Here is a 144,179-nt window from a genome sequence, read left to right on the forward strand (position 1 = left end):
TTCCATTACTCAATAAAATTATTTGGTTCCGAGCTTTTTTTTTTTTTTTTTTTTTAAATAATGATTGCAACAAATCTAAATATGCTAAAATGGAAAGTAGTTTTTGGAAACCAAAGTGTACACACATATCTATCTCTCTATTTATCTATATATCTTTCCATCTCTCTCTCTCTCTCTCTCTCTGTATATATATATATATATATATATATATATATATATATATATATATACAGACACTATAAAGCAAGTGGGCTGATAGTATACGATAGTGTCGGAGATGATGACACCTTTACATCGAACTTTGCTTGTCGTGTAAACATTATTTAACATTAGTGTCTTCATCTTCGACGTACCTATGAGCAATTTACTGTATATTCGTGTATTGAAACTGGTGAAACAAATTTCAATGTTTTAGAATGTAATAAAAAGAAGCCAGGTTCGAGAAGCCTCAGACAAATAACAGCAGAGATATATTATCTTGTAAACTATTTATCCTTGCCTTGTGAGCTTATTTGAATTTATTTTTAAGACCTTTAGGTAACTTTGGCCGAATGGATGATAATGGGAAAATTAGTGGAATGAAGAAAGTGCTAGGATACTAGACAACTTCGAGAAAACACACACATTCGAAAAATGAAATGAAATCTTTGAGTTTTACGTCCCACGGTTATGCCGGTTAGGCTAAAGGAGACAGTGATGATGAGTAATGAATTAAATGGTGGAATGAAGAAAGTGGGAGGAAACGGGAGAACCCCGAGAAAACCCACGCACATGGTGTTTGTCCACCACAAAGTTCACTTGGCGGGGCTGGGATCGAACCCAAGACCCGAAGCACCAGAGATGAACGCTCTACCACTGAGCCACCGAGGTCCCCACACACATTCAATGTTTGTCCACCACAAAGCTCACATGGCACTAAGCGAGATCGAATTGACTACCACATACACCAGAGATGAAGGCTTCACGGTGTAGCTACCGTGACATTTCTTGTCTTGTGTGTTCTGGGTAATACTTGTAACTTACAAGGGAAGAGAGGGAGATTATATATCGAAGTGGAAGATGGTTTATATACCAATCGAAAGCACTAATGACGCCTATTACAAAACTGTAATAAAAATTTTCCGAATGCATATACTATGCGAGTAATATGGATATATATAGTGTCCAGATAAGCCGTTACCACCCCTTGAAATCGCAAACGATAAGACAGATGCCAAAACTGGAAAACATGGGTTTGATCATTTTAAAAGTACAACGTATCAAAGCAAAAATTCTTGTCACAAGGCCACCCGCAGTGTACTGGGCGGGGTCCAACTCAAAAATTACAAAAGGTAAGGGGGTCCAGTAGTATATCGTTCGAAACTTCTTGGGAAATGAAAGAAGACGGAACAAGTCTCAATACTCTAAAATTACCTTGTGCAAAATGGCGGCCGGTCAAACTGTCAGCAAAAACGTAATTGTAAAGTCGATGGCCACCCCCAAAAAAATCCTGAAACGGTGAGGCAGATGTCAAAAGAGGAAAACATGTGTGTCATCATTTCAAAAGTACAATGATTGGAAGTAAAAATATTTGTCTCAGGGTCCTCCACAATGTCCCAGGGGGGTCATGTTCAAATTGTTCAAATGGCAAGGGAGGTCAAGTAGCACATCGTTTAAAGCTGTTATTAAATGAAAGCAGATAGAACAAGTATGGACGCTCTACGATAAGACTGTGCAAACATCTTGCATTTTAGTTGTTCTTTCTGTAACCGATTTTTAGTTTATTTTCACTTTAATTCTTGTACTCAACGGAAAGAAAGGAAATGCCCCTACTGTGAGATTCTGCTCTTTGAGCCCAATAATATCTAAATAAAGAAAAAAATAATAAAATAAAAGCAAATTAAGACATAAAGAAAAGAAACGACAACATTTGACATCTTTAAGTATAGAACTGACTAGTTAATATATAATGTACTTCCACAAACATAAATAAGTAGAGGTTGGAGCCATCAGAAGTAAAGACTCTTACCTCTACTTATTTATGTTTATGACTGCACAACAGTGGTACTTATGCTCGTTATCTGGTTTATCAATCATAAAATGATTCAAACGAAAGAATTCCTTGCACCAGGAAGAGTAAATACGTACAAATGTCTAAGAATTAATACAAGTGCCGATTGCAAAATGGAAAGTGAACGTGCTCAGAAAATCGAAATGAAGATGTACATTTTGACCGGCCGCCATTTTACACAGGGTAATTTTAGAGGATCGAGACTTGTTCCGTGTTCTTTTATTTCTCAACAGCTTTATTTGACCATATTTGCCATTTGAAAATTTTGAGTAGGACCCCGTCTGGAACCTTGTGGAGGACCCTGGGACAAACATTTTTACTTTCAATCATTGTACTTTTGAAAAGATGACACACATCTTTTTCTTTTCTGACATCTGTCTTACCGTTTCAGTTTTTTTTTTCTTTCTTTGGAGGGTGGCCATAGACTCTACAATGACGTTTTTGCTGACAGTTTGACCGGCCGCCATTTTGCACAGGGTAAATTTAGAGAGTTGGGACTTGTTCGTCTTCTTTCATTTCCCAAGAAGTTTCGAACGATATACTACTTGACCCCCTTACCTTTTGTAATTTTTGAGTTGGATCCCGCCTGGGACTCTGCGGGTGGCCCTGGAACAACAATGTTTGCTTTGATACATTGTACTTTTATAATGATCAAGAACGTGTTTTCCAGTTTTGGCATCTGTCTCATCGTTTGCGATTTCAAGGGGTGGAAATGGATTTTCTGGACACCCTGTATATTCATATAACTCGCACAGTATATGCATTCGGAAAATTTTTATTACAGTTTTGTAATAGGCGTCATTAGTGCTTTCGATTGGTATATAAACCATCTTCCATTTCGATATATAATCTCCCTCTCTTCCCTTGTTAGTTGTTTCTTGATTAGCATGGTGCAGCCTGCTACATTTTACTTTTGTTCCCATGGTATGCTGGTATATTTTTACGAGACAAGACGAGACAAAACGAGACAAACGAGACGAGACGAGACGAGACGGGACAGAACCTCTCGAGACGAGACACGAGACGGGACGAGCACATTTTTTCGAGACGAGACACGAGACGAGACATGCTTTGCACGAGACGAGACGAGACAGCCTGAAGTCTCGTCTCGTCTCGTCTCGTGGCAACACTATATTCTGCATAGTCTTTGCAAAGAGGGGATACTTAGATTTCAGAAAATTTAATAGTAATTATTTTCCCGACCATTCCACTTGCTTTAAGGAACTTATTTCAATTCTATAAGCAAAATTACAATTAATTACAATAGCTAACAAGACATATTTTTTTAAAAAATATCTTATATTCTTTGTTGAGTTAGAAATTTCGAATTCCTGTTCTGCATAATCTTTGCAAAAAGGGGATACTTAGATTTCAGAAAATTTAATAGTAATCATTTTCCCGACCATTTCAGTTGCTTTAAGAAACTTATTTCAATTCTATAACAAAATTACAATTAATTACAAGCACCAAAGCTTTGTGTGCAGCCCACAAACATTTGATAAAATTGTAGACGGCCATTAGACCGCGTAAATACTCGTAGTAAAATTTAACCTGGTTCGTGATTGCTAATTTAATTTTAAGGATGCTGAAATGATATAAGAAAATCAAGGAACTCAGAAACAACTGAAATTGTCGGGAAAGCAAGTACTTTTAAATTTCTGTGAAATCTAAAAATCCCTTTTTGCAAAACGGGAATTTTTGTTCTGCCTAAACATAAAATAAGATCAAAATTTTGCTACAAAATGCTGGGGGTAGGGTTATTCAGGTCTGTATCCACGGGTGTCTAGGAGGTCGGACCCCTCTAAATTTTTACTAACCCCCTAAAGTTTTCACGGTAGACTTGCAAATGAAATATAATATGGTTGGATTGGGCTCCCCTTAACTTCTACCGGTTCCCCCTGTATATATTTGGAGTGGCTACGAACCTGGGGCCATTAGGCAGGAAACGAAAACACCAAAATTAAGGCGCAGAACCCAAAATTCCTAGTTCAAACTACAAAAGACTCTTGCTCTTTTTTGTTGTTGTTGTTGTTGTTGTTGTTGTTGTTGTTGTTGTTGTTGTAATTCATATTCCACCACTTACGGTTCTCTGTATATATAATCGAAAAGTTACAGAGCATATTTAATTGTGATATCTTAATGGTTCGTGATTATATAATAATATACTTTTGTTAGACAATTCTTTAAGTCTATGAATAATGTACCTAACTCAAATAAGGAAACATTTGACCTTGTTCTAACAAACATCTCCTCCTCTTTTTGAAATTGAAGAATGTACTTTTCCACTTCTACTTTTAGATAAGAATCATCCATCATTAACATTTGAGTTATTCCTTTGTTTATAAAATTACTCTCGATATGAATATTCCTCATCACTGATTTCCAAAACTGCTATAACTTTTCCAAAACGGATTTTTATAATTTTTAAAGAAAGCTCAAGGTCATAAACTTAGATATTTTAAAAACTTCTACTGATCCCAATAACATTGTCCCTTAATTTCACAAATAATTTCATTGTGAAATATGTACCATTAAAACATGTCTCCAAATACATTTATCACTCTTGGTTTACTTACTTCTGAGGTATTTCTTGAAGCGTACCTGTCATCATTTCTTAAGAATAATTTCATTCAGTTGTATAGAAAATCTAACACGAGAAGGTCCTACAAATTGTCGCTCAAATCTGATTGCCACATAGCACATCTGATAGAGCTTCATGAGAAATGAAAATAAGCAAAATTTAAGGTGCTATGGACCAGAAGGTTAGGAGCTACGGGGCTTCAAAATTTGAATATCACAAAAATTATATCATGGAATTATGTACGTTTAAAATAAATATCTTGAAAACCCTTAAAGCAATCAAACCAAAGTTGCACAATATAATGAGAACAAAATATCCTATCGAAATCTGCAAACAGTGTTCCCATAGATGAAGCAGTGTTGCCAACTCAGCATAAAAATATTTTGTTTAAAATAGTACCATATACAAGTGTGCACAGATTTAAAATGCACTATCATCAGTAAACATAACAGTGAAATGTAGTGGTACATTGTTGCACTTTGTTCTAGCTACATGTGATGAAAATGTATAATGGAGAAGTCTGATATGTGCAACAGATGGTAATAAAGGAATCTAGGTCTCATACTAAGAATTTACTTCAAATGCATAACACCCATAGTATAACATAGCAAAATGTCAGCAGTGTCACAAAATACTGATGTATTTGAAAAACGAAACTAAGTGATACCATTTTTACGTCCTGTGAGAGCTCCGAAGCTATATAGGACGGGACGTATAGTGTATAGTCAGATTCGAACCACTATGAAAGAGAAAGGTAACAATGAAATGTAAGGTGAAAAGTACAACAGAAACATGTCCGAGGGAGGATTGGAACCCATGATTCCTAACATGTCGGTTACATTGCCTTCTAGACCATACGCCTATCCGGGCCAACTAAAAATGAAATGAGATAGGGTCTAGTAATAAAACAAGAATTTTAGGAATGATCCCAAAAATGGATCAAAAGATTGCGATCTTGACCTATAATTAGGTGTTGGGTCAGGAGCCACAAAATTTTTGAACGGCCTCTAGATAAATCGAGTTTCCGTATATTTTCCGTTTCCGAATAAGCACATCATACTGAGTTAAGTGGTAGTTTTGGTTTGGCTGCACTATATGTAGTTCTCAAAATATAGGGCGTACAAGAAAATACTTGATTGAATGAAATGTATTGGATTCTTTGGGTCAGGGGTCACAAAATTTTTGAATGGACCCTAAATCGATATTTCATATTTTTTACGGAATAAGCACATCATACTAAGTGGTAGTTTTGGTTTGGATACACTATATCTAGTTCTTCAGATATAAGACGTACAAGAAAACGTTTGATTGAATGAAGTATATTGTTTTTTTTTTTTTTTTTTGGATCAGGGGCCACAAAAATTTTGAATGGCCCCAAAATCGAGATTTCATATTTTTATACGGAATAAGGACATCATAGTGAGTTAAGTGGTAGTTTTGGTTTGGCTACAGTATATGTAGTTCTCCAGATATAAGGCGTAAAAGAAAATATTTGATTGAATGAAATATATTGGATTTTTTTTTTTTTTTTTTTTTGGGATCAGGGATCACAAAAATTTTGACAACAAAAGCTTAACAAAAGCTTGGCTACACACAAGCAGAAACCATTCAATCGGATCGGTTTCATTCAATTTTGAATGAGAATTTGGGAATGAGGAGAGTGTCCGCGAAATTTGATTTGGGCTTTCATCGCCAAATACAACATTCCTGCGCGTCATCAGGCTCGCCTACTCACCCGACATGGCTCCGTCTGACTTTTGTTATTTCCTAAGCTGAAATTGCCATTAAAAGGCACCAGATTTGAGTCAAGAGAAGATATCATGTGGAATGCGACGGCACAGTTGCTCATCATTCCAAAAATTGCGTTGCAGAAGTGTTTCCAACAATGGCGGCGGCGCGGGAAAAGAGTATGCATTACCAATTAGACTACTTAGAAGGTGATTAGTATTTCGGATTTCCAAATCAATAAATGTATTTTTGCCAACCAAAGGTTCAATACTTTCTGAATACACCTTATATATATATATATATATATATATATATATATATATATATATATAGTAAGAGTATGCATTCACGGTAGTTTCATGAAAAAAATGTCGTTAGGATCTGATGATAGTCTTCGGAGTTAAATCATGAAATTTTCAATGATTGACAGGGTTACTATTGTAATTAACCCATTTCATTAACGTGTATGTGTACATGTATACATATAACTTCAACATAGATGTATCGGTTTTGATTGTTCTTTTTTAGTGTCAAAGAGTATACTTTCTCGCAGTTTTTGTATAAATTTTATCAGAATCTGATGACAGAGTTGACAGTTAAACCATGAAACTCCTCTGCAGTTGATAGTGTTAATACCATGTGTATATTCACGTATAATTCCGTAACGTGTGAACCAATTTTAAAATGTGTATATTTGGACACGCATGTTTCGTATGGAGACCCCTTTTTATAAGAAGGTAGTGTCCTATCGTTAGTTTAGGCATCTAACTATACTAATGGAGTATTTAAAAAGGTGGAAAAAAATATTTTAAAGAGAAGAACCGACTTCAAGAACGCACCAAAAAGCAGAAAATTGGCACTTAAAAAAAAAAATAAAGCAATATTAACCGACTGCAACCAAACCGCTTAAAACCAGAAAATAATTCATTACTATTATATTTTTAAAATTTTTGAAGTCTGTGTGCCAAACCCAACAAATTAGTGCTTCATAAAATTTCCATCCTAATATTATATTAAACACTAATTTGTTTGACTTGGCAACAGATCTCAAAAATCGTTATAAATAATAATAATGCCTTATTTCTGGTTTTAAGCACATTATTATTATTATTATTATTATTATTATTATTATTATTATTATTATTATTATTATTATTATTATTATTTTCTACTTTTTATTTCTTTTGTTGAAGTATGTTATTTTTTTGGTTATTAAGTTAGAAATAAACCAGATACACAGAAAATCTGCTATCACATATTTAGACAAAACTAAATATAACTGTAAGAAGTAAGGTAAATATACATATAGAATAAATAATTTGCACAAGATACTGTTTTATATAATTTCTTTTTTTTTTTTTAATAATTTTCCAATTTTTTGTTTTCATGTTTTGCTTCTCATATCTTTGGTTTTAATTTTTAAATGTATTATGTTTAATTTTATTTTATTTCTATGTGGATAGACATGTGTACGAGCAAATTGACTTTTATATCATTATATTATAAACTTGTAAAATTATATTAAGGTTTCAAGAATATTCATACAAGTTGGGTTGCAAATGATAAAGTAACCTAATCATTTTTAAACATATTTTCGAAGCATTTCAACTGTCCAAATACCTTTAATTTCTTCCCTTTTATGATCGCATAGGCTATATATACAATTGTGATTTCAGTTTCCCTCTGGGGACTTTCAATACAACATAGGTGGGAAGTAGCGTAAACAGAAACGCTCACAGGTTTTTCCAAGAGAAAAGGGTAGCAAAAGACCGACATACAATCAAAATTGCGACTATACACACGTTCATGCATAAAATTCTTTATGTAAAACAATTATCATTGACTCACATGGTATACCGTTAAGTTAATAACATGTATTAATATGTATTAATACTGTAGTAAATGTATTAATACTGTAGTGAGTGAATTAGCAAATTTGGCATGGTTTGGCATGTATTTCGAAGAAGCTTATCCCTTTCCACAATCAAAATGCAAGGCAATTTCCTTCTCTTGTCTGCTGTTTTGGGCTCCCATGACTGCAAACACTCTAGTACAGGGATGTGTGCACCAAAGAAAAACAGCGTTCTGTCATCCATTTTTTGTGATCTGAAGGTGTATCCGGAGCGGAAATTCATCCAAGACTTTCAGCAGAATACAGGAATAATGTGTTACAGTAGTGAAGTGTTTACCAGTGGAATGAACAGTTCAAAAGTGATCGAACGAGTGTGAAGGATAAAGAAAGGCCGCGACGTCAAGCTACAACAACAACTGATGATATTATTTTGACCGAGTTCGTGTCTTGATTCTGAATAACAGATGAGTGACTGTTGATGAAGTGGCAAACCATATGCAGATTAGTCACGGTTCTGCATATGACATGCATGAAACTATGTGAGAATCTGTCAGTACCTACTGGACCGTTATGCTAATGAAGGTGAAGCGTTTCTCGGGTGAATCATCATTGGAGGTGAAACTTGTATTCATCAATTTGAACTAGAGAGCAAATGCTAGAGCATGGAATGGAAGAACCTAGAATATTCCGTCAAGAAGAAATTCAAGAGTCAATCTTCTGAAAGGAAAGTGATGCTCACAATGTTTTGGAACTCAGAAGTTACCTAGAAAAAGGGTCAACAATAAACAGGAAAAGGCACAGTGATTTGTTGGCAAGCAAGTTAAAGCTTGCAATTCGTAATAAACTCAGGAGCCTATTGTCAGAAGGTTTTCTTGTGTTGAATGACAATGTGCGTCCACATATCGCCATCCACACCGCTCAATCTCTTCAGACGCTGTGTCGAGGTCTTGTAGCATTCTGCATACAGTCCTGATGTCGCTCCGTCGGATTACTATCTGTTTGGTCCATTTAAAGATTCTCGTAGAAGCCATCAATTTAGCTCCGATCAACAGGTGAAGAAAGTGGTACATTCGTGGTTTGCTGAGCAACCAAAATCTTTTAATATAAACATTGTACTCTTGTGGTTATAAATAATAAAAATTGCAGATATTTATTGTTTTATCCTTATATATACAACAAGCAGTTTCCCAGTTATTAATGATTATTTTGCTGAAAAAAATACAATGTCGAATTCAAGTCAGTCACACATTGACGATTCAATTTTCTCAATTCAGCGTCTATGAAATATGTCATACATCCACTATGTCTGTGAAATTAATATCATTATTGCTCTGTAAGACTTCTGAATAAATTTACAGCAAATTATTGGCAGTCCTGCTGTTATACCACCATTATTAAATTAAAATAGAAATCTTTAAGTTTAACGTCCCACGATTATGCCGGTTAGGCTAAAAGAAACGGTGATAATGTGAGATGAGTGAAAATGGTGGAATGAAGAAAGTGGGAGGAAAAGGGAGAGCCTCGAGAAAACCACTAGCACGGTGTTTGTGCACCACAAAGTCCACATGACGAGAGCTGGGATCGAACCAGGTACCCCAAGCACCGGAGTTGAACGCTCTACCACTGAGCCACCGAGCATCCTAGTTATTAAATCAAGTGATAATTGACACTGTGAATGTAGTTATGTTAAAATAAACAATGCTCGATTTGTGTTATTATTATTCGTTATTTTAATGTAAACTAGTATTATTTTAATATATAAGAGGGTCATTCAGGGGAAAGAACGTTGTCTAGTGAAACACAAATGACAAAAGATATGTGCAAAAGATTTATGATACAGAAACTCCTCATATCACTTTTCGTTTCACACATTAATAGCGTGATACAAATTTTTCTACGCTGTTATTGTACTATGTTATCATCAATGTATTCAAACAATGAGTTCACCAGCAGGATGAATCTTCCGAACAGAGTTAATTTCCGAAACAAGTGGAAATCAAGAACTCTCTGTCTAACTCACAGAATTCTAAATTTTTTCATACATGTTCTGGGCTCACGTTCCTATTTATGTCTGTATCGTCTCGCAGCTTGGCTCAAATTGAGTGGTCGCTGGTGAAGTACATTATAGTCACATTTCTTCTTTTCAGAAAACATCACTCTGCTGGTGAATTCCTAAACGATTGGAATACGTTGACTACAACAAAGCAATGGCGTAAGCAGTACTTTATCAAGAAGTATTCAAGCACATTCTCATATTCTTTCAGAACACACCTAAGTTTTGTATGTATATATATCACAATAAAGAAAATGTGTATTTCCTCATATGAGATGAGGTTAAAACTTCGTAACCTAGGTCCTATTCTGCAGCAGCGTCCAATATATTTAAAATTGGTATCACGCTATAAGTGTTTGAGAATGTATGACAAATTTGTTGCGAAATACAGCAGATCCTGTATGAACCACAAATTGTTTACACGCACATCATTTATGATTTGAATTTCATAGCAAAACGTTCCTTTTTCCTCGACGCCCCTTGACTTTAACAATAAGAATATTAGTTGTATTGTACAGTGATGTGATTTAACAATGTCACAACGACAACACGGTTCACAGGAGTTTGTTGTAATTTATACAAATTTCTTCATGTATGGCTTCAGACATTAGAATGGTCTTTATTGGCTATATACTTAATTTGAATGTACTTCATTGAAATTAACGAAAACAAAAAGAAGGTATCACTGCTTTATTGAACACATTTTTTAATGGGGTAGGTCAATCTAATATCAATTAGTGATATGGGAAAGCAAGTAAAACCAATAAGACATAAATTCCATGGAATGTATATTTATTGACTTAAGTATACAATATATACACAAACAAAACTTTATATCATATACATATTACTTAGGAACATTATACACAGGTAATTAAATATGGAAGGTACTTATTATACATAAATATAAAAACTACATTATTGTATACTTATCAATTCTGTGTATAAAGGCACACATTCAAATATGTAATTATTTTTCAAAAGACAAAGCATGATCCTGAAATATAATTTTATTAAAATATAGCATTTGTAGAAACAAGTATTATATCGCATTAAAATATATTTTAGAAAAATAAACATTTCAAATTTCACACAATTACAGGATAAATAGTTGCAACATCATGATATAAAAATATACCTTTTCGATGTTTTATTCCGTTGAGAATAGATTCTTAAGAAAATAGTTTTTTATCTAGGATATTTTATTAAAATACTTGCAATATTATTGACATTATATTAAAATTTTAATTTAAAAAAACTTTTAATAGGAATGTAAAATTATCTGTGGTTGAATAGTTGTCTATTTTACCAGAAATAACAAATTATGTATCACATTTGCTGTCATTATGGAATATCATGTACACTTATATCCAAAATTATTGTCGCATGTCTATAAATATAATGTTGTAGGAATATAATGTTCTAGGAATATAATTTGATAACGAATTCCCCCCGTATTTTTTATAATGTTAGCATGTGTATAATCAGCAAAGACATGTATGTGGCAAATTTAATGTCAAAAGAGCAGTAAATAAGAACAATTAAAATAAAAGAAAACTTTCTTGTCCATTTAGCAACATTTTGTTTTACTCATTCTAATTTTCGTATTTATAATTCTTTTCCTATGAAATTTACCACAAATATATATTTCCCGATTATACACATAGTATTAGTATTAAAAGTACCCTGCAAAATCATTATATCAAATTATATTCTTACAAAAAGACAGTTATAGATATGCGACAATCATTTTGGACATGAGGGTACATTTAACAATTTACTGTTGTATGGAATTTCTTCTTCGTCATTGAACATAAAATGAATTTGAATATCAGTTAATTACTGTATTAGTTCTATCTTTAATCACATTCCTAGAACACAAAATAAAATATTTGATTCTATCTTTTTATTTGGTACAATATTGTCTCTCTACAAAGACCATTAATATTACGTCTCACATAGAGGCACATATCTAGTGTATTATGGACCCGAAAAACTTGGTGATTAATTAGAGCATTATCCCGAAATATTTTGCAACTTTTCCCGGGATCATAACACCGTAATTATCCGTCTCTTAGCAAAGTAAAAGGAAGAAGATGTAAGCAAAATTTGTTAAGTTTTCTGATGTTGAGTTTTTGACATATCACTTTTGCGTGGCTATGGCTTCGTAACTATCCATGTATTTTGAAAACACAGTAAATTATTTCGTTTTATTTTGATGTAAAGAATTTATGAGTAGGTAGTAAGTTTGTTGACTTCATTCTCAAACACCCAGGGTATATGTATAGGCCATACATATCATGTAAGGCTACATCTATATAGTCACATTGAGAGTGAACGTTTCCTTCACATAAAGGATAAGGTTATAATTAAACTTAATCATAGAACGGTTTTACTTTGAAACGAACTTAAACGTATTATTTTCTGGTTTGTGTGAATAACCTTGAGTGCTCCATAAACCAGGAACTTTGGTTATGTTAAATTACAAGTTTATAATAATTTTATAGCAAATCTACTGTAATAATCGAACAAAAGTACCACTGAAATTTTTTACCCTTTTCCAAGTCACCTACCCTGTTACTTTTAATCTTGAAATTTTAATGAACGCAAGGTGTTTAAAAGATATATATATATAAAATTTCACAAATAATACACAGTATTTATTAAAATTTCAAGGCTTATAATAATAATTACATGGATGACATCAGGGTAAGTTTTGTTGCCCAACTCGATAAGTAAGTAAAGAATAATTTTGAAGAATTCTTCATATAAAGTTGGTATTATTTTACATCATCTGTAAATTTGAAATTGTTGCCCTCTTAGAAGCTTGTGGAACTATAAGAAATTTTATTTTATTTTTAAAAAATATTGTAATAAAATTGTTTTTACAAAATATATGTAGCTTTACTTTTTCTTTGTTTTTATTATGTGTATATTGCCCTTTAATTATACTGGTTTAATTGTAAAGTATTAGAAGAAAAGAATAGAAAAACTACTTCAACACTTGCGTATTTCAATTTTGAGCTTCCTCGTAGGGCAGATGTCTTCAGAAGCTGTCTAGAAATTTAGCTTCACTGTTATAATCAAATCTTGATTTGAATTAGTTTTGTTAACATTATTCGAATATCGCTATTCGTATAACTATTTGAAAAGTCATTATACGAGTAATTATGATTATAATTTTGTACTGTTATTGGAAAATTCAAGTTTTCGAATATTCGTTTTCAATTTGTTATTTAAATAATTATACGTTATCTGAATAATTGTTCGACAATGATTGGTTATTTGAATAACTTTCGGCGGTTATTTGAATAATTGTTTGAATAATTATTAGTTATTTCAATAATTGTTCGAATAATTATTAGTTATTTGAATAATTGTTCGAATAAGTATTGTTTATTTGAATAATTATTCGAATAATTGTTGTTTATTTGAATAATTATTCGAATAATTATTAGTTATTTGAATAATTGTTCGAATAGTTATTAGTTATTTGCATAATTGTTCGAATAATTATAAGTTATTTGAATAATTTTTCGAATAATTATTGGTTATTTGAATAATTGTTCGCAAATTCGTTATCGGAATAAATTTTCTAATAATTAACCATTATTTAAATAATTAATCGTTATTTGAATAAATATTTGTTATCCGTATAATTATTCGAATAATTATTTAAATAATTATTCAATTAATGAATATTCAAATAGCCCATTATTCGGATTTTAAGAGGACCAATTTGAATTAATTTCATTTGTTATTTGTATTTAACTCGGGATTGGAACTTGAGCAATAAATGTGCACATGAGGTCTGTTCGTTACACTGACATTAGTAGTGTTTAAGATGTTTTTTAAAACACACAAAAAATATCTAGTTATTCACTGATGTCAATCAATTTCAACACTAATTAAAAATATATTTATTACTAATTTATTCACAAGGCACTTATTCATAAGTATTAACTTATCACATTAATTATTGTATTATTTTATTTCCATTTTCATGAGTTGAAAACAAAAATGCTTCTCGAATAGTCTTGTATAGGACGCATTTAGAATTGCGCACCAGGCGAGACAGAGATCTCCCTGTTGAAACAGATTCACCTATATGTATTTAATACAAAATATTTTGTAAGATGAATATAAAATATTTCTGGGATTACTTTTGCTTCTAATGTGGCAATTACAGTCAATGAACACATGACATGTGTAACACACATGTAATGAAAATTTGTTTATTCAAATAATTTATTCGTCCGAACTATTTACCTTTTTATTGTCTGAACACGTTATATATATATACCATTATTTAACTATTTTTTTTTAAAAAAAAATAAGTTTTCGAATACTTGTCCTTTTCTTGAATATAACAACTCCAATTGTATTTCGAATAATAAACATTTTACAAATACAAAATTGTTTGAACAAATATTTGAACAAAAATTTAAAATATGTAATTATTTGAATTTTAGTATAGCTATATAACAACCACCATATTAAAAAAATAGATGTTAGGTCTGTTGAGTCAATGCGTACAAAGATTAAGATTTGAATCTCAAAAGAGCAGTCTTTACTCCCAATACCGTTCTTTAAAAATAGTGGTAATAATTATTTTTAAGCGACATATTTGTTTTTTTTTTCATTGATAATTAATTTATGGACAGATTACAAGTATCTTATTGTAGATGATCTTGTTTCATTTTAAATGTTCCTAGTGCTAAAATATAGTATTTACATGTATTCTGAGATCTTAAAATAGGTTATTTCGAGCAACACATTTTTTAAAAATAATAAAATCTGTCCATTAAATTACTTCGTTAGTAATAATTTTAAAAACTTGTAAGTAATGGGCGGAAGTTGATGAAATCTCATATTTTTTTTCTGATATAGTGGACACAATGCCCACCAAATAGACATATTATCACACTTTGTTCTGAAACAAACAAAAAAATCATAATTTTAAAATACATATTTTTACATATTTTGTCAATTTTCAATTTTTGGGTCATTTTTTTCGATTTTAGGCCATACTTTTGTCGTTTTTCCTAAGCTTCAGTGATTTTTCGTTATTTTTGGTATGTTTTAGTATATTTTACTATTTTTGTTATTCTTTTAATTTTGGCAATATGTTCGATACTTTTAATTTTCTTACAAAATGGCAATTCACCAGCAAGAGAAATAGAATTTGAACTACACATGTTAGTCTTTGTTTCTATGTAGTCAAAACAATGTTGGTGTACCGCAACCATATGTAAGGTAAGTGGAAAAACTTGAAGTTTTCATTTTCGTTAAATATTTCCAAAGTTATTTTAAAAATAATTTCTGACATTTAAGTTTGTTACCTTTTCAACGGTCTCTATCTTGGCAGAAAGAGACAGCGTGTCTAGGAAGCCCCCTCCCCCGAATATGTTCCTGATTTTCACTTTTCTATTTTTCACATAGGCTATAATTTGCTAATTTTAAACAATAATTACACGATTTACAAGGAGGCATTATTTCTTTATCTTGACAGTAACGTGTATAATATGGAAACACACAGGGCAGGATTTAGAGGGGTATGCACCGGTGCACGTTCGTTGTAAATATGTACTATGTAAAATGAGAATTTAGCAGTGAAAATAGCAACACTTTTCGAAACTTTCTGCCGTCATGTTTCCGTTTGGGGCTTAAAAAAGAAAGCAGTTTTGCAAAAGCGATTCTTTAAGTCGATTTTCTGAAGATTCAAGGGAAAGGATTCATCAAGTAAAACAATATTCCTCATTTACACCACACATATGCCTAACGGCATTTAAAAAAATCGAATTTATTTCAAATGTAGTTGTAGGTATTGATGCACCCCCTTTTAGAAAATCCTGGATCCGGCCCTGGAAAACACTCCATGCTACATAGTAGGCCAAGATGCAGAAAATGAGAGAATTTTACGCTGAATAATTTGTTGTATTTGTTTTGATCATTAAGCTGTTTAAATTTATATTTTATTTGGTTATTTTCATTTAAAATTAAACTTAAATACTTTAACTGAGCAAGCTGCCTTATTTATTCTGATATCTTGGACACGATGCCTATCATTTACTATGTTTGCTGTATTCTTCTAAAGATACAGCTACAAATTTTCATCGTTATTTTCATAATTCCTAGGCCATTTTTCACAATTTTTAGGTCATTTTCCCATATTTTTTTAAAGGTAAAATATCTATACATTTTAGATCATGAACTTCCACCCCCTACCTATGAGTCATTTGTGAAGTTTAATATGTGTAATAATGTTATTTTCATTTGTAGCACAACAAAGCTAGTACAACATGTTTATTTTTGCTTTCTGTGGCACCATATTCTAAGGACCTTCTTTATAATCACTGACGATGTCATTAGAACGAATATCGCGAATAAAAGTGAAATTTCAGCAAGAATACGAGGAGTACTGAGCCTTATGTAATGCTCAAGTCTCCTTACAGAAAGCTGAAAATTTTCACCGTTCTTATTCTAGTGAACTCATATAAGTAAATGCTTTTCGAAAATAAAGTTTGGACGCAAAAGTGAGATCCAAGTGTTTCACTCCATGCTTTCTCTTGAAGTCTCAACACTGAACTAGATTACCAAAACTATTCGTTGAAATGGAAGAAAACATTTATCGCTTTGCTATTAATCAACTTTAAGGCCCTTCTTCCATATTCATAAATTTCTTGAATGTGAGCCTATTTTGTCCTGACAAGGTCGTGCTAATATAATATCCTATACTTTTGCTATATCAAAGAACACTCGCTAATTTCTATTTATAGTAGTTGTTCAAGATCATACAAAAAAGAACTTTCTTTGTGAATATAATCTTCTTTACATACATCGCGATTCTCATTTGCTGTTCTGACTGGGTCAGTGAACCCTGCTACACATCATCCCTGCTTCTACGCTGGTGAGTTGTCCAAAATAAGGATATCCAGATTTGGCCTCTGCTGGGGAATGCGGAGTCAAGTTGCTAGTTCCGTAATGACTGGATCCACTAGCAAATAAGCTGTAAGAGATATAAAGATTAAATAGATTGATTTATTATTGAAAATATTTTTGTTGATAGATGTCAGAGTAATACAAGAAAATAATTTGAATAAAAGTTCTCGTCTTTTTTTTAAAAAAAAATGATTATACATGTAGTAGAAAGAATATTATTTTAAAAAACGATTTTAATAAATTTCCGTAGACTCATTAAACACTGTCTGAAACCATAATTACACACTGAATTAAATTCCACTTTTCACAGGTGTTAACCTATAATGCAATACTGTAATTATATTTTGAAATTTTATCGACATTGAAATTTAATGCATGTGTAGATTCAATTATATTACTTAAATTGGATGTTTGAAGCAATGTGGAGGTATAATGTTTCCTTTTACGCTTTGCGTAGGCAGTCATGATAAAATATATATTTGATACTTTTTTTTTTCATTTCTTCAATATCAAAAATTTCACTGTTAAAGAGACGTCGCTGGTTCGTTGATTTGGAGTACATCTTTTCTTTGAACACCGAGGCTACATAAGACGTGTACCTAAACCAGGGGTTGGCAAGTAATTTTAGGTGAGGTCCGGATACTTTTGAAAATTTTTATCGAGGTCCAAATAAAAACTCATATTCCTTACTAAATTTTATTTTAATTTTCACTCACAAAATAATATGAATTCAATAGATAGGCATGATTGTATCCAAAAAATCAATGGGAGAAATTACATTTGCGGTCTTGAGCCAGACTTTTAAAGTTAGGTTTAGCTTGAAAAGCTGATGAGAAGAATGTCTTTAAGGTGGGAGGCCGTTATCTTGAACGATATTGGTTCTTCAAAAGATTAAGTTTCATAAACGTATATAGAGCCAAACATAATGGCCAGGTAAATGGCTTTCTTTTTTATTTTTTCAATTTCCATATTTTTCTGGGATGCAGTTTTATACGTTTGCAAGAAAATGTCTTCCTGCAAGTCTATTATCTCCATTTGGGGTAAATTTGAAGTTCGTCCGTCCTACCAGAAGATGCAATTCATTTTAAAAATAAACAAATAAATTCAAAGTCCTTCGTAGAGCCAGAAGGCTACTTCATATTGGAAACATAGAGAATACAAGATAAATTTTAAAATCGTAATCAAGAAGAAAATTGGGGGGTCATCTTTTCTTTCCAGAAGTCTTAAATTTATTCTGCAATAGATAAAATGTTTTTTTAGATAACCTTTGAACTTTGTTTTTTCATTGGCAGATATGGTGATATTTTCTTCAAAACATCTATGCTAGTTGCATATGTTTATCATTTTTAATTTCGGCGGGTAGGAGAGTGTAAAATTCGAGTAATTCGCATAAGGAAATCCAAGCATGTAACGAAATAATTACACGAATTCAATTCAGAAACGATGTACACTTTCATTTTTAAAAAAATACTCTTCAAACGGTACGAGATATCCTAAGCTAACATAAGTTCAATTGTCCATTCAGTTCCTTCTCAAATTACCCCATTTTTGAAGCAAAAACTGTTTGGAATTAAGATACGTCGTATGCAAATGTATATCAGGAAATTAGTCCAACCAAATACTGTAATAATATGTTAAAATAAATGAACATAACCTCTAATTTTACTACCATGATAAATTAATGGTGTCACGAACACACACGAAGTATTAATAAAGAATTGTGTATGCTATCTAAAACAATGTAAAATCTACAGTAAACATGAGAGGAAACAAACTAATTACAGACAATGTAATACACACATACGTACATCCGTTCAAACAAGTGGAAATAACATATCCTACATATGTAGATATAAATAAAAACAACAACTATAAGCCAAATAAAAAGAACGAGATATTTTGCTTGGCTAGCAACACTGATTAAATTTTTCCTTTGCGTGTGGTCAAAATATCTTAATTTAAAATACTGGCAAAAATTGCCGTAATTGTTTTCCTTTTCTTCGTTATACTCCACTCAAAAATTACACACCGTTTGCAAACGTAGTTGGTAGTTACAAGCAATAATTGTAGAGCTTCTGGTGGCAAAATCGTGCCGCAGGGAAACAGAGTTTTCGTTCTAATTGCGTGCTCAGCTTCTACATAATATATTACTTGGTGCAATGGAAAATAATAATATGATATATTCTGTACGCGTTAAAATGTAACGAGAAACAATAAATAGTATTAACATATTCAAAAATTCCTTCTCATAATATTAAGATATTAGAAATGAAGTAGACACTCTCAATATTTTATATGAAGAGAACAGTATTAGGGTTAGAATCTGTTTTAAGATGGTCAGTCTTTTACAGCAAAATGAAAAATATTTTTTTTATTAAAAATGTTTATTTTCATTATCATACATACATACTAAAGAAAAAAGCCCTTCTCCCTTAGCTTAAGTAAAAATAGAATATGAACTATAATAATAAACTGAGGTGAACCGAACTGAAAAACTCCCGGCGTGCAAAAACTGTGGAACACAGCCTGTTGAGCCGAGCCTGGCCATCAAATTTACCCATCTTTAGTTCCTAGCCAATGGTCTACTTGTTTACTGAACTTCGTTCGGATCCGGCCAATAGTTACCGAGAAATAAAGTACCATATACAATACGAGCCGAGCCTGTCCCTGGCCAAGTTCGGAAACCAAATATAATAATTTTTATTCCCTGAACAATAGGCTATTTGCCTATAAAATTTGGTTCAGAGCCACCAGCAGTTACCAGGAAATAAAGTACCACATACAAGATGAGCCGAGTCAAGCCTGTTCTAGCCGAGCTCGGCTACCAAATATAACGATCTTGTTTTCCTAGTCGATGAGCTACTTCCCCACTGAAATTTGTTCAGATCCGGATAGTAGTTACCAAGAACTAAAGTACCACATACAGAGCGAGTCGAGCCGAATCGGACCCTATCCCTAGCCAAGCCTACCCACTAAATATAGCAATTTTTATTCTCTTGGGCATGGGATATTTACCCATCAAATTTCCGACTTGTAGTTACCGAGAATTAAAGTACCACATACAAGGTCAACCGATCCGAGCCTGGCCACCAAATATGGAATATTTTATTCATTTGGCCATGGGCTATCTTCCCTCCAAATTTGGTTCAGATCCAGCCAATATTTACTGAGAAATAAAGTACCACACTCACACGCACATACTCCCATACACCTGGAATAAAACTATAAGCTCCCGTATTAAGCTTATACCGGGAGCTAACAATGGAGAGGTTGGTGTCTCAGTGATAGGGGTCTCAAATCTGGTGCGAGGAGACCCTAGTTTGATCCCAGGTCATGTAAGTTTGTGGTGAACAAATCGTGTCCTTATGGGTTTCCTTGAAGGTCCCTTAATTTTCTCCCATATTCTTATTCCTCGCAATTCTCCCCTAACCATTCATTTGTAATTATCTTTCACTTTCATTAATCATCCGTCCGCTTTAGCGTGTAGAGAATAATCGTGAAACCCAAAATTCTTATTTACGGTTTCAACATAACTTCTAGCTCTAGACAAATATTTCATATCGGTTTGTATGGAATATCATGAAGTTTGCGTCATGAAATATGAAGTAGGAAATGTACTTATATTCCATTTACAACAGGACAGTCGTCAAAAAATATCCCGAACTCATTGATGCGTGTAGAGATACTAAAACTGTCAATGACAATTAGCATGCTTTATCTTATTACGGTTAAAAAAAAAAAAAAAAAAATCGTACGCAGATTGTATTGGCGGTGAAGCTATGACGAATTTTGCTCTCTCTCTCTCTCAACGACTCCGCTGAATAGCGTTAACACAATTATAGAGTAAGCTTTCTTAATAGGATTAGTGAAACAGCTAGTTAACGGACTACTAAAGTCATACACCACGTACGGTGAGCTGTAATGGTAATGACACACATGTAGTCTACTACTAGCTCCGATAATCAAGTCGGGATATGTGGTAAGGCTACAACGGCAATGAAATGTTTGTGGTGTGAAGTGCTTTGAAAATAATTCTTCTTAATATGAAAAGTATAAGATTACAACTTATTAAAGATATTATTATTATCATAATAAATCTCTTGGCAGATCCTGGGACTAATGAGTTTTCTTTTCTTCCCCCTTTTTTTCTTTCCCTCTTTCTTTCCTTAGGTTCGAACTTGGAAATTTTTCTTCTATGTTTCTCGATCTTCAGCTTCCTCTTTTAACTCCCAATATTTTATTCTATTTTCAAATCATCGATCATTTGTGTTCTTCTTCTTCCTATTCCTCGTTTTCCTTCCACCTTTCCCTCTATGGCGGTATGTAGAAGACATTTCTTCGCAAAATGTATCCAATTCAATTGGCCTTCCTACGATGGATGCTGATTAAAAGTGCTCTCTTCTTTCCTATCATTTTAAGATAGCTTTGTTTGTTACTCTCTCCGTCCATTTTATCTTCCCGATCTTCCTCGGTTAAACGGTACTCTAGTATAATTAATATAATACTATATGTTAAGAATAGAAAGAATATAACCAGAATAGGATAAAGATATTTAAAGAAGATATTGCCTGAAATAGTGTTCATTATTACTGTAGATAGGATATGTTTATTACTTGTGAAGTACGATATAGTTTACTGCGGCTCTTGTACAGTGTAGTAATAAATAATACAAAGTAATGTGTAAGTAAACTTCGGATTAAGTTTGCTACATTCACGAGAATCACGCTAATATATACTAAGCGGAAAATGGCATTAAAATGCACATCCTTCAATCCTTTCATTTATGACATAGCAAGTAGACAGTTTTCAGGATTGCCAATGAGATACAGCATAGAATTATCATTAAGTCCCTAAATTTTAATTTCAGTTTAAAAGATGCTTTACAATTATTTTACAACGTAACACCTAGAATTATGAGCAAATTTTCTTTGATATAAAATGTGTTCTAAAAAAAATGTTGGTGATAACTGAAAATTAGTTATTCTCTTCAGCAAGTGACCGGAAATTTTGTTTTTTTCATCTTACAATCGTTTCCTTTTCTCTTTTATCTTTTTTGAGAAATATAAAATTGCATGTTTTGTATATTTTGGAAAGTCGCTACCTCAGGAGGTTTCTTCTATATGTAACAATATCTTCTTACCTTACACTGACACCCGCTGTAGAAAAAAAAGAGAGAAAAAAAGATACTTAGTGTACAAAAACAGCTTAGCAGCTGGACAATGATTCGTTCTACTTATTGTGGTATAGATTTACTGATTCGTTACAGTATGATTTCTACAGCCCGCAGGTATACGGGTGCCTGATCTTTTGTTTTGCCAGGAGGCCTATCTGTGAGTTAGCCAGCAACTGGCAGACTCGCAACGTATCCAAAGGCCTTACAGCTTTTAACCAAAAGTAATGTATACGGAACGTTGAATATAGACTTAAATAGAACATTACCTAAATGCTTATATAGTAAGGTCATATGTTCGATCTCGGCTAGATCACTTTAAAAACGCAAACTCCAGTACAGGAAGCCATAATGCGGTGTTAGCTGATATGCTGTCCATCTATCTGATCAATGATGTCAATTTTGAATGAACGGTTCTTGAGGGATGTCACATTGATTAGAATTAGAATTAGAATTTTATGACTACAAACTAGGAGAGCTACCTAATGTTATAACTCTTGTACACAAGAATTAGTACAATAGGTCGGTTATCTTCATTTAGTTGGCACCAATTTTTTTTTTTTTTTTTTTTTTTTTTTTTTTTTTTTATATATATATACCGATATGACCACTCAAGAGTCGCCACTAGAGTGAACTTCATTTCATAAAATTATTCAATCGAAATGAAACTGGAGCTCACTAGAATTCTCGCTTAACAGTCTCAGTGGAACACGTGCTTGAAGGAATTCTCTCGCTAATTTCAACGGCACTTGAATAGATTTAAGAACTCGTATCTTTGGACATCTTCCACCAATTCCACGGAGATGTATTACCATCTACTGCACCCAACTGCTAGAGCCATTGCCGAAGACAGTCTTGAATTCATATTCGATTAGAAACTGTGACAGTTGCAGTATTTGCTCTTCACCAAATGCTTGACACTGCGTATGCTCTACATTTCACATTGGAGGCAAGGGCTCCCAAATGAACCCGGAATTCTTACACAAGAACTCCTTAAGATATGCCTCGTCTCATGTCCTTCACGGATTGTTATCCACAAAACGATGAATCATGCTTTATCGCGAGTCTCAAAATTTATGGCGGTTCGTTTCGTAAAATTTAGAGGGTCTATACATTTTCTCCTGATCTTTTTCCCTTAGTATCATCTGAAAGTAATCAGAAGCATTGCGTGCCACGAGAGGAGACCCACAAAGAGTGTGATATATAACAAGGAGATAATAGCGTATACCATATTTATTACTAGCAGAATGCCCCTTCTTAACACGGGGAGAATACGTTTCATTTTGAACATAAAGGGTACCAAAACTGTCATCAATCAACTTCGGGACTTCAGAAACTATGAATTCGACACTAATATATCGGTCATTTTTATAATTTTTACATGTCCCCACACCCCCTTAAAAGTATTAATGGGGTCTGAATTTGAATTTAAACGGAATCGGAAGTGTCACTGTTCATCTCAGCGACCCCGAAAACTATGGATTCCACACTAATATCAGTCATTTTGATCATTTTTAAATATCTCCCCCTCCCCAAAGTTGCAACGTTAAAGTGAAGTGTTAAAAAACATTCCAGGCCCGAACTTGATCTATGTTGAAAATTTGATCGAGATCGATATAAATATATATATATAAGAGAGAGAGTTATTAGCACATTCTGTAATGACTTGCGTATCTTTAAATGTTGATAAATGATCTTCCTTGTGATTTCAATCAATTTATCAAGGATTTGGAATTAGGATTTACATTTCTTGGCTGTCGGCACCTAAGATCATTTAGCCCGTCACGTATATGAGGGATGACGTCCTTCGGTGAGCACACTATCCAATGAAAGGGAAGAAAGAAAGGATTGGGGAAGAGAGGAAGTGGCCTGGGGCTATTATGGTAGGTACCATCCCAGCATTTGCCTTGTGTGAATGAGGGAAACCCTTATTCTAGATGGCTGGTCCGAAAAAGCTGTTACAATTTTTCGACCTAATGTCCCCACCGGGAATCGAACCCGGGACCGCTCGCACCAAAAGCGAGAGCATTAGTGACTACGCCACGTGGAGCCACACATTTTATTAATTATAATTTCTATACTATGAGTCATGTAACTTTAAAACAGTGTTTGAAATCTAAGACTCGAAGGAACTAGAATTACCCACGATACTCGAGAAATTCCTCTTCTCATCTCGAAAACAAGAGGTGAATTGTCCATCTCTCTCATCTTGTCTCGAATTTTTAAAAAATGTACTTCACGAGAAATCGAGACGAGACGAGACATTTATGAGAAAATGAACTTAATTTATTCTTAGTGTTGCCTCGAGACGAGACATTTCTCGTGTCTCGTCTCGTCTCGTCTCGTAAACGAGACGAGACACGAGACGGGACAGAACCCTCTTAGACGAGACACGGGACGAGACGGGACGTCTCGTGAAATGTCTCGTCTCGTCTCGTGTCTCGAAAATGAAAACGCTGGCGGGAATGGCCAAGATTGAAATTGTCAGTGGTCATATAGATTGCAAAAGGAAAATCCCCTTTGTGAGAAACATGTAGAAAAGCCTTCATAGAAAAGTGTCCTCTGTCTATTGAATGAAACAATCGTGATACATGAGCTTCCAGAAATATCATCCTTAATGTCTTGTCCCCAATTCCCCTTGCTGTAAACTGAGAAATTCTCATTTTTTTTATTTCTGGCTGGAATGATGACAAACAAAATCAAAGACAGGGAAGATTTTTACAAGGTCAAGAAACCGAACTACCACCACCATCTATTCAATTTGAAAGCTGGGTAAGGTCTACACTTGTCTTTATTCTCTGGTGCCGGTATTCTTTTCGCTATATGAACCGAAAACGGCAATCGAAGTATGTCATCTTGCAACCAAAATTTTGTCTTCTCTCTCTCTCTCTCACACACACACACACATACACACACACATAAAAACACACTTTTACCATTTTACCAATCGCTCGCTTACTATACAGCAGTCATGTTGTAAAATTCACCTCTTCGTTTGGAAGGCGCGCGGAGGACAAAAAAAGCAAAGATATTATCGACGAACCCTTCAAATTGTTTGCTTTCAGCAAATTTATGATACTAATAATAACACTTTAGGTAAAGAAATTTTACAGGGGGACCTTCGTTTTGTTACGCGGAAATGTTTGATCTGACCAGAGTGCAAAATTGCCCTCTGCTTCCATGTTGAGAGGGAAGGAGTACTTCCCTTTCCTAGTGAATAATATTCATTAGGACCTGAATTATCTTCAGAAATTGTTTCTTACAGGGATATAAAACCTCTCGAACTTAATAAGTTTAAAGAACATTTGGTATAATATTCATGGAACTCCGTTGAAAACAGAAAATATCATGAGAATGATCAAAATTCGAACATTGAAGAACATAATTAACAGAAAAGAAATAGGATACCCAAACCATATTTTTAAACCTGCTATAAAATGTATATCCTATATTTTTACTAATTCCTTACTCCCATTAAAGTATCCTGGGGAGGATATTCTCTCCATTTTTTCAGACTGAAATCCTTTTATCCCGTACGATTTTCCCCCTGACACAATACGAAAAAACAAATGTTGTTAAAATCCATACACATGACTCTTCCGGGACTCAACCCGGGGCCTTCAAGCCGATGGTCTATCGCCGCAGACCGCTCGGTTGGTATGAAGATGTACGTTGTATGATTGCGAATAGATCCGGACAATATAAGAAACTTTAATTCCAAAATGGCCACCCAAAAATCAACTTTTTTCTTTTTTTTTTTTTTTTTAGCCATTAGCTAATCTGGGTGTACTGTCATGAGTTTGTTACACAAACGGGGCAACCACCACATAGTAGCACACACCCCGCGGTTATGGGAACAGATTTGAACCATGGAGGAGAAGACTGGCCCCAAGCATTCTTTCGTCCGATGTGTCGTTCAGCTCCCATTACATGGCAATTTAAGTAGAGCTTAGTGTGCAGTAACATATAAAATTTCAATCAAACACTTTCCATTACTCAATAAAATTATTTGGTTCCGAGCTTTTTTAAAGAAAAATAATTGCAACAAATCTAAATATGCTAAAATGGAAAGCAGTTTTTGGATTGTTATGGGTTAACACTGTGAAACCTAAAGGCTGGAATATATGAAATCAAAGTGTACACACATATCTATCTCTCTATTTATCTATATATCTCTCCATCTCTCTCTCTCTCTCTATATATATATATATATATATATATATATATATACAGACACTACAAAGCAAGTGGGCTGATAGTATACGATAGTGTCGGGGATGATGACACCTTTACATCGAACTTTGCTTGTCGTGTAAACATTATTTAACATTAGTGTCTTCATCTTCGACGTACCTATGAGCAATTTACTGTATATTCGTGTATTGAAACTGGTAAAACAAATTTCAATGTTTTAGAATGTAAAAAAAAGAAGCCAGGGTCGAGAAGCCTCAGACAACAGCAGAGATATATTATCTTGTAAACTATTTGTCTTTGCCTTGTGAGCTTATTTGAATTTATTTTTAAGACCTTTAGGCAACTTTGGCCGAATGGATGATGATGAGAAAATTAGTGGAATGAAGAAAGTGGGAGGATACTAGAGAACTTCGAGAAAACACACACATTCGAAAAATGAAATGAGATGAAATCTTTGAGTTTTACGTCCCACGGTTATGCCGATTAGACTAAAGGAGGAAACGGGAGAACCCCGAGAAAACCCACGCACAAGGTGTTTGTCCACCAGAAAGTTCACTTGGCGAGGCTGGAATCGAGCCCGAGACCCCAAGCACCAGAGGTGAACGCTCTACCACTGAGCCACCGCGGTCCCCACACACATTCAATGTTTGTCCACCACAAAGCTCACATGGCACTAACCAAGATCGAACCGACTACCACATACACCAGAGGTGAAGGCTTCACAGTATAGCTACCGTGACATTTCTTGTCTTTTGTGTTCTGGGTAATACTTGTAACTTACAAGGGAAGAGAGGGAGATTATATATCGAAGTGGAAGATGGTTTATATACCAATCGAAAGCACTAATGACGCCTATTACAAAACTGTAATAAAAATTTTCCGAATGCATATACTGTGCGAGTTATATGAATATACAGGGTGTCCAGAAAATCCATTTCCACCCCTTGAAATCGCAACGCATGGCGATAAAACAGATGCCAAAACTGGAAAACACGTGTTTGATCATTTTTAAAGTACAACGTATCAAAGCAAAAATTCTTGTCACAAGGCCACCCGCAGTGTACTGGGCGGGGTCCAACTCAAAAATTACAAAAGGTAAGGGGGTCAAGTAGCATATCGTTCGAAACTTCTTGGGAAATGAAAGAAGACGAAACAAGTCTCAATACTCTAAAATTACCTTGTGCAAAATGGCGGCCGGTCAAACTGTCAGCAAAAACGTCATTGTAAAGTCGATGGCCACCCCCCAAAAAATCCTGAAACGGTGAGGCAAATGTCGAAACAGGAAAACATGTGTGTCATTATTTCAAAAGTATAATGATTGGAAGTAAAAATATTTGTTTCAGGGTCCTCCACAATGTCCCAGGCGAGGTCATGCTCAAATTGTTCAAATGGCAAGGGAGGTCAAGTAGCACATCGTTTAAAGCTGTTATTAAATGAAAACAGATAGAACAAGTATGGACGCTCTACGATAATACTGTGCAAATATCTTGAATTTTAGTTGTTCTTTCTGTAACCGGGTTTTAGTTTATTTTCACTCTAATTCTTGTACTCAACGGAAAGAAAGGAATGCCCCTACTGTGAGATTCTGCTCTTTGAACCCAGTAATGTCTAAATAAATAAAAAAAATAAAATAAAATAAAAGTAAATTATGACATAAAGAAAAGAAACGACAACATTTGACATCTTTGAGTATAGAATTGACTAGTTAACATATAATGTACTTCCACGAACATAAATAAGTAGAGGTTGGATCCATCAGAAGTAAAGACTCTTACCTCTACTTATTTATGTTTATGACTGCACAACAGTGGCACTTATGCTCGTTATCTGGTTTATCAATTATAAAATGATTCAAACGAAAGAATTCCTTGCGCCAGGAAGAGTAAATACGCACAAATGTCTCAGAATGAAAACAAGTGCCGATTGCAAAATGGAAAGTGAACGTGCTCAGAAAATCGAAATGAAGATGTACATTTTGACTGGCCGCCACTTTACACAGGGTAATTTTAGAGGATCGAGACTTGTTCCGTGTTCTTTTATTTCTCAACAGCTTTATTTGACCATATTTGCCATTTGAAAATTTTGAGTAGGACCCCGTCCGGAACCTTGTGGAGGACCCTGGGACAAACATTTTTACTTTCAATCATTGTACTTTTGAAAAGATGACACACGTGTTTTTCTTTTTTGACATCTGTCTTACCGTTTCAGTTTTTTTTCTTTGGAGGGTGGCCATAGACTCTACAATGACGTTTTTGCTGACAGTTTGACCGGCCGCCATTTTGCACAGGGTAATTTTAGAGAGTTAGGACTTGTTCGTCTTCTTTCATTTCCCAAGAAGTTTCGAACGATATACTACTTGACCCCCTTACCTTTTGTAATTTTTGAGTTGGATCCCGTCTGGGACTCTGCGGGTGGCCCTGGGACAACAATGTTTGCTTTGATACATTGTACTTTTATAATGATCAAAAATGTGTTTTCCAGTTTTGGCATCTGTCTCATCGTTTGCGATTTCAAGGGGTGGAAATGGATTTTCTGGACACCCTGTATATTCATATAACTCGCGCAGTATATGCATTCGGAAAATTTTTATTACAGTTTTGTAATAGGCGTCATTAGTGCTTTCGATTGGTATATAAACCATCTTCCACTTCGATATATAATCTCCCTCTCTTCCCTTGTTAGTTGTATCTTGATTAGCATGGTGCAGCCTGCTACATTTTACTTTCGTTCCCATGGTATGCTGCTATATTTTCACGAGACAAGACGAGACAAAACGAGACGAGACGGGACGAGACGGGACAGAACCTCTCGAGACGAGACACGAGACGGGACGAGTACATTTTTTCGAGACGAGACACGAGACGAGACATGCTTTACACGAGACGAGACAGCTTGAAGTCTCGTCTCGTCTCGTCTCGTGGCAACACTATTTATTCTTGAGATATTCTCTCCACACCAACTGAATATTATAACAATACAGGTAAAACCAGTAACGTTTACCACCTGTACACCTAGGCATGCTCAAGCCGGTCACTTCTTTTGTGACACCAAAATAAGACAGAACTGTGTGTGTGTTGCAGTTTCTATGTAATTTAACCATTTGTTTCAGCATTCGAGCGAACGCACCTACGTAAAACTTTATGACAAAAGTATGAATTCTTTAGAATTTCTCAAGAATTAAGGCTCTTTACTACGTAGCTACCCCACTTTTCTGAATTTTAGTAGATAACTTAATGACAATGAACAGTATATAAAAGATTGAGAGTTAAACACGTAGTTTCTACAAAACTAATTAAATTAATTAATAACTGATTAAAACTAATTAAATAAATTAATAAATTAATTTACAATCTTTGTAAACCAGAAATTTGGGTGCCCAGTTTTTGACGTTATAAATATTGGGCATCCACATTTACACACTATACGAAAGGATTTGAAAACAACCATTAGTTCATAATATGATAGTTTTTTTTAGATAGTACTAGATTTACTATCTACGTATTTTATATTCCTCATTGTCTAATTTATTTATTTATTTATTTATTTATTTATTTATTTATTTATTTATTTATTTATTTTAAACAAAACCAAGATGAGCTTAGGCCGTAACACATCGGACTTAAGCGATTTCTCTTGCTCTATTACGTTTCATTTCAGTTACGCTTTCTTCCATAACATTATATTCTTCATCATCTTGTAAAATTTATCCTGCCTGACCGTTCTTGAAATTTTATGCAGTTTTCTTGGTAAAGTAACGGTGGCCAAATTAAAATCAGTTTACTATGTATTGAATTAAATATATGTATATATAGCCATGGTGAATGTAACGAAGCAATTGGTGTCAAATATAAAAGTAGGAGGGGAAAATATAGAATAGGTGATTATTTTTCGATACCTGGGTAGTATTATTAGTCATGATATGACGTACCAACCTGACGCATTAGTCATGAAAAAAAAACACGGATAGCAATGGCGAAAGAGGCCTTCAGGAGGAGGAAAAATCTATTTTGTGGAACCTTAAATAAAGAGTTGGGAAGACTCATAATATGCTTCGTGCGGAGTATTGTACTGCATGGGTCAGAAACATGGGTATTACGTAAAAATGATTTAAACCGACTGGAAGCTTTCGAAATGTGAGTGTGGAGAAGAATGGAGAGAATTTGCTGGGTCGAGTGGAAAACGAATGAAAGGGTGTTAGAAATGGAGGAAGAGAAAAGAAAAGTTTTAGATAATTCAGAAGAGAAAGAGAAACTAGTTGAGACATTGGTAAGAAAGAACGTCATCATGAGGGACGTGCTAGAGGGTATGGTGGTAGGAAAGAGAGGAAGAGGGTGAAGAAGGCTACTATTGATGGACGATATCAAAACAGAGAAATCGTACGTGAAGACGGAGAGGTTAGCGGAAGTCCGTGAAGTATGGAAGTATGGCAGCAAAAAAAAAAAAAAAAAAAAAAAAAAGAAAAAAGAAAAAAGAAAAGAAAAGAAATATATCAATTTAAACAAGACTATTGGGAAAATTGAACGACATTTTTGAACGGTATTTTTCTTTCTTTTAGCTTCTAAGCGACAATGAGAGAGACAAAAACGTACGGCGATTGTCAAAAGTGTATAGAATTCGAAATTTCAATCAACTTACGCTTTATCTCTCCTACGTACTGGAAAAGTTGTTTATGGATATCTGTCCCTCCGTTCGTCCGTTCTTCCCAATGTATGTACACGAGCTTAGTGGCCACGCCGTTCAACGGATATGAGCCATTATTTTAAACTTAGGGTTTTTATAAGATTCTCCAGGACTCTCCGTGGGTTTTCTCTTGGTACTTCCATTTCCTCCTCCTTTCTTATTCCACTAACTCTTCCATCATCATTCACTTGCTGTAATCATCGTCTCCCTTAGCCTAAAGGGTATAATTGTGGGATTGTAAATTGAAAGATTTCATTTAATTTTTTTCATGGGTATCTTGCGACTGATTTTCTTCCCCTTCAAAATAAGATTAGTTTACTAGAAGCTTACTATATATATAATGAAGTTTTCTTCTAAACAGCTCTAGCGATTGTGTTTATTTTTCAAAAATCAATATTTTAATAACAGCTCTATAATAGAATATAAGTAATTTCCTCGGAAAATTCCACAAGGGATATAGTAGCTTGCTCTACAGCAGTGGTTCTCAACCGATGTGTCGCGAAATTTTAGAATTTAAGAATTATGAAGAATTTAATAATAATTAGTTAAAATCGAGACAAACTATACCAACCAACACTTCCAGCGGTAGCAATAACGCTCAGTGGTATATCGAGCCATTATAAAAACTAATTATTGGTTTCACTATTATATATATACTAAGTGTGTCAGGATTACCTGGCCGTCCGGTAAATTCTACCCGGACAATTTTCTCAAAAATTACGTGATGGGCTAAGTGGCCATAGGTGCCGACAGCCCAGAAATCTAAGTCCTAATTCCTAATTTTCTGAAAAAGAACTCAGATGATTTTGTTCATATTTCAGAAAATACATATTTTATTATTTTATTTTTTATATAAAAAAACTACAATTTAGTTTTAAGTCATTTCTCATAAAACAATCTACATGGGGTAGTTTAGTGTAGGATGTTAATTTTCTTCAGAGAATGTTTCCATAAAATACCTATATTAATTTTGTTTTCGTCAATAAATGTTTCCGCAACAACTACAGGATTAAACATATTTGGTTCAATTTTAAAAATAGGAAAGAGGAAGTGGTCTGTATTTTTCCCTCTACCGCCACGTACCAAATGTAGTCCTAATTTCCATTTCTTGAAATTTAACGAAACTTATCTCATGTCCAATACTCAAATGAGATGAAAAAGAAATTATAAAAACATAGATTCACGACATAAAACTCTCTTTATTTAAGTTAATATTCAGAATCAAAATACCTTATTCTTAGTTTTTGAGTATTCGATGCTCATTGTAAATAATATAGATCTAACTTCTCTCATCTATGTATTGGTATTTTTCATCCACCTATATTTGAATCCCAACTTATTCGGTTCTTCAAATTGTATACAAATTGCTCAGGAAATAACTGTTCATATTACACGTAGTGTATAGCTGTAAGAATGTCACTTCAATAAAATATTTAAATTAATGTTACTTGTACTTGGACAATTGTTATTATTATTGTCAGTGTTGTTAATCCAATTCCGGGGCTGGTATTTCTTAAGGTTTTTCTCCTCAACAGACGAATGCTGAAACATCAGTCATCTTCTTTAAGTATCAACCGTAAATATCCGATGTAAGAAAAGCTTTCACGTAATTTCAGTCCAGTGTTTTATAGCAGCTTTTTTTTTTTTTTTTATTTATTTAATGTTCCTTTACAGCATCAAGATTACATAAGATAAAGTTTAACACAAGATAACAGAGGACTCTTTGGGTCCCTACCGAGGATCAAAGCCTAGGGTTGCGCGTTCAAGACAAAAGTGTCAATGATAACTATGAAAAATTCAGGTGAACTTCACGGTGCTATCGCCGGAATTCTTCCTTCGTTATCCTTAGAATTCTTTATCTGTTATTGCTGGAATTCTTCCCTCGTTATTGCCGGAATTCTTTCTCCGTTTATCGCTGGAATTCTTTTTTCCGTTATCAATGGAATTCTTCCTTCGTTATTGTTGTAATTCTTTCCTCGTTAGTGCCGGAATTCTTTCTGCGTTATCTCTGGACCTGAAAACACTTGAAGTTGTTAGAAGGAATTTGTTACTTGGCAATTAAAAACATTAGAATTGTAATATAGGTCTAATCAGTGGTGCTATTCGGCCGGTTCGCACAGGTTCGCTAGAACCAGTTCTTAAAATATTCAAGACAAAAGAGTCAATGATAACTATGAAAAGTTCAGGTGAATTTAACGGTGCTATCTCCGGAATTCTTCCTTCGTTATCCCTAGAATTCTTTATCTGTTATTGCTGGAATTCTTCCCTCGTTATTGCCGGAATTCTTTCTCCGTTTATCGCTATGGAATTCTTCCTTCGTTATTGTTGTAATTCTTTCCCCGTTAGTGTCGGAATTCTTTCTGCGTTATCTCTGGACCTGAAAACACTTGAAGTTGTTAGAAGGAATTTGTTACTTGGCAATTAAAAACATTAGAATTGTAATATAGGTCTAATCAGTGGTGCTATTCGGCCGGTTCGCACAGGTTTGCTAGAACCAGTTCTTAAAATATTCAAGACAAAAGAGTCAATGATAACTATGAAAAGTTCAGGTGAATTTAACGGTGCTATCTCCGGAATTCTTCCTTCGTTATCCCTAGAATTCTTTATCTGTTATTGCTGGAATTCTTCCCTCGTTATTGCCGGAATTCTTTCTCCGTTTATCGCTGGAATTCTTTTTTCCATTATCAATGGAATTCTTCCTTCGTTATTGTTGTAATTCTTTCCCCGTTAGTGTCGGAATTCTTTCTGCGTTATCTCTGGACCTGAAAACACTTCAAGTTGTTAGAAGGAATTTGTTACTTGGCAATTAAAAACATTAGAATTGTAATATAGGTCTAATCAGTGGTGCTATTCGGCCGGTTCGCACAGGTTCGCTAGAACCAGTTCTTAAAATATTTTGGGTTCGTAGAGCTATTTGTTATACCCAAACATAACTGTAAATTTTACCCAGTTATATCCAGGAACAGTAAACCTTAGTTTAAATATCTTTGTTTTTAGAAATGCTTACAGTTACAGGCTAAACATACGACCTCTCAAAATAAGGTATAAGCGTTCATTTCTTAATCTCAAATCTTAATTATCAAGAATGAAAACTGGGATCACATGAGTTTAGTGGTGAGGGCTATTTATATTTGAAACGGGTACATACCATTATCAATAATTGTTGATCCATTGCTGAATTAAGGTCTTTCCAATACTTTTTGACAACTATCTATCTTGGATAATTCGTTTCCAAGATATTCGCAGTGCTGCCTAATTTCGTCATACCACCTTGTAATATTAGGATGCTGTGTAGGCTGCTACTTGTCACTTGCGGTATCCAGTAAAATCTTTCCTTTTGTCTATTTTGTATGGTTTGCTTCCAAAGAGAGTTATATCCATCTAAGCTAAGAGAATAGAAGCATAAACTTCATGTGTAGGTTAGTCTATATCCTGAGTGTTTCAGATAAGAATGTCCGGTGCCTATGAATCATAAATGACTGGAGATAAAAGAATGAAACAGAATATGAAGTAATATCAGAGGGCGCATCGAATAGAGTGTTTTGCTTGCTCCACAGGTTCCTCTAACATGGGGCTCTGGAGGGTCATTCCAAAATGTTATATGGTGAGAACATGGTGCCCCTTACAAATAACTTTCTCTGCTTGTTTTTCATCTCCAACCGTTTATGATCATAGTAAGTATTGGGCATTTTTTCTGAAACACCCAGCATACACGACAGATTTTCACCGCAAAATTCCTCTCTTTCTCTCTCCCTCTGCGTCTGCAGTTGTCATATGTTTCATCTTAAATGTTTATACGTATATATTTTAATGTTGTATGAAGAGCGAGCGAAGAAATGAAATCTAATGTAATTAGCATATGAAAGAAAAATATATTTGGTAACTCATTCTCAAAGAGACAAATGTAGTTTATTCGTATCACTAATATCTTTATCTGATCTTTCATTCCTATTATACCTTCAATTATGTAGTCCTTTTCTCCCTTTCGTGTCGGAACATCTTCTGTGACACCTGGTGTGAAAGAAAAGAAAACATGAAATAATAATAAAAGAAATTCAACGTATCTTACCTGTAATTATCTGCGGCTAATGACATGGATCCAGGCGTCCAGCCACCCACCGCGGCACTGGTCGATTCAATTCCTTTGGGTGGCTGACGAGGCCACGCGCCCGCTTGGGTCTCATGCGCTTGATGATGGTGATGGTGATGGCTGCTAGACATGGAAGAGATTCCGGACATCACCTGTTGGTAGCTCTGGTGGAACTGGTTCATCGTCACAGCTCCTGTTGTAGCCGACGGGGATCCCCCTAAACTTAATGGGGATGCTCCTGTAGCACTACTGACAGGGTCTGCGGCTGCGAGTGCCGAGGGAGTTGTGTACGAGTTGTAGTTCAAAGCAGCTCCGTAGCTGTTTTGTTGAGTCCAACTGTTAGCGTGACCTGGAAATAAAAAGAGAAATTCGTTTTTCAAATCGTGTTAACAACGGCAAATAAATGCTTTTTGGACCTTTTAACTTAAGGGGACGGAAAACTTACAAGTTTATTTAAGTTTTCTTTGTATTAAAGAAAATGTGTAAATTATTTGGTCTCTAGTGCAAAATTGAGATGTAAAAGATGATTGCTTTCTTCACGAAAGAAAGGAAAAATATCCACTTTTTTATTATTTTTATTTTTATTTATTTATTTATTTAGTTATTTATTTTGTAAGTTACCACGCAATAATTGTTAAAACAAATCTTTACTAAAAGCACTTTCCGGAACACAGAATTTCGTATCCTGACACAGCATCGTGACTCAATAAAGAAGCTATTTTGATTCAAAAGTAGCAAACTTCGGTGTAGAAAACCAGAAAAAGACTTAGAAGGCAATGCGCTAACCACATATCACTACTATTAAACGTGCGCACTTGGTCGGCTATAGACCTTTTTTAACAGGCAAGGAGAACCGGAGAACTCTTCTCAAGTTGCGTTAACTTGACTGCACATTTGTGGTATGTACAGTACAATATAGATACAGATATGTGTTGTTATACTGCAGGTAGGTTACTTGCAGATTTATTTTGGAAGAAAGAGTGGCTAACTTTTACTTTCGCTATATTTCAAAAACTGATCTTACGAACTGCATTTTACAAACTTTACTGTATTGTCCTACGTATGGGCTTGATTACGGAATTAAAGGGGGAAAAAATCAGTATATCCATTAGTCATCATGAGACCAGAATTGGCTTTAGACCGTATACTGGACATCACTATGATGCACTCTGAATTCCCTTTTTTTCTGTTTAACGACCCACGATTACGCCCCTTAGGCTAAGGCAAGTGTATGATGATGGAATAAATGGTGGAATGAGAATGTGGGAGGAAACGGGAGTATCCCGAGAAAACCCATGGACACGATGCTGTCAACCACAAACTTACTTGGGTGGGGATCGAACCAGGGACCCCAAGCATCGGAGGTAGACGCTCTACCACTTTACCCACCGTCTTCCCTCCTGCTCTCTGAATTGAATAAGAAAATAACGATAATTTGATTTTTCACAAATCATTGATTGCAGTACATAATGTGGTTCAAGGTATCACGTACTATCTGTATTTACATAGAGATGTAAAATGGTTATTTTATTTTTACAACTTATTTTTCCTCATAGTGTTAAACTCATATATATTGTGACAACAACGTTTACAACCTAAAAGAATTGATATCCTAAAATAAAGTCAATTTTTAAATATATTTCAAATTTATCTCAATAGTATGTTATCTTCAAAACTCATTTTTGAATGCAGATAATTAAAAAAAAAAAAAGAATATATACAAATTACGGGGTGACTACAAATTCTGGAATCTAGAAAAACTGTTAAACACACTGAGCAGTATATTATCTAAATCAGAGGCGGATAATATTAGTATTGCAACGTTGCGCAACTACCATTTTTTCTAGTAAAATTATTATTACCAATGGTAGTAACTAAGTGAAGAACGCTGCTTTGTATCACTCTCATATATACCTTAAGAAACAAGGCCTTGACTTAACTTTTATAACTGTTTTAACTTTTATAACTGTAAAATCCATTAAACTGTTCAAAAACGAGAAAAAAGTCCATTACAAAATCACTAAGTTTTACAACGAGACCAGATTCTGTAGCACAGACTGTTAGAGCGAATGCTAGATCTGCTTCTTCCTATCCCAGAAGTTAAAGGCTTTGGCTCGAGAAACGCGGCCAGAGTTTCCAGGAACAAGAACCTTTCGCACTGAATTCACTTAATTAATGTATCCGTATTTTAAAAGAGAAAAGTAGTAGTCATGTGGCTATGTTGAAGCCTGACCAATGTACTGACACTTTTTCTAAGTGATCCCAGAGTTCCTAAATAAGAAGAAACATGCGTAGCAGACTTAAAAAAAAAGTAAACACGTATTTATGAGTTAATTATTCTCTTATGTAGGTAGTGTCGGCTTCTTCTACAGTCATATTAATAAGACAGCAACGTAGGTATGTTAATGATTTAGCTTTTCTACATAAAATAATAAATAATAAAATTGATTGCATAGAACTAAGTCCTAATTTATTTCTGCATGTTCCGACGTCTAGAACGAGGTTGAGCAATAGTAGTACCATGTAGTGTAAGAAAGCACGTACTGACATCCTGTATAAATCCCCTTTATGGAGAACGAGCTCTCACTACAATAATATTGAAGAAAAGTGTGAATTGATAGACATATTCAATATGTCTGAAAAAATGTTTAGTAATAGAATTTATAGTATGATGAGCTGAATTAATTAATGAAACAATAAAAATTTCTGTATGTTTTTCTTTTGTAAAAATACTGACATTTCACCATATATGTAAACAAACACCGTAAATGGGCAGAACGCCTGTTGTGTTGTTACAATAAAATAAATAAATAAGAGCCACAATATGCTTCTCTAATTACGAATCTTTCTTCAACAAAGTAATGCCACTTGTGGAAGTTTGTTTGAGCAGTTTAATGATTGAGAAATTGATTGAAGGTACATAAAGGAGAGATTGAGATTAAGGAACTTTGAAAGGAACATAAATAAATATGATAAGAAGTCAAGTTGATGATGATAGGACAAGGAAAGTAGAATCTACATGGAAAAAATCAAAACAGAGGAAAAAATACAGAACAGAATGCAATACAGAAGCTAGAGAAGTATATAATGTTGTAATTTTCGAAGTTAAGGCCCGGTTTAAGTCTACAGAACAAATCATGGCAGTAATGTTGTTTGCACCAAATATATTTCCCCAGTATTCCTGAAATTTCCCTAGAGAATAGAAGTGTGCAATTTACAGTTTTCTCTCTTTCTTTTACACAAAATTTTATTTATTTTCATACGTCACCTAGTGTTTGCGTCACAGTTATTTTGGCTAGTTGTTGGGTCCAATTTCTATCTTGTGTCTCCGACTTTTCCTCCTGCAACGCCTAGCATCACAATTCACCAGCCGCCACTGATCTAAATGCGAAACATGCTTCATAAAATCCCCACCATTTTCGATATACTTTCTCAAACGTTGTACCCTATTTCTTTAAATTATCTTTAACATGTGAAGGGGCGTTCCTTCATATTATCCGGGCCTTTATCTTCATTGTACTGTACTTCATGGTACTGTTTAAAGCAACATATGTAAGAAACCAAGTTTCTACTACAATTACTACATAAGTAGCATTCGAATTGCGACTTTATGGAGAGAGAGGAAAAGAGAGAAAAAAGAAAGAAAGAAAATTCCGGCTGACTCGCTGACTTGTGTTGCTTAGAAACCATTTCACTACATGGTCATGATGGACAGACGCAGTATATACAGAACAAACTCTCCTCAATGTCTTCCCTGTCGTCCCTGCTAATTCTTGGGATGGTTTTAACAGGGAGACCAGGATGTTCTTTTACACTCGGATGAGTTTAACGTCACGTCAAGATCCCAATTGCTTGTAATGTATTTTTAGATTCGGACGTGGGAATGCACGGATAATGTGAAGGTACTATTAGGTATTCATTTCATGCATTTTGTAACAAAATAGTACTTACCTTGTGCTTGGAAGCTTCCAGTCGGATCCGGAACACCATACTGGGGTGGGAAAGCAGGTTGTAACGTCATAGAATTAAACGCGTTGAGTTGTTGGCTATTTAACTGCTTTCGTAGCCTCGCTCTTCTATTGCTAAACCACACTTGGACCCTAGCTTCAGTCAACTTCGTCCTGAAAATAATACATTAATACATCTATGAATACCATCCACTAAACGACCCACAGTGTGATATATTTGTGTCATACAGGGTGTCCAAAAATGTGGAATCAGCCAAATGCAGAAAATATGAAAATACTAGAAAATGGTTTCATACCATATAATTCCAATTTAGAAATTTTGATCCAAATCCTATACGACGAGGACTTTTAAATGATTGCCGAGGTTTGTATATGTCCTTCCATGTTTGCTCTCTCTACCATAGCAAACCAACAGGCTTTGGCTTCGTATTTTGTACACCGATCCAGTTTTACTTGACTGTTGCCATACTTTTTGGATCATCCTGTATCTTATCAAATTTATTCAATATATAGTTCAGGGCCTGTTAATCCCTTCTTATACATTCTCTGTAACATATCCAACATTTTATATGACTACCAATTATTAATTGAAGCTTGTTCCTAATTAAAAAATTACTCCATATTCGGTAATCGAACTCGATGCCACATAGCAAAGACAATGCAACCTTCTTACTTCAGCAATCGAGAAAAAATGTAGTCCAATAATTAGAATGTTGTAATTGAATTCAAATTTATATATTTCCATATTTTTAACAATTCATAAGTTTCAGCTTGGTATTCAAGGAGTGCGGTAATATTCAACACATGTTCAGGGATTTATTTATGTGGAGGACAATACAGGGAATTTCCCACCTTCTATACTGCTCTCTCTCTCGCACAACCAGTTCTCTTGTTCTCCTGGTATAGAAATGTATTTTGACGAGAAGTTTGAACTCTCGTTTAACACAAGTTATTTCTCAACTTTTACTAGCTCCTTCCTCAAAGGTACATACTTTGTGCATTAAACACGTACGAATTTCACTATGATAATGTCATGCAAAATCTACAAAAACCACAAATTTGGTCAGAGTTGGTAACTTGGTAGAATTACTCCCATGTAGCAAAATAGAAAGTAAAAAACTGGCAGTAGCACATCATAAAATTTTTGTTGAGAGGGGTCCAAAGTTTGATGGGGTTCTAATACTAAAAAACGCTACATCTATGTAGTATTAAATCGTATTATTCTACAGCCCATAAGATGATCAATAATATTGCTTATAGTCTCAAATACATATAAGCAATATACAGAAGCAATATACCAAATCTTCACGCTACCTCAATCACTCCTCTGCTGAACAAATGCAGATTTATTAAGGAAGTGTACACTGTACAGTCAACGACATAAGTTCTTTCCATTTCATGACATTAGTTTCGTAATTAACTTCAGAATAGAAGGACAATTTGTGATATCAGTACAGATTTACAGATATCAGTAAATTTAAAAAGAGTGTGATTTTTCTGTGCGTTCCAGCCACACCACAGTTGTAGGCTACGTTACAGCCATACCACCGCTATTCCCGGAATAAATGTTACCAAAGACAAAGAACTTTTGTCGCTGACAGTACAAATGTATGTTGTGTTTACGAAGTTGGGGAGGTACGTATTCGGTGGACTCACAATGTGGATGCGCCCCTTACTGATACATACACACAGAAAGAAAATATAATATTCAAGATTATGTTAAAAGTTGATTGCAAATTTATTTACTTTCAAAATCTTCTTCGTAATTACATTAAAATCTCTTTGCACGTTATAAACAATTTTACCCTAAAATACACACATGTATTAATCAAATATATCAAATGATAACTTCTATTATTATTATTATCAGGGGTAAAAGTGGATCTGAAACTGCATGGGGACGGGTGACGTCACACCGTCTCCCCTGCCTATCTTTGCCCATCGTATTTTTTTAGAAAGTGGAGGGATACCCTAGATAATTTTTGGAAGTGGGGTAACTGTGTAGTTCCGCGTTTCCCCACAGTTTTACCCCTTATTATTATTATTATTATTATTATTATTATTATTATTATTATTATTATTATTATTATTATTATTATTATTATTATTATTATTTGATGGTTTGTGTCTCGATTCTGATCTGGGCCTACGATACTGTTCTCAGTAAGACATTTATCTACCAAGCGGGTGGCCTGAGTTCGATTCCCGATTGGGACAAAAATAATTTTCCGTTCTATATTCATTCGAATGCGTCTCAGAGAGCGTTCCAATGTGTAACGTGGTACTGATTACGTCACCTTCTGCACATGCTGAAGACAAGTAACTGAGGAGCCTCACTTCTAGCGACCCCATGAGCCTCATTTTAAAATTCGAATGGAGAGGATACTAATTTAATTCTGGATGGAAGCAAAATGTTCTGCAATCATACAGCAAATAATGAAACTCTGAAAGCTGCCAGATAAGATAATTTTTATGTTAAATAAATATTTTCCACCTTTCATAAATCCATTTTGAAACAAAAAATAATAATCGTACAGGTTTTCTGTCCCGTATCGTAATATTAACGTTCTAGTTCTTACAATTTGTGGCAATCTTGACTAGGAGTTTTCCAGGATGTTTTTAGTCCAACCAGTTAAATGCTGGAGAATAGTACCTTAAATATAAGACCAGACTGACTTCCTTAAAAAAAAAAAATTCAATTGTTAATGTCTGTGTAGCATGTGTCTTAGTAATTCGCTAACATTTGAAATAAAAAGAAACTAGAAGGAATTCAGTGATTATATAAGCAAATATTAACTTACTTTTGTGCTAGTTCTTCTCTTGTATAGACGTCTGGATATTGCGTTCTTTCAAAAGCCTTTTCGAGCTCCTCCAACTGTTCTGCTGTGAAAGTGGTTCTGCTTCTTCGTTGCTTTCGTTTCAGAGGAATCCCAGGCTCCGATTCCGTATCCGAGTCTTCTGCACTGCTTGTTCCTTCAAAGATAAAAAATATATTCATTAGTTTAATAAGCACAGGAGAGATTATATTAAGATGGTCCTCATTTTTCGACTTTTTTTTTAAAGTCTCGCCTCTCCTAAAATGGTTTCATATCAGACCAAAGTAACTCATGAGAAAAATTAGCTCCATTGAATAATATTAAATTGTGCCTCAAGTGACCTCAAGTTTTGAATGCATTTATGAAGGAAATCGGGTGCCTTGTAATTTTGGAAAGGCAATTGTATGTTGATAGACAGTTATTACAAAGGTAATAACTACATATTAAGTGTTTATAGATAAGTTGGAAATAACATCAGGTGTATGTTTGTGGTGAATAGCTACCTCCAAACACATGAGTTTCTTCCCATTAAAAATTCTGAATCCGAATCTTTCAATTCTTCAGTTTAACGTCCCACGATTTTGCCTGTAAGGCTAAAGGAGATGAATAATTGAAGTAAGTAAATGATGACGGAAGAATTAGTGGAACGAAATTGTGGGAGGAAACGGAAATATTCCAGAAAACCCACGGTCACGATGTTGTCCAACTACTACTGAGCTATCGATCGTATCCCCATCTGAATCCAAGATGGTGGTCTTCAAGATGGCCGCCATCATGGTACTATACAATAATAGATGTGGTTCTACCTCCATGTCCTGTATCCAAGATATTATCTCTTTCAAAGTACTTATGTATATTGTTAATGCATTTAAAACTTGAGGTTTCTTCGGGCATCATTTAATATTATTCAATTAAGCTATTTTTTCATGGGTTACTTTGGTCTTATATAGATCCATTTTAGCGAGAGAGAGACTAAAAAAACCTCGTAAGTAATATACAACATCGTAACATATATAACTGAAATCCAATATCTAACCATACTTGAAGTTTATTTTTGTGCTTAGTCGTTATTTATTAGAACCAAAGACTTTATTTTGATCAAAATAAAATGCAAAAATTAATGTGAAATTTCAGATAATTCGCCCATTTATTTAAGATAAAAAAAATGTAGACTCAGCGTCTGATATGCGAAATGTGCGTTACACAATAAAACTTTCTTTAGGATCCACCAGTAGATCGCGAACCATAGGTTGAAAATCGTTGATGTAGAGTCATGTTCCGAGCACTGTAACAGAGGTTAAAAAAAAAAAAAAAACTCTGTAAAAGCAACAGCGCTTCCTCTGCACGCAAATACTGTATATTGCTTTTAATAACATCAGTAAATGACAGAGGAGTGTGTTACTATGGCTGAGGAATAATAAGTGACCCACTTTTGAAGATGGAGCATGACGCAGAATCTAAGGATAGAAACCGCATTTCACCATCTTGAAGCAGCAATTCTCCCATCTACAAGGGAAAAAAAAACGTGATTTTCGCTTTTTTCCCCTTTTTAGAACGTTCCTTCCCCTCCAAAAAAAGAGAAAAACAAGACATGTTGTCGTCCTCATCGCCTTCCTTGCGGCATACAATCCGTAAGTTGTCTTTAAGAGAAGAGGGAGAAAAAATAAGAAAAAAGCCAGATATCTTGATTAGGACGGAATTTCTTTTTTTTCTCCCAATACCGTGAAAAAGTATCGCCACTAGGAATTGTCCTCCACCTTACAATCTGTTGATCACGATTGCCAGGACTGAATCTGAATCTGCGAGAGAGATGATGCCCCAACCAACCAACAACACTCTTCTTTTAAAGAAAAAATCTTGATTGCACTGATTATATAGGTGAATCCCGATAACTGTATCGCATGATATAATTACGGACGATATGAGAAAAGACAGCAGTGAAGTGAAGGGGCTGAAAAAAAGGAACACTTTTTTTTTTTTAATACGTGAAGGAAAGCGCACGTTGTGCTAACGCTTTCTTAATGGCACGGGTCAATCCTCTAATAAACATCTGTAAGATACCATACGTAAGAGGTCACTTTAAAACTGCTCTGGCGCACGTTCCTTATTTTACAAAAATGAAAAAGAAAAAATAGCCTTTTTGTCATACTCATGACACCATGAAAAATATTTTCTTCGAAATAATAATAGAGTTAATGGCGATACATGGTGCACGTTTGACTGTAATCAGAGCATCAATTCTCGGTGCCATTATTTCTGGCTTTTAAGTCCTGAATCCGCAATCTCTTAATTGAGATAGCTCTACAATTATCTTATGAGTATGATATTCAGTCAACAATAACAACTACTTCGTCCCTGCTGAGAATCGAACCCGAGGCACATGTGCTAACTAACCAGTTCTTTGTGAAAATACAGGGTCTATCTAAAAGAAATTTTTACAACTTTGAAAAGTCATATTATTTTATTCATTTATCTTAGAGACACGGTTTTGGTGTCATTTTGTAGCAAAATACATCAAGTTTTGACTCACGTAGTACACTAGTTCAGAAACAAGCCACCGTAAGCACTAGCGGCAGTTGCAGCAGTGTTAGTAGTTTGAGGGAAATTTCCCTAATCTAGGAAAATTTCATAGGTAAATTTAACAAAATTGGAAAAGGGAAATTTTGATAATTTTTTTTAAAATCCAGGGAAATTCTCGTGTTGACTGTTTGACCACTATAAATACTTCAATTTTTTTGTTCTTTAGAAAAAAACAAAAAAAATAGCAATAGTTTGAAAAATGAAATAAAATCGTTGTTTTACGTCCCATGATTATGCCGGTTAGGCTGAAGGAGACGGTGATGATGAGTAATGAATGAAATGGTGGAATGAAGGAAGTGGGAGAAAACAGGAGAACCCCGAGGAAACCCACGAACACGGTGTTTGTCCACCACAAAGTTCACTTGGCGGGGTCTGGGATCCGCGACCCCAAGCACCAGAGGTGAACGCTCTACCACTGAGACACCGCGGCCCCAGCAATAGTTTGTGTATGTTTCATGTGGGTATATATGGGTGTGGTCTTTTCAAAGCATGATTTAAACCGATTGTTGGCTGGGTGTATTTGTGTGTATTTTTTGTTTAAAAAAGTGAAGGAAAAGGTAAAAAAATGAAATGAAATGAAATCTTTAAGTTTAACGTCCCACGGTTATGCCGGTTAGGCTAAAGGAGACGGTGATAGTGAGAAATGAGTGAAATGGTGGAATGAAGAAAGTGGGAGGACACGGGAGAACCCCGAGAAAACCCACGCACACGGTGTTTGTCCACCACAAAGTTCACTTGGCGGAGGCTGGGATCGAACCCGGGACCTCAAGCACCAGAGGTGAACGCTCTACCACTGAGCCATCGCGGCCCCGAAAAGGTAAAAAAAAAAAAAAAAAAAAAAAAAAGTAGAAGCAGAACGCAAATAAATAAAACAAATGTGGTTGACACTTCCTTTAATATAGCTAAATTAATCTGATCACATAAGTTCTGTCATAGGAATTGGAACTCTTAACAAACTAGGGAAAATTTGACAAGAAAAGGGAAAAATTTTGTGTCAGTTGAGGGAAATTTTCTTATGAAAACCTACAAACACTGAGTTGTAGCAAAGATAGCAGCCTTTACTGGTCCCGAGCGTGCTAGCTGTAAGTTTTTGGTTTGAAGAATCCAAGTCTGCGACAACGTAATTTTCGTACAAAGTATGGTCAAGATCCTCCCAGTAGGCCTACTATTTTGCTACTATCAGTAACATAATTGATTTATTGAAACTGGATGTTGGGTAACATATAATAAATCTTCAGGTCGTCCCCGTACGTCTGGAGACGTTGTAGAGCAAGCGAGACTTCAAATTGCCCATCAGCAATGGAAGTCACATTGAATCTCTTCGGATATAAGGTGTAAAAAAAAAAGCTTGATATATTTTACTACAAAATGACACTAAAAACATGTCTGTAAGCTACATAAATAAATCAATATGAGTTTTCAAAGTTGTAAAGTAATTTTTGATACACCCTGTACTATTTATATGTAAATAATCTTTTCTCACCTACTGTTTAATTATTAAATACCGTCTTCTCAGCATGAATAAAGTTTAATATTACAATACTGTCCAACTTCCTCTCTGCATAGAGTACAGGTATCTTAAGAATGGGGCACCGTGGTTCAATGTCAGAGGGAGCCCTGATTCGATCCTTGGCCATGTGAGATTGTGGCGGACATCATCGTGTCCATAACATTTCTCAGTGCTCACTCGTCTCTTCTTCCACATTCTCATTCCATCAGTTCTCTCATAATTATTTAATTTCATTAATTATCCGTCTTCTTCAGCTTAGAAGACCGATAATCATTGGATGTAAAACGACATCTTTGAATATCATTTCACTTTCATTCTCTACCTATGACAAATAAACATTTAGATCAGGTTCCTAAGCATTTATTTTTTAAAATTCGCAACTTCCAGCTTTTTCGTAGAATCAAATGAGTTGAAATCATGATTTAGTGTCAAACTAATTGAGGTACAAAGAGTTAAATAATAAATTATTTAATGATGAAATAATTTATACAAAGGTGAGAAAATCTCAGTAAGCGCTTACTAATCTCAATGAGACTCATAAACCTCAATGGGAGTCGTCCTCACTAATTAAATAACTATCCTCACTATCCTCAGTGGGGCTTGCGCTCACTAATCTCAATAAAGCTCCTTACACTCGATGGGGCTTGTGCTCAATAACCTCAGTGAGATTCACTATCCTCAATGGGGCTCGCATTCTCTAATCTCAATAAGGCTCACTATCCTCAATGGGCCTCGCATTCTCTAATCTCAATAAGGCTCACTATCCTCAATGGGCCTCGCATTCTCTAATCTCAATAAGGCTCACTATCCTCAATGGAGCTCGCATTCTCTAATCTCCATAAGGCTCACTATCCTCAATGGAGCTCGCATTCTCTAATCTCCATAAGGCTCACTATCCTCAATGGAGCTCGCATTCTCTAATCTTAATAAGGCTCACTATCCTCAATGGAGCTCGCATTCTCTAATCTCCATAAGGCTCACTATCCTCAATGGGGCTCGCATTCTCTAATCTCAATAAGGCTCACTATCCTCAATGGGGCTCGCATTCTCTAATTTCCATAAGGCTCACTATCCTCAATGGGGCTCGCATTCTCTAATCTCAATAAGGCTCACTATCCTCAATGGGGCTCGCATTCTCTAATCTCAATAAGATACTATAATCTCAATGGGGCTCTCGCTCTTCAACATCAATAAAGCACACTATCCTCAATTTCTCCAAGACTCGGACTAGCGAGTTTCAACATTTCTCTGCGCTATGCATCTATGAATCATATCTAGTATTTATTATTGCATACTGACTTGCGTATGTAGCTTACGCAAAGGAAAAGAACCGGCTTGTAACCAAAATACAAGCAAGTTTATTCAATTACCACCTCTTTTGTCTCGTCCCCCACAGTGCAAGCATGAAAAATGGTCAAAATATTTAATAGAGAGAAAAATACAAAGCCTTAATTACCTTTCAACTTCTTTCGAGATATCGAAAGCGGCACCAAAAGATTTGTAATCATGAAACCTAAACCACCCACCCACTTGTTGAACGTTATATACAGAAAGAATTTAAATGAACGAAAAAGAAAAAATGTAAATATATATATATTCATATAAAAAGTCCTCCTGGGTATAATCTCCTCCTATTTTGAATACCAAATAAATTATTTTGGATGATTATTCGCGGAAACCCGCAGACACAGGTGTGATTCTTTGCTGCCCTCGCGATAAATCTGGCCACAGGGAGCCGCCGACAACACAGGGAGTGAGTTCTGTAGGGGGTGGATATAAAAAGGGGGGATTTATAATGAGAGATACGCATCATCTCGTCTTGTAATCTTACGCGAAGAGTAAGTCTTGGAGGGGAGGAAGTGAACACAGGGTTACAAGGTGTATGGATATTGTGTGGGTTTTGTACGACAATGAGGAAAATATTTGTATCACTCTGTGAAACAGGAAAACGAATAACGTTCAAATTTGATTGTACTCAAAACTTCAGTGTATATTACAGCTCGTAATAAAGTTGTTTGAAGGGCCATAATCTTTTTGACGGCACAGTAGGTAAGAAGAAAGTGCATATAAATGAAATGGATATAAATTCAATCCAGTCAAATTTATTTTGAAGAATCTACCCATTTACACTTGCAGGTCCTCAAAACTCAGACTTAGGGACGCAGAACCTTTGGTCAGTTAACAGAATCGGAAGTCCCTATTTGGTAATCAAGGGAAAAAATCTTTACTTTTTTTTATTTATTTAACGTACTTTGATTTTTAGAAAATATACCAACCGACATAGGAATGAAATAACCCAGTACCAACTACATTTCCTTTTTACGTTATAATTTTTACGTTTATAATTACAAGATTGATTATCATGTGATGACCTTTTTTATCTGCAAAACAACGGATGGCCATAGACCAAAAAGTCTATTGTTTTCTGTGTGTATCAAAGGGTTCCGTCCTCAAGTGTGAAACTTTGCCCCTTAGCCAGGGTCACCCTCTAAGGTTGGGGCCCTAGGCAGAAGTTTACCACTGTCCCCAACATGGAATCTTGCAGCATATAAATGAGATTTCCTGTTGTTTCTCGGAAGCAAGCATTAGAATAATAAGCTAGTTAGTCTTGTTTTGCAGACAATTTTGTTTTCTATTCCACTTTTAACAATGTTTTCTATAGTACATGCATTTTAAAAGCAGCCTCGGACATAGCAATTAAAATGTTGTTGGTGCATTTTTTGTGCCTTTGTTATTTCATTATTGCATTTGGAATGGAGTAGAATGAAGGGAGGTCTGGAATAAAGATGACATTTCCAACACTTGCTGTAAGGTACTATCGACATAGAACACCATATTGTAACAATTCTGATATTTTGCTCGGCGCTAGTTTTAAAATGCAAGCACTTATATACCAGGTTTTGAAAAAAAAATGAAGCTTTCTAGTGGATAAGTGGTTAACGTACACACTTTTGGCGTGGAAGACCCGGGTTCGACTCCCGACAGATCCCACTTTAAGCTGAAGGTTGAAGTCTCACATAGCTTCGCTGCTGACGGGACGCAAAACTCAAAAGTCAAATTGGATCTCTCCTATCATAAACGTCACAATATGAGCAGACACAAGGCCTTCTATCCATATGTGAGGTCAGTAATATAGATGAGAATTTCATATCCAACATGAATAAATTATTTTGAGCCAACCTAGGATTTTCCATATCAGTGATAGTGATATTCCACTATTGGTGCACTTCGCGACGTTGGTACTATAAATTGTAAAAATGCCTTGGGAGATAATGGTTCATTATGTCTGTACAGTATTTTAAATCACAAGAATGAATTAGAAATTAAAATATGCTATGTGCTCAAAAGTATGGGGTCGTCTTGCTTTCGTGACATATGTAGAATGTTTCGTTCCTGAGCAGAATCACGAGCTTTCTCGAACTTTACCCTGTTCCTCGCCTACCACTCTAGCCTTCAACGTTTTTTCATTTAGTGGACTTTTCTAGTGAGAAAGACCAAGGGAAGTCTGCATCTGATTTGATTTTCTAGTGCATTTTTATAGTAAGTTCTGAAAATGTACCCAGTATGTACTGCAGTTATAATTTTTGTAATCCTTCGTTTGATTAAAAAAAAAAAAAAAACGTGAAATCGTCTTGGATTCGAAAATATACGGTACTTACTACATTTCATGAAGAGCTTGCGCACGAGACAAGATTTGAGGCTATCTCGTCTCGAAAAATGTGCTGTAAAAGGGATGTCTCGACTCGAAAAATGTATATTTCGTTATTGGAAGAGCCCTCGACTCGAATTTTGTCAGAAAAATTTTGTTTCGTCTCATCTCATGCGAATCCCTATCTCTCCTCCTGTGGAGCGAAGCATGGGTGTCGGCCACACTTGAACTCCAAACCCTTTTTTTATTATTATTAATTCCGTAGATAAATTAATCTATGTAAAATTGTTAAAATGTAAACTGAAATTTTTAAAACATGAAAATTGAATACACGCTACAATACCAACTAAACTAAACAATATACTTTGAGACGAAGTCCCAAATGGATAAGCTGAGTTCAATAGGCAATTTTGAAATTTCAAAATTGGGAGAGATGTGATCAGTATAACTTGTCGTTGTAGCTGATTTTGTTGACCGATATCAGCTAAATCTTGCGGTCGCGATAAATTTTGCCTAGTTCAGAATGACACATCGGGAACGTAATCTAATTCTTCCCATCGGTCACCAATTCAAGTCCTGACCAGATCGGATTTTCCCTTATATATCTTCAAGAAAATGATTCTTACTTAATATTGCGTGATTATAAAATAATAATAATAATAATAATAATAATAATAATAATAATAATAATTATTATTATTATTATTATTATTATTATTATTATTATTATTATTATTATTATTATTATTATTATTATTATTATTATTATTATTATTATTATTATTATTATTATTTCGATCGTTTGCAGGCAAGGGCGCCCATTCGGCGGCAAGGGAGGCGCTCTCCCCCTAGAGGAAATTGTACTTCGGAAGATCGAAAACCCAATAAAATTTTTAGAATAGTTACCGCATAATTTGAAACTATTTTTGAAATGTTGCTTATACTTAAACCCCCTGGAAACGACAACATGGGGGCCCTTGTATGCAGGTAAATATTTTCGATCCTATGGCGTTTTAGTCGTATCCCGTTTCGGTCGTATGCAGTTTCGGTCAGATCTGCATGTAATCTACCAGACCTCGTACCGATAACCTAGTGCAGCTAGTGCGATAGAACTAAAAAAAAAACATTAAATTATTATATTAATACAGGTTAATTTTTAGTGCATTGATTATAGTGCTTTAATACGTCATTTAATACACACAACTAACTGTATTATTATATTAGGAGAAATATTGAATAATGTCAATTCATTTTTAATATTTCATAGTAAGAGAAAATTGTAACTTGATTACGGATTACAATACAGTAGAGATAATTGCTACCTATATATCAATAGAATTTATGAAGATAGAAGTTATAAATTAACACAACCAAATACTTTCATGCAGGTGTGTAACTAAGGGGATTACCAGGGACTCTGTCTGCTGCGACCACCTTCATTCCCTTCTGAAATTTTATTGTTCAGATAAATACATGGATTATAAAATAAGCATTCAGGAATGTATGGTGAACGCAACGCAAGTAACCCTCTCCCAAAAATATTATGTCCCCTTCCTGTCTTAGATTTTTAACTAGCATCAAATGAAGATAATACATACTTGTGTTAGAGGAGAGAGAGTATTAGAGAGTCGATGAAGATTATAGTATTTTAAAAAGAAAGAGAGAGAAACGAAAAAGTTGATTTCTTAAATCCTGGAAGGATTTTGGGAATTACAATGTTGCCATAGGTGATGTTTGAGCAATTAAGAAGTATCATAATTATTATGGTAGGCGTATTTTTGGTACAGTATTTTACGATTATAGAATTTGTCTATAAAAGTAATAGCAATACCTAAGGCTAGTTTGGGAAATGTTTGATGGGGTACACATTATGCCAAGTTAATATTTTTAGTTTTACACAAATTCTCTTATTAGAAATACATCAATACTTGTGCTCCGTTGCTGTAGTTTATAACATTGTAAGACCATTTGAACATAAGGACTTACAAGTACGAAAAGTAGTTTCTAGTAAGATAAATACATGGGTATATTAACAAAGTGCCTAAAATATTTCTTGTGAGTTACGCATAATCCATCAATCAAAGTGTTGTGTCCAATACAGGAATAATTAAAGTCAATATTCCTTTAAAAGCAGTTAATTATGTCTATTTGCTCGTTTATACAGTGACCAATTTGTAAGAAAAAAAATTACGATCGACGATATCATACCCTGACTGTCTTTAGAGACATCTGAAGGTGTATTTTCTTGAGTTAAAACTATTTAACATGAATGAGAAGTATGAAAATGTCCAAATTCCTATGATTTTTCAGCGTTAAAAATGGTGGAAATATACTAAATTCGATAAAGTAATTATCCAACGTAATCGCGTCAATATCTCCATTTAGTTTGATACTTGATTACTTTACACTAATGTGTCCCTACGGTAAAATCTTTTTTATTATTATTTTAAATGAAGGGTATATATTAAAACTTTTTGTTCCCTTTTTTTAAAAATTAGATCATGTCATGCTGCAGATCAGTGGCGTATTTAGGAGGTAGCTATCGGGTTCAAGCCCTCCCGAAATAATTTCATTATTATTTTTTCGCATTATACGTACAACACAAATGCCTCTTTTGGTTCTTAAGTCCCCCCCCCCCCGAAACAATATTCTAAATACTCCACTGCTGCATATATTACGAAAATATTTACCTATGAAATATGAACAAAATAAAAATAGACGTTTTTAGAAAATTTTGTACGAAGAAAACTCCTTCCAAGAGTAAATTATTTTCAAGATAAACGACTAATCAAGAAACTCAAAGAGATTTATGTATATACATTGGTAAAATGCTGACTTGTTTTGTAGTTATGTCTGGCAATCCTGTTCGAACTGTCCAGACCCGAGAGCAAAGCAGGACAATAATATTTGAAAGAATAAGAAAGAAAAGAAAAGTTGATGAATACATAATATCGCAAATTTGAATTTATCACTTATTCTTATTCTTTTTCTTTTTTTATACGTTTCTTTACATGACCAGACACTTCGCATCAAGGACTTACAATTTATTTTTTCTTAATTTCTAAATAGCGCATTATAATATTTATGCAAGACGTTCTCTCTACTTTTATAAAAGAAAGTTACACACAAAAAAAGTTACGGTCTTCTATTTTAGTGTTCTGTTTTCTTTCTACCTTGTTGGTCCCTCCTGAAGGTTGTGTGTTTGTGTGTGTTTGCATCAAAGTGAAGGAGAGTTAATTTTTTTGACTAGAAGAATAACAGTTCTCATACATAATGTTATTACTTCTGAATTCAATAACAGATGGCCAGTTATAATCGAATTATCAATCACTGTCTACACGTTAACGATAATTTATTGCAACAGAAGGGACAAATTGTTTTCTATTTTCAATCACAGACCACATTAGCTGCGACCATTCGTTCTTCGTTAAGTGTCTAACTTCATATTTTCATTCTTCATAGTATTCTTCTGTATTTTTTTAATGGTGATTTCAACGTCCGAAGAAGTGAGGAACTTGTTAGCTACTCAAAATTGTTTTATTGCCTTTTTTCTTCTTCATGACTTGATATTAATAAATTCTTGAAATTTCCTCAAACCTTCTTAAATACTTTGATTCTATTTAATGTATAGGTATAACCATAGGCGCCGACTTGAAGAAAATATTGGGGGGGCCAAAACAATGAATAAATTTATAATCATATTCAGCCGTTTTCTACCAACTGCTGGATAAAGGCCCCCTTCCCTCCAGACCTCGGTCTGCTGCATCCGCTCCGCTTCTAAATTCGTGACCTAAGTCAAATTTGTGTGAAGGCATTAAAACAAATTCAAGTTCAAATTCTGGGAACTTCACTGCACCACATTGATCTTCACTACTCATATCAGTGTTGCCATAGTGTTGGTTGAAGCTTCAGTGCTCTATTAACTCATTTAGGATTTTTGGTAACTTTTGTTACCATGGCGTACTATGGTCTTTGACCTCTTATTTAGGTTCTATAACAGGTACTTAAGTCGTTTTTTATTAGTCAAGTCAAGGATGGACCAAAGAACACCCCAGATGCGTTTTCGAACCAGATGGTCAACTTGGCTGTGCCAAGTGGGTGCGAAAGGGCGTGACTTTTTACTTTTCTTAAGGCAAATTTCAAAAATTTTTCACGCCTGTAGTTTTCACGATATCAGATTGGAGTTGTATGTACCTTTGAATATTTCTCAAATTTTTCTGAGATCTCTACGTGAAGCCCAGTCCGGGCACGAGGGCCGCAAATGTTCCGAGGGGCTGATATTTTTAGAAAAAAAAAATCAGTTTTCCCGATTTTTCCGGTTCAGGAATACGATACGTACATGTGTGTGGCGCCGTTGGAAAGGGCTTGTTATACTAAAGAAAATAACGTTTAAGCCATGACTCTAGCCTAAATAGTAATGACGCAGTAAATTTTTATAATAAGTATATACGTATGTGTGTGTATAAAGAGAGAGCCTACAGTCAGACTTTCAACAATTTTTTTCCCTTTGTTTTTAAGATACAAGATTGGAATTTTGCACACGTATTATGTACATAACAATGTATTTTTAGAAAAAAAATCAGATCCCTACGTCAACCCAAGCCTAGGCCAGAGGGGCAAAATGTTTTGGTTGGATTTGCAAAAATACTTCCGAGATTTTCCCTAATTATCTGGTTTAGGTGTATGATGCGGACATGTGAGTGATACCATTGGAAAGGGCTTATTATACTGAACAAAATGGCGTTTGATCCATGACTCTAGGCTAAATAGGAATGACACAGTACATTTTTAAAAAAATATTTTATACCTAGGTATATATAGAGGAAGTTCGGGTATTAAGGAATACAATTTTTGTTTCGCTGTTAACAGTTAATAATTGCACATTGAAACAAAAAGGAAAACAAGTATACGCCTTACATATTTGGCTTTATTTATGTATATCTTGATAAAGAAGTTTCGTTACAGGGGTGGGTAAAATGTATAATTTGTAAAGAAACCACTTTGGAGGGTAATATGAAATAGTCGGGTAATATAGAATACAAATGCTATATAGAAAAGAAAAAAGTTTTCTGTTGAACATACAATGAATTTAGTGACAATATATGAAAATTCTGAATGCCAAGCCATAACTGATTGTGATTACTTGCAAAAGTCATAAATATAATACGCTGCCTCAGGATCGGCACAGTCATTGTGTGCTCACATTAAACATGATGAACGCTGAATCCAAGCTCACCCCTTATATCATCAGACAATTTGCTGTAATAAAAAATACACTTAGCATTGTTGTCATCATAAATGTATGTTTAATTACCCAATACCGATAGATATTTTTGTAATCGGAATACCATACGGAATACCATGCTTTTCTTGCGGGTATTCCATATTGCCCTTCACGCTAGCTTGGAAACGAAAGAGCTGTTAAACGCATTCGAAGGCGTATAGGACAATGGCGCTTATCAAACTACCACTCTGTATATCCAACGTCATTGTAAATAAAGAATTGTTGTTTTATTATATTTCAATAGGAAAATACAGGTTGTAAACCACTTACCTGTAAAAGTATTCCTGAATAAAATATCAGATTTTCACGTCTACCAACACAACGAATGTCACAATCACATGGAGACTGATTGTAGAGCATCATGGGGACGTGAGGCAGTAGTTTCTTTCGTCTCCGCTTGGAAGCAACACATCACAGGCGAGCTAATGAGGTATTCCATATTATCCGACTATTCCATAATACCCGAACTTCCTCTATTTATATACATATATGAAAAGATGGGTCACCTTCAGATTTTCAAAAATTTCTCCCGACCTCACTTTTCAAGATACAAGAACGAAATTTTCCACACGTATTATGTATATAAAAAGATTTTTTTAAAAGATTCAGATCCCTACGTGAACCCAGGCCCGGGATAGAGGGGCACAAAAATTTCGATTTTTTTTCGACAAATCTCTCTTTTTTTTTCAATATTCTTATTTCTGGTGTATAATACAGACCAGAGAGTGGTACCGTTGGAAAGTACCGTTCTCCGTCTATCCTGAGAGAAACGAGTTATGAACCACGATCCTACGATAAATAGTAAGCAAGCAGTAGCTGTTTGAGTGAAAGTCTAAAATTTACCTCAAAAAGTGGAAATCCTAAAAAGCTTAAACGCCGATTTGAAAACGGTGCTTTTTATTGAATAAGAAGGCTGTTCTTAATATCGAATTAAAGGCACGACGTAATTTACGATAGAAATTCTTGCTCCTCTTTGGTAATTCTTCCTCAACTGGATTATATTGGGGGGGCGAGGACCCCACCTTTAAATATTGGGGGGGCCAAAAGTGCCCTGCCCCCCCAAAGTCGGCGCCTATGGGTATAACCAATTTTAGATTATTATTATTATTACAAGATGAAATTGAATTTCTATGTAACATCCGGTGCCTTTTAGGTTGAAAGAAGTCGGATAAGAAATAATGAAAGTAAACAATGCTGAAATAATTGGTAGAATAAAAATGAGGGAGGAAATGGGAGAATTCTAAGAAAACCCCACGACAGGGTAATGTCCACTATACACACGGTCTGGGATCGAACTAGGAACCCGTAGCACTAGAGGTGAGCACTATACTACTGAGTTACCGCGCCCTCTTCATTACTACAAGTAGTATGCACGTTACTATTGGGAGGGAGTGCTTTAATGTTAGAAGCAGAGTGCCTAGAGGCGGATTTTAGGGCTAGATTACACCCATGAGATTTTTTTTTTTAAAGGAAGGGACGATTTTTCATTGTAAATAGTACAACTGAACTTTAACTATACCAGAAATGAAATGAAATGAAATATTTGAATTTAACACCCCTTCATTACGCCTGTTAGGCTAAGGGAGAAGATGATTAAAGCAAGTGAATGATGATGGAAGGATTGGTGGAATGATAGAGTGGGAGGAAACGAAAGTACCACACAATATTGTCCACCACAAGCCTACTTGACCGGGGATCAAATCACGGATCCCATGTACTAGAGGTAAGTGTTCTATTAATTATATCAGAATAATGCTTTTCAGAACGAAAACGAAAAAAAAAGTTCCTAAATTGAATCAAATTTATTTTACTAAAGCAACTTATCTCGAGTTTTTTATTATAATCAACTCCCTCGTGGTGACTAAATGAGTTATGTACGCGTCCTCGGTGCGGGCATCGGCTTGGTTCGATTCCTGGGGAGAACTTATGTAGTTAGTTCGTATACTACGTTAAGCTGCAAGTCCATGTCTCACATAGCCTCGCTGCTGAAAGGGACGCTAAACTCTAATCCAACCGATTCAGTCTCCTCTATTTCTTTTCTATAAGGGGGAGAGAATGCTAAATTATGGGGTTGCGCTGGTTGTGGGGTGGGGGAAGAGATGTGCACTGTTGGTTAGAAGTAAATGCGTATCGTTAGGAGACAAAAACAATGCATACAATTTGCTACATAATATTGTATTTTTTTAGATATACAGTACGTCAATGTGTTACTATTTTTCATGCATAACTTAGTCACCAATTTTACGTTTACCCTCAAAGTCCTATCTACTGATGCAGTGGTTAACTCACGTGGCTTGAACGCGGCTTCTTCTATACAAAAGAATATGGTTAGTTCACTGGAGGATGAAATTCAAAAACTGAATATCTCAAAAACGGGTCAAACGAATTTGTTCATATTTGATAAATCAATAATTCATTAATAACACCTGTAATAGGGTATAAATCACTTTGCTGCGAAATATCAGAAGGGATAAGTTCTTTATGAACAATCTTCTCAAAAACGACTTAGGTGACTGTTCACATTTCGTAAATAAAAGTTTCCTTAGTAACTCTACAATATAGCATAAGTCATTTCTCATTTAAAAAATATCCACAAAGGGTAGTTTGGTCTTGAGAATGAGTTTTTTCCAGGCGATTTTATCAAAAAGAGCTGTTCGGGCTACTTTATTCACATTTCAAACATAAATATTAATAAGTAGCATATATGCATAAAGAGTATGTGTCTTAGCGTTAGGAGAGTTTGAACCTGTTGAGTATATCACAAAACGTTCTTTGTTCTTACAAGGAGAAACTCTGTTTATTTGGTATAAGAAATAGGATTCTTTCAAGTGAACGATTATGGTATGTGCGATCTCATGATAGATTTATGGTGGGACAATCGTGGAACGACCTAAATGAGATACGGTACTGAAAACATTTCTACCTGAAAAGTTAAAAATAATTGCTTAATTGAAGTTTCCTTTTCAGTACTGATTTTTTAAAAAAGAAATTACTAATTATGTTTCTGGATATTCAACTCTTATGACCTCTTAAGCCCGTCATATATGCCACAAGACATTGTTCGACGAATACACTACTAGGGGAAGAGGGGAAGGGAGAAAGGAATGAAGTGACCTGGGACCTTTTATCAGAAAAACCTAGGAAAACCCTCACACAGGATGCTTGGCCTGAAAAGTATTTTACACCTTTCTGACAGAGTGTCTCCATCGGGAATCGGACCCGGGACCATTCACACCAAAAGCGAGAGCGTTAGCTACTACGCTACGCGGGGATATCTCGAGGGAATATGTATCCTAGAAAAAAGCACTCATACTATCAATCGAACTAGGAACGACACACGTACAAAGTACTCCCGTTAACTGGGCAAAAACGGACACTAGGAAATAATTGTGTTTGGAAGCCTTTCTCTATTTTACCGGAAAAATTCTTTCGTGGCTTGAAGCACCTATAAATCCAGTGTTCTGACCATGATAAGTGCTAGATTGATGTGTATATGTGAAGACAATAATTAAAATCGATAGTATATGTGTGAAAATTTAGTTAGCAACACTGTTTCTGAAGAAAACTATATGGTTCCCCCCACACCTGTTGGAACTCAGTTTGTGAAGGACTGTACAGTACACCCAGTGGAGCTGATGAGAAGCGGCGTTCTTTGAGGTGTAGGCTCTGAGTTGGACATTGATGGACGAACGTTGGGTGAAGAGGCTAATGTCCGGAGACTACCTTTATTGGGGAGGTAGAGAGTATATCGTCCTTATACGGAACCTCCCACTCTGAAACCAGAAAAAAATTTACAGGAACGAAAAAAAAAGGATTTGGATGGGAAAAATTCTTATAAGTAGCGTCCCCATAAGCGACAAAAAATAATAACAGTGATGGTTGGGTTGGAGAGGGGACGGGAGGGATAGAAGTCTTTAATCTAATTAAATGTCTCGCGCTTGTCCCTCCCTCTTTACCCATTAACGTGTACCTTTTTGCTTAGGCCATAGGAACCGGTGAAATCTCATTCTATTTTATAAAGAAGACTAGCAACCTATCTGATGAAGTGGTGTTAAACTAGCGATTTTACAGATTAGCGTCCTCGTAATAAGCCGAGACTGAAGAGAAGCTACTTCGCTGGCATCTCAAGCTGCTCAAGAGACCGATCTGTCTTTCTATCCGTCTTCATCTTAACCTCTCCTGACACCTCTCTCTCTAACGTGTTGCCACCCACTTTGATTCTCTCCATCTTTTCATCTGTAACCCCCCCCTTCCCCGCGCCCTCTCTTTATTGTTAAGTTATGATTGTGTTCCCACAAATCATTACTGTGCTGTTTTCTTTACATACGTGTTTTCAGGAACCATATTGGGAAACTAGAATTATTTCAAGGTTTCTGTGGTGGGAGTATAGTGACACAAACAACAAGGAAAAAATATCCGTTACTAATGAACGGCGTTAGCTTATGAAATGCAGGTACGATTTTCTCCGTCACTCCTTAAGTAGTGCAAAGACAAATATTCAATTACACGCACGTCAAGTAATTTTGTATGGATTTTTTCCTTCCTGAGTTTTGTTCAAACTAGGAATTTAAAACAAGTTAAGAAAATAATTTTGTTGTCTTCGGTTACCGCTGGTATCACGTTATTCATTTTTAAAATTTCTTTTTTAAAGTGAGATCCTGTTGAATTAATTAATATTACTACCAAAATACCCGTTCTTCGCACGGGGAGAATACGTTTCATTTTGAACATAAAAGACACTAAAACTGTCATCGATCAACTTAGGGGCCCCAAAAACTATGAATTCGACACTAATATCGGCCACTTTCAGTTATTTTTAAACGTCACCATCCCCCCTTAGAAGTAGGCTACTAATAAGGGTTGAATTTGTACTTAATCTGCATTGGAAGTGTCACTGTTCATCTAAGCGATCCTGAAAGCTATGAATTCAATAGTAATATCGGCAATTTTCGATCATATATCCCCCAAGTTGCGGATCTGAATTTGGATTTAAACAGAATCGGAAGTGTTACTGTTCATCTCAGCAACCCAAAAAACTATGGATTCGACAGTAATTTACGGTCATATTTAATATCTCCCCCTTCCTCTCTCCTAAGTTGAACTATCAAAGTAAAATAATAAAAGCCATCCCAGGCTCGAACCTCATCTATGTTGAAAATTTGATCGAGATCGGTCGGGTGGTTCAAGAGTTATTAAGTCACAAACATATTCACTTTAATTTTTATATTATTATTATTATAGCTTGTAAGCTACTGGAAACTGGTCCCACAGCGAAAATCAAGTTATAAGGGTGCCAAATTCTTCTGGCTCTTATGGATCATTCATTCTGAGAATTCTCAGAGAAAACATGTCTATCTTTAAACTTTCCCGATCGTGAGAACCCCATAAGCCCCTTCTCTGTTATTTTTATTTTAAAAAATGATTCTAATAAATAATTATTATAAAGGTGTGAGGTTTATTTAATTCCAAGCATTCAAAGAACTCTAAATAAGAAAACTAAAAAGAATATAATGTACAGCCCTTACTTGAAAGCTATGCCCCTTCTGTATTTTGAGTAACAATAAATATATTGAAAAATTATTAGCATTTGGTTTTTGAAATGTGAACAAACTTGTCAGCCAAGTTTTTGAGAAAAGAAAACATGCTATTTTTGATTTTCAATCATTAAGAAACTCATTATTTGAAGAGAAGTTCAAATCATTTTTGCTGCATTGAAATGTATGGCAGAAAAATTTCTGACGAACAGGCGCACAAGGAAACAATAAACCTGTAGAGAATACATACATCGAGGCGATATATACATCGAGGTAATATATACATCGAGGCGATGGGACGAATAAACAGCAGACATGCAAACATTACTTTAGGGATGGTACCGAGACCGAGACTAGTCTCGGTCTCGTCTCGGTCTCGTCTCGAATTATCGAGACGAGACCGAGACCGAGACGGACTTTTATATACCGAGACGAGACCGAGACCGAGACGGACTTTTAAATACCGAGACGAGACCGAGACCGAGACAGACCTCTATAAATCGAGACGAGACCGAGACGAGACTTAGGTCAGTCTCGAAAGTCTCGGTCTCGTCTCGAATATTGATATTGATAGATATGAAAATTGCCCTCACTCAAAATTTGTTTCGTTGCTGTGTTAGATAATATGAGAACGGTTGACTGATGTACAGTGGTGTATTTAGGGGTGATTATCAGGCTCAAACCCCTCCCGAAATAAATTTGTGATAATTTTCTGCATTGCACGTAAAACGCAAATGTTTCTTACTCGTTTCTCAAGACTCTCCCGAAACAAAATCCACTGCTGATGCAAATAGAATTCTCTCTCTCTCTCTCTCTCTCTCTCTCTATATATATATATATATATATATATATATATATATATATATATATATATATATATATATATATATATAATATGGTCGCGGTGCCACCCAGGTCCGCCCTGCATGGGTTCCCGGTGCCCAAGTTTAATTTTAAATGGAAGCAAGGGGTGAGTGGTACCTCGTTCGATAGATCTTGAAAAACTAAAAGTCGTTGTGGCAAAAGATCTTTCATATCGGGCACTGTATTCAAAATGGCCGCCAAAACATGTTGCCTCTATCAGATACAGTAAAACGTGCAGTACCACTAATATGAAAACGGCTGAACATAAATGAACCGAACAAAAACTCAAATAAAAAATGTCATGTGGCACATCGATTGATATTGTCGCGGAGACTCCCAGGGCCACCCTTCATGGGGGCCCAGGGCGCAACTTCAAAATTGTAAATGGAAACATGGGGTGAGTGATACCTCGTTCGACATATCTTTAAAAACTACAGAATGCTGTTGCAAAAGATTGTTCATATGGGTCACCGCTTTCAAAATGACCACCAAGACATGGTATCTGCATCAGGTAAAACGCCCAGTATCACTAATGTGAAAACACTAGAAAAAATATTCGAATAGAAAATCACAGAGGGTATTTATCATTCTATAGCTCGGGAATGTTGCAACAGTCAACTCTAACTCCTAGAAAATTATTGCTCCATCCTCATTCTGTAAGTGAGTGAAGTGGGAAGGATCGGTGAAATAACAAATGAGAGTCTTAGTTTTTGCAAATTGTATCTACGAAACAAAGTTATTTGAAATGTGTTTTTATAAGAGATAACTGTCTCTGTAATGAGATAAAGTATGTAAAATTCTTGTTAAATGGTACCTTCCATTTTGATTGCAGGCAATGCTTTGATGTAAAAATGAATCAACTGAAATGCGAAACCAATTTGTCGAACAATGCAATTTTAGAACAATGTTTACAAACAGTTGTCTGCATGATATTGGTTCGCTTCTTTTCCTTCTATGTCTTCTTGCATGTGATAGAATATGAGTTTCACTGAGATGTCCACAGTTACATTCTTTATAACTTTCAACGGTAATTTCAGTTGTGATCCTTAGTAACGAAACGGTACACACTGATGCAGATATATTCCAAAAATCTTGCACGCAATGCGTTAAATTATCAGGGGCGAAGAGGCGGGTAAAATGTTGTTAAACTTGAATTTCACCTTATTTTTATTCGCCTTATTTCACTTTATTTTTATTCATTATAGTACCAGTCATGTTTGCACACAAGTGTTTCAGACGAACCATATATATTGCAAATAAAAGTGAGGTTCTCATTTGAGATTTTACCATTCATTCCCGCTTCACCTACTTACGGACAGAGATCGAAAAGATAATTTTCTATAATTTCCTCTTTTGCATCATGTCAATTATACTTTAATAATCTTTTTCTCCATTAAATTATACTCGAGCCGTGGAATGATAAATACCCTCTGTGCTTTCCTATACGAGTTTTATTCTGTTCATTTATCTCCAACTGTTTTCATATTAGTTGTACTGGACGTTTTATCAGATACAGGCACCATGTCTTGGCGGCCATCTTGAATACGGTGACCGATATGGCAAATCTTTTGCCACAACGCTTTTTACTTTTTAAAGATCTATAGAACGAGGTATTACCCGCCCCATGTTTCCATTTAAAATTTTAAAGTTTGGCCCTGGTACTCCATGAAAGGCGGCCCCAGGAGGTGCCGCGACAACGCCATTGGGTGTGCCCCATGGCATTTCCTATTTGATTTTTTGTTCGGTTCATTCATGTTCAACCGTTTTCGAGATATCTCCGTGGAAAGATTAAAATGGGCCATATATATATATATATATATATATATATATATATATATATATATATATATATATATATATATATATATATATATATATATATCCAGTTGGGATATTCTTCTTGATACTCTGCAATATCACTAGATAAACAAGCAATGTTGCTAAAGCAAAATAAAGTTGTATTTTCTCAAATTGCGCTACGTAAAGTATTACATATTTCTAATTTAGTTATTTAACAAAACCAAAATAGCCCATATACATTATTTAGTGTAGCTTGGAAATCTCTAATAACTCAAATGGCATGCACGGTGCAATGCGCATCGACTATACCTTAGCGTCAAAATACTGTGATCATGGTATAACATATTTCGAATGAATAAAGGAACAAAGTTACAAGAAACGGAAAATTTAAATGTTTCTAAAGGCTTTACTTCGAAAATGCGCTGACATATCACGTCTCATCATGCAGATGCTTCCAAAAGACTTAAATACTTATAACGCCACTTACAACAATTATTTCAAATCGTTTCAGAGATACCAAACACATTGGTAGTGATTGCTATACTGCTTAAAATGACGTATTTGTATTAAATTTTTATAATGATTATTGCTTTCCTTTGCTTCTATAACATTACAACAATAGTTTTTGGTGGTTTTAATTACAACAAGTCGCAGTTACATTATTTTAAGCAGTGTTACCCACTTAAATAAATTGCTAAATATTATTCTAAATATGTGCAAGTAACGTAGATAAACTGCAAAATATTTTAAAATTACTCGTAATTTGTTTCATGGTGCAAGAATGCTTTCAAGAGACTACGCTTTTCATAGTCTTTGGGCTACTTATAATGTTAATGTTTAAGTCTTCGTTCCAGCAATACATATAAATGCAAATTGTAACTGAAATTAAATGTAACTAATACATTTTCAGTAACACTAGTTGTTCCCCCTAAGCCTTAGGCCTGGTGTACAATTTAGATTAAGACCGTGCTTAACTAAAAGTTCTAATTACACCCTAATTACATTTCACTTGCTTTAGTTTGACCACCGACCACCTTAAACTCGATCCATACCATATAGCTATATGCAATTATTCAATGATTTACAGTTAGTAATTCACAGTGTTCACTTTTGTTTTGTTTTGTTTTAGTTTAACGTCCCACAGTTATGCTAGGGCGGCTAAAGGAGGCGTGGAGCTAATGATTATAGTGGAATCCGAACCACTTCGGTCGTTCAACTTTACCCCTACCGGAAATCGAACTCGGGACCACGCGAACCGAAATCAAGAGTGCTAGCCGCTAGATCAAATGGGGGTGTTCACATTGTATTGATTTAAATCAGTCAGTCAGTGTTGCCAGATCCGAAGATTAAAAAGTAGCGTGTATGTACTCCGAAAGTAGCGAATTCGAACTATTTGTAGCCCAAATATATAGAAATGAATACTGATGGTGCTAATGAAATAATTTAATATGAGCTGGAAAGTGTGGTGGACGTATTGCAAAAAGAAATTATGATCGACGGACGAAAACAATTCTAGACTGGATACCACGAGACATAAACACCCTGGAAAACCTCCGCATACAAGAAGGTGTGACGAAATCAAGAGCCACTGAGGAGTAACCTGGAAAAGAATTGCCCAAGTTAGATAGTTGTGGAGAAGACTTGGAAAGACCTTCATCCAGCAATGGAATGATAATGGTTGATTATGATGATGGTGATGATTTTATTATATCTGGACCTCGGAGGTAAACTAAACCAAGTCATTATTTCGTAATTTTACAGAAGCGAAAAACCGGTTCCTCAACTAAGACTAAATATATAACTTTTACTAGGTAAGGTAGGGTAAAAATGGATCCAAAATTTAATGAAAATCGTAGAGCGAAAAAAATATTTTTGACTATTCAATCCACCATGTTAAAGCAAAACTACAAAAATTAATACAAAAGAAAACTAGAAAGCTAAGAATCACTTGTTTTGGCGAGTGAGAAAAAATAGATACAGATAACTCGAATTACCTATATATTTATATAATATGTATGTCCATGTTTCGCAAGTAATTTTTAATCAATATAAAATGTCAACGTAATGAACGCAAGATTAGTTTTCTCGAATAAAGATTGCATGCACCGTTGAGAGCTCAGGAATAAGATTAATCCATGTTACGGTACTGGATATGTGATTACGTAATGCATTACGACCTTATGAACATGTATAAGAAACAGAATGCACTTAAAATGATACGCGAACTATGCGAAACATCGGACTTTAACTTCTTTTGTGATCCAACTCGAGACCTCATATAGCAAAGATGAGTGTAGTAGCTCCCACCACAAGGTTCAGGACGTTCGTGTCATAAAGTGTCAACTAAACACGGAGATGTGAAACGGTAATAAAGCATTTCATCAATTTCAAACAAAATACGTATATTGTAGTAATAATTTACCCTATTTGTTAAAATAATGAAGGTTATATTCTGTTTTTAAAATGACAGTCAAAGCAGAATGTATTGAATAATAAATGAGAAATTGTAAAGTTTCAATTTCGGTACGATTAGATACATTCGTGCTGCTATGTGTTGCGTTATCCGTTAGGAGGTATTGAACAATTCTGATTCAAAAGAAGGAAATAAACTACTGTATAGTACTAGAGTTAATTTAATAGAGTTTAATTGTATAGGCAGTTCTGAGGCTATATGAGACAAAGTCTATTGCTGAAAGTGAAATGTGGGTTCTATTAGGGTTTAGGGTGATATACCCACTGATCATTGAACCTGGAATACGCGAATGGAAAGCATTAGCACTAGCAAATTAGCTACTAAGAGGTACACCATACCATAATTCTAAGTCAAAATGAAAGGAAAAAATAAGCGGAAACAACAAACTGTACGAGAATAATACTTTCACTATTTTAATTTCACACTCTTTATTTCGAGACTTTCGAGACTTTCGAGACGAGACCGAGATTTGGTACTCGAGACCGAGACCGAGATCGAGACAAGCATCTGTTGACCGAGACGAGACCGAGACCGAGACGGTGATTTTTTACTCGAGACGAGACCGAGACCGAGACCTTATTTATCAACCGAGACGAGACCGAGACTGTACAAAGTCTCGTCTCGTCTCGTCTCGATACCATCCCTACATTACTTTCTCAGCATGAAGGGGCCATGAAACGTGTAAATCTGTTGATATTTCGATTATTTTTTATACGATCACCGTACTTCCTTCTCTCTCACTGTCGGCTCTAAGCTTTAGTTTTATTAAATACTATTCTACCAACATTTGTTAGGGGATGGCTCTACTGATCACTCCTGAAGATGGCAAACAGCAGGACATTTTTATCCTGTTTTCTGTTTTCTTTCTTTCTTTCTCCCAAACCACCTTTTAACTTCCATCCGTGCGGGCCCTCCACCAACGCCTAGTGTATGATAAATGAGAGATTATTTATGCAATAAGATTTTTTGGTGCTAACGTGTCACATGGTTCACAGACCCCCCACCAGAGGCCCCTACCTGTGACAACAAGATTTTGCCCTTGGAGACCATTCTTTTCCTATTCTTTAGTTGCTTTCTTTCAAAAAAATACCTTCTTCGAAACCTCATTACGGAAGAAAACACACCTGAGTCGAAACGTGAGAACATTTTTTTTTTTCCCTTTGAGGATGGGGGTGAGATATACGAGGCCGAAAGACGTAACATATTGGTAGCCCTGAATACTATTTCCAAGAAGAACTTTTTTTTTTTTTTCGTTTCTAGATGAGCATGTCATTGTGTGAACCAATTTTTAGTGTGTTGAAACTATAAGAAACAAGTAACACTATTGCGAAAAAAAAAAAAAAAAAAAGATTCATCTTTCATTGATTTCTTAAGTAAATCATAAAGTACGTTACACATTGCATTAATCAAAATTAAATGAAATTATTATTATTATTATTATTAGTAGTAGTAGTAGTAGTAGTAGTAGAAGAAGAAGAAGAAGAAGAAGAAGAATTTTGTTTAACGTCCTATGGTTATGCTTTTTAGACTAAAGGAGAAGGATAATTAATAAAATTGAAATAAAATTTCTTTCGTGTTCTAAGATCGGGAATCGAACCCAATACCACATGCACCAAAGGCAGATGTGCTAGTCTTATAACCAGCAAGAAGGGCCATAGACAATCAACTGTCTCATGATTTACTTTTGTATGACTCAAATTTACGTTTATTAACAGTTTATTCTATGTATTCTCTTTTAAATAAATTTGTCTAAAAATAATATAAAATTTACCATTCTTTTGCTTGTTTTTCATAAGTGAAAGGACATAATGAAATGCAACTTGCCACAATCATAGATAATCTTACTTTACATGTTTTTTTCCCCTTAATTTGAGTAAAACAAAACCCATAAATTTGAAGGCGCATAAACCATGGCCAAATTTAATGTTTTGCCACCTGTAGGCCGAAAGGTGCTTTCCGTTCCTCACCCTTGCGTACAAACAGTTTCACACAATAAACAAAACATAATAAAAAATAAATAAATAAAAGTTGTATTATGTATGCCATTGTTTAAACATGTTTGTAAAAGTTTTAATGAAATCTTTAAGTTTTACGTCCCACGTTTTATGCCGGTGAGGAAAGGAGAGGGTGATAACGAGAAACGAGTGAAATGTGGAATGAAGAAAGTGGAAGGAAACGGGAGAACCCCGTTCGGTATAGTGACAGGGTGTTATGATGCTCCGTTTATCGAGCAAAACAGCGTTATGGTTCCGCCCCTACGCAACTATCTACACGCAGTGATCGCCAAACTGTCAATCGCGAGCTACTAGTAGCTCGCGGGGACATTTTCGGTAGATCGCGTTAACGCTCCGGCAAGAAATGTCAGTTTATAGACAATAAACAAATGTAAGATTTTTTTTAAATGGTAGTTCTTTTGGTTGGTAGCTCAAAGTAGGAATTAAAAGCGCTACAATAGCTCAAGAGCTCCATGAGTTTGGAGACCACTGGTCTACGGAAAATCAACGTTAAAATCTCACTCAGACACAACCACAAATAGATTCGTTAAAGAAATTGTTACTTATATCCAACATTTGCATTTTTGGATTTGTTGATATTTATTATTGCTGCATTACTCAACTTCCGCTATTTTTCTCGTCTTACTTATTAATGTTTTGGTCAAAGTGCACCCGTAGGCCCTGGCTACAACGCGGAACCACAAGCTTGGACAGTATAATATTTCACTCATTTAATCCGACTGACGAATTGTAAGAATCGTCATTACGTTTGGGTATATTAACGTAACGAAGTGGATCCAAACTTAAATATTAATTTTTGTCATATCCCTACCCGAAAGACGAACAAAGCCAACCCAGTATTGTTTTACAAGTACCTATATAAATAAGAGATAATATTTGGATTATTTTGCTCTCAAAAGCGATATTATTATTTTTATTATTGTATTGCAAATTGTTTTAGATGGAAACAATTTGCCCTAATCAAAAACATGAAAAGCAGAGACATCTATTACAATTGCTTTTATCCTCTCTTAAGAGCCTGACACTAAAAATAATATAAAATTTACCATTCTTTTGCTTGTTTTTCATAAGTGAAAGGACATAATGAAATGCAACTTGCCACAATCATAGATAATCTTATTCGACAACAGAAAATATGAAGCTAAAGAATTTTCAGTGTTGGCATAAATAGAAATTACAGTTCCCAGAATAACAACTCCCCAAAATCTAAGTTAAGGCAGCGAATAGAGGTAGGGATGCGCACGAGACGAGTCGGGACAAGATTTTCCTGACAATATTCGAGTCGAGATACGGCTCTTCCAATACAGAAATATACATTTTTCGAGTCGAGACATCACTTTTACAGCACATTTTCGAGACGAGACAGCCACAAATCTTCTCTCGTTCGCAGCCCTAAATAGAGGAACGAACTCAACTGCATTTGATTACGTATCATGTTGCCTTGGTATCCTGTGAACTGTTTTTTTTTTTTCAATAATAGTTGTATTTAGTTTGTAATACAGAAAACAATTTTAACATACAGTTAGTAAAATTAAATAATAATGTTATTTAAAAATCAGTTCACAGGATACCAAAACAACATGATACGTAATCGAATACAGTTGGATTCGTTCCTATAGTCGCTGCCTTAACTTAGATCTTGGAGAAGTGTTATTCTGGCAACACTGTAAATTTATATGGATGGCAACACTGAAAATTCTTCGGTTTTTTTTTCTGTTGTAGAATATCATTATCTATGACTGTGGTAAGTTGCATTTCATTATCTCCTTTCACTTACGAAAAACAAGCAAAAGAAAAATGGTTAATATTGTGTTGTTTTTAGTAAGTCAGGCTCTGAACGGTATTGAGCCTACGCCATCTTCATTTCTTAGCACTGATATATGAGAAAACATTTTGTCTGTTTCCTTTGAAAAGAGCTGTAATTTTAATGGTTAGATTTTACAATTTCTTGTTCAACTGTAGATAAATGTCTCTTGCTTTTCAAAATGAATTTTGATTATGTATAAATCTAATAATTCTTAAAATAAATTTGATTATTATTAAATATTAAAATTATCATATAAGAAAATTTAATATTCACACAGTAAGGGATATTAAAACAGATGTGAAGAAGAAATCAGTAATACGAAACCACTAAAATTCCAGTTCATTAAAAAAATAAATAAATAAATAAAAACTATGGCGTATGGAACCCGAAGGTTCAACGCCGTGTTCACAAAAGCTCTCCATTGACTTCTGCCCTTACCCAGCTGGATACAGTTTCTACTTTGTATTTCTATTTTTGTGAGATCCATTCCATCTTAATATTGTCTTAACAATTGCGTCTAGCAGGGGCGTACGCATGGGTTGGGTCCTGGGGGTCCGGATCCCCCCCCCGAATTTCGATTTCGAATTTCTATAAATTTAGAAAAATTTTATGAGCAATTTTTAGGAATTTTAATATAAAATACCCTCATATTGAGTTTGGAACCCCCGAAATAAATTCTTGCGTATGCTACTGGCGTCTAAGTCTTCCTAGTGGTCATTTTCCGATTGAACTTCTAGTTAAAACTTTTAAAGTGTTCCTACCTTTTTCATTCTAGCTACATGACTTGCCTACCTGATCCTGCTAGACTTGATGATCCTAACAATATTTTGTAAACGGTATAAATTATGCAATTTCTCGTTATGAACTTTCAGCCATTTACATTCCGTTCCTCTTAGGTCCGAATATTCGTCTCAGGATCTTGTTCTCAAATACCTTCAGTCTACGTTCTCCCCTCAGAGTAAGTGACAATGTTTCACCAGTGTGCGAATTGAAAAATTTTCCCAGGGGGGGATGAATTTCACCCATATGCGCACCGTCCTCACACACACACACACACAATATATATATATATATATATATATATATATATATATATATATATATATACTAACAAGTACAAAACAGTTGAGATGTGAGATGTGTCATAAATTTTCACTCAAGCAATATTAGTTTAGCTACGCAAAGTAAGAATTGTTCCCTTTTTCTATCTTCATGTCTATTTAAAAATACTCCAGAGGGGGAAAATTATCCCTGCCAGGGATAAAAATTTTCTTCTCCAGAGGGGGAAAGATTTTTGTCAGGGGGGAAATCCCTGGCATCCCCCCCGCCAATTCGCACCCTGTTTCACAACCATAGAGAACAACAGGCTCGTTTTATATATTTTAAGCTTCAAATTCCTCGACAGAACTTGCGACGACAAGAGATTTTGAACTGAATAATAACACGATTCCCTTGCTTTTTGTCGACATTTAATTTCTTCGTGAATACGATTTTGTCTGTTAATATTGATCCTAGATATTTGAAAGTGTCCACTTTGCCGAAAGTTTTTGACGCATCCATAATTTGCATATTACGATCCCGGAGAGCTTCCATGCATTTAATTTTCTCTACATTTACTTCTAAACCCATGTCCCTGTAAACGTTTAATAAGGTCTCTGCAGTTCTTACCATTGTTCTCCTAAAACATATACATTTCAAGAACCTATATATCGTAAATTAATCCCCATATGAGTCAAGAGGCTTTAAAAAGTTACGTAGACATCAGTAAAAAGTTTTTTTTTTTTTTAATCAGTCAAGTTCACTGACATTGTTCATAGAACTCCAGTATAGGAGTCAGACAATCACAATAGTCGCATTGATATGAATTCATGTTATCTTATTTCTTTTTTACGTCTCATATTATTCTCTGTACGCTAAAAGAGACAGATGATTAATGAAAGTGGATGATAATGAAATAAATGGTGGGATAAGAATATGGGAGGTAACGAGCAAATCTACAAGCACGAAGTTGTCTATAACTTTACATGGCCTGCAGTCAAGGGCGCCGATTTGTCTGTAAATTTGGGGGAGGGCATTCAGATGCAGAAGGTATATATATATATATATATATATGAGGATTTTAAGACAAATTGCATTCAAATTATGCCAAATATTGTATATTCATAAGTACAATAGGGGGTCCACATGAGCTTTGGCGGGCCCGGCCTCCCAGGATCGGCGCCCTAGCCTGTAGTAGCGTCAGTTTAGGTTTTGCTTCGGGAGAAGGGAAGCTACAACTCGACTCGTCTCAAAACTCGAGTAGAATTCAAGTCGAGTTTCGAGTCGAGTCAAAGATAATTTTTTCGAGTTGAACTCCGAGCCGAGTCAATGTTTTGAGGTCGAGTTTCGAGTCGAGTCGAGTTTGATAAATGGCTCGCTCGTTCAGCTCATTTAACTCGTTTTGAAATCATGACCTGATTAGATTGGAAAGCGAAAACCATGAGAAATGTCTGCAGTAATGAATGTGAAATACTTTGTGTTGGTCACGACAGGGAACACTACTCGCATCTCGTCTTGTCTCGATAACGAGACAATAGACTCTTATAAGAGACAGACTCAAATGTCGTGAGCACCAACTGTGTAGTTCTTATTATCAAAGTATATACTAGAGTTCTTACCATCAAGGCTGAGTCGAATTTTTGAGCCCAAGCAGAAACCGAACCCGGATAGTGATATCAACCGGCTCGGCGCGTTTCAACTGAGCGAACAGCTCGAGCCAACTCGGTTAGGATGAGCTATTGGCTCGGCTCAATTGAGCCGATGGCTCGAGCCAGTTCGATTGGGTAAACTGTTGGCTCACTCAGCTTACTTCTCGGTTCGGCTCGATAGTGAATGAACTGTGAGCCGAGCCGTTGACAACCCTAAAGCCGGGCCTAGCGGTTTTGAACATGTTTAGCCGGCGCCGCATAACTTTTTAAGAGTTGTTAGCTTGAGCCCGAATACTTGCTCCTCCGGAAATCAAACTCAGAACCTTATGTTGTCTTTGATTCCTGAAGACTTCTCGACTACCTTAGTCAACTAGTTTTTAATATTTAGATACAAATCGCCTATCGCCTTTATACACGGTGTTATAATAATAATAATAATAATAATAATAATAATAATAATAATAATAATAATAATAATAATAATAATAATAATAATAATAATAATAATAATATGTTGTAGTAGTAATGTCATTGATGATTATATTGTCTATGTAGAATACTTGAAGAGAGTACTTGAAACTACACCCAGGATTTAGTTCGATTTGGCACTTTTGGCTCGACTCGACTCGAAACTCGACCCGAATTCGAGTTGACTTGGATGAAATTTTTCGAGCCGAGTTCTCGAGTCGAGCTCAAAAGTGCTTGTGTCGAATCGAGTCGAGTTTCAAAGAAAACTCGCTCGAAGTTGCTCGTGTCCATCCCTAAATAGGAGTAGAGTTTTACGTTTTAGTAAGTACATGACGCGTTCAGTGTACATGGGAATCAAGTCCGATTTTTTTTTTAAATTTTGATCATATTTCATCTTTAAGATATCTATTTGAAGCTATTTTCAGAATTTAAAGGTTGAAATCCATATTTTATAAATAATTTTTATAATAGGAAGAAAAACAGTAGATCTCATGTACCTAAACGTACCTTACAAACAATATGTCTCTTTCCTCACAATTTTTGAAATTGGGCCTGATTTTTTGTGCTCTAAATATCCCATCATACTACTATATAAATAACTTAGGGGCAATTGACCCCGGCCTCCCTAAATAACGCCACTGATCTCACAGGACCTAACCAGGAACGTCTTGAACCAGAGGTGAGCGTTCTACAACTGGGCCACCGTCCCCCCTGATATAAGTACACATCCCATATTTTAATGAACTAAAAAAGGGCAACAACGGCCCAATGTCTCCAATTGTCCGTTAAGTTCCGACAGTAAGTCTGCATTGGATGCTGTCCATAATTAGAATACATTACAATTCAAAAGAGAAATAATGCATTATGATACAAAGGGGAACAATATATTATTGTACTGTTAGGAATACTATTCAATCTGACTGTAAAATACGAGGTACTCTGTAAATAGATATACGCCATAACATAGTAAAGTCAACATTTACAGTATTGTTCCACACAAGACGAGACGAGACGAGAAATTTTTTTATCTTGTCTCGTAATTTTTGTTGAATTCTCATCTCGATTCTCAAATGATTCTTTTTCTTCTCACCTCGATTCTCAAATAATTCTTTTTCTTCTCGTCTCGATTCTCAAATAATAATTTTTCTTCCCGTCTCGATTCTCAAATAATTCTTACTCTTCTCGTCTCGATACTCCAATATTTTTTTCTCTTCTCGCGTTGATCCTCAAATAATACTTTTTCTTCTCGTCAGGATACTCAAATAATTCTTACTCTTCTCTTATCGATACTGAAATAATTCTTTCTCTTCTCGCGTTGATTCTCAAATAATTCTTTTTCTTCTCGTCTCGATACTCAAATAATTATTTTTCTTCTCGTCTCGATTTTCAAATAATTCTTTTTCTTCTCGTCTCAATTCTCAAATATTTTTTTCTCTTATCTCGATTCTCAAATAGTTCTTTCTCTTCTCGCGTTGATTCTCAAATAATTCTTTTTCTTCTCGTCTCGATTCTTAAATAATTCTTTTTCCTCTCGTCTCGATTCTCAAATATTTTTCTCTTGTCTCGATTCTCAAATAAATCTTTCTCTTCTTATCTCGATTCTCAAATAATTCTTTTTCTTCTCTTATTGATACTCAAATAATTCTTTCTCTTCTCGCGTTGATTCTCAAATAATTCTTTTTCTTCTCGTCTCGATATTCAAATAATTATATTTCTTCTCGTCTCGATTCTCAAATAATTCTTTTACTTTTCGTCTCGATTCTCAAATATCTTTTCTCTTGTCTCGATTCTCAAATAATTCTTTCTCTTCTCGCGTTGATTCTCAAATAATTCTTTTTCTTCTCGTCTCGATATTCAAATAATTCTTTCTCTTCTCGTCTCGATTTTTAAATAATTCTTTGGATTTGTTTCGGTGGAGCCATCCATAACAAGTGGATGTAGGGGTGCAATTGCCCACCTGAGTTTGAAAATTAAATATACAGTGAAACCTCTCTAAGGCGGACAGCCATGGGGAATCAAAAATTGTCCGCTATAGAGAGGTGTCTGCCTTAGAGAGGTTTCAATATTTTATGACGTAAATTAGTAAACAAGGTAATATGCAATTAGAAAAAATATTTTTGCATGAATCATGTATTTACGAATACTACAAAAATGACTGCATTGTCTTCCGCCACCCAATACTCTTATGCTCAAGGCACAACATGAAAATAAGATGGTATTCTCTTCACTTTACACTTATTACTATTTACTACATTTTTGGTATGTTGTTTTAATTTGTGAGTTAATTGTAGTCCAGTAGTGCCTTTTTTGAGACAATGTGTGTACCCGCAGGTCAAAAATACCAAACTTGTCTTCTGCTTGGTTACAGATTCCAGCGGGACAGTACCATAACGTGTCATTCCAAACGGTGGGTAACTGTCAATCACTTTTGTGTCTAAAACAGCTTGGGTGGGAGTGGGATGCAAGCAAAGGACATGAGAGTGTTGGTAAACAGACTTCATCTGGGTTGCTGAGCAGCCAGTTGAGGAGGCAAAATGTTGTCACAATGCTTCCTTGATGACACATATATGAATTACTAAAAATTTATTTTTACTGCACTTTTCAACTTGTTTCTAGAGAAAGTGTCCGTAATACGGAGGTAAATAATACCTATAAAAGACAGGAAAGACTGTCCGTGTCCGTACTAGAGAGTGTCCGCTTTAGAGAGGTTTGTCAATATGTTTTTTCCTATTACAGTGTTTGGGGATTACAAAATATGTCCGTTACGGGAGGTGTCCGCTTTATAGAGGTGTCCGTTAGTAGAGGTTTCACTGTATTTTAATCAATTGTCTACTAATATACTAGGAAAAAAACGTGAAACTCGTATGTCAGTGTAGGATCACACCCTTCCCCAGTCAAATCTGAAATGACGCTCCTGCAAACATACATTGAATATTTGTAATCTCATTTCAACTTAACTGATTTCATTTTAGAAAAAAAAAAAATGAAATATCCAGTTTTATCTGTGTACGTTTTTACCTGAAAGTAAATGCTGAGACAAGATGAAGCTGAAATATAGGGTCTACTGACTGCAGTTTTAATACCAAAAATTGCAGACTGATGAATATTATGTGATATGATACACACAGAAATTTAGCAGTGAATGTAGCCTTTTATTCTATTCATAGAAGAAAAACGAAGCATCTTCTTTGCCTATATAATTTCCCGGGCTACTTATTCCCCGCTCTTGATTTTCTTTAATTCAAACATTTACCTCTCTTTATAACTAAACGATGCAAGCCTAAATATTTTTTGGTATAATAACTAAAGCCCGGTTATGTTGATATCCGTGCAAATTGGTGTGGAACACCAGTTTCGCTTATCTGCTCCTCCTTTTGATGTTAGTGACGACAGTCTGCTTGAATTACAACTAACAACGATCGAAAGTATGATAGGTGAAACGAAAGAAACAACTAAGAAAAAGAAATAGAAAAGTAGAATGGACGAAAGAAAGAAAGGAAAAAAGGATGCAGTTCTGACATGGAATGAAATTTGACAAATGCAGACAGTATTATTTCTGAACAAAAAGCATAAGAAAATAGAAAGTGAATGAAATTCTTAGAAATGGTAAGAAGGATTATTGTTGTACGTGAAATGCGTAAAACTAACAAAATTAATTTCATTAGGGGCTTGAGCCCGATAGCCCCCCCCCCCTAAATACGCCACTACATGCATTTATTTTGAATTATGTAACACTAAAACAGTGTTTGAGATCTAAAACTTGGGTGAATTAGATTCATGAATATTTATTCCCATCTTGTGAGCAATACATATTTTTACTGTAGTATAAATTCAGGACTTTCAAGCTATGTAAATCGGCGTCTCCAGATTTTGTCCGTTGCTTTTGAAATCTGTTCGAAAAATTTCATCCAAGTCGACTCGAATTCGGGTCGAATTTCGAGTCGAGTCGAACCAAAAGAGCCAAATCAAGCTAAATCCTGGGTGTAGTTTCAAGTACTCTCTTCAAGTATCCTACATAGACAATATAATCGTCAATTATACTACTACTAGAACATATTATTATTATTATTATTATTATTATTATTATTATTATTATTATTATTATTATTATTATTATTATTATTATTATTATTATTATTATAACACCGTTGCAAATGCCGTACAATCGAAAGATGATTAGAATTAGGATTTAGATTTCTAGGCTTTCGGGATATATGGCCATGTTAGCCCATCACATATGATGAATGACGTTCCTCGGCAATTACACTGTGTAAAGAAAGGGAAGGAAGGAAGATGCCAGGGAACCGGCATTTGCCTGATGTGAATGAGAAAAAACCCATGAAAACCTCACTCAGCATGATAGGCCTAAAAAAGCTTTTACAATATTTCGACTGAGTGTAATCGCCGGGAATCGAACCCGGGACAGCTTACATCAAAGACGAGAGCGTTAGCGACTACGCTACGCGAAGCCACAAACCGACGGATGAGGGTATCGTGAAATAATTACCTAATTACTTGAATCGTTAACTCACCTCTAAGAAGAAAGAAAATCATAGACCCTAATATTGGAAATCAGTTTATGACTTGTGCGTATTCATCGAACAATGAGTTACTGCATCCTAATTATCGAATACCCAAATATAATTCCAACCAGGCCCGCAACCAGCCACAGAGGTTAGGGGGGAAGTCATCAAAAATTCTCTTACAAATATCTAAATTGTGCTTTTTGAATTAATAATAGAATTTTGTATTGAGGTCTGGAGGGGCCAAGAAAAGTTTGGGGGGCCAGACCCCCTAGCACCCCTCTACTTGCGGGCCTGATTCCAACCTTTGATAATATTACAAAAAAGAAAAAAAAAGGCAAGTGTTCGCGTATGGAAAAATAACTTTCAATTCAGACATATCGTTTGCCTGACTTTCAATTCGTGTAACCGTGTCAAATGTATGCTCTTGTAAATACTTTTACAAGTAAAGAAAAAGAAGACCACCTGTGGTGTGAATAAGTTGGCTCCAAACCGCAGAGGCAAATATACCTTGCATATCCATATTTTGTCCCTACCATTTGACTGCTTCTGAAAACGCCCCTTGTATATGAACTAGGAATTTAGTTTGAAGAATTAACCGGGGAGACGTGACTCTGCAAGGGAAGCCGCGTTGACTGGCTACGAACAGGACAACAAGAGGTCACTTTTAAAGTCTTGTCAGTTACGGTGATGGCGTCTTGCCGAGTTTTCACAGGTGAGACGACTGCAAGGGAAATTCCTCTTGACATTTGATTTGTGAAGGGCGTCGTCAACTCTTTGTGCACTGTACTTCAAAGCCCGCGCGATTAGACTTCTATAAGATCTTAACACTTAAAAGAACAATTGAACTTTTGGTTAGTATGCCCATAGGTAATAGACATGGATATCAATTATTGTTTAAAGTTAATTGCTTCTTGTGAAGTTTCAATTTCTGATTCTTCTAATTTTCTTTAATGGAGATAGATCAAAGATATAATATTTCCAAGTATTCAAATTCGTTATCCAAATAATTATTCTTACAATTTTAATAACGGATAACGGATTAATTTTCGATTTACGAATATTAATCCGTTATCTATAGCGAAGCAACTATAGTCCAGAAGGTATAACTTCGTTGGCTTCCCGCGCTTGGACCTGTTCGTCACTGGGGGTGTGGTAAGAGGGTAGCCAATCACCACCAACCGTCTACTACGCTCAGCGATCCACGAGTAACCAAGCTGGCCGCTCCCCATAAACGTCACTACAACTTTTCGCGGGAAGCCAACGACGTTATACCTTCCGTACTATAGAGAGCTCATTTGTTTTCTGAAGTTGTGGACGCACTTCGATCGCTGATGGAGATTTATTTCGTTCGTTTGTTTGTTTGTTTGTTTTTTAAGTAGCGGTTTTAACAATATATTTTATCTCATAGTCTCGGATGTCAGGGCGACGCAGCGCGTTGACCGCGTGTTAGTCGCGACGTAGTTCAACTGATCGCTAAAAGATGGCGTTGGAGCGACTCAGGCCCACAAAGAGCAGTCACGCCAAGTGGTTTGGTTTTGATATGTGCCTTCCTTCAAGACCCCGAAACAACCCTATTCTTTGGGCTTGCAATCCATAAAGAATCAGTGGGTCAAAGACAGGTAAAATCATCAACACTATGTTGTAAGTTTGAACATTTTTCATATATAATAATTTTGCAGCATTATCGTTCCAAAAATTTCGATTTCAACGAAATGTATTATTCAGGTTTTTTTTTTTTTTTTTTTTTTTTTTAATGATGATTCCAATTAACCTCACAGCTTGGGGTTAAAATCTGGTAATAATGAAGAAGTGAATTCCTTTCCTCACACACAAAGGTTCAAGAAACATGTTCTATGAATACTTAATTTTAAAAAAGTGTTTGACTTTGATGCAATATACCGAATATTTCCTTACAAATCATTCCTAAGGTCACAGAAGTGCAAAAAGTGGTTTTAAAGACAAAGTTCCACCACAACTTTCGTGAAAATTTTCGATTTTGTTAGAATATATTAAGATTTCATTTAAGGCTTTCCCACAGTCCTCAGTGATTGGGATAAAGAAAACTGTCAGGAGTGAAAGGTGAATTTATCCCATTAACGTAGTATGAATACATTTTTAAAAAATAAGCTCCATGATAACTATCGTGAAAAGTAGATTTTAATGCAATATGGCGCATAAAATCAATCAGCAACGGATAAGTGAATTCGCCCTCCTTCCCCGCTATGTAAGAAATATGTTTCACGATTTCCTACGAAATAGTTATTCCATTTTGATATGTTTATGTTTGTTGAGGCTCTCACATATTTCCAGTGTCTTGAGTTAAAGTCAGTCGAAAATGAGCAGTTATCCCTCTCCAATACCCCCTGGTATTTAAAAATAATGTTCTACAATATCTATCACAAAATAAAATCACTCTGTTTTGGTGGAATATGGCGATTTTTTTCTGAGGATTCCCAATTGTCTATAATGATGAAGCTGAAAGGACTATTAGATGAGAGAGTGAATCTTCCCCGTTTGTAAATAAGGAATTTCTGTGAGAATTTCGAAACAATACTCCGATGTTTGTAAAATATAATGTATGTTTTGTTTACTTGACTTCTGAATATCACGACATAAGCCATCCTTTTTCCTGTTTAAAATTTGGCAACCCTAGTGAACGGTCATGCGCGTAAATGCCTATCTTCACAGTAAAAGGAACACTTTTTGAAAAATCTAACCAAAGCAGGTGTCATCCACACTAGCTGGATAAAAAGCACGGGCCACTGATCTATACTTTCTTGTTCCAATTTCTCAAATTTAATAATGTTACTCTGCAGTTATTACTGAAATATTTATTTATGAAATACAAACAAAATTATGCTTTTGGGAAGCTTTGTTTAAAGAAAAAACGCAGCTCCAAAAGTAAACTACCCTTTGGGACTTTCTCACGAGAAATGGCTTAATCCATATTGTAGCGTTATGAACGAATAACGAAGCATTTATTTATTAAATAAACATAAAAACTCGCCTGAGTCGTTTTTTTTGAGAAAACCGTCCAAGAGAACACCCTCTAAGATTAAACTACTCCTAATGGATTTTTTTCGGATATTTAAATTACGACATATTATCAGGTTACTAATGAAACATTTATATATGAAATATTAACCAAATCGTCTGATTTGTTTTTGAGAAAATCGCCCAAAAAAGTCACCCAAAGAATAAATTATGTCTTGTGACCCTTCCTGGATTTTTCTTTGAAAAACGACTTATACCCTATTATAGAGTTGCTATTGAAACATTGATTTATGAAATATGAACAAAATCATTAGGGTCCTTTCTGGGAAAATCCCACAAAATATTTTTCAACCTTTAGTAAACTACTCTTATTTTGCGGGATAGAAAGAAAATTCGAAAATGTCCATTGAGAATCTTATGAAAACCTTTTCAATCTCGATTCGTTGAACAATACAGCTTCTAGACTAGAGAACGGACGGACGGACGAAAACATATCTAGAAACCAGATTTTCGGCATGTTAGGACTATGGAAACGCGTAAATCCGTTAAAATTTAAAATTCAGTTTCCTTCACGATCACTATAATCTATTATTATAATCGATTGAAAGTTAAAAAGAAGACGATTGAATGAGAAGCTATTATTTTCATAGTATCACCTTTCGAAAAAATTTTATATATCAGTGCTTATTTGCATCTAAACTGTTTTGCGAAGGATTCCTTATTTGGTGTTAGACACTAGAAAAGATGAAGTAGTAAGATACAAAAACGATAAAAACAAAATAAAATATGGCTTTACTTTGCTAAAGCAAGAGCAGTTCAGGTTGACAAGCAAATAAGAATCAAACAACTGTATTTACTACTTACCAAGTATTCCATCTATTGAGTGGTTTTTTCGTGGATCGGATTCATCCCGACGTCCACCTCTCAAGAGTCGACTGATAGAACTAACTGACGGGGCACTATTTTTGTCACAAATTCCGTCCTGCATTAAAACAAAGAATGATGATAATTAACAAGAACACAGGACAAAAATATACTTTAATAAATATAATAGACGCACAAGTATTTGGCCTAGTGTGGCAAAAAGGCAGGCCAAATAGCAGAAATTCGGAAAGGCCGGAGTTCTATAATTACTCACTTCCTGACCCAACCTTTAATATCACACTTTTTGTATGAAACTCCGCTGTTATTTACTCATTCCTTGAGTATAAGTTAGTACATTATAATATTTATGTGATGTCATGACCACCCAGCAGTTGTCCCCCCGGGATTTTCGATTGCTGTTCAGTTATTGGAAATACATTTCAAGACATTCTAATTTTCTTAGTCACATACTATAGTACGTAATAAAGACAAATCCTCGCCATTTCTGTTCTTGTAAGTTGGCAGCACTGAACGTTACATGTTTTTCATCTGTTGCCTTTGTGGTTAGTAGTCACAGAGCGCCGAGTAGCGGATGATCGTCATCGCCAAACATCCACCAGTCTGCGCAACATTCACCACATTTGTAATAAGTTTTTACTATGAAAACACTCTGTTCCGTCGTGGCTCCATTACCACCCGTACAGAAAACAGATGACGACCATACACTATTGTCGGTGCTCCGTGACTACTAAAAGCAAAGATGTAAATCGTGTTCAGTGTTGACAACTTACTAGAACAGGGACACTACGACGATATTGTATATCTGTGCATTATTTTCATGTGAATTACCTCCATTTTTTTTTTTTTTTTTGTAGCTATTGTGGGCAAAGGTGTTTAATAGTTCACAATCTGTTGTTAATAAGAAAAAGTAAATAATATGTTGTTGATTTTATACATAATTAATGAGTAATCGTAGGAACCAGTAATTACGAATAACTGTTTGTTTCGAGTTGCTATGACAACTGAAAATAAATTAATGGAGATTTTGAAAAATAAAAAGGTAATTGTGATGTGTGTGATGATTTTAATTTCATGTTTGTGCAGTCACTAGTTCTTAGTGGTGACTGATATCTATACATTGTTCGGCGTAAGCTCTAAACTGCGATAAACAAAGCCACGTGAAACTAAATCTCGCTGATTTGCTGTTGTCCTACCGACGCTTGTACTCCTCCGCAAAATAGTTCATGTGATTGGATTGTTACTTTTATTATGAAGCTTCATATAAAACTGCTATATTATTATAAATGACAAAAATATAATACGGATTATCTAATAATACTGCAATCGAGTGTGGCTAATGAAACAATAGAAATAAACACTAAGCATGCGCAGTAATTATGGCGCGCACTGTAGACGGGTGTTCTGCTTTTAAAGTCTGAAAGATGACTGGCATGAAACACGAGTGTTGTGGTGAAACACCAACAAGGCAAACCTTCACTCACTACTGTAAGCAACAATTGTTTACGAGCGAAATTCAATTTTTTTTTTTTTTTTTTTTTTTTAAATCTTTCGAGTTTCTTTTCTGCTGCTGCTGTAAGTATCTGGACAACACGAGACACTATTGTCAAAATGCACGTGCACAATTTGCTCCTCCCCGTGGGAAGTGGGAGTGGGATACATCACTAGCCAATCGTGAAAGAAGTACGTAAAAAGAAGTAAAACGTTACATAACAAGAAATTCGTTGCAGTATTTACTGTTTATTTACCGTATTAATAATGATATAGCATAAATAATTTGTTATGTATTATATGTATTATGTGCACAGGTCATCAAATTGTGTGTGTGTGTTTTCGCGGCTGTGCTGGTATGTCGGTCATTTGATCATCCCCTTTGGAATCGGTCTCTTGGTCCTCCTTGTTGGAAATTCTGCGGGCATCCCTGAGTGCTGTATTATACGTTTAAAAAAATGTATTGCAGAAAACGAAAATCCAAGAAGTAATAACCAATGTCCAATGTATGAACTTTTAAGGTAAATTTTATAATGTCGAACTTAATTGTAAGAAACATAAAATAATATAATTAGCCTGTACAATATGAATACATACAACTTTAAAATAAACAAAGCATTAACATAAAATGCAGGCCTATTTATTTTAAAAAATAAACTTATTTTACTATTCATTAATAAATAGTTAGACAAAAATGGAAAGTTAGACCTAAGATAGAAAGAGTTATTTTTGGTTTTTGAGAAAGTCTTTACTTTTCCGCGGTACAGTCGCATGTTTAAGAAGGTGATCGATTCAAATAATAATAATAATAATAATTTCATTACCGAGATTTTTATTGTTGTTGTTTTCCTTTAAGTAGGTTGAATAGTACGGAGACAAAATAGTTGAGAATCTACTGCATATTCAATGTAATTTAGCAAGATTTAGTTCAATTTTAAAGAATCCCGAGGTATGAGTGACTACAAAATTGTGTTATTGCAATAAAATTCGCAAATACCTTCGCCTAGGCACTGAGATTGGATCCAAATGCCCATTTGTTACTTCCTCTAATACCTTCATAGACAGCATGTTAAAGCGAAGGCGCCCAGTTTTGGAAGAAATGAAATATTTTTGAATAAAATGCGTGAAATTATATATATATATATATATATATATATATATATATATATATATATATATATATATATATATATATATATATATATATAGGGTGTTTCAAAACAACACCGACAACGTTTTGGGAGATAATTCCTAACACCAAGATAAGACAAATAGTATAGATCAACTTGGGTGCACAAATGCTTCCTTTCGGAGTTATAGGCTGCCGAAAACGTGAAAAAATGAACTTTAAAGGTCCATAGCTCCAAAACTATGGGACCTACCGTAGTCGGCTTAAGACTTCATTTAGGAAGTTGCATATGCCCTATCCAAATATCCATGTTTTAGAATCCTAAAGTACTCAAGCAACAATTTTTCTAGAGGGAGTTTAGAAGGCATATAATTTGCAGTACTCACCAGTTATATTGCATTGATATATTGCATTGTGTTACACTTCGAAATATTTGCGAAGTCTGGTATGGAGTCAAGGCCCCTTGTGGAGACTCTACACAGCATGATAATAAGGGCGTTTAAACAACTCAATTTAAGTACAGGTTAATGGTCTCAGAATGACTACTGTTTTAGCGTGTTATTTCAACACCTAGTGTCCGGTGTTGGCGTTAATACAGGCTTGGTGTTGATTTGACACAGAGACGGTATTGATCGGTAGTGGTGCTAGAAAATTAGGGTAATGAATGACGCAAGCTATTGAGTTGTGAACATTAGTAACTATGGGCCTTATGCAGAGTCGTTTTGACGTCTGATTAATGCCCTACTACGGGTTTGACTAACGGATGGTTATCAAAAGTGTATTCACAGTCTCTGATTAGGACGTAGTAGTTGACGAAGTTAATGTAGGGCACATGTGACTAATTAATGTAGGGCAGAGGGTACCACTTTTAGCCACGGTTTAGCTTGTGCGACATATTTTGGATTTCGTATTTCATGTATTTTCATGTTTGCAGACTACGCATGCGCACATCTACTTTTCCGTAGTTGCCACATTTATTTTTCTCACCCGTTGCATTGAGGTTATATTAGTTAATTATTCCCAAATCAACTTTTAGTTGTATCAAAGTAGACTCTGAATATCAAAAAATACAGCTTCCTTAATAAAGAGCTAGTATGCCACTAACTAGTCTGTGACTAACGAATTCTCTCTGAATACCGCCCTATATAATTTGTCAGTGGTTAGCGAAACCTTTTATTTGCCAAGAACAGTAACTTTCCAAAGGTGTCACAATCACCTCAAATCTTGAGTATCAAATAGATATACCCAGGTCCGCCTCAAGGCTACACAACACTAAGCACAATCTACGGGTGTCCTCAAAGAGGGGCGCCATGCAGCAATTTTCGCTAATGAAGTTACCCCACAGATTAAAATTAATATTATAAATCTGTTAGCCTCATTCATTTTAGACGGCATCATACTTCGTGTGTGTCATAAACCAATGCTTGCCAAATAATTTGAGACAAAATTAGAAACAATACAGGGTGAGTCAAAAGTCCTTGGACACCTGCATTAGTTTGAAAATCGACGGGAAAAGTAAAAATTGATGATGGGAACAGAGGTTTGATGAGGGGCCGCAACTTTTGGAGTGTATGTCATTCATGGCCGCCATCTTGAAATCCACCATTTTGGATTCAAGTCATTTTTTTTAAATGGGAAGGGGGTGTGTGAACATCAAATAACACTAGCTTGAGCTCAGGAATTTAGTGGTGTAATTTGTTTTTTCCTATCTTGTACAGTTTAGAAGTTATTAATGTTCAAAGGTAGGAAATTACCTTGATACTGACCCAGTTCTCTCTTTGTTCCAGGTGATCTAAAATGGGTCTGACACGTGAACAGAAGGTCGAAATCATCATTATATCAGGGGAACGCAGCTACCGAACAATAGCAGCTGACTACAACAGACGGCACCCAGACAGAGAGCCGGTATCGCACAACACGGTGGCTCACGTGATCACCAAATTCCGGGACACGGGCTCTGTTCAAGATAGGGCACGTAGTGGGCGACCAAAGACTGCCACCAATGAGGAAACTGCAACGGCGGTTGTTGCGTCGTTTGTGAAAAGTCCTAAACGAAGTACCCGTCGTGTGTCCCTAGCATGTGCAATAGGCCAATCCTCCGTTGTCTGGATATTGCACGCCAGTCAGTGGCATCCTTACAAGCTGCACATGTAACATAAACTGAACGAGGATGACCCTGATCGCCGGTTGGAGTTCTGCATGTGGGCTACTGAACAACACGAACTGGATCCTGCGTTTACCAACGGCGTACTGTTCAGCGACGAGGCGTATTTCACTTTGAACGGGGAGGTTAATCGACATAATTGTCAATACTGGTGTGACGCAAATCCGAACTGGGTTGACCCGAGTCGAGAACATAGTCCAGCAAAGGTGATGGTGTGGTGTGGCATATGGGACACCCGCATCATTGGGCCATTTTTCATTTACAACACCTTAACTGCACCACAGTATCTGATGCTGCTGCAGGACCTTGTGTTCCCTGCCACACTGAACACTGACGGCATTTCCCATCTTATTTTCAGCACGATGGAGCCCCTCGACACTATGGACTTGTGTCCGTCAATGGTTGGATGAACAACTGACAGGGAAGTGGATTAGTTGCCGTGGTCCCGTGGAGTGGCCGCCTAGATCCCTGACTTAACGCCCCTTAATTTTTATGGGGACATCTTAAGCAGATAGTGTATGCTGAGACAATCCGTGATTTGCGACACCTGGAGGAACGCATCCAACAAGCCTGTGACCAAATTTCAGGAGACATTCTCCTCCGTGTGCAATCAGAGTAGTTGCGGCTACTACAGTTGTGCATTGCACGGGATGGACAACACGTAGAACATTTGTTGTAGCATTCAGTATCAAGGTAATTTCCCACCTTTGAACATTAATAACTTCTAAACTGTACAGGATTAAAAAAATATATATATACCACTAAATTTCTGAGCTCAAGCTAGTGTTATTTGATGTCATACACCCCCCTTGCCATTTAAAAAAAGTGACTTGAATCCAAAATGGCGAATTTCAAGATGGCGGCCATGAATCACATATACTCCAAAAGTTGCGGGCTCTCATCAAACCTCTGTTCCCATCATCACTTTTTACTTTTCCCGTCGAATTTCAAACTTATGCAGGTGTCCAAGGACTTTTGACTTACCATGTATTTTTTCCACAATATTGTGTTATTTTACTTCGTTCACAGTGCAGTTCCTGCAGAGCCGTAACTAGAGATTTCGGTGCCCGGGGCGAAATAGAATTCGGCGCTCCAACATTCATAGTATCAAGCTTTTTTTTTTTAACCATGGCAACAGCCAAAAGCGATAATTATGTATTCTTTTACAAATAAGATCTGTTTTCAGGAGGTTTATTTTAGACTTTTTGTTAAACTTGACAAAACTACCTTTGGTTGGATACAAATTCATTTGGAGAATAGTTATTGAAATTTACAACTATTTACAACGTTTTATGCTAGCAGTAAGAAATGAAATTTCAATACATTAGATACTATGTGCTTTTAAAATGTTCAAAATAGGTGACAGCATTAATTTCCAGTAATAATTGTAACCTTTTGTAATTTTATTCTGTATGTGACCACACAAATAGCATTTTAATTTCGGTTCTTTTACGGTAAAACTATTTTGTGAAATGTAACGGAAATTCAGATGGAGCCTTCTTTGGGAAGGCCTTCATTCTCACCATCAGGATCAATCCGATTCGGTAGAAAAGAGTGATTATCTAAGCAAACTCATCCACATCAAAACATCGAACACGTATTTCAGACTTTGACCGTTTCTGATTTTGAAAACGTTCCTGCGAAGGCTATGTCATTACTTGGCACTCTCATTAACAAACGTTTTAAGGTAATAAGTAGAAACTTGTTGTGACTCTTATTGAAACGTTTGGTTTGCGAGCGGACCGAGCAAATAAATTTTTAACTAATCTATCTCTTTGCAAACCGACAACAATATTGATTTCATAGAGCGTCGTTTACTCATTTTCAACACTTTTTCTTTCTTCTTGCTCGTTGCTATCAGCGCCTGGGGCGACCACCCCTTTCGTTCCACTCTAGCTATGGCTCTGGGTTCCTGTTAGTATTATATTGAGCGCAAGATAGGAAATTTACGTTGTAGAGTATCCATCTCAATGACCAGGAAAGAAAATCTGGTTAAAATTAAAAATGAAATGAAATCTTTGAGTTTTACGTCCCACGGTTATGCTAAAGGAGACGGTGATTATGAGAAATGAATGAAAATGGTGGAATGAAGAAAGTGGGAGGAAACGGGAGAACCCCGAGAAAACCCACGCACACGTTGTTTGTCCACCACAAAGTTCACTTAGCGGGGGCTGGGATCGAACCCGGGATACCAAGAACCAGAGGTGAACGCTCTACCACTGAGCCACCGCGGTAGATGCAACAAAAATTGATTTGATGCAGCTAATTATAATTACTTATGCATTCATTTTATCTCTATTTACGGTAGATTTTTTTCTTAGATAATTCTACATTTTGCTGATGAGGGCATAAATACACACATTAATGAAATGAAATATTTTGGGTTTACGTCCGACGGTTATGCCGGCTAGGTTAAAGAAAATTGTAATGATGAGAAATGAATGAAATGATGGAACGAAAAAAGTGGGAGGAAACGGGAGAGCCCCGAGGAAAACTCACGCACACTGCATTTGTTCACCACAAAACCCACTTGACGTGAATTGGGATAGAACCAGAGACACCACCCACCAGAGGTGAACACTACCACTGAGCTACAGATCCTAATTAGTTTGATGCTAAATATATTACTCCGATAAATTTTCTATTTCATTTATAAATTAACGCTGACAATAATGTATGCGGTGATACTTTGACTAATTTGCAATTATAATTCTTCCATCTGTATTAGCAATACAGTGTGTAAAAACTGTCATTTCCATTAACATTTCTGAATTTTTAAAAATGTACTTAATAACAACTGACTACATGTTTCAAATTTAACGTATGTAACGTTCTAATCCGTTCTCATTTTGGTCGAGTTAGCTATTTACAAATTCAAAATTGTTTCTTATGTTACTTTCTCTCAAAAAGGATTTCTTTTTCTTTTCGTTTTCTTTTCTTCATAATGACTCCCTTTGATGTCTGATATTCTCTGTAGATTATTTTCTGTAGGTTCAAACACGTATTACTAGAAAAATTACTTTGAAAATAATTTGTTTGGTCTCTAAATTTAATGATTTTCCTAGCCAACGCTTTGTTTTGTGTTTGAAGTTCAGCTATACTTTACTTACTAGTTAGTATCAAATTTACGTAATAGGATGTCTCCATTGATTACTCATAAGGCACTGTTATTGAAATGTCAACATTCAACTTATCTGAAAGGTCAGTATCGTTAATCCTAAATGCATTCATTTCACTATGATTATTCTCTGTAGAATATATAAAATACTCCATCTTCTGAATCATGAGTCCTATCATTATGGTGATATTGTGCAGAATTGTTAAACAATTCAAAATATCTTACATAATATGGAATTTATTGTCGGTGTGAAATGTATAGGTAATAATCCGAACAATCATTACCACTACACTCTGTATATCGTATTTGGTCTAGGGCTAAATGTTATGATTCTTCTCCATAATCACATTTAATAGTAATAACTTCTACCATCTTGAGAGATGTTCAGCAGTCGAAGTGATTCGTTATGCGGTTGTATGCCATGTCACCTCTAGTTTTTCAGTGATCAAGACATGCCGTAATTGGAAATTGAATGCTAATATTCCTTTAATAAATCTATTTTTATACACAATAATTAACGAATAATAGCTTAGCATGTAAAAATACTTTATTTCTTCAGTAGAAATAATTTCTAAGTTCGCAACACCGACATGTTTGTTATTTTTTTTCAATCTTTTGTTTTTAAATGAAGTGTCTACAAAGAAGTTCACCTAATTTATATTGTGTGGTGCGTGTGCCATATTCAATTGTTTCTTTCCTATGTATGCGTGTCATCTTGCCTTAATACATATAAATGCCTTATTTTGAACATGGGCGGATTTAGAGGTTATCTCCTGTGCGGGGAGGACATTTCGGGGGACTGAAATACCCCTTAGTCGAGTGAGGGATCCGAGAGTTCTCCCATAGGAAATTATTAATATAAAAACTCGGTTTTTGAACATTTTTGTGTGTAATTCTCTATAATACAACATAAGGGAATATTTTTTTTATTTTTCTCAGAAAGTTTGGGGTGGGGTGCAAAGCATCTCCATGCCCCCCATCGTAACTACTGAGCAGCTCTCCCGTGGTTTTGAGTCATTATGTAAATAGAAATACAATATTTTTGGCAATATACCCTCAATGTATTTCAAGGTTTAAATAGCCGGCATGTCGACTCAAAATCGTAATAAAACATACTGCATTTCCTTTTTCTGCACTTCAAACACTGATGTAAATAAAAATGTTCAACTGTACTACACACAACGTCAATTAGTTTCGTTAGTGTATGCTCAAAATTGTTCACTATATGTATAATCGTTTTACTCACTTTATTAGCAAAGTAAAAAAAGAAATTTAACAGTTTCGATATAGTAAATAACATTTGAACCGTAATGTTTCCCAGGAAACTTTCCGTACAGTCATCGTGCATTCATTTATAGTACTAAAAGAATCAGTATCATAACAAAAAATATATATACTTACTTTGATCAATCTTTCTCTAATCTCCCAACTGAAAATCCCGGGATTTTCCTTTTTATAATCTTCAATTCTCTTCTCCACTTCAGGCGTTGCAACTCGAGGTTTACTGCCGCCGATAACTCCCGGTCGAATGCTCCCTGTCTCCTGGTAACGGTTCAGGATCTTTGATACACAGCCATGAGACACACGGAGTTGTCGCGAGATGACACACGGTCTCACACCAGCCGCAGCCATTTCCACAATTTTCAGTCGGATGTGGTTAGGCAATGGTCTTCCATTGATAAATACACCTCCCAGTTGATTTACTCGGCCTTGGCCTGTAAAATAAAAAAAATACGACGAAACATTAATAAATTATGTAGTACATGAATGGCATTGTAAATTCTTTCATAATACAGTAATTGGTTCATTAGAATCAATCTTTTAGGTACATTTTACGTGATAGATAAATTAGAAGTATTTCATTACACGAAATTCGTGCAACTCCGAAAATATTAATTCAAGCATATTTAAAATTAAGGATATTTAAATATATTTTAAGAAAGGAAGTAAATTGAAATTTATAGTTTGACGTCTCATGGTTAAGCCCTTAAATAGGGGTTAGGCAGGAGTAAAAGTGAGGGGGAACACGGAGGGCGCTATTACCCCACTTCCAAAAGTATCTATGACGTCCCTCCACTTCCTAAGAAATTGCCATGGGCAAAGATAGGCATGGGGTACGGCGTGACGTCATCAGCCCCCTACCTTTTCAGATCCACTTCTACCTCTGGGGTTAGGCTGAAGTAAATGAATTGTTAAGTAATGTGAAGGATAATGAAAAAATGGGTGGAATGAGAATGTGTGAAGAAACCGAGCACTCTAGAAAATTCACATACACGATGTTATTGACCACAAATTTACGTGGCTCGGTATCAAACCACAGAAATCTATCACCAGAGGTAAGCGCTTTGCAAGTGAGCTACCGTGCCTCTCTTTTAAATAACCGACTGATCTCTTCCACCAGAGTAACCAGGAATCTGTCATATCAAAGATGAGCGTTCTATCACTGAGCCACTTACCTCTGCACTATATTGTGTTGCTGATTATACCTTATTTCCCGTCTCGTCTAATAAATGTTGTATAAGTCTACATTCTCGAAAACCTTTTTAACATCGCAGTGATTTCCTTCTTATTTTTAATTAGAAGAAGTTATTTGAATTGTCTTTCTGCGTTACGAGAGGTCTACGAAGGGTGTGATATAACAACATGTAAACCATATTTGTTATTTATGCCTAACTTTAAATGTTGGTAAATGCTCTTCATTGTGTTTGTACGCGCAACTTATAGATTTTATACGATGAATCATGTAACGCTAGAAAAACATTTGAGATCTAAAACTTAGACGAAGCCGATTTGCCCACTAGAGTAGTCAAGTTTCTCGTCTCGTTTTCGGACAAAACGAGTAATTTTTCGTTACGTGTGCCAGGAACGCACGTAGGGGTAGGTTCTGGGGTCCGTACCCCCTTCCAAAATCCCAACTGTACTGTAAATTTAGTCTAATTTTATGAACGATTTTACATATTTTAATATAATTTATTCTCATTTTGAAATTGAAACCATCCTCTAGAAGTTTTTAATCCTTCCCGAAATAAATTTGTGCGTATGAACCTGCCGTGCGCAACACGAGAACCATGCAGGAAGCCCTACTTCCGGGACACAAACAGAGCAGTGTTTCTTTCAGAAAAAAAAAATGTTCCAGCGGGCACACTTAGTATACCGAGGGACACATATTGTTTTCACACGGTAATATTTTCTTTGCTATTATGTTATAAACGTATTATTTTGGTATCATCTAGGCGGTGCACTCTCAGAGTCCCTCTCCCAAAACATAACTGAAAGAAACACTGAAGCAGACATCTGGATTTTCACAGAAGGTCCAAGGACGATCGTGGACATTCCGATATCCTGGGACTAGCCACTTCTTGGATGCTTCCGTAAGCTACTTGAGTTGATCGTGAAGTAAACTTGGAAATATAGTAGTTCCTCTAATTCTTAACTACGCTTTCTTAGTGTGTACTTTAGCTGTCGGCACAAATTCCAACCTTGATTGTTTTTAATACTTTCAGTACACTTTAAATTTTTTTTTCGAGCTTTCCGGAAAAATGTGGGCAGCTCCGGAGGCAGAGACGTTTCCGATGAATTCCGGAAAATGTATTTTTCCGACTCGCTAAGAAACCTGTAGGTTTCCGAAAACGATCGGAAAAGTTTTCTGGCTTGGGTCGGAAAAGTTTCCGAACATCTTCCCGAGAGTTTTCGGAAACATACGTGTTTCTTCGTGAGTTGGAAAATTGGAGTTTCCGAAATTGTTCGGAAATGTCTCTGCCTCCGGAGCTGCCCGCATTTTTTTTAGGAAGGGTTTCATAGTAAAACCTTTCCGACTTCTTTTGGAAACATCCTAAAAAATATTTTCCTTACGGAGTGATGCATGATTTTAAATTTTATACGGCATAGAGACCTTCTGAATTATATGATCCATCAAAGATGCTAATACAATGTATATCATCTTTTTTCTTCCTTCTTCTCTTTTTTTTATTTTGATTGTCTTCGATTCTGCAAATCAAACTTATATGTCTCCCTTAGAACAACATTGAAACTTTTACGCTAATTAAAAAAAAAATTAAAAAAAAATAGAAGCTGTCGGCCATACGTGCTTCTTGCATCTTTGATGGATAACAAAATTCAGGACTCCGTGGTGCATAAAATGTGAAATCAGGCATCACTCCGTAAGAAAACATGGTGAGCCAATACGGATCAAATATCGCAGGAAAGTGAAAAGTAGAGGATAGAACTTTAATTTATTTGTTCCATAATCACTGTTCTTTTAATGTGGCCTTATATTCTTGAAAAAAAAAAAAAAAAAATGAAGTTTCATTGTAAAACTTTAATACCAAAACCGTAGTATATATTTACCATTATTCAAGCACAGTATATATATTACCTTCATTCAAAAAGGCCTATATCTTTTTAAAATATCCATATGACGTAGAAGAGTGCAGTAACTATAAAGACTAGTTACCAATGATAATTGTACGTCACATCCTTAAAGGTGAATATATTATATTTAAGAATTCTGTATGTACACTACAGTCTTTCTGGTTTTTTTTTTTTTTCGTGCAAAAATATGGTATGAATCCATCCATATTTAAATACATTGTTTATATACACTTCCTTTTCTGTAAATCGACACACACTGTAATCTCGCATGCAGTTAATCTCTTCAACTGTAATTTTGCCTAAGTTTGATTCTTAAATTTTGCTTTAAACGTAAATTTCACGAATATGTGGATGTCATAACTGTCGAACACTTCTGTGATTGCGCGTCATGAGTTAGCAAACTTAATTCAGATACTTGACTTCATTTCACTTTGTATAGCAATGGTTAATGGCTACCTCATGGGGAAATTTGTGCAACCACCGAGCACGGTGTTTGTCCACCATTGTAAGAAATCAAGTCATAAATTTTGTATATACAGGGTGGTCCAAAAGTAGGCACGTATACAGTATCATACTGATCAGCTCATTGTATTTTATATCATTTCTTATTGTAATCCATCAGGTAGACTTACTATCTTTATTATTTGTTCTTAATGTGTTTTTACTTACATCTTAAGGTCGGAAGAGCCGAAGCAAATAAACCCATAAACTAGAATGTTATACTTCATCAATGCAGGGGTGTATACCTACTTTTGGCCCACCCTATACATTTACAAAATGAGACGAGAGGAAATTATTTTTCTCGTCTCGTCTCATAAGCAACACTAGGCATGATACTGGTCCATCTTGAGTCCTCTCTTGACCCTTAATCTTTCTTTAATATAATTGAGTCCTATTGCAATTTATGATACGACAAAAAAAAACGAAGAAGAAGAAGAAGAAGAAGAAAACGCAGAATTCTAGGAATAAACATTTAATTTAAAGAGAAATTACCATTTCTATTTCCGGTTAGGTAGAAAACATTCTGAAAGCAACATATTCATATTATCATCAAAAGTAATAGCCTTTGATTAAAATCTCACGTAAGCACACACACACACACATATACATATACAGAAATACAATACTCACACCACACACTAAGTTACAACAAAATGATTGCTGCCTTATATTGTAGTTTTAAAAGAAGACTTTTACGCAAAAACAAAAACAAAAATGCTTGGGAATTTTCTATAGGCTATAGAAGTGAAAGAATTCGTTAAAATAACATACATTTACACGCCGAACTTATGATGGTGTTATGATATGCATTTTTCCGTCGGAGAACTCACCCAGATTAATAGAAGCAAGCTGTTTAATTATGTAGTGGATTAAATGGGGAAGGCCGCAAAATTATAGTGGGCAAACTGTAGTGCACTCTGGTGTCGGTATGCCAGAAACACGAGTGAGAACACTGTGCGAGTGGGGGAGATAGAATCATGTGGAAAGTTGTCTGCTTGAAGTTTTTCTCTCTTTTTTTTTTTTCATTTTGTCTGTCTCTCCTTAATATAAAATCGTTTAGCATCTTTCGTTCAGTTTTTTTTTCAAGTTACAGATTGTTTTTCAATTTTGTTTTTATTGATTTGTTTATCATATAAATAGATTAATTGCATTTATTAATGCGCATGTGTTTATTGGTTCCAGGGCTAGTTCTAGGTATTTTAAGGGGACCGCGATAGTCAGTGGTAGAGCGTTCACTTCTGGTGTAGGGTCCCTGGTTCGATCCCAGTTTGCGCGAAGTGAGCTTTGTGGTGGACAAACACCATGTGCGTGGGTTTTCTCGGGTTTCTTCCGCTTTCTTCGTTCCACCATATTAATTTCTCATCATCACCGTCTTCTCGGTGCATAACGTGGGACGTTAAACTAAATAATTCATTTCATTTTTCTAGGTATTTTGATAATTTAGGCTAGAAGTGTTTCGGCGCCCCCTTTCCTCCCTGATATTACTTTATTTAAATAAAAGATAACCTGTATTGTCCTCCTGACCTGAACGTAAGTTAAAGTTATTTGGATTTCGATCAAGTACTCAGTGAAGCATGCAGCCATTGGTAGATTGCTTTAATGTTTTTACCTAGTTTGTTGTAGTAAATTATTAACCCTATTAATATTACAAACTCCGCACCCCCTCCCCCACAAAAAAGTTACCCGCCACACCAACCCTGATTTGTTCCAATCCAACTTAAAAAGTAACAAACAGATCACGAAATCAGGCCAACTTAAGTAACCAAGTTACGTAAGTGGTTTAGTCTACTATGAAGTCTCTAAGTTAGTTTTTCATTGAGAGATGGTAGCAGTTATTGATGTAGTGTTTACTTCAAGTTCGTCATATTATCGAAAATCACATATAAATATTTCTACGTAAGAAGCTTTCTGTTGTCCTATTTTGTTAATATGCTTTTCTTGAGAAAGCAAAGAGTAGAAATCGAACACATTTCTGATCAATTATACTATTCTATCACATATGATTAATGTACAGCACTCATCTTTAAGAATACAAATCAATATTTTAGGAATGTACCAGGCAGATAGCTATAGAATTCAAGATCTTCGCTCTACATTTTGTGAGTGGGAAAGATATATGTGGTGAAGCGTTTCTATTTCAAGTGTGCCTTCGGAAAATATGTGAAACAGTTTGGCCCTACCCTTGCCGTGCTCTTACGGAGGAAAACTTTCCATTGCTTTGGGGAAAGAAGTGCATGACAGTGTGCCCTCGGAAAATATGTGAAAGAGTTTGGCCCCACCCTTTCCATACTCTTACGGAGGAAACCTTTCCATTGCTTTGGGGAAAGAAATGCATGACAGTGTGTCCCCGGAAAATATGTGAAACAGTTTGGCCCCACCCTTGCCGTACTATTTCGGAGGAAACCTTTCCGTTGTGTTTTGGAGAAAGAAATGCATGACAGTGTGCCCTCGGAAAATATGTGAAACAGTTTGGCCCCACCCTTGCCGTACTCTTACAGAGGAAACCTTTCCGTTGCTTTGGAGAAAGAAGTGCATGACCTCGGTTGTGTTGCCAATTTGTCATTCACTGGTTTGGTCGTAGCGAGTGAAGATCGTAGGCTACTTAGAATAGCTAACAAGACAGCGCATAACGAAGCCAGTCAACTGTAAACCATGTCCACATATAACTATTGAAAGATCTCGGCCAAAACAACTTGTTCCTCCTTTCTCGAGTGAGGTACGGGAAAACATGTCGACAGCAGCGCCACCAGGGGCACACTTGAAATAGAAAGGTTCTACCTATAGTATTAGTGGATTGACCTGAAGTGAATGAAAAAGTGAAAGTGTCTAAAAATATTGAAAATGTGTTTAGAAGAGGGAGAGCTTCGTATAATATAAACCTAAGTTATGTTAAACCTTATTTGGAATAATGTTTCAAAATTTCTGATCATTATATACGTGTAAATATCTGGAATCTAGAAGAAATCATATAACTTATATAATTATGTAATCGGTAAAGTTCTGCATATTTCGAAGTTGAAGTTATTGGATCAGAGTTTAATATATAATATAGATGATAGTATTCGGTTAGTCCAAAAGTTTAAATATAACCACAATATTCATATTGAGTTCACGATTACGAAGATGAAATGCAAATAAGTATAATCTGCATATTATTAACATTCCAGTAGTTGATTTCTGCATATTAACAACTACTGAAATAGAAACCACCAAAATTATCTATAGTAATCGCAAGGAGTCGTGAAGCTTGACTAGATTTATCAATTTAACCAAATTCAAGTAAGTTCAATGACATTGCTGTAAATAAAAGTGAATAGGTATTTACAAGTGATTCAGATAATGCATTCATACGAGTGAAAAAAAAAAACTAGTGATTTTAAGATAAAATCTGTGTTCTTACTATCGTGGATAAATGGTAACATTTTTACATTAATGCAGCTAATATTTACTCACATTTTCTTTTGGTAGAAATTGAATATTTCACCACTGTGCTTTCAAGGGCTAACAATAGACTGAAGCTTCCACCAAGTACAATTTTAATTTTCTTTCTTTCTCTAGCATTTTCCTATCTAATTATATTTTCATAACCATTTCTTATGTTCCATGTTATTGCTTTGATTATTGGTTCCCATATTAATACCTATATTAGTAGTCTAATTAATTGTGTGCTTTCAGTATGTGTTTTTTGCATTTAGCTTTAATTGCTTACCTATAATTCAATATGCTATTTAGATGCTTGCTTAAAATGTTTTATTCAATATGGATTACAGTTAGTTACGGTACTTCCACTATGCAGGGGCGGATACAGGAGGGGGCGATCGGAGCAATTGCCCCCCCCCCCCAGAATAGGCAAATTTGTTATTTTATATATAAATAAAACCAATCCCAGAGCTTGGAACTCCTAAAAGTAGCTCTAAGTAGCAGTATTACAATCCACCGCCCCCCCCCCCCAAAAAAAAAAAGTTCGTCCTGGACCCGCCCCTGCCACTATGCATACCAGTGTACAAAGAACAAAGTTGTAGTATGGTAAACATTTAAGTTACTGTGGTAAACTTGTAAGAATGGTAAACTTAGTAAGACTAAGATACTAGTACAATTATAACTTATGTGTAAACTTTTACCTTGGGGTTTGATTCTGTCCTTTCTACCTTTTTAAAAGTTATTCAAAAAGCGCTCCGGTTTTGTTACATCAAATTATGAACTTTATTTTTTCAAAATACACTAACAAAATTCATAAATATGTGCATCACATATTCCCATTTTAGGTATGGTGAATGACTGGGGAATTCTCTGTACTGAAGAACATCCTATGCCCAATTCTTGGGAACGACGAGAAACCGATTTCATTGGACTAACAGCCACATTGTCACGAACCACCACAATGTTTTGCTCATAACGACCACTACGACGTCGCCCAAGATTTTAGATGTTCGCTGTTGAACGCGTTTCAATGAACTTTTTCATAAGTCTGTGAACTGTTGATTCATTTGGTGCCTCATTTCGCCCTAGAACCACGCGAAGTCGCTTGACAATTGCTGCATAACTTTCCCCATTCTGATAAAAAGTTTTCACAATTATTAGACGTTGCGCTATAGTAAACTGCTTCATGGTTAGACACAGACTGAAGAAATGCGAAAAATTCAGACTAAGGCGACGATCGGAATGTTTGTGGATAGAGCAACAATGCAAAAACAATGTCGGCAACCGAGAAACCAAAATTTGCCAGATGATCCAAAACCGGCGTGCTTTTTGAATAACCCTATATCTCTTTGTTACTGACGGAGTTCAACCCCAAATAATAGGTTTGGTTTCCTAATTTTGCAGGAAACTGTACATAAAGTCTAAATTTTGCGAAAACTATCGATGAGCACACAGCTGAACAGATATACAAATACACGTTAAGTCAAATGGTAGCAGCTTGTTTACGCTCGCTTCAAATAATACAGTCTTTCAGTATCTAAACAATTAATTTTACAGTACTATGTTTAAAAACCGGATGGGAAAATATGTAAATACGTGTAAAAAGCATTCTAATCGTTTGCCTGCGGTAATAGCGTGATCTATTCATTAGTTTTACATCAACGCGGTCTGTAATTACGCCAGGATTTTTTTTTGTACTTACATAATAATTAGGTATATTATATTTTAATCATGCAATTTTAATTGCATCCTTCATTTGACAAAATAATACAGAAATAACATGAAATGCTAGTTAAATCAATCATTTTAGAAACGTCGCAGCTTCAATGTTATGTTAATGTGTGTTTACTGTAGAATAATAGTCCTTCGAAGATAGAAGCACGATTAAAAGTGCAATATATGAATACATATACGATGGGTATTTTAATGAGTATGGGTAAAAACATCGCCCTTTTCTGGTTGATTTTAGCCACAGAAAAAAAGCAATGATACCCGAAGAGCTATATTGTATCAAAAATCGAAAATTATTTCGTTATAGCATTACGTGCACATATATGCTAAAAACATACAGTGTGGAGTTAATTTCCCCTCTCTTTTAACCCTCAGTTAATTTTGGCCACGAGACGAGACGAGACGAGACGAGAATTAAGCTACTCTCATCTCCGTCTCCTAAATTTGAAGAGGTATAGTCTCGTCTGCATTTTTCGTCTCGTTTTGTATATTTGTGTGAGATCTGTGGTACCCGCGATACTTGAGAATAGCTTAATTCTCGTCTCGTCTCGTAAACGAAACGAGAATTGGCATATTTTTCATCTCGTCTCGAATTTCAAAATGTACTTTTCGTCCCAACTCTCGTCGCGTGGGCAACACTACCGCCAGTGTTGGCAGACTTTCAATCCAACAATACGTAGCATGTGATGTAACAACAAAAAGAAGCAATATAGTATAGCAAACTCAATAAATCGAAAAGATTTTTTTAAAATAATAATTGGGTGCGAAAGATTTACAACTGTCTTCTCTAACTTCTAGCCCGCTTCCAAAATTTAACTGTCTTTAAATAATTAGTAACAATATGAAAATTTTGGAAATCAGACTTTTTAAAACACCGAACAAGAAAATGTCACTAATTGAATTAATAGTTGTTCTCAAGATCTTCCATGTGAAACAGTTAGAATATCCAACATTTATGACAAACTGAGCACCTAAATTTCTTCCTTTTTTTAATATTTTGTTTCTTTTCTCTTTTTTATCCGAAACAAAATCTCCATTGTCCTTCAATTATTCAGTAAAATTCAAGTAAGTGGTCGGAGAAACCCTAAGAATAGTTCTGACATGAAAATTTATGAGAAACGTGTGCTCCACGTAATCTGAAAATTAAGTCTATTCGAGATTTCAGTATTGGTAGTGTTGTTGCGCACGAGATGAGGCCTCGAAAGCGAAACGACAAGTACACTCATGTCCATGTCGCATGTCTATAAATTATGTTGTTGTAGGAATATAATACGAAGGCAGTTCGTAAAGTAACATCCGATTGGTTAAAAACACAAATATCACGCAGTAAATAAGAAGAATTTATTATGTACATCTGAAAATTACTTCTTTGCTCTGTTTTTCAACAGTTTCCATAAACATTCAAGCGCTTATCATCTCTTTGCACTAGTTTAGAAATTCTATCAATATACAAATCTCCCGCCTGTGCCTTGAGCCAGCGTGTGACATCATCTTTCAGCTCCTCCTCCTCATCAGATCCAATCCACTTCTTCATATGCATGAAGAGATTATAATCGCTGGGTGTCAAATCTCGCTGTAAGGCGGATGATTGAAAACGTGCCATTAGAACTGGCATAGAAGGTCCTTGGTGACCACTGGTGACCTGCCACTCCTCTCTTCGTCATGAGTGTTTGTTTGTCCAGTTTTAAATGAACGAACCCATTCATAAACAGCTCCTTCACTCATCACAGTTGGTCCATACATGACACAAAGTTCCCGATCAATAGCTGCTGCCGAATATTGTTTTGCCGTAAGAAAACGTATAACAGGTCGCACCTCACACTTGGCATGGTCTTTTATTGCAGCACACATTTTGAGACGCTACAAAAGTGGAACTAGCTATCAGACAAACTTCATTCTACCACGGCTGGATGCAGACTGATCTATCATCCACATCTGTGCAAAGATGGTAGCGCTGCTCCTACTACTTTATGCACAGTGACCAATCGGAGGTTACTTTCCTAACACACCTCGTAAATATGGTTCACATGTTATACCACACCTTTTGTGGACCTCTCGTGACGCGAAAGAATTCTGATAACTTCTAGATCAAACTAAGAACAGAATCAGCTCATAAATTTTGCACATAATTTTACAAGACATTCGGTTCACCAATACAGGATATTTTAGGTGCAGTGACTGAATACATCCGCTCCAACTATTCGGAATAAAGAACAGCACTCGATTGTTAAGAACGAACTCGAAGTGAATTACCCCCCTCGTAGCTCAATCACATACAGAGCGTGCATTTATGCTAAAATTCCCCCCGTTTGACAACCGGTTCTGGAAGTTAACCCTTCTCAACCACCATTTTTTGCATATTCTAATTTCGGAAAAACAGACACCTTTTCGTCGCATGTGAAAATCCGTTTCAAGAAACGCACATCACACGAATTTTGCAGCAGTTGTCGGCACATGTCCAGCTCCATATGGTTTCCTGAGTTCGTGAAGGTGGCGCACTACAGTGGACTAGGACATGCCGATTGGTTTGACAATCATCGTGTGTTGGTGAATCGATTTTCCTTAATAATGTCGTGTCGCATGAGCTTAGAATTTATTACCCGAGGATGACCGGACCTTGACTGATCGACATTTTTAAAAGCTGCACGAAATTTCTGGAACCAACTTCTTCTTGTACTGTGGTTCACTGCACCTTCTCCTTATCATGACAAATGTTTAGGTTTGCTGCCACAGAGTTATGAATGAGTTCGCACTCACGCAGTATCAGTTTATGTATCAGGCTTTGTTGAACCTCATCATCAATCATCACTAAAAACTGACGAAGTGGCGATCTACGTGTCAAAGTCCCTTTGGCGAACTATCTTTGGGCAGTTTGGCTTTGTACTTACGGTCGATTACGGCGTATACACGATTGCTGTTTTGGTTGTGGAAATATTGCAACACTCATCCTTTTGTTTCCCTCAATTACTTATGGTCTTATGACGTCTTTTTAGACTTGGACTTTAATTTTTTTTACTGATTTAACTATTGTAAATTACATGCAATTAGCTCATAATTACAGATTTTCTTCTCGATTCAGGTATCAGTCTTTCGACTATTGTAATGGCGAAGGCTTTTTCTCAAATAGCTGATTTTATTTGCCTGATGTAACTATTTAAAATAATCCACAGACCATTTATCGAATTATTTTGTGTGAATAATTATTAAATTGAATTGTCAAATTATTTTTATGCATATTGGCAACGTGTAGAATGATGTAGTGGATTATGCAAAACTTTGAAAGGTCAATTCTCGTGGCCGGCAAACATAAACAAAAAAAAAAAAAAAACGAAATTATATCGAATAATAAAGCCATTATTGGTTCCCTCTCTTCTCTGGCCATCTTAAATAAAATTAATGAGGGATAATAATTAACGAAAAGTTATTACATTTAATTTAGATTTTTTGGAAAAGAAAAAAATGTTTTCTGCGCTTAACATTAAATGAAATGTTTTGTTTCATAACCAGACTAACCCTCCATGGAAATTGGCAACATCGCACAAATTAATCTAAAAAAAAAGTTTAAACTTTGCTGGGGAAAAATCCCTTTTTCAGTATAAATTCCCTTTAGCTAGTTTTCGGCCAAACAGGAATTCCTGATTCGCCGAACATGGTCGTACGCCCAGGTGTGCGATAATTTAGTAGCCAAAGGCATTCGGCAAAAAAAAAAAAAAAAGGAATCGGCGGGAATCGGCGAGATAGGACGACACGGATCCTACGGTTGGCTGTCATCACAGGAGGGAAAGAAGAATAAAGATATTGTACTTAACAATATTAAAAACAAGTTTTTAAACGTATGTTTCTATTTTGAGATAGAATGTATTTGTTATTGCTGAAACTTCATCATATAATTTAGATGCATCCACAGAGAACAGTGGGACAAATTTCATATGAACTCTTGAGTGGCAATTTTATTGATATAGCAAATTCGATTTCCGAATTTTTCAGAAGAATTTTCTCAAGTACTTTTTTGCTTTCTTGCAAAACCATTATACAGAGAAAGAAAAAGTACAAATTGCTTGACTCGAAAATTCTCAAACAGAAAGACAATATACTCAATCCATGGTGATCCTCACCGACTAATGAACGGGAAATTTGAAAGGCTTTTTTTTTTTTTTTTTTTTTAACAATGTGATTCGAGACATTTATAAGAATCGTGTTCTTGGTAGAGGTGCACAATATAGTATTTGTTGCTAACGGACTCTCAAACTCTATGATGGGAATGTGAAAATCATGTTAAATCCTTTAACTAAGGGAACCTAGGTGTTACTTATTTAACTTTTAACTACAGAAGCCATACATGTACTCCGTGGTCCATAACCATCAAGATAATTTTACAAAGTTTACTTTGCATTGTACTAATATTAGCGTAAGGAGATAAGATCTAGGCTATATGTCTAAATGTTTTGCATAACATGGGCTTTATTTTCTCACCTCTGAAGGGAACATCAAAACACTCAGAACTCTGTGTAATTGCGTCTGTGGTTTCATCTAGTAGGACCCACATCGGAGTTCGACACCTTCAGCCCAATTCCTTATACTACTTCGTGGCTCAAGACAATGTTTTCTTAAAGTTCTCCTATTGGTACTGAATCATGTGAGTTTCTCGGTGCTATGCTAAACGCTGCTTGAATAGTGCGGCGTTGCCAGATAGTGTCGAATGTCTACTGATGCCAGATAATAAAGGGAGTAATCATGGAATTCTGCTTAGATACTTACTAGAGAAATTAGTTTTCGACCCTTACCGCAATTCCGCTTCTCGAACTGCAACGCTAGAATCCAGGAATTTTCTTATTGTGATGACTACTACAGTAAACGTACAAATTTGGCAACAACGCATTATGGTGTTCTGCTCAAGTTTCGTCTCAAAATCTATTCCCTTAAATGTAAATTAATCTATATTATAAAAGAGAACGCACAAAACCTTTGTTCCCTCATCACGCTAATACGGCTGAACCAATTTCTTTTATTTTTGGGGGGTTATTAGGATTTGGACCCTAGATGGTTTTTATCATATCACTTTAATTTTTAATTACCAGTGTCTTGAGATAATTGACCATTCAAGTGTCCATACGTACAAATCCTTTGTTATTAGTTCATCATAGGTATAAAAATAAACGTATTTATATGCAACCCGCATGACCGTGTCACTCGGCGGGTTAACATAAATGACAGGCGTTTTAATGTTAACATTTACTGCAATTTGAAAGCGAAAAAGTAAAAATTATCTAAGTAACAAAGTTTATTGCGTTCCGGGGTGACCGCAGCGAAGCGGGTCACTCGGCGGGTTAACATAAATGACAGGCGCTATAATGTTAACATTTACTGCAATTTGAAAGCGAAAAAGTAAAAATTATCTAAGTAACAAAGTTTATTGCGTTCCGGGGTGACCGCAGCGAAGCGGGGTGAACGATGCTAGTATTTCAATAAAATATGAAACATAACACGAAAAACAGTCAAACAATATATCTATTTCGTGATAAGATTGTTACTTTAAAATACTTTGCACACAGAAATAAACATTTCATGAAACGGAGCACTTCTAGTAAGATCTAACAGCAAGTGCCATCTTATGTGCTCATTGTAAAACGAATCAAATATTTTCTTTTATGACAGAACCAAATGAGTCAGTGTCTTGTACTGTAGCTGAAACAATACTCTATCTCATAGTACAATATTTATAATATGTAACGTTTCATTGCGCAGTAATTAAGGAAATGGGCTAAAATATGTTCTGCCTTCCGGGTGGTGATCCACCGCGAAATTAATGAAAAATGTCTTCGGATAGAAGCATAAGTATAAATTTGGGACTTTAGAAACAGATCCCAATATATTTCTCCATAAGAAGTAGGAAAATTGGATGAAATTGTGTCAAGCTAACAATATATTTTATTAGACATTTTATTCAAGCAATTTGTTATAATTCAAAGAAATGTTTAGCAAACATGTGTATGTCCAAGAATATTTTAATATCCTTAAAACACGTAGAAACGGAATATTTTCCCGAAACAATTATTTCAAACAGATGAGTAGCAAAGGTGCAACAACTACTTTCGTTATTTCTTCAATTTTAATTTCTAAATACACTAACTTCTTAGTAAAGTAGCTGTTTCAAAAACTAAAAGTATCAAGCCATTGATCCTTTCACATTTAATAATGTAGCACTTTCATAATCCTTCAACCACCGTATGGTGTTGAGGGTATTTTTACTAGATTATAACCAAACAATAGTAGACGTCATTATTGTCATACTGTGTATGATAAAGAATGACACCGGTCATATCGTTTCTAATCCAAAGTTTGGTCAGCGATTTGCTGTAATCCGACAAAATTTCATTATGGTATTTGTCCGAAATACTTGTTAACGATCCATTGTATTTCGAAAACTCCATTTCACAATATCATATTTGCCAGTGATTCTTTGACATGTTAAACAAACCTGCAAACTTGCCAGTGATTTTTTTTTTTTTTTTTTTTTTTTGTAAAATATCTTACAAAGTATAAGATCAGTGGCGCAAGCAGCTATAAGCTCGGGGAGGCCAGGACCCCTCCGAAACTAACTTGACCTATCTTATACAGCAGCGCTGTAGACAAATTTTGGTGCAGTGCTATTAAAGTGTTTGATCTTGGAAAGCGGCTGCACCTGTGTCATAGGGTTTGAAAATTTTGATTAGTTTACGACCACATTTAAAGTCCGTCGTAATAAATTGTAAAGTATATTTTTTATACAGTTTGTTCACTAGTATTGCAAAGTTTGTAATGTATCAATAAATCTAAAATAGATCAATGTATAAATGAATATTGAATTAAATCAAAGCACTATACAAAAGGAAAAACCTAGTGAAAACCCTAAATTAATTTCTTAGAGTAATAAATGCTAGTAAAGAGTGCGCAATCATATGCAAAAATAAAGATACGCAAAATGATAATTAGAATGCATGCTTTAAAAATTGTAATTGTTAATAATAGGAAATTTGTGAATTTGAATTTTTAGGCCTTTTAGAATGTTAATAATATGGATAACTAAATTTCTTGTAATAGTGAGAACTTAAACTTTCAATTTTGTTTATATCAGATGGTCTAGAACGTTGTTTGGACTACTGTATTACTGTAATACGTAGTCTTGACCCCTCCCGAAATAAAATCCTGGTTGCACCACTGTGTAAGATTTACCTGTTATTCGACGTAGTTTAAAGTTCCTTCAGTGTATGTTAGTGAATCGTGTTAACATAATAAAGTACTTCAGCGTAACATAATTGTCAGTGATTTTAGCGTTAACTATGAAAATTGTTACAAAGTATCCTTAAGTGGTGTCACTGGCTCATCGTAAACTAATGTTTATATTGACCAAGGTATAAAGATGAAGGTACGGATTTAGAAGCGGGCCATAGATTTTCTGATGTAGGATGTATTGACATTTTGACCAGTTGCCCGTTTGCACAGGGTTATCGTAGAGAGTTGAGATTTGTTCTATCTTCTTTTATTTTAAATACCTTTCATACAATATGCTACTTGACCCCCGGTTCCTTTGCAAATTTTGAGTTGGATCCCGCCTGGGATCCTGCGAGTGCCCCGGGGACACAAATTTTTCATTCAAAAGGTGCTGGGCTTCCCACACTAATTTGATATGTATTCGCTGAGTTTCCTTACCCTACCGTTTCCGAAAAATCTGACCCGGAATCTGACTTTGTAATGTATAGTATGGAGCTCAATTTCTAACTTTTCACGCTTATATCTCTGCAACGGTTGCGATCGAGGATGTATCACTTTTCGTGTTATGTTCTTTTGGGACAAGGTATCCAACGGCCATAGTTTCAGAGTCAGAGTTATACTTGGATAGGTTCTCTCGTAAGACTTCATAATGGAAAAGATTTTTTTTTTTTTGGTGGAATTTTTTTTCTAATTACAATTGACCGACTTCAACGATATGCAGTAGATGTAATGCTTACTCACTCAAGGTGTCTCTTTCCTCGCGATCCTTCAGTGGGTGCTTAAATCTTTACGTTACTTCCTTAAGATCATTTCAATCTTAAGATTGTACAAAATTACGTCACTAAATCCTAAAATAGATAATACAAACGTTAAGTGAGAACTGACCCTGAGTTACGTTGTGCTGTTTACACACGTCAAATCCACTGTGTCTCATACCGTGTGACGTTTCAAACCACTTGAGTAATTATGCTAGAACCACTTGAGTAATTATGCCTCAAAAGAGATGCAGATGCTTCATGAAACATGATTTTAGAAAAAATATTTTAGTAGACTAATAATAATAATAATAATAATAATAATAATAATAATAATAATAATAATAATAATAATAATAATAATAATAATAATAATAATAATAATAATAAACTTTATTTTACGAGCTAAGAACAGCTAAAACGCAACAAAAATACAACACTTTGTCTTATTCTACATTATTTTAACGTTATAATTTATAGTACTAGTGATAAAATTGATTACCTCTTTAACAAATTATTAATAATAAAAATACTGACAGTGTAGTCTATGACAATCACTAAAAGCAATCAAAGTCAAAAAATAAAAGGAAAAATAAAAACCACTAAGTTACATTAAAAATTCTAAAATAAAGTCAAGTTTTAGGATATGCATTCATTATAGCTTGCTAAATCCTAGAAATTAAAATATGTTTCCTGTTATGTGGTTGCAATAAAAAAATTTCCTAGTACCATATGTTGGAACTTTAAAATCTACATTTTTTAAAATATAGTTCGAGGTACGATATAGTAAGTATCTTTTGTACAAATACAGAGTCAATCAATCTCCTGCCAGCTAGTTGTTCTGATTTAAAGTAAGTTTTCCAATATTCATATGTGTTAGACTAGTAGACCAATTCTATCTTATTATTATTATTATTATTATTATTATTATTATTATTAATAATAATAATAATAATAATAATAATAATAATAATAATAATAATAATAATAATAATAATAATAAAGAAATAAAAGTTTTATTCATAACCTTGGTGATGCGTTTATTCTTTATCCTTAGCCAATTTCAACCTCAGACAATAAAACCCGCGTTGAGGAATTTCGAAGAAACGAAATGACATGTTTCATAAAAAATCGATTATATTTAGGAAGGCTGTCATATACGTATTACCATTTCCTTGAGATTGGGATAAACATAAGAATGGTTAATTTTAACTACACAGTACGGTAATAGTAGTATTTCTTACACATATTTAAAGAAAATGTGTATATATCATACTTTTTGTTCCATAAATATCGGGTAAGTTTTACGAAATTTATCGTGGAACATATTTCATTGAAGATATTGTAAATTCAACTCTTATTTTGTATTTCTTTATTTCAATTCCAAGTTAAAAGGATTATTAAGGAAGATGATCAAAATCAAATATCTTTTACATAAATTATAGTCATATATATTTCTAAGTGCCGTTTCAACTAGAAGTTGATTTTTATCCTTTTACCCCTTATTCTTTACAGATTTCAACCTCATGCAATAGGTCTATTTCCAAAACCTGACTCAGAGCACATGCCAAGTTTAATTAAAATCTTGTAAATTCTATGAAAGTTGTCGTAGAACAAAAGAACAGAAAGTCATTTAGCCAGTTATATAAAATGTGTGTTTAGTCCAATAACAAAAGTCTTGCTTGGAAGCTTCAACTATATGGTTGATACTTTTTTAGAACTAGTTCTTGTTCTTTTTTAAAAAAAAAACATGATAATTGATGGTTGACGAAGCATTTAGAGTGCAGTCACTAACACTCTCACCTTCCCGGGTTCGAGTCCCGGTAGGGAATCTCGGTCAAAAAAGGTATAAAAGCCTTTTCATTCCAGCCATCGTGTGTGAGGTTTCCCCGGGTTTTCTTCATTCACACCAGACAAATGCCGGGATGGTATCTAGCATACAGGTCCCAGACGACTTCCTTCCTTCCGCAATCGTTTCTTCCTTCCCTTTCCTCGGATAGTGTGATCGCCGAGGATCGTCATCACTCATACGTGAAGGGCTAACATAGCCATAGATGCCGAATGTCCAGAAATCAATTTCCTAATCCCTAAACCTAACGAAGCATTTAGTACAACTGACTATTTGTTTTACAAATTTGTTCGTGAATTAACAATTGACTTCCCAAAATACATAGAATATTTTAAAAAAAAAAATGGAAAAGAGAGAAAGCTCAAAATGACCCCCTTTTAATTCCAAAACGTAGAGGATCAGAGTTTATCACGCGAATAGTTTTCCTAATTCACTAAACGCAGTCGATTGAGCATGAGGTTTCGTGTACAACAACAAATCCTTCGTCAGACCAGAAATATTATTACTAGTAGAGGCCAGCGCACATGTAAAAATCGCATCCGCAAATAATGAAATAACGTTTATTCTATGACAATTGTAATTTCAAAAATAACAATTGTAACTTCCTCCTTTACAGTTATCGTGAATTGTATTATAAAACATCAATAAAATCTAATGTAAACATTCAATATTATCTCTTACTATTGTAAATTTAACTATACTAAATAAAGTATAATACAATTGATACAAATACATACATGAAATTAATGGGTGAATGCTCGAATTACTTAAAATCACTTCAAATGCAGATTTATGGCATGAAAACTGTCAAGCTAGAAATTATATGAATTAATTTTCGACTTCTTTAAAAATTTTGTTTATCCTAACGTAAGATATAAGCGCCTTTGTTCGGAACCAAAGGTAAAGTGAAGGTAAAAGACCCTCTAGTTAAAAAAAAAAAAAAAAAAAACTCACATGTACTGCCAAAATATCAGGTTAGCAGTTCATATTTATTATAATGTTTAAAAAGGGAAAATACTTATTATTATTATTATTATTATTATTATTATTATTATTATTATTATTATTATTATTATTATTATTATTATTATTATTATTATTATTATTATTATTATTTTGCTTTACTAGTTATTTGCCTCGCATAGATAATGACACTTTATTACAAGATTTAAAGAATTAATAGTGTTTAGAAAACTCATCACAAAAATTTTTGTTTTTAAAGAATATCCGCATTTATATCTGCGATTCACTCAGGAACTAAAAATATTCCCACAAAATCTATAATGATGCAGATACCTGCGGATATCAACATCTGGATAGACCTCTACTTATTAGCCCATAACCTCGTTTCCAATTCAGAAATATTGACCATTATTTAAATTTTATTATTAGTATCAATATTAGTTTATCCCACGATCATGCACAGAGACTAAAGGAGATGGTGATGACGAAATTAATGATAATAGTGAAATGAGAAGGGAGTAGGTGGAAACTGGAGAACCCCGAGAAAACCCACTCACACACCTCCATAAAACCCACTTGGTACAGGCTGGAGTTGAACCAGAAATCACACGCATCAGAAGTGAGCACTCTTTTCTTCCGCTGAGTTATCGCAGCCCCAATTATATTTTACGACTGACCAAAAAATTAGAGAGCTAGCCTCAAGACAGGGAGTAATCTAAATTCCATTTGAAATCACTTTAAACTATCAAATTTTGCTTCTCTGTTCTTCTGGAAAAAGGTGGAGGAATATTCTAGATAATAAATAAATAATAACAAGAATTTTAGGGATGATCCAAAAATTCATCAAAAGATTGCAATCTTGGCCCATAATTAGATTTTGGATCAGGGGCCACAAAATTTTGGTACGGCCCCTAAATTGAATTTTCGTATTTACTACGGAATAAGCACATCATACTGAGTTAAGCGATAGTTTGGGTTTGACATTATATGTAGTTCTCCAGATACAAGGGGCACAAAACAAATTTTGATTGAAATATATTGGATCGTTTGATCCAAAAAGGGAAAAAGTAAAGACGAATTTACATTTGTCCGGATTTTTTTTTTAATTTTGTAATAATTATATTAACAAATCTTCAGCTGATGTCATAAAATGAGTCTTAGGCTGATTAATGACCAAGAGAGGTCGATAAACGCCAAAAGTATAAGGACAGGCAATCAAATTCAAGAGACAGATGTTCAATATTTACCCATAGACAAATTTAATTAATAGCCAAAGAAGCAATTACAATAACTATACACAACAAGACAGTTTATGAATTTAAAGAGATTTTGAGATTTATATATATATAAAAAAAAGTTACTTCGGAAATAAAACAAACAAAAATAATTGAAAATTTGGACATGTTACTTTCAATATTCATGTCTTGAATTTGATTCCATAATTGCGAATATTTTTGCTCGCTAAAAATGTACTGGATAGATGGGGATGTATGGTATTATCCATTGGCTGTTGGTTTTACTTTATTCAAACTATAACATAACGTTTGTAATACATGAAACTAAAAGCATTAACTTTTTAACTGATAATCACGTCATTTGAACTAGTAACGTAACATTCGTGATATTTTCAGTCTGATATATATTGATTTGCTCAACAAATGATCTTGTTCTTTTACTAATAAATAACCTATTTTAATGTACCATATATAACTTCTGCAACTCTTTTTCTATTTAATTGTTTTGATAGAACAATCTCAATTTAAATGCTAGTGTGTCCAAGTTGGAGCGAATAGGCACAGAGGTGTCTAAATTAAGGGTAAAACTTCTATCACCGAAAAGAAAATGCGTCCATAAGGTAACGTGCGTATTAAAAAGTACAAATCATCTAAATTTTTAAGGTTACTTAAGTAACTTTTTGAGGCTCATTACACTCTGTATTATAAAAACTCTGCGGATCATTAAATATATAGAAAACTATACAATAGAACTATGTTAAATTTCACTAACAAAGGGATGTCGTAACCGTGTGCAGCAAAAGAGTGATAGGCTATATCAAAAAGTTTTTTATTGCATCTCTTATCAAAGAAAGGATGTGATCCCTTACTGATCAATGAGTATATGTATGAATAGAAACGACTTTTAAATAGTATGAACTACTGTTAGGAGGCACCTTTTTTTCTTTTTCACTGATAGAACACATAAGGACATTCTTAGACATGTTAAAGAATGACCAAATATCTTTTCTAAAATTTAAAAAAAAAATGTTCAAACACTAATTTACATTTTCATAATATAATTATCGGTTTAACTTTTTTAATTTCAATTTTCTTATGTCTGTTTTCTGTTTTCAGCTAATATTTGTAATATCATACCCCATACATAATTTAACTTAAGTATTTTCACTTTTTGAGTTTTGATCGAATTTTCCATAATTTGACATTAATGTGTTCCTTTTAGATAATAAACAATAGTAGAAAAACTTAGAACAATTAAAATAATAATAATAATAATAATAATAATAATAATAATAATAATAATAATAATAATAATAATAATAATAAATACACTACAAAAGTTAAGGAAGCGCGTTCTTATTTCTTGGCACAATTTTAGGTACTACAAATGTGATATATGTATTACTAATTGTTTGTTAGTATTCCATATCTTTCGTGGGTGCGTTCCCATCAAATTCCAGGAGACAGGGTTCAAAATTTTCGGTGTTGTCCCAGCTGCATGAGGAAAATAGAGAAATATTTAAAATGTAGCTAACTCTGATCAAGAAAGACAGTACCAAATGGCATTATGATGACCCGTATCACCCAGCTGAAGTATAATTCTGCCAGGGTGAAATTCTTTATAAGGTCTGAGAGTAGCACGGAGGAGTTTAGTAAGCTCACGGAGGAGTTTAGTAAGCTCACACAGAAGGTTAGATGAATTAAACGATACGCTGTAATACAAAACAGACCTTTTTATTTAAATTCGAATGGAATGGTTGGTCTCGTTAATATTAACAAATAACGCATGGTAACATGAACAATGAAATATGATTGTTGATACGTTAAGTTAGTCGAATGAACCACTACTTAGAACAAAGCAGTTTACACTTAAAAATGCAACATAAAGTGCTTTTTTCCCATATTTTATATATAACTCTCTTAAAATATTTATTTATGAATTGGCACGCCTTTTAAATTAACGAATACCACGGGAGAAGGCTAATTTCTGGCGTTCTTATTTGTAACCAGATGGTTCCGAGTTGAAATTTCGCAGCCGCCTATTCTGACCAAAATTCAGCGGCGTATGTGTTGCTTCTCACTTAGCGGAAGCTCTAATTTTTAATGCATTGTTCTAAATAATTACGGCACTATTTTGAATATGTAATGCGTTATTCTGAATATTTAAAGCATTATTCTGAGTATTTAAAGCATTACTCTGAATATTTAATGCATTATTATTCCTGTTTAAAGCATTATTCTTAATATTTCATGCAGTGTTGTTAAATCATTATTTATTTATTTTAATGCATTATTCAGTTTACTGAGAGGAAGCGGCCCCTCTTCAGATTCTGTGGATGCTACGCCAATACTCATTGTTTCCAGGATTGACATGGGAATATACTATCGTTAAATTTTGAACCTGGCCACTTTCCTTTAAATTCATTTCAGGCTTACTCCAGTGCAAACTGTTGATTCAGTTAGGAGTTTCTTAAATAAATTATTTTCCAGAAGGATTTCGTTCTTTTCTATATATATATATAAAAAACAAAAAACTCAAAGCAAAGTAAATTATTTATGTAACAATCACCAGGTACAGCTCAGAGACCATTTTAATGCTGGATATCTAACAACAACAAAAACAACGGAAAAGATTTGGGAAGGTATCGGCCAGGGCCTGTTTATAAGTATTAGGTACCATCCCAACATTTGCTTGGTAGGACTGTTGCTATAGCTCTGTTTCGTTTGATTGTTATGAAGAAAGGTGGCGAATAAGAGAATAGAAAGTTCCAGAACCTGACAAAGTGAGTTTTATTAACATTATAATCTAATTTACAGCTCCTTCATTTGAAATTGAATGTGAGTAGCTCTGTGTGCTCTTCTAAAGTTTAATGCGTGGAAGATCACTCGCTTATGAAAGTGTGATGTTAATACTTGCAGTTGGTGAAAAGGCTAAAAAGAAGAAAATTTAAATATAGACGAGTCAATGAGCGTATTACAACATTGAAATTCAGATCGGAATCCAACCATATTGACTTGAAGCAGTATATACACGCTGTTGCTTGCATTTGAAAACTTTAACGAAGTGAACATGAACATGTAAATCAGTGTATGGAATAATCTATAATGACACGCATTTTATATTGAATTGTGTAATCAGTGGCAATATTAAGGAGCTCCTTCGTGGCAAAGCGGTTAGCGTATGCGCCTTTGGTGTGGGAGACCCGGATTCGATTCCAGGCGGGAGCTCATGTGGTTCGAATTCCACGTTAATCAGTAGGTCAAATCTCATATAGCCTCGCTGCTGAAAGGGACGCTAAACTCAAAATCAACTCAGTGGCAATATTACAGTTTTTGTTGTACGGAGAGTGTTGATATGTTTGTCTATAAGTACCTTTTCTTATCATCTCTCCCTCCCCCCCCCCCTTGGTATGCACGGTTTATTGGCGTGGGTACAATTGAAGTGCCAGGAATTGTGTAAATTCTGCTATCTTTATCTTTTCATTTGGAAACTTATGGTAGAAGTTGAGGAAAATATATTTAATAAAAAAGTCCCTCTCCAGGGAGACTAGGCCAAACAAATTTCTTATTTTGTCTACATCTAAGATAATAATATAAATTGCTACCAGGACTGTAGGCGAAACAGAAATAGGCTAAACAGATATGAGTTCTTTGTCTTCTCCTATAGTCAACACATATAGAAATACTCCTAACAGTAAAAGTAACTCACGTGCTACTTATGAAATTCCAATTATTTAGTATTTTATTATAATTTAATTACAGAAATTTCCAAAATAATTATAAAAAGTCTCTTGACACTCACACATTGCTTACCAAGGAGAAGACAATCTTCTGAAACACGCCCAATATTCTGGAATTAAACCCCTTATTAAAATAAATTTCGAATGAAATTCCTCTTAATAAGACAAATTCGTTGTACATAAATACATCATAAGTAAATACTCATCTTTTTTGGTAATTAATTCGTGCTTCTAGGCAGGTATGTACGCAGGGGGTGGGTCCTGGGGGTCCGGATCCCCCTCCGACATACCGACTTTTCTATAAATTTAGTCTAATTTTAGGGATGATTTTACAAATTTTAATATAATTTAATATATTGTATTGAATTTGGACTCCACCCTCACTCGAAATAAATTTCCTCATACCTGCCTGCTTCCCAGGTATTGTAAAATATGTTTTTGGTAGTTCAAAATAGCCGTGGATGACATTTACTATGATTAAATAATAAGGCTTTTAGCATTATTACTTAAAAACCTAAAAAATAAATAAATCAAGACTGGAGCATTCGCAGAGCTGAAAATAGTGTTATTACAATGCTGTTATTTTAAATATAGATAGGAGCTATGAATGTGCCACTTCCGCTAAATAGACAAAATATTGTGTAAGTTACTCAATTTACATCCAACCATGGAAGTACATTAATTTACCTGCCATTCATAGTTCAAAATGAACCAAATTACACATCTCTATTAACGTTTGACGACAAATATGAATTATAAAAGATAACCATCTGACACACCAGTAAAACATAAAAATACACACTGTCTTTTATATCATAGCTACGTATCTTTAAGAGCATAATTTCATTATTTTGATTCAGAGTAGTGTGTTAAAGAGACTAATTTCATCTCCAAGATTTTTAACTGAAGCTCCTTTCAGAGATTAACAGCTTCATTGTCCATATATTGTAACTAACTTTTATAATGGGGAAAACACACACACACACAAACGATCTTAACCCTTCCATGCAGATATCATACAAACCTTGTCTCTTTTTCTCACTACTTTTGTAATTGTACTTGATTTCCTCGTACTCTGAATACCCCCATTCATTATCGAAGTGCCAAAAATAATTTTCTCCAACAATATTCAACGTTGTTGTAAATTTTATTTTTAAAATATTTAAAACGAATTGGTAAAATTATAACACGGTTGTTATTATTTGTATTATCTATTATTATTTTATTATTACGGAACATATTATTATCAAACATCGTTCTCTTGGCCTATGTTTATTAACATTCGTAATATTGTTATTGTTATGGCATGAATTTCTTCTGTTTGTTGAACAAGACTAAAAATAAAAATTTCAAGCTTCCTACTGTACCTAGGGATAAAAAAGTATGACATGCACTTAAAATATGATATTAATACTCGTACAACAGCGTTTTCCTGGCCATATGTAATGTATTCGTATTTATTTTGAATGTTAACCGAATTTCTTCCATTTACTTGTCAAATTTTTGAAAGCAGTGTGCTGACAAACGTATTACGTAGATAATGCATAATGCTTAGTGATTAATAGATGAAACTCAATTCTTTTATTGCTTTGTGGTTAATAAATGAAACTCTAGTTCGTTTATTGCTTAGTGGTTAATAGATGAAATTCAATTCTTATATTGCTTAGTAGTTAATAGATGAAACTCAATTCTTTTATTGCTTAATGGCAAATAGATGAAATTCAATTCTTTTATTGCTTAATTGTTAATAGATGAAACTCAGTTCTTTTATTACCTAGTGGTTACTAGATGAAACTCAATTCTTTTATTGCTTACTAGTTAATAGATGAAACTCAATTCTTTTATTGATTAGTGGTTAACAGATATAACTTAATTCTTTTATGGCTTAGTAGTTAATAGATGAAACTCATTTTTTTATTGAACTTGCAGTCTCGGGTTCGATTACCAGCAATGAGCTTACTTGCTTTTGGTTCGAACCCCACTAGTGGTTCCAATGTCAATTTAAGAAGTAGTTTTCTTCTCTACTAGGGATGCGCACGAGTCGAGTCGAGACAGAATTTTCCTGAGAAAATTCGAGTCGAGACACAGCTCTTCCAATAGAAAAATATGTTTTTCGAGTCGAGACCACTTTTACAGCACATTTTCGAGACAAGACAGCCTCAAATCTTGTCTCGTGCGCATCCCTATTCTCTACGCTGAAAACAGATGTTAAATTGTGTCCAATTAAACAATATATTCTTTAGATTTATATGAATTTACACTACCTAAGTTTAATTTATTTATTAAGTTACTAGTAAAATCATACATAGTTAACATTAATATATGAAGTTATTACGCCAGAATTTTTGGTTTCTTTACGGCAAATATTAGCAATATTATTGAGAGAGTGTGTGTGAGTAAAATAGTAAGTACACAATTAAAATTCGCACCATAATTGATAGTTAAACACGTTCAAACTCTTTTTGTGTACAATTTTCCCGAATACAAGATTCTCTTATATATATTTCAAGGATGATAAATTGATTTTCACATTTAGTGAAATTTTTATCATTTCAACAAACAGTTTTTTAAAAGTCAGAATACCATCAATATAAAAAATAAATTAATGGCATATGAATTATTATTATTGTTGTTATATTGACTTCCAAGGCAAGACAGTTCTTTTATTACCTAGGTAGTTGGTTATTCTTCTGGGTTGGGACATGGCGTGAATTTACTCACAATTCGGTAGATATTTTATAGCGAGGATAACTTCTCTCGATTAGTACTTGCAGTAAGGATGGATTTAAGAATTAACATGCACTAAATTGTCAGAGACAACTCTTTTTATTATTATTATTATTATTATTATTATTGATTTGTTTTATTTCTTAATCAGTAAATACTTTCCTTTGCTTTCTATGGTACACTCAGGAGTAAAAGTTGATCTGAAAAGGCAGGGGGAACGCATGACGTCACGTCGTCCCTCGTGCCTATTTTTGCCCATTATAAATTTTTAGAAAATGAGGGTACGCCATAGATATTTTTTTGGAAGTGGGGTAATGGCGTCTCCGGCGTTCCCCCTCACTTTTACCCTTCGGTACACTCTTACAATAATAACACTAAATTGTGTGACTAGGTATTGTATTTTTTTGCTTTCAACTATTCTTATCAAATTAATGAAGTTTATTATTATTATAATTAGCCTATTACTTACAAAGAAAACTAGTTTATTAAGTTGAAAATAGACAATTGAAAATAAACTAATTAAAAATTTCTCATGATATTCTTGTCTTGAAATTTTTTGTACGTCATTCGTTAACACCAACTCAATAATATTCAGCAGGTATCTAGTTTAACTTAGTGAGAAATAAAATTATATTTTCTTTTAAATCAGCAATATACACTTAGGTAGACAGTTTTATGCCGAAGCTATTTGTACAGCGTTAATCATATCACACACCCGGTAGAAGACTGCTACAAGTCAAAAATACACATTTGTGGGAACATGACTTTTAAAGTTTGTTATTCCATCAAAATCGCTCCCTAGAGTACTGGTATTTCTGCCATCTAGGGGTTAATTTGTTTAGTTATGTTTCTGCAAAAATACCACTAAGTAGAGCTCGCTTCTCTCTCTATTCTCTTTTGGGCGATGATAACTCAAAATTTCCATTGTTTGAGTTGTAACACTCCTCAATCGGGTGTGCGATATATTCATCTTTTTTATTCTGTATGAACACCATAGGTACACACTTGCTGACAGTGTTCAGCAGCAACAAATTACTACCACTGCTATTATTATTATTATTATTATTATTATTATTATTATTATTATTATTATTATTATTATTATTATTATTATTATTATTATTATTATTATTATTATTATTATTATTATTATTATTGCTCATGCTGAAAGTAATACCATTGTCAATTTCACGTTTGAATTATATTTTTCGTAATGAAATTTTGCTTTCTAAAACAAAGAATTTTACACATTAGTATTATTAAATAAGCATAGCCATTCAATATATCATGTAAATAAGCAGTTAGTTATGTGTACTAATTAAATATAATTACTCACCTTGGAAAGGGTAACCGGTAAAATATGGAGCCATATTCAACGTAGAGACTGCCATTAAAAAACTATAACTATCTTTCTAAAGTGTTCTAGTCTTTTTTTTTTTCTTTTTTTTTATCGTTTAACAAACTAGTAATGTTCCTTTGCCCCGGGCGACTTACGGAAAAAACATTAACACCAACTCGCGCATGCACGACACATCCAAGAACAAACTTTCCTCGTTCGGACAGATAAACAGTCAGACGGTTACTGAAGTGGGGACAGGTTCCTCTTCTGGACAGGGCCACAACACTATCACCGTAGGAGGAAAACTGGGGGGCGAGAGGACAACAAAAGTTGTGAATTCCCCCTCCCCTTTTGCTTGGTTGAATATATATACAAAGTGAGAAAAATATACCCCCTTGCGAATCGTTTTTGAAGAAATATCCCGCGCGCGAAGAGAGGTATTTTTCTTACACCTGTGACCACCACGCACTAGCACGAGATACCTCAAGCGACAAAACACCAACACCGATGGATGATGCGATGGTTTGGGGAGTTTGGAAAAGAAGGAAACATTTAGCCCTCCTTCTTCTACCTCCACTATTTTTCTTTCCTCTTCTTCTTTTATTTTTTTTTTACATTTCTTTTTATCTCCTAAATGCCTCTCACTCCTCGCCGATCTGCTGTTGTATGGTGGTTACCTACAACCACGGTGGTCCCCCTTCTCCTGACAAGAGCGGCTTTCTTTGATCCTCTGAACCGCGTACAGTGATTGGCGGACAACGTGCAATAGGCTGTGTTTGAAGGCGTGGTTTTGAACAAAGTATATGCATGAATATGGACATCCTTAAGGCTTTACAATAACATTAAAAAAAAAAACGAAAGATATCCTAGTATCTACAAGATGAAATGACTTTTTTTTAACTCTGATAGATCAACAAGTTTGGCTAGGAAGTTCGACACTCCTTTCTTACAGGGAGTTGCCCCTCTTTTACCCTCTTTTTTTTCTCTGGATTCTTCACATACAAAACATATGTATACATATATTCGTATATACAGGACCAAAGCTGCTGTTGGCAAGGACATTATGCCGTCAATGATCTTGAAAAACAACTGCACTACACGATCCAGGAAGACATCTTCCCCCCCTCCTCCTCCAGTTTTTCGTTTCACAAACTTTTCAAAATAGAAAAATAAAACTAACCTGCCTTATCCATCCGTTTGAATATCATTTAAATGCTTTTTTTTTTTAAAAAAAAAAAAGTGTTCATGTAGTAATTATGTATCCGCTTTACAGCAATCATAAAGAGGTTAAAGAAATACACTGTAAGAAACAAAAAAACTTCGCACCCATGATAACAGCTTTGATGGTATTTAATATCATTGCAATGTGTTCACGCAAAGCTTCAACCCCACTCCACCCCTTTTCCCGTTTTCCTTATATTAAAAAAATAACATATGTGCGTGTTTCTCTCTCTCTCTCTCTCTGTCTCTGTTTCTATGTGTGTGAGTGTGCGTGCGTGTACCAATATAATGTTCTGTTTGTGTGAGGTATAAGTGCAATAAAAGCGTTTTATAATGCTCTAATATACTCTGTATCTTGTGTGGAAATCTAAGCGGCGTATTTGCCCCCGAGGGAGGCGCGGTGGTACTTGGTAGCAGGTATCACAAAATATGTCTTTATCTGTGAAAGTGGTGATGATGAGAGTAATAGTAGGGCTCTTTGTCTTTGTAAGACAATTAATTTAAACAAAAAAGGGATTTAGGCAACATGTTTCCTTTTTTTTATCTTTCTTTTAAATGGTAATAGTTTCTCCCCTGTAGGTCATTCAGAGCTAAGTTGAAAAAACGTTTTTGGCTTACTCTCCTGTGCATTTTCCAAATAATTAATAAAAAAAAATAGCTGTTCCTATAATGTCCTACTATAAAAGTTTAATTTGAATATCCGGACTGCAAATAATAATGTGTGAATTTCGGTTTATTGTACTCGTGTTGGATAGCCACTGATTATTAGGTATAAGTCTACTCTTCTTGTTCACTTCAACCATAGATTGGTGGGCAACGTGGAAATTTTAAAACTTTTCTCTTCCTTGGGAGAGCTGTTTTATAATTTGATAAGGTCTCTTCTTCGTAACTGAACCTAGATATTCTATTCTTGATCTTCCTCTTCCTGGTTTTCCTTTCCCTCTATCAACACGGCGATCCAATCGAAGTCCCGAATAAGGTGGCCAAGCATGCAGATAACTATTAATACGCTTAAGGCATGTGGCGTGGTCTTGAAATCCAGCTCTCATATAGGCGAGACAGTGTGATAGGGAAGGAAGAATTGATCTTGCATGATATACTGTGCAAATTCCAACTTCGCCAGATTCAAGCCCTGGTCGTGATTCGTAAGCGGTAAGCTACGTTAATAGTACACCCCGTCTTTCATAACCTTTGTGTTGTATGTATATATAAAGACTCGAAACTCGCAAAACATAAAAACTCGAAACTTGCAAAACATAAAAACTCGAAACTCACAAAACACAAAATTCGAAATTCTCAAAACATAAAAACTCAAAACTCGCATAGGTTTAGTTGAAGTTCATGACATTATTCTTAAATCGAAACCAATAATGATGGAATGATAATTCCCGATCTGTACTTCTCAATCTGTACCTGTTTTATGTATTGTGATTGCTAAGATCTTTGCATATTATATTGCCTTCTGATTTTGTTAACATCTAATAGGACGATAGCCGTTATTTATAAATAATGTAGCTAGAACATGGATGACTATGTTTAATATAGATAAAAATGTCACATTATTTAATACGGGAAGGAATATGTAAGTAATACCCTTGCAAAAACCATTAGATAGTTTTCATTCTTTTTGAATAGTCCCATTGACGATATATATATATTTTTTTTTTTTTGAATCGACGTTATTAATATATAGATATATGATGATATAATTAATACTACATATAAAAGAATATAATATTGTAATATGAATATATAAGGATAAGAGAAGAAAAATAATTGTATTAATGCAATTTTTAAATTCATACGAGGGCTATTCAAAATATCAATATTTGGAAACTTTTTTTTTATCCAGGGTTCTTTCCTTCACAGTATTACTGTTACGTAATTCCCGTTCGAGCGACAAATTATATAACGATGTAAAATAATATTATCAATCTGTACCTGTTTTATGTAATGATCAGAGGCGCAATAATTGAGCAGAAATATGCATTTTGAAAAAGAAAAAGTTTTGTCGATAGATTTTGTTGATATGGTTGTTATGTAAAGAATAGTGGATGTCAAGAGGAAATATATTTGAGAAATGTGTGTGATGTATTGGTTGACAGCAGTCATCTTTTAGAATAAAAGGAGTGTAAGCTGTTAAAGCCATATAAAAGGTCTTGCTGTTCATAATATTTATTTAATAATAATAATAGTTCTCGTTACAACATGGCAACAAAAATGGGAAGAGATAAATAAAAACTCAAAACTCGAAAAATATAAAAACTCAGAACTCAGAATATAAAAATATAAGATAAAAGAGTCAACACTTGAAGCATTTAATTTAAATCGTTGATAAACGGCTGCTCCCTTTGTTCTCTCTTAACCCTCTTCCACGACGCAGTCTCCCTCCCCTTGCACAAGAAGATAACATCACGTTAAGGGTCGCGTAGATTTTCAAAAATGTTTTCCCTCATTTCATTATGCATGTTTTTTTTTTTTTTTTTATTTTTATGCCGATAGTCTACTGTAATACTGAAATATTCAGATATCGACCTGTTGTTAATTTGAGACTTTGAAATGCTAAGTGTAAAATCAATCTAAAGCGTATTGTGTTTCATTTAAAGCTTGCTAATGGCTAACTCTTAATAGTTCCTCTTCTCAGAATTTCTTATCGGTCGACTATTAATAGCTCTTATAGTCCCTAGGGGCCAGACCGTCAATAGAAGTTCTACTGCCAGATTTTAAGCCGTCTGAGAGAGGTCATTCGGCAAAAACGATTGGATCTGTGGCGCGCGATAAATGACTGCTCTACAACGACAATGAATCCTGTCACCGTGCTCTACTCATACGTGAGTTTCTCATCAAAAGCAATATGATCGCACTTCCGCATCCACCCTACTCGCCAGATTTGGCTTCTATGGACTTAGCCATCTTACCAAAGCTGAAAATCCAGATCAAAGGTTGCCTTTTGGACATCATTGTAAAGATCCAGAGGGAATCGCATACAATGCTTGACACTCTTCGAAAATAAGACTTCCAGGACACATTCCAGCAGTGACAGAAACTCTGGGAGCGCTGTATTGCTGTATAAGATGACTGTTTTGAAAGTGGCAGTGTGTACACGTAAATAAGTAAAATACTTTCTCGTAGATAAAACTATTCTCTAAGTTTTTTTTTCTATTAATTAGCCTCTTATAGCTTCAGGTCTATCAGTGACTCTATTTCAATAGAAGATAGCTCCAACCTTTTAAAGTTAACACTCAAGCCTTCTTAAATACATAGATTAATCGTAACTCTCTACACTTCTTTATTATATCCACTGAAACATCTAACATATTAACAGACAACAAGCTCACAAGCTTATGCATGGTAGCTAATTTGGTACACATTCAAACAACCTTAGCCCCAAGTCTTGTTACTATAATGCTCTATTATAATAGTGTTATATTTTCCACTCCGTGCTTACAATACACAGCCTAATAGAAAAAAACCCACTCCCAAATATCTAAATTGGCCATCACTAATCTGCGTACACGCCGACTAGGTATACACTTATTGGCCAATAACATTGTATTTTATCCTCTACAATACCAACAACAAGATATAACAATTTCACGACAAGTTCTTTAATAAATAGATAAATAAATCTCCAATTTTCAATCATACCTAAATACAAAGCTGTTCATTTTTAATTTTTCGGGTGGTCAGATGTTCAAATAGGAAGTCTTTTTTTTTTTTTTTTTTTCATTTTTTGTTTGTTTTAATTCATAGAATATTCAAACATTCAAAAATTAGAATAGTTCTTAAGATAGTTAAATGTCTAAATTTTTTAGACTCTACGTAGTTTGTAGTAGACCCTACTAATTCTTCAGAATGTTAAGCGTCCAAATATCACACTATTTCAAATTTCTTTTTCAAATTTATTGTATAGTCAGACATCCAAAAATTAGGCAGCAAGGGACACTGCCAAATTCATCCCTATGATGCTGACCCAGAAGCAAAAGGAACACCACGTCGAAGTTTGCCAAGAACTCCGTCAGAGTGCCGTGGATGAGGTATACTTCATGTCGAGTATCATTACCGCTGACGAAACTTGGGTGTACAGGTACGACCCTGAGACAAAATAAACAGTCTTAACAGTGGAAGCGCCTATCTCCATGGCCGAAAAAGGCAGGTCTGTAGCTCGACCAAGTGCATACTCATCGTCTTTTTCGACATTCATGGCATTGTGCATCACGAATTCCTCTCTAGGGGCCAGACCGTCAACAGGGAGTTCTACTGCCAGGTTTTAAGCCCTCCGAGGTAGGGCATTCGGCGAAAGCGATTCGATCTGTGGTGCACGTGAGTTTCTCATCAAAAGTAAGATGATCGCACTTCCACACTCATCCTACTTGCCGGATTTGGCTTCTGTGAACTTCGCCATCTTACCGAAGCTGAAAATCCAGCTCAAAGGTCGCCCTTTGGAATCATTACAGAGATCCAGTGCGAATCGCATAAGGTACCGAAAAGAAGACTTCCAAGACACTTTCTAGTAGTGAGAGAAATGCTGGGAGCGCCGTATTGTTGTACAAGATGACTGTTTTGAAAGTGATAATGTGTAAACGTAGATAAGTAAAATGCTTTCTTGTAGATGGAACTAGTCTCTAAATTTTTTGATACCACCTTGTACAGTGTCTCACGGACTCTTCGATTAGTTTTCAAAACTACGGAATATTAAAAATATTTAGGTATATTATTTTATTTGCTACAAAACTAAAATATTTATTTGCGACACTTATAAAAATAATATTTCAATGTATATACACTTTATGATAAAAATGACAGAATAATTGAAATTTGCTTGCGTCACTCTATCATGTGCATAGATACACACATTGCATTAGTCTTGTATTTAGACGTCATGAAACAAACTAAATATAAAATATTGTAGAAAGTTCATTTCTCCTTGCAAATTAATGCAGTTAGTATTTAGTAGCAAAACCAAGACGATTTATAACTTCCTTTAAGTGTTTCGACATGCTTGTTACCAATTTTCTTTGGTATATTGTGAGAAAATATCGTTCCACGCTGTGTGTAGTTCTTTTTCAAACCTTCTTTCACTGTATCTCATATAGGTTGACTTTACAGGTTGCACTTTGTCCCAGAGTTAAGGTTGATACTTTGGGGTGTAGTTTCAAGACACGTTGGGTAGTTGTAAAACAACCATCCCCTTACAGCATTCGTTGTACGTTCGGAATAATTATCTTGATAATATTATTAGAAGTCATATTCATTCCTAATTTTTGCGCATTTTGGTGAAGATTATGTCTTAAAAGCGTTAAGATACAGATGGTGATCAGAAAAATGGAAACACCTGTAGTTGGCAACACGTCAGATGTATGGGTTGGCAGTGGTGTCGTGGCGCCCGCAGCGCCGGACCGCTGGTGGTGGTGTGTTAGGTCGGTCTCCATACTACGTCAGGCGCAGTGGAACAGCAGTGTCCAGTGGCTGCAGCAGATCGAGGTAGTGTAAAATGGGGGACCTCTCAGATTTTCAAAGAGGGCAAATTGTTGGTGCGCGGTTATGTGAAGTGAGTGTGACGGCAGTGGTTACTGTGTTAGGTGTGTCGCGTAGGACAGTGTCGAAGGTGATGACGGCCTACACAACACACAGGAAAACCACATCGGGGAAGCGGAACAGTGGGCGGAAGAAAATCATGAGTGACAGGTCACGCCGGGTATTAAAGCGCATTGTCACGCAGAACCGTCGTGCCACTGCGAAGCAAGTGACGGAGGAACTCAACCAGCACCTCCCTCACCCTGTTTCGAAAATCAAAGTCCGCCGCGAATTACATGACATGAACTTACGGGGTCGTGTTGCACGGGCCAAACCGCTCATCAGGGACCATAACGCTTTCGCACGCTAACGCCGAAATTTTCAGGATTTGCTCTTTGTATCAAATGCAGTGAGACCTCAAAAGTCCCAAAATATCCCATGTGGGCTTCATCCTCAAAATGGCGGTCAAAGATGGTTTTCTATTTCAGCCTCTATCTGGCAAGCCAATAACGATATTTCAATGTAGAAAACACCATTTTACTCTGCAGAAACTGCACTTTAAATTGGTATATAATACATTTAAATAAAATCACACCCAAAATGGTTATTCGTGATCGAAATTGATAATTTCGGCATTTCAGAAAGGCATTTTGTAGTATTTTGCTTTTATGCTCCTAAACCAGTAGAAAATATTAAAAATATGTTCATATATTTTCGATTGTGTGCTTCATAAGCTGCATTTTAAAGAAAAGATAATCAAAATCGGATCACAACTTTTCGAGATATTTACTCCGTTGTGAGCCTAGCTGTTAGCGGTGATTTAAAAGAAGAGCACTAACTGATGGTTAAATATACAATGTAATTTTTTATATTTAGTTCGCCCGGTACTTGCTAGATGGTAGAAAATGTGAACACCTAATTTTTTAAAAAATCGTCAAAATCACATTTTCACTTCGATACATTTCATTTGTGAAGCATGTGCATAAATATTAACAAAGCTTAAACATGCCAGTATTCTGAAATAGTTTAAAACAGCGTGCATCGTTTGAATAAAATCGTTGAAATAAAATAAGGATTGAAAAATGATAGACTCTTCATCCAGTTGTGAGTTTATGCGATAAATTCCTTCACAAAAGGGGCAAAATTTAAAATAACACTGGTCGACATGGGTTTTGATGTCTGGAAACTAATTGCTATTTTGAACAACTATTTTGATACTGATCCCAAAACTATGTTTCTTTTGTTTCCATCATCCACAGTTTTCTGTTTTTACCCGGTAGATGTCAGAGCGCATAATATTAAAATAATGGATAATTTAGACATTCAAAGTTTTGTTGTAAATTCTTAAAAGTAACCGAAAGAAATACGTAATTTTTTGCTGTTATAGCTAGTCTCATTAACTGATGTAATAAAGTCCAATTTTTTCATGTATCATATTACTTAATGTAAGAAATCACGGTAAGTGTCACGTAAACAATTTATGTATACACAGCTCTAAGATACGCTGTTTGGATCAAGTTTCTCTGCGATTTGTTGCTTTGAAACATTAAAACAATGTCATCTAGAAATTGTGTGAACTCTCCAGACATTTTTTGTTACATTTGTGGATGTTATGTAGTGAAGAGACAAAGACAACGTGTAACAAAATTTGTGAAGGATGCAAACAATGCATATTTTTAAATGAAATTAGGTGACCAGGACAAAAAGTGGGTCCCACATACAGTTTGCAAGACTTTTGTGGAGGCTTTGCGACTGTGGATATGTGGCAATAAGAAAGCCCTGCCGTTTGGAATCCCAATGGTATAGCGTGAACCAAAAATTCGTGTTGAAGACTGCTGTTTCTGTGCTGTTAACGTTAGTGGTTTTAGTGCTAAGAACAAAAGTAAGGTGAACTATCCAAACAACATACAATTAGCTATCAGACCTGTATCTCATGGGCCAGATATACTTGTACCATGTGTACCTATTTGGTCTAGGAATTAATTCGTGCGGGTGGACAAGAGATGGCGCAACGAACGGAGCGTCCCACAGTTCCGTGTATCCACACATGTGTTGCAAACCCCTATCATCGCGTATCGTTCGTAGTATAGGGCAGTGGATTAAAGCGTCAACAACACCAGTTTGTAGTTAACATGGCGCAATTTGTGCCTGATAAAGTGTTTTTGCGGGGTGTCCTGCTGCATTACTTTAATATGCAGAAAAGTGCGACTGAAAGTCATCGTATTTTGGTGGAAGTGTATGGTGACCATGCTCTAGCTGAGCGAACGTGTCAGAAGTGGTTTGCACGGTTTAGAAGTGGTGATTTCGGCTTGGCAGACCAAGAGCGAGCTGGACAGCCAAAAAAATTTCAAGACGAAGAATTGACAGCATTGCTCGAGCAGGATTCGTGTCAAACGCAGGAACAACTTGCAGCAGCATTAGGCGTTGATCAAACAACAGTCTCCAAACGCTTGAAAGCCATGGGAATGATTCAAAAGATGTCACATTGGGTTCCACATGAATTGAAAGACAGAGACGTTGAAAGACGAAAAACCATTTGCGAATTGCTGCTTCAACGACAGAGCAGAAAGGGGTTTCTGCATCGAATTATTACGGGTGATGAGAAGTGGATCCATTACGAGAACCCTAAACGAAAAAAGGCCTGGGTGAAACCAGGTGAACCAGGTCCATCACAACCAAAACGAGATATTCACTGTGCAAAGGTTATGCTGTGCATATGGTGGGATATGAAAGGTGTGGTGTACTATGAGCTGCTGCAACCGGGTGAAACTATGAATGGAGAACGTTATCGACGACAATTAATGCGTTTGAAGCAAGCTCTGGCCAGAACACGACCAGAATGGGAGAACAGACATGATAAACTTATTGTTCAACATGATAACGCTCGCCCACATGTCGCAAAACCGGTCAAAACCTATTTAGAAAATGTCGGATGGGAAGTTTTACCCCACCCGCCGTATTCACCAGACGTTGCTCCTTCGGACTACTACTTGTTCGATTGCATGAACAACGATTTGATTGGACAGCGGTTTACTTCTTCAGAAGATATCGAAACATGGGTCTCTGACTGGATCGCTTCCAAGGATGAGGACTTCTTTCGCCACGGAATCCGTACATTGCCTGACAGATGGGCGAAAGTGGTTGCTAGCAATGGACAATATTTTTCTTAAGGTATTTATGTATTTTGTGTTTGTACTAAAGCTTCAATGTGTGCGTACCAACCGCACGAATTAATTCCTAGACCAAATACTATTGTCGAAAGTTGTTCTAGTGACAGTGAAGTTGAGGTAGAATTAGAACAGCGTGATGATGATGCATTGTATCCTAGTACGAGTACTAGCACTCCAAAGCCACTTACACAACATGAACTTAATGATCTTGTGAGAGATTTAAATTTACCAAAAGAGAGTGCCCAACTTCTTGGTTCCCGGTTGAAGAAAAATTGTCTCTTTTCTCCTGAAACACATTTTTCATGGTACAGGCACCGAGAGAAAGAACTTCTACCATATTTCACTGAAGAAGAAAATTTAGTATATTGCAACAACATAAGAAAAGTGATAGAATTCTATGGTATTGCATACAATGCAACAGAATGGAGATTCTTTATTGATGCATCGAAGACCTGCTTGAAAGGTGTTTTGTTGAGCAACGGTAATGTATTACCATCGATTCCCATAGCATATTCTGTGTTCTTGAAGGAAACGTATGAAACGTTGAGACTTCTGCTCGTAAAAGTGAAATATGAAGAACATGGTTGGTCAGTATGTGGCGATTTTAAAGTGATAGCATTGTTGTTAGGTCTCCAATCCGGGAACACAAAATTCCTCTGCTTTTTGTGTGAATGGGACAGTCGGGACAGGGAGAATCATTGGAAAGTGAAAATGTGGCCACGTAGAAAGTCTCTCTCTCCACGAAAGAAGAATGTGACACAACAACAATTGGTGCCATCGTCTAAAATACTACTTTCTCCTTTGTACATTAAGTTAGGAATCATAAAACACCTCGTTAAAGCATTAAACACGGATGGGGAATGTTTTAAATACATTGCGAGTAAATTTCCAGCAAACAGTGATGGGAAACTGAAAGAAGGCATTTTTGTTGGCCCTCAAATAAGAAAGTTGATGCTTTACCATGAATTTGAGTAAATAATGACAGAAACTGAAAGGGAGGCCTGGGTTAGTTTCAAACTGATAGTTGCCCATTTTCTGGGAAATGAAAATCATAAGAACTATGAACATTAGGTCTACGTGAAAAACCTTTTGGAAAATTTATGTAAACTTGGAAGCAAAATGAGCCTAAAGTTACATTTCCTCAACTCCCATCTTGATTTTTTTCCACGTAATCTCGGAGACTACAGTGAGGAGCATGGGGAGAGATTTCATAAAGACATAGCAGAGATGGAAAGGAGATACCAGGGGAGATGGAACGTTAACATGATGGCATATTATTGCTGGATGTTGAAAAAGGATGTTCCCGTGTAGAGCGTCAGCGATGTCAGGAAATCGAAGCGAATGAAGTTTTGTGATAAGTGACGTAATGTATTAGTGATTTTGTATGTAGGTGAAATTTCGAGACATTGGAGTAGAGTCGATATTTTTACGAGCAGTGTCGACACGACTTGTGTCTCGACTCGAAACTTAGAGTCAAGAAATCAGTTTGTCTCGACTCGTATCGAATTTTACAAAGTGTGTCTCAACTCGAATTTGAGTCGAGTCGAGTCAATTTTCAGACATGTTTATGACTCGTGGGCATCCCTACTACTTAATATTCGAAACTTTGCAAATTAAGTGCAGTTTATTGTTTTATAGTCGTAAAGTAATAATGAACGCCAACAAATATATTACACTTGGCATGAGCAACTCACTCCACAATATTTTACGCAGCACATCAATAAAAACGTGAAGATGTAAATTATACATATATAATAATATACGTCTAATATATGTATAGATTTCCATCACGGATGTCTAACACACGTATCGTAAATATCTAAGTAGATATGTATTATACATCTGCCTCTGTCTCTAAAGGTAGCACATTTTTAATCTATTATACGTCTACTATAACGAAACATATGAATAATTCCGAAATCTGTTAGATATCTACGATGTCTAATTCAGAAATCTAAAGAAGTATATTATATACGTATTTGTGGTGTTTAGGACTCTTCTGACAGTTTCAGGATTTATCATTTTTCCTTTTTCTTTCGCAACCTTTACTGCCAGTTTGGGAGCATTTGTTCTTCGATTAACTATTATTTTGCGAATCAATTTACTTTTGTCGCGTTCATTCAAATTTTCAAATTTTCAGGTTGATCACTTTATTGCACTGATGCGAATTCATCTTCTCTCTCAAATCTTCAGACTATGTCTAAATCTGTACTTTTGATTAAATTAAACAGTTGGGATATTTTTCTGTAAGAATAACTCTTAGCATGGTGAAATATAATCGGCTACCTTTGGTCAAACTTTGTATACGACCCACTCCGTCCCCATTTCTCTACCACTGTGCTCTACCACTGGCTACGGAAGAACTAACTCTATCAGGAAATGCAAGTAAAATGTATCTTTTTTTAGTTTCTGGTTGTTTATAAACAAAATAACAAAACAACAACAAAAACAAACAGCAACAAAATAACGAATATTAAAGTGGCAAGCAAATTACGAATTTTGGAGTACTTATGTCAAGAAATGTATAAAATTGAAACAAATCTCCAAGCTGATATATTTTTGTAACATCTAATAGTAGTAAGTCCACATAATGGCTCGTGTTCACTCAAGCATACCAGAAGATTAAAAATATTGAACAATTTTTGTGTACTAATAATAATATTAATCACTGTAGGTTCAGGGAGAAATAATCTAATTCCACCATCAGAGCCTGCTTCCTTAATATCGACTACGATGTTGTGACCATTGCAATCATGACAATGACTTGATAGCACATGTGTTCATCAGTGAATTTGTTTATCAAACTTGCGATCTAATATATATATATATATACAGTGGCGGATCCAGGATATGGTCAAGGGAGGGGCTAAACCATAATTTGCCGTTTTATCCAGTGTAAAGCAGAATTGAAGCCCATTTTATCCAGTGTAAACCTGAGCGTCAAGGGGAGGCTATAGCCCCTTAGCCCCCCCTTGGATCCGCCCTTGTATATATATATATATATATATATATATCCACCAGTGGGGGTAACGATAAATTTCTCGCTTCTCATCTCGCTATCGGCACAAAAGCAAGACAGAGCTTTTAGATATAAAACTACACGCGACAAGACAGAATTGTCATGAGACGAGAGACGTTTCTTGTGTCGCCTTGATTCATCGGTATCAAGCAGGACTAGGTATACGTATCAAACGTAGCACACCTTATCTCAGCGTTTCCCAACCTTTTTCAACTTGCGGCACACTACAGGTGTAACTTGGAATGCTCGCGGCACACCCATATTATATATATATATATATATATATATATATATATATATATATATATATATATATATATAATTACTATTATTATTTGTAAATATAAAATACCGTGGTATTTTAATGTGATTACTGATCTCCTTCTTACAGAGAAGAAAGCTCGATCACTGGTTTTCTCCCGTGGTAAATCATTATGCTTATTTTTCATTCTAATTTTAAAATAGAAAACAATAGCAATGAAATGTAGGACTCGGGTTTTTAAAAATCCACTTTCTCTTTCGAAAACTGTACCTAACCTTTAACTAAAAGGGATGATCACTAAATAACGAACAAATAAACAAATCTCCTATACTTTTAAAACACAAATGTAGGTAATTTGTATGCATGTTTGCTTTGTTGAATTTATTGAATGATATGTTAAAATTTCAAGTTACAAAAGTCTGCAACAATAAAGAAGCAATAATGGTCATGACAATCATAAATACGCTTTCCAACATTAAACATGTACAGAAAAGTAACACAGTATGAAACTTAAAATTGTAAATTTATAGTAGAGGTTCACATACATTTTCCTCTATGTCTTGCAATTTTGTTCCTATAGAATTAATAATTTCTTTCGATTTTCTCGCGGCACACCAGCAGCCCATTCGCGGCACACCAGTGTGCCGCGGCACACCGGTTGGGAAACGCTGCCTTATCTCGTAAACGAATGGCGATAGACCAAAAAGGAGTTCAGATTCTCGTTGAAGGAAGATTCAAGCCTAAATCAATGTGTCATACGTACCCCTTTCCATTAATATATACATATTGTATAATATCCAATATGGTGCAATTTAAGATGGCTGCCATGATGGCGAGAGACCATATCCATGCATTTTTTGCATCAATACTCATGGAAATATTTCCTTATCCTTCGTCCATGCGTCTCATTATAATTCTTACTGTCCTGACCCAAACTTTTGACCAACCTCTCTATATAAATTCACATATTCTTTCAACACAAATAAAACCAGCGCTGTCCGCAGAATATTTTTCATGCTAAAAAAAATTTTTATACACTGATTTCAGGTTGTTTTTTTTTTAAAGATCGTTTTGACCGGCAGCCTTCTGACGCGGGGCCGTTGTAACCATTTAAGAGGCCTCATCCCGGCGAAATTAAAATACCGCTAATTTTACAGTAATTAAGTGATATCTTCAAATAGATAAAAGATAATTGAAATGCGGAACAAGAGCATCCTAGATAATATTATTTTGTGTGAGGTACCGTTATCACATGTCACCTAGTGGCTTTCCGTTTCCGGCCGTTTAGAAACGCGAAAATAAATGCCGATTTTCAAAATGACCAGAAATCGAAAGCAGATAAGCGGGTCGTGATAACGGTATCTCATGTAAAAATATATTATCTAGGGCGCTCTTGTTCCACATTTCGATTATCTGTTATCTATTTGAAGATATCACATAATTACTGTAAAATTAGCGGTGTTTTAATTTCACCGGGAGACAGATCGTCCAGCGTTTAGCAGAACCTTAAACATTATCCCTATATTGGATCCATATGTGTCTTGCATCAACCTATAGAATACTAGTCCCACGCGAAATGAAGGGCCAAACGCTTGATGTATAGAATTCCTCAAAAGATGATCGGCTTCCTGTCTATTACAAGGTTGCAAGTCTAATTTATTTTAAGATAAATTTGTAAGTGGCAGAAAGAACTTTCTTCTTGTATATTTTAAATTATCTTTCGAATTTCCTCTATAAAATATTACATTGTTATGTTTCTGTAAGGAACGATTTTTTAAACACATTTTGTAGTTTTGTGGCTAACATCGTTGGAAAAGATTACCGAAAAGTTCAGCTTGTGTATGCCGAAAAGATTACCGAAAATTGTGTATGCGTGACTTCTTTTACGCTGATAACCACCATCCACAGTTTCTGGAATTCAAAATAGGACCTATTGAAATTTGGCTTTTTCGCGATTTTGGACAGCCCTAGCTCTGAAACTATGCACTTTTCGCCATAGGTCCATATGAACTTTTTCTCTTATTTTGATGTGAAGAATCACCCTTAGATTTTGTCGGTATAGTTCATTAGCACCCTGTATATATATATATATATATATATATATATATATATATATATATATATATATATATATATATATATATATATATATATATATATATATATATATATGAGTGTTTACATTACACTGTATTCACGGCCGCCCACGGCAGTGGGCAATTGCACCCCCCTGGATTTTTAATAGGGGGTTCGTTCTTTGAAATACACGCTAAAACAAATTAGACTTCTTTACTCACCCACTACAGTGCTTAATATGTTTTTTGAAGTTAATAAAGTAGGCAATGTGAGTCAATAATAATTGTTTTACGTGAAGTATTATGTGCATCAAACTGCATATAAACGCGACTTCGTTTAAGTTGCTCTTTTACCCTCTTGAAAAAAAAAAACTATAGGAGTTTCTGAGTGATAAAATGCTTCGAAAATTTCTTTGATATTTAGCGTCCCTTTTCAGCAACGAAATTATATAAGATGTGGAGTGAAATTGAAACCACCATAATAGGTTCAAATTTTTAACGCTCTGCCAATGGGAGTCGAACCCATAACGACATCCATCAAAGGCTCACGTGCTAATCACTATACCAGCAGGGAGAGGTGTTTAGTAAATGTCGTTAGCAGCTCATTTAAAAAAAAAAAAAAAAAAAACTATTCTTGCTGTTGTTGCAGATCACTGAACGGACTGTAATAGCTATTGGTAAACTATTTTTCAGCAAACTTTGATGTTTGCGAAAGCGATTCTTTTCCCCTTAACTGCCTTTATACAACAACTAGCATTGGAAAATAAACTTATTGCTTTAATTTTACGTCACTAAACCTTCTGTCGAAAGATGTCGCTTATACAAGGCTGATCAGAAAATAACATTACAAGTTTACAAACTATATATCTATGTACAAGCAGGGGTAAAAGTGTGAGTGAACGCGGGGGACGCCGTCCCGCCACCTCGAAGAAATATGTACGGCCTCCCCCCAGTTCCTAAAAAATTACAATGGGCAAAGATAGGCAGGGGGAACGGCGTGGCGTCATGCCGCTACCTACCGTTCTCCCACTTTTTCAGATCTACTTTTACCCCTTCCTACAAGGACCCTACAGGATTATTTGAAGAGCAATGGGACTGTCTAATACACTAAATATACATGTAGAGGAAAGGCAGTGGAATATTTACGAATCATCTTGGCAATTTATAGCCTGAGGTCAGTCTTGGGAAGTAACGTAACGCAAGTAACGCGTTACTTGTAACGCGTTACTTTTTAAGTAACGTTTCCTAGTAACGCGTTACATTTTTTCCAAAGTAACTGTAACGGTAACGCGTTACAAATTTTTAAGTAACGTACCTAGTTTGCGTTACTTTTTCGCGTTACATTTCGGATGAGTAACTACAATATATGTATATTTTTTTTCGGAAACAAATGTTATTTCCTGTAAGTGAATTTCTCAGAATGGAACAGTGGAGCATGAGCGATGTCAGTGACCGACAATTCCTGCACTGTTCGCCTTTTCCCATTTCGCCTTATGACCTCTAGCAATGAAATTAGCATGTAAAACCTGTTATCACTTTTCATCTTAATGCAAAGCGGAACGGGAATCTCGATGTGCATTTTTCCCGTTTCGCCTTACGAACTTTACGTTGGTAGGCTTGCAAATACATTGATAGATACAATTTGATTTGTTTATTTACATAACAAAATATAGTGCCACTTGCTGCTTTTGGAAGATGAGGACAGCCTCAGGGAAATCACGTGTACTGATTGCAAGCACCTGGAAGATTTTGTCTTAGATTTTGACAGCTCCAAATCAATACATTCAGTGAGTGAACTGCGAGTGCAATGGTACTGGTAGTCTATTTTACTTTGAATGGTGTTGTTTTTATAAAGATGGAGAACGAAAATATTTTATCGTTCGAACATTTGAAAGAATACTTTTTCTTAAAAGCTGAAGATGATGGTGAACAGCAGTGGCGTATTTAGGGGTGGGGCTTCCGAGCTTAAGCACCCCCCCCCCGAAATCTTACTTACTATAGTAAAGTATATAAAATATCTTGCAGAATTTTCACATTTTCAGGCAAAGCCCCACTGAAACAAAATAGTAAGTACGCCACTGCTGAACAGAATTTAAAAGTAAAGTGGTGCCCCGGCGGGAAATATTTATCAACAATTAGGGCGCCATAATGAACGACATTCAGTAAGGGTTTAATATGAATATACGGTGTTCTGATGAGCAGGCCTACTTTATTGATGTAATGTTGATGGTATGTAATATTAGCGTTCTTTTAGATCAGTTTGCATATCATAAAGTCCCGTTTATTATAGAGTTTGGAACAACTAGCTTTAAAAAGCATGTATCGATTTTAGAGTTATTGGCAATTTTGATTCATCCCCAGTTCATGTGTTCTCATTTCGTCAGTTGTAGTGCAATGTTTCTCAATATTCTGTATTTTTAATTTTAATAGCAACATTGTTATTATTATATAATTAGTTTAGCAGAATAATAATAAGCAACCATTTTTTGTAACGCATAGGGATAGGCACGAGTCAAGCTAAAACTCGACTCGAATCCAAGTCGAGTTTCGAGTCGAGTCAAAAGTAATATTCTCAAGTCGAGTTCCGAACCGATTCACTGTTTTTGGCGTCGAGTTTCGAGTCGAGTCGAGTTTGATAAGTGGCTCGCTCGTTTTAACTTGTTTTGAAATCATAGGCTGATTACATTGGAAATTGAAAGCCATGAGAAATGTAAGCTAAGCAGTAATATGGAATACTTTTAGTGTTGCTCACGAGAGGGGACACTGCTCGCATCTCGTCTCGTTTCGATAGCGAGACTACAAGAGATTTTTTATAACAAGCTTAGCTCGGCTCGGCTTGGGGTGAACCATCGGCTCGAGCTGGCTTGGTTGGGATAAGCCATCTGCTGAGCGAAGGGGTCTAGCCGACTCGGTTGGGTGAGTTGTTGGCTCAGCTCACATCTCGGTTTGAGTCGATAGTGAATGAGCTGTGAGCCGATCTGCTCGAGTCGTTGACAATTCTAAACCCGGGCCGAGCAGTTTTAAAGATATTTGGCCAGTGCCCTATAACTTTTAACAACGTTTGGCTCGAGCCCGAATACTCAACCTAGACCCTCAACCCAAATTCAGAAGCTCGTGAACAATGTCCTTTACTCCTAGACTTCACGACTACCGAGGTTGGCAATCAACTACTCTTTTAGTATTCATATATAAATTACCTATCTTTCATGTTTATACACAGTGTTGTTATAATAATAATAATAATAATAATAATAATAATAATAATAATAATAATAATAATAATAATAATAATAATAATAATAATAATTATAATAATAATAATAATAATAATAATAATAATAGAAGAAGAAGAAGAAAAAGGAAAAGAAGTTGTAGTAGTAGTAGTACCATTGATAATAATTATATTGTCTATGTAAGATACTTGAAGAGAGTACTCGAAGATTTGATTCGATACACCAGATTTGATTCGACTCGACTCAAAACTCGACCCAAATTCGAGTCGAGTTGGAGGAAATTTTTCAAGCCAAGTTCTCGGATCGAGCTCAAAGATGTCAGTTTCTAGTCGAATCGAGTTTCAAAGAAAACTTGCTCGAATTCACTCGTGCCCATCCCTACGAGTAACGCAGTATGGCATTTTAGTCAATGTTACATTACATTAAAATGTTCATATAGTTGTCAAGTAAAAATTTGTCCTTGCATTTACATAAATCGATTCAGAAGTGCAATAATAATAATAATAATAATAATAATAATAATAATAATAATAATAATAATAATAATAATAATAATAATAATAATAATAATAATAATAATAGCGGTAGTAATAGCAGTACGGAAAACTGAAGTAATAAGATTTTTTCCACATATTCAAAGTTTCGGACCTAAAAGTAACGCGTTACTTTCGAAGTAAAGTAACAGTTACTTTTTTGAGGCAAGTAACGCGTTACTAACGCGTTACATTTTAAGAGAAAGTAAAGTAACTTGTAACGCGTTACATTTTTACGAGTAACTTACCCAACACTGCCTGAGGTTCATCCGTACCACTAATGAAATTGATACAAATGTTGATTTTTAAAATTGTTTAACCTTATTTATTAATTTTTGTGAGATCATAAAAATCTGAAGTTGTGCCCTAGCTGCTACGCAACAAAAGTGATCTTTTAATTAATCGCTTCAAACAAAGGATTACGTAATGTTTTATTTTTTGTATATAATGAATTCAAATAAAAAATGTTATCCTACCTAATGTATTAATTCTTGTATGCAATCGCTTCAAACTAAGAGAAGGAAACTTACCTAATGTACTAATTCTTGTATACAATCGCTTCAAACTAAGGGAAGGAAACTTACCTAATGTACTAATTCTTGTATACAATCGCTTCAAACTAAGGGAAGGAAACTTACCTAATGTACTAATTCTTGTATACAATCGCTTCAAACTAAGGGAAGGAAACTTACCTAATGTACTAATTCTTGTATACAATCGCTTCAAACTAAGGGAAGGAAACTTACTTCTTGTACTAATTCTTATGAAGAATAATTAGTACATAAAGTAAGTTTTCTTATTTTAGTTTGAATCTAGAAAATTTTAATTTTAAGATATAACTTCTTTCAAGGGACGCCACTGGATGTCAAAATTTCATTTTGGAAGTATCCTCGATAGTGATTTACAATACTGTAGTTTAATTTTACAAAATCTTGAGCACTGAATCCACACGGCTATACCAGATTTTGTACTGGAATTAAAGAAAAATTGTTTAATTCAAAAATTTTGCAGAATCCTCGAATTTTCAGAGCTGAAAGTCTTTATATTTTAAAAATTACTGACTTTAAAATACTTGGAGAATTCACTGAAGAAGTTGACAATTTTTCTTGTACAAGGCCAAAGACTCCAAATATTGACTTTGAGTCTGAGGAAGGTCAGTTTTCTCCTTTGGGATAGATAATCTTTGTCCCAAAGGAAGTTCCGAAAACAAATAATAGCCAATAATGATTTTCCACTTGCTTACTTATTGTCAAATCCTATGTGAAGGACGTTTAGCAGAAGAAAAGAAAGCTGTCATTTTCGATGACAGATGGCACACGTCTATCTCCTTCTGACCTATTGCCTATGGATTGCAGGCGTGTTACATACTAACGGAAAATGATGAATCGAATCTTGATTAAGCCTCGGTCGGAAAGGTATTTGTTATTCTCAAGAGAAAATGATCTGAATAGACCAAGGTTGCTCATCATCAGTTTTCCCCAAGAGGCACATTTCTCACCTATCGGTCAACCAAAAAGGCAAACGGTTTTACGTTTTTTTTTAAAAGTTTCATCCTTCCAATAGTGGAGATTCCTTGGTGACTGAGGGTGGGGTTATATAAGTCAGTTAATCAATAAAGATTGGCAATTGTGGCAAAATGCACAAATGCAATATTTTTGATATATATATTTTTTATTTGTACAAGGAACCAAGAATGAATGTCATTTATTGTAATCATTAGCCACATTTGTCATTTTATATTTACTTTTTAAGGCTTGTACATCTTTCTACCTAAAATACAAGTCAACTGCTCGCCATTATCGTAGAATTCAGCTTATCTGTGACATATAATAATTATAATAATTTAACACTTCTTACTGAATGGTATATTGGTATATATAAATCAAATTGTTGACCAACTACCACATGGAAAGCACGGTTGATGTTTCCATTGAATTTCATGATTCTGACGTAGTTCAAATATAATTTTGTCACATCGCTAAATCGTTTCCAGGCCTCGAACACATCGTAAGAATATACGACACTTTTTGTGTGGACAACCTTTTTTTAATACTTATGGAATCATGCAGTTAGAAGTGGACTGTGAATTATATAGTATGATTCCTTTATTAATCGCCAAGGTAGAACATATGAAATACCGTAAATACGCTCGTAATTTTCGCCCTCGCATAATTTTTGCATCCCAATGTTGAAGGGCATTTTCTGTATATTTTATTTTCGTCGCGTAATTTGCGCACGCGGAAACTTTTTGTGAAACAGCATTTTTCCAGGAATCAATTATGGTAGCTAATGAACAATTGGCAACGCAGTAAAGCCATTGTTATAAGATAAGGAACCACACGACTTTTTTTTTTTTTTTTTTTTTTTTTTTTTTTTTTTTTTTTACAAATTAAGAATTAGTTGTTTGTTGTCAATTCTTGCTACAAAGAAAATGTGTACCGGTATTTTCGTGTCATTTTGACTGGGGAAAAATTAGATGATGTTCACTGATGTGGCTATTTTTTCCCCGCATAATTTACGCACCCTTGTTTCAAAACAACTTTTTTCGTCTAAAAAAGTGCGAAAATTACGCGAGTAAATACGGTAAGTCTCTTTTCTTAGGTACATGAATTTTATTTATTTATTTATTTATTACTGGGTTTTTGGTTACGGAATTTATTGGCGTATTTTCTCAGCAGCTCTATGTTTATTATAGGGTATACTAATATTTCTTAAAAGTGCAACTTCCTTTCTCTTTTCTCATTTTGACTTGTTTCGGTTATTATACCTTCAGTCATACCTCGAAGATAAGAAAAAAGGGTAAGAAAGAAATAAGTCTATGGTTACAATTATTATAATAAGAGGCCGGTATCTGTTAAGGCTAGATAGATCAAATTTTGTATTCCAATAACTTCTCACTTCCAATAATAAGACAGGAGTTTCAGCGTTTCTTCTTAATTGATCTAGAAAGGAAAAAAGTGGGATTGAAAGGACAAAAAGGGGTAGTATTGCAATTATTATAATAAGATAGCCCTATCTCGGAATCCCTTAAAGTTAGAGACATTTCGTATTTGGAATTTTCGTATTTAAATATGCACTTGGGCTTATATATATATGATCTAGAAGAGAAGAAGATAGGTGGGTAGAAAATGATGTTAGGATTATAACTATTATAATAGAATAATAGGATGTACATTTGTCGGAATCCCTTAAGATTAGTGACATGAAATTTGGTGTTTTGGATCATTAATCTAAAATAATTAAGCAGATGTTTCAGCGTTTTGAAATTTGACCTGGAATGGAAGAAGAAGGGGTGGAGTGTTTCCCTAAGATGCCTAATACGATACGATCGAAGTTTTTGCGAGACTCAATTTTGAGAGTTCAGACGAATTCTGAAGGGAGGCACAGTAGTTCTTTGACAGAGCGTTTACTTCTGGTACGTGAGGTATCTGGTTCGATCCGCAAAATAGTAAGTTCGTAGTGGCAACATCTTGTCCTTGAGCTTTCTCGTTTCCTCCCACTTTCTCATTCCACGAATTCTTCCATCATCATCCACTTGCTTTAATCGTTGTCTCCCTTAGCCTAAAGATCATACTCATGGCACCTTAAACTGAAAGATTTCATTTCATCGATAAATTCTATATGAAAGGTACAGGAAGAAGAACGCAAAATATTGCCCACTAACACGTGGGAGAATTTGAATTATTTATACAAAATTTCAAAGTTCTACACCTAATGCTTTCGGGGAGAACTGAAGAGCAGCTTATCTGCAACGTAGGGTATGATTATATTATTTCTTCAAAATTTCAAATTTCTAGTCACAATAGTTTCGGAGATCTAATAATGAGTATGTAGGCCTAGGTCTTATAAATCTGAAATTTGAATCAAAATCTTCCTTTCTTTTTTCAATTCCATTAATGTTGCCTAGGAGCATTGTATATGCATTGTCTTTATCATATTTGCCGAATTTGAAACAAAAACTATTAAATTTTAAAGTTCATTAAAGGTAATGTATATTTGAGAGAAATGAGATACAAAAGAATCCAATACTTGCGGTAAAAGAAAAGGGGGGAACTTTTTTCTGTGACAAAACTTTAGTTGTAATCAAATAAAATTGCGTAAGCAACCAGAATTGAAGTCTGTGCCAAACCAGAGAAAGCCCCAATAAAATGGATAGAAGTTATAGATATCTGACTTTCATCATATGTGATTTATTTGTTCTCGTGTAATGTGAAAATACTCTGTGATATTACAAAATTCAGAAGATAAGAACTATTTGGTGTGTATATACAAATGGACATTTCATATCTTAACTTTCATTCTATTAAAAGGTCACATCGTACAAACCAATTTGCCTAAATGGTAGATGATCTCAAATTTGTATCATTTTAATATGTAATTGAAGTATGTCACATTTCATTTATTTTTGCCAACAAAATAAGCAAAATTCTCACACTCACTAGTCAGTTGAAAACCTGTCTATTTTATCCGGTTTGTTAGCACGTCGCGTTTTACATTTTCTTTACTTCGACAAGAAACTCCGACACAAGCAAAGAGTTTGAGTGAAAGACAGTAGATGGCAGAGTAGTGCATAGTATAAATGGATAGTTCTCAATCCTAGCGCTAGATGGATCAAATATGGATATAAATAGTGTTGCCAATTTAGCTACTTTGTGGCTAGATCTAGCCATTTTAAGAATTTGACTAGCCACAAATTTTCGAAAAAGCCACTTATGGTTTTAATAGCCATATGTTGTTTCGTTTCTAGTCATTTTCTGCGTTAGCCACATTTTTATAAATTCTGTGCGTCTTTTTGCGATTTCTTGAGATTTTATGTCTCCTTTAAATAGTAGCGTTCTAAACCCCACTGCTAGAATTGACACTCTGGAAGATAGCATTGATGGTCATATTGATCCCTCCCCATATCTTAGTTACATAGTAGAGGAGGTCGGAACCTGTAAGTTACCAGAAGACGTTGAGAAAAATCTTCGGGGAAGGCGTGTCAGTATTATTAAAAAACTCGTTAAAGAAATACAGAATAGACTTCCTGATAATATAGACACTCTTCAGAAAATATCGCTTTTCAGTGTCAAAGAGGATTTGAAACTGGTGAAACAGTCTTTTAGTGACTTAGTTTTAACATTCACATTGGAATTTGAAGATAATATCGATAAAATTGATAATCAGCCATTTTCGCCCAGCCAGCATAACCGTTGGACGTAAAACTTAAAAAAGATTTTCATTTCCTTGATAGATCAATTTCTCGGTACAAAAGTATGGATAACTGATATTATTTCCCGTCTGCAAATTGTTTAACGAGTTCCGGCTTCAAAATGCCTCATGGATAGTGTTTCTAGACGCCCCAATTTACGTGGGACAGTCTCAGATTTACATCATCTGCTTCCCCCCTCTAAGTAATTGTTCGAGACTCCCAATGACCCAGACCTCCATCATGACTAAGTGGTTACTGTACGCGCCTTTGGCGTTCGATCCCCGGTGGGAGTGCATGTGGCTCGGATTCCACGTTAAGCGGTAGCTCCACGTCTCATATAGCCTTGCTACTGAACGGGACGCTAAAATCAAATCAAATCAATCAATCAATCCAAATGTCCCGGATTCCCTTCAAATCATTCGTGCGGTATTCAAAATATACGCTTTTAATAGTCATTGATACCCAACTAACTGGAATTATCTACTCTCTCTCTCTCTCTCTCTCCTATTACTTAATTGATTCTGATATTTTAACAAGAAGCAAGTGCATAACTATCACTATAGTGTTCAGCTATGACTATAGTTTCTATACTAAAAATCCAGGACATATTATACATATATAATGTCCCGGTAGTCTAGGAACAAAGGAGCCCTAGTGATTGAGCTGCTTTTTATTCTTTTTTTTTAACAAGAAAAACTCCATACGATAAAAGGGCTCCAGACAAGTTAGGGTAGCCATGGCCGCCGGCAATAAGGCAATCAAGTCGTACAATCTAAACGAGACGATACGTTTTCTTACTCGTGGGCGACATTAGTTCACCCAAGTCTATTATTGGTTCACAAACACTATTTTAGCGTTACATTAATGCTAGTATAAAAATTATAAATCGATAAAGTGATTATACGAACACAATCAAGAGTATTTATCAACATTTAAAGATAAACAAGTCATTACACAATTATCATTATCATCATAAG

At 35.1% G+C, this 144,179-nt stretch overlaps 1 protein-coding gene across 1 annotated transcript; it reads right to left on the reverse strand.

Annotated features, from left to right (window-relative positions):
• Positions 1–11,639: 11,639 nt before the first annotated feature.
• On the reverse strand, positions 11,640–119,607 carry LOC145668609 (protein gooseberry-like). The gene is made up of 7 exons (XM_081736645.1): positions 118,979–119,607; positions 90,501–90,814; positions 81,180–81,297; positions 42,110–42,281; positions 39,292–39,461; positions 35,320–35,689; positions 11,640–17,273 (listed from the first exon to the last, which is right to left on the reverse strand). Exons 1-7 carry the CDS (start codon positions 119,031–119,033, stop codon positions 17,135–17,137), a joined length of 1,338 nt encoding a protein of 445 aa, XP_081592771.1. The 5' UTR covers positions 119,034–119,607; the 3' UTR covers positions 11,640–17,134.
• Positions 119,608–144,179: the final 24,572 nt, after the last annotated feature.

This window comes from Thermobia domestica, chromosome 13 (assembly GCF_964235325.1).
Source record: "Thermobia domestica chromosome 13, izTheDome1.hap1.1, whole genome shotgun sequence".
Taxonomy (NCBI): Eukaryota; Metazoa; Arthropoda; class Insecta; order Zygentoma; family Lepismatidae; genus Thermobia; species Thermobia domestica.

What these genes read in the sequence shown, in the direction of transcription:
- LOC145668609 (XM_081736645.1), bottom strand. Translation starts at nt 119,033, where the DNA reads ATGGCAGTCTCTACGTTGAATATGGCTCCATATTTTACCGGTTACCCT. An exon ending in TTAGAGAAAGATTGATCAAA is followed by an intron (nt 81,298 to 90,500) that starts GTAAGTATATAT and finishes GTTTTAATGCAG; the next exon opens with GACGGAATTTGTGACAAAAA. An exon ending in TTAGCCGCAGATAATTACAG is followed by an intron (nt 17,274 to 35,319) that starts GTAAGATACGTT and finishes TATCTCTTACAG; the next exon opens with CTTATTTGCTAGTGGATCCA.